This window comes from Falco cherrug, chromosome 4 (assembly GCF_023634085.1).
Source record: "Falco cherrug isolate bFalChe1 chromosome 4, bFalChe1.pri, whole genome shotgun sequence".
Taxonomy (NCBI): domain Eukaryota; kingdom Metazoa; phylum Chordata; class Aves; order Falconiformes; family Falconidae; genus Falco; species Falco cherrug.
This window is the reverse complement of record NC_073700.1, coordinates 34,456,582-34,600,760: the sequence shown is the minus strand read 5'-3', so window position 1 is coordinate 34,600,760 and position 144,179 is coordinate 34,456,582. Positions and strand designations below refer to the sequence as shown.

General features: G+C 41.2%; 3 protein-coding genes across 4 annotated transcripts; all 3 read right to left on the bottom strand.

Moving 5' to 3' along the window:
• Positions 1-53,135: 53,135 nt before the first annotated feature.
• Positions 53,136-57,579, bottom strand: RPS15A (ribosomal protein S15a). Its single transcript, XM_055709270.1, has 5 exons — positions 57,466-57,579; positions 56,405-56,542; positions 56,132-56,211; positions 54,523-54,608; positions 53,136-53,271 (listed from the first exon to the last, which is right to left on the bottom strand). The coding sequence occupies exons 2-5, from the start codon at positions 56,535-56,537 to the stop codon at positions 53,178-53,180; spliced, it is 393 nt and encodes a 130-aa protein (XP_055565245.1). The 5' UTR covers positions 56,538-56,542; positions 57,466-57,579; the 3' UTR covers positions 53,136-53,177.
• A 1,074-nt stretch (positions 57,580-58,653) lies between these two features.
• ARL6IP1 (ADP ribosylation factor like GTPase 6 interacting protein 1) lies at positions 58,654-65,839 on the bottom strand. Its single transcript, XM_055709378.1, has 6 exons — positions 65,720-65,839; positions 63,624-63,757; positions 61,741-61,860; positions 60,741-60,858; positions 59,990-60,074; positions 58,654-59,740 (listed from the first exon to the last, which is right to left on the bottom strand). Exons 1-6 carry the CDS (start codon positions 65,753-65,755, stop codon positions 59,622-59,624), a joined length of 612 nt encoding a protein of 203 aa, XP_055565353.1. The 5' UTR covers positions 65,756-65,839; the 3' UTR covers positions 58,654-59,621.
• Positions 65,840-70,767: 4,928 nt separating this feature from the next.
• On the bottom strand, positions 70,768-138,182 carry SMG1 (SMG1 nonsense mediated mRNA decay associated PI3K related kinase). Of its 2 annotated transcripts, XM_055707474.1 has the most exons (63): positions 137,905-138,182; positions 128,361-128,524; positions 124,276-124,431; positions 118,985-119,121; positions 116,629-116,687; positions 115,669-115,882; positions 114,740-114,865; positions 114,576-114,648; positions 113,799-113,896; positions 112,061-112,234; positions 110,802-111,026; positions 109,963-110,064; positions 109,246-109,515; positions 108,551-108,681; positions 107,658-107,819; positions 107,040-107,158; positions 106,207-106,294; positions 106,019-106,120; positions 105,476-105,616; positions 104,971-105,170; positions 104,488-104,684; positions 103,639-103,806; positions 102,678-102,832; positions 101,454-101,599; positions 100,574-100,775; positions 98,645-98,754; positions 98,117-98,264; positions 97,571-97,730; positions 96,764-96,884; positions 95,854-96,102; positions 95,273-95,557; positions 94,127-94,271; positions 93,710-93,848; positions 93,190-93,420; positions 92,917-93,094; positions 91,955-92,116; positions 91,447-91,664; positions 91,094-91,248; positions 89,935-90,157; positions 88,727-88,973; positions 87,907-88,136; positions 87,083-87,331; positions 86,554-86,692; positions 86,362-86,471; positions 85,530-85,748; positions 84,902-85,092; positions 84,115-84,287; positions 83,454-83,733; positions 82,446-82,718; positions 82,081-82,315; positions 80,370-80,596; positions 79,011-79,161; positions 78,734-78,923; positions 78,030-78,499; positions 76,881-77,018; positions 75,864-76,016; positions 75,349-75,528; positions 74,904-75,131; positions 74,234-74,445; positions 73,928-74,034; positions 73,021-73,200; positions 72,710-72,816; positions 70,768-72,017 (listed from the first exon to the last, which is right to left on the bottom strand). In XM_055707474.1, the coding sequence occupies exons 1-63, from the start codon at positions 137,991-137,993 to the stop codon at positions 71,940-71,942; spliced, it is 10,989 nt and encodes a 3,662-aa protein (XP_055563449.1). In that variant the 5' UTR covers positions 137,994-138,182; the 3' UTR covers positions 70,768-71,939. The 2 variants fall into 2 exon arrangements, with proteins under 2 accessions (XP_055563449.1, XP_055563450.1); XM_055707475.1 differs by lacking the exon at positions 128,361-128,524.
• Between the last annotated feature and the right edge of the window lie 5,997 nt (positions 138,183-144,179).

Sequence of the window (144,179 nt, the reverse complement as noted above, 5' to 3'; positions counted from 1 at the left end):
GTTCACTTTGGATTCATTCAGTCAGATACTCATTTGGTTTGCAGCAGAATGAGAAGAATGATTTCTTCATCCTAATGGCAAGAACAAAGCCAGCTCTCATATCTCAGTGCTGCTCTGGAGACTAAGTCTCTTCTCCCTGGAGTATTATTCCTCTCACACAGGGAGGTAAATTAAACTCCTACCTTTCCCTAATTTTCTTAAAGTAGTGGAAAGGTACTATATAAATAACTGGTATCTTTTGCTTGTGGGCTCCCCCCCCCACCCAGGGGCCTTACTGCTCCCTTCCCTCATCGCTGCACCTACTGCTGTAACACAGCTGACAATACCCGTCTTCTCCACTGGGCATCTCCCCCACTTCTAATGATGTCCCCTTCTTTCCTCCCATACTACAATTCAGATTAGAAGAAGGGGGACTGATGCAGGTGTCTGCTGCTGAGAGTACTGAGAACTACCAAAAAAGCACATAACTAACTGCTTTGACTGTTTATACTATTGTTGTTCATTGCAGGGTGAAAAAGGAGGATACCTCAAAGTTAGAGATTTGTTCAGCCCAAGCCTTTGAGGATTTTTGATTAACTCCACAAAAGTTATATACCCTTTCCTCCCCATCCTACCCCAACACACAGGGATTAACCAATTTAGCTTATTATTTTAGGTTAAGAGAACAAGTGAACAAAAAAGACCAAAGCAAAAGCCCCTGTGAGAAGACCTCCACAAACACAAACACCATTCCTGCTCCCCAGTAGTACCTGACCTAGGAAGTTGGTTTAGCAATCAATTATGGGTTAAATATACAATATTGAAGTGTGTCTGCAAAGGCAACAGTTCAATTCCCTTGCCCACTGCCAAGGCATCTCCAATTTAGAGATGACTTGAGCATCTGGAGCCAAAGATCACTATGTATAACCTTCTATGGTCTTAACTGAATCTGTAAACAGATAAGGCAATGCCTGAAGAAATGATGTCTCAAGCAGGTCAGCCTATGCAGACACGCACACACACAAGCATACACACACACACATTCTCTACTCCAAAGGTTCAGAGTATTTTTTTAGCTGGAGGTAGGATTAAATAATTTAAGTCACCCAAAGCCTTTCCCTGAAAGTGAACATGCGATAACAGTTTGAGTTGAATCATCAAAAGCATTGAAAGTTGAGACTGATAACAATAACAAAATGAGTACTGCAGATTCACATGAGCAATGATTCACATGATTAATTCTTTTTAGGGGTTAAAAGAAAAGGATAAAGCAGGATTACTGCAGCCAGCCTTAGGCTTTGAAGGACTTTGAAGACCCCCAGAGAAAGAGACACATTTCCAAGGTAGAGAGCTTCCTTCCAACTTAAAAAGCATAGGGAGGAAAATAAGAAATAATAACAGGTGTGATGTTCTAGTGCATTGAAAACTGAAAATCTTGTTTCCATATTCATTACTGAAGAATAAAGCTAGAGGTACAGTATGATATAACTATATAAAATTAATAAGATCTGCAATCCAGTACTTCAGGATTGTATAAAAATAAATAAAACAGCTCTCCCAATGTCAAGTTGGCAAAAAGAGGGTCAGGCATATAAAAACTGAGAAATACCAAGTATCTGTTTATTAAACAAATCCCTGCTATTTCTAAAATAAGGATGCCATTTAAAAAATAGCTTATATACTTTAAAAATAACAATAAAAACCTTGTTCAACCACTCACAAAGACAGGTTCTCAGAACAAGCATTTCCACTTGCTGCTAAGTCTAAAAAAATTGAAGATTTAAAAGCCTATGTTTATATCTAATCTACCAAAGGGTGTCCAGAAAGAGTAATGTAAACTAAAGGTATTAATTTATACCAGATTAGTTAAAACCACATTACACCATTGAGAAGTTTGTCTAAATAAAAATGGTCTTTAATTAATTTTCTTAACTCCCTTTGGAAATAGATTGAGAAACTGAAATCAGAGTACTTTTCAACAGAGTTTGTATAGTTTAATCCAAACTTTTAAGTCCCTATAGGTCTTTCTAACTTGTGATAATGATGTATTTCCCTAAAACAGTTAGGATATATACCTTATCTCAGCCTCATACACACACATATAGATAGCATGGGTTTTACACTCGAGTGTAAAACACCTTGCCACCAACAGCTCCATCCTGTGTAATGGAGACAGTACAGAGCGAGGGCTGACCCTGCTCTAAATGCTGCCGGCACCAGCCACCCCGCTGTGCAAACCTGCTAGCCACCTGCAGCGTTTGCTATCAGCTCAGCTTTCTGGTCTGCTGGAACTACCAGGGTCACCTACCCACTGCAAACCAATTTCAAGAAGCTGCCAAGTAACAGGTCATCCAAACTGAGTTTTCTAGGCCAGCTGCAACAGCAGCTTTGCAGCTCACCTCCATCAGCTTGTCCCATTACAGAAATAGCATCTTTCAGAAAAACTACAGACAATGGACTAAACTTAATCCATTTCCTAAGGGAAATTGAAGTCTCAGGAAAAGTTTGGAAAGACAGCAGTGCCTGTCATCGATATCGCAATTGTTATTAATGGAAGGCTATAACACTGTGGAAGTTTTCTTCTCCCTTTCACACTGTTAAGGTGGTATTCAAACCTGCTCCCAGCACAGACTTGTGGTGCTACAAAGATGTAGCTGAGAGAGTAGCAAAGGGTTCAACAATTTCCTCACCACTAAGGTATTTTAAGCTGCCTTTGGAGGCAGTTTTGGCTACCCCAGGAAGGCGGCTTACTTGACCAGCTTAGCAGCCCAGAACAGCCCCTCTTAGCTCACAGTAAGGCACTAACAGGAAGAAAAAAAATCCTAAAAATTCCAGGTTCTCTCTGCTGCTGCCAATCTTTTCTGATGGCCTCCAAACTGAGCCCAGCACAGCCAGGATGCTGGACACCTCTGTTATTAAAAATCCCCACTTACCTTGTAGGGAGGTTCACTTCTCTCTGGCACTCTGAACTGTAGGACAGATGAAGTGTGCTGCTGCAAGTGTCACCCTGTGATCAAGTCCCTTCCCTTTGAATGAAGACAATTTATAAATATGTAAGTGTACAACACTGATCTGAAACATGGACAAACACAATTACTACAAGGTCATTTGAACAAGAATTAGTGATATTTTGCATCACCTCTTCTCACTAAGTCATTAAAGAATGGTTGTTACTACCTTTGTGCCTTACAGTTCCAAATAGTTCAATTCTATTAGTTTTGCACATATAAAATTGTATTGCAAATTATAAATTACACCAAGATCAGTAAAGATCTATTGTGGCATATGAAGGTACAGACCCCAGCTGAAATCCTTTATTGCATACATAAGTGCTGGCTATATACAATCACCTATCCACCCAAGTTCTGACCTGGAATATGCCTGCGTGCAGCAAAACACCTTTGCAGCTACTCCACTAAGCTGTTTACTCCCTCCATATTCATCTGAGGAGATCTCTTCTTCCCCGATACTGGGACGCTTTGGGCACACCCCTCATTGCAAACAGGTGTGCACAGAACAACGGGCACATCCCTCATTGAAGACAGGTGTGCACAGAATAACGGGCACATTCCTCATTGCAGACAGGTGTGCACAGAATTATGGACACGTTCCTCATTGGGAGGCTTTGAGCACAGCCCTCATTGCAGACAGGTGTGCACAGAACTATGGTCATGTCCCTCACTGCAGACAGGTGTGCACAGAACTGATTTGCAGGTGAGTTCAGAGAGCCAGATCTAGTGTTAGTTGTTTCCTCACTACATTTTAAGGCATAATCACTCTGCAACCTGGTACCCAGACAATGAACAAAGCCTTTTCTCAGAAAGGGCCCTTCCAATCTATTTCTTGAAAGTTCAAGTTACTTGCAGACCTAAAGTCACTTTAAGGCAGGCAATATGGGGACCTCAGTCACCGCTTCAAGGAGCGAAAAAGACCACAGTACACGTATGGCTTGATGGCAGCATCTCTGCCAGTGATACACTGCCTTAAGATGGGGGGGTTATACACAAGAAGCAGTGGCCATGGCTGAATGAGAATCAGGGTTATTAATTTTGTCACTGAAACAAAGCCACAAAGTTGGTGATGTATTTAAGCCTGCAAATTTTGTATCGCCTTCCCAGTATACATCTACAGAGTATTTCCTCTGTCAAAGCCCTTTTCCTGGTCCAGTTGTCATAGTACTCGAGCACCTCCAAAAGCAGTTATCCTCCCAGCCCTATGTGAGCGAGAAGTGCTACTACCTGCACTTTATACCTGGGAAACAGGGTGCAGGGAGGCTAAATGACTTGTTCAAAGTCATGCAAACATTTAACTTGAAGGACTGTGTTGTATTCTGATCAGCTTGTACAGTGTGCCAGTCTTAATGGTTGTTTAACAGTGTTTCTAACAGTTGGACTCGATCATCTTAAGAGTCTTTTCCAACCTAAATGATTCTGTGATTCTATGCAGGGCATGTTTGAGTTCCAGATTGCTAACATCAGCCTGGACAATCCCTCCTTCACATTAGCTGCTCTTTATATAGTATCGTCCAGCCATTCTCAGCTAAGTGAGTCTCAATAAAAACAGAACAAGACATGCATGAAAAGAAAAAGTCTGTGCAATACAGGTAGGGGGTTGACACTAACAGATATTTAAACTACAAAACAAAAACTAAATTAAAATTAAAGCTTCCGTATTAAATTTCTAATTGTTGTGTGACACTGTGCAATCATTTTTAAACCACCTGCACCTTCCTTTCATGTGAGACAAGTGGAGGAAAAAATGGGCTGAATCCAAGTCTTTGTTTGGCTTTATTATGTGCAATTCCTCTTTAGTATTCTGAGCATTTAACCTTGAAAAATAGTGTTGTTTTGCTGCTCTGTTTTCTGATTGTTAGTCTCAAGGCATCTCTGTGGCATCTTTATAAATCTGCTGTAGCTAGTAAATATTTCTTGCGGTCCAGTGCTGAAGACTGAAAAACCCAGATCACTTTTAGCTGTCAGGCAATTAATGTAATCCAAAGGAAATGAAAAGTATGTGCAACTGGGACTGCTTTTAATAACAGAGGGCTCCTGACTCATGCTTCTGAGGGGAAAAAGGAAAAAAATTGATAAAATAAAACATAGAGAGGGTGCTGGAAAGGATCTTGAGACTCTGAATGTTGCTTCATTGCAGATTATGTGACAACTAACATTTGGAGGGAAAACATGATAAATGTATTTATTGATCACCTGTTTCAAATGACAGCCATAGTATAGTTACACAGGGCTGCATCATCTCACATAATCAGTTTCTAACTCTTCCTCTTCCAGGTCACTCCTCTGTTTTAAGTAAAGTCAAATACAGGAAAGAGGTATTTGTGTTTAGAGATGCAATTACAGTATTGATGGCCATGTTCTTAGCCAAAATACAAGGGGACAGAGGGAGCTAAGCCAGTGAGATACAAAGGTTAATAAGGTACAGGATCAATAAACTGTATATATGAGCCATGATCTGACAGAAGTTGCAGGCTTTTCGCAGGCATGGGGATGCTACTGTAAAAAGAGCATGGAAGCAGGGATTTTAGCACTCACCTAAGTGACGTTGCTATCAGTGGCAGCAATCACCCAGCAGGTACCACTGAAGGTGATGGGAGAAGCCAAGTGTTCAGCACTTCAAAAGTCAGACTGAAGTGCGTAGCAGGGATTTGGGAACCTAACTGCAGGTCCCATCTACTTAGTAGCTTTTTTATTCGGTCAATAACCATTCCCGGTGCCACAAAAGACAAGTAAAAGGAGTGAGCTCAAAAGCCTGTTTGGCAAGGGGCAGTCCAACACGGCAGTAGTTTGGAGGTGAGGAAAGTCAGGGGACTGGCTTTGTCCATTTCACCAAGGTCTTCTAGCTCAGCTGGGGATACTACTGCTCTGGTTAAAGAAGAGAAAAACCTGGAGGACACAAGAGTGAATCTTTCAACCTCAACAGTCCCTCCAAACAGACCTGGGAGAGTGTCAGTGCCTGTGTTAACAGGACACACTAACTCCTTTGTGGATTTTCAATGCACCTTCGCATGCCAGAGCCTAGTAAACATATCCCTGCCCAGTTCTGCCCTGACCCCTATTTAAATGGACCTCTGTGCTATCAGCAGAGTTTCTATGTGTATCTCTGCAAGTCCAGAGCCACAGCATTCCCATTTGCGTCTCCTGACTAGTTCAGCTTGCACCTAATCTTTCTTCCTCTGGAGTCAAAAAGAGCTTTGTCTGTATTAAGATGGCAGGATCGGGCCCTTTCATGATACTGCCAATATAGAATAATTAAAGCAAACTAAATTAATACTTCGAGCAGATGAAAATTAACCCAGCCACACAGGCAGATAAAAGCATCTCCTGTTATTTGAAGTGTCTGTGGAGCTGCACCTTTAAACACCATGGCAACCCATGCCATTACCGAGTTCTTTTTTAGATCTCATTTAAAATGTAGGAAAATTGATGCTTTATTCACTCAGGGTTAGATTTTCTTCTTTTTTTGTCTTTTTTTAATATGAAAAAAATTTGATTTGGGTACAGCCCTGCTTTGAACAAGTAAATCCCTTTTTCTGTAACAGCTTTTCTCATCCTTCCTCATACAGCTTTTCCTTCTCTAGCTCCCTGCAGGTTGACCATTTAACCAGCACCAAACATTGCTCTCCGAGAACCACGTATCGATCTGTTTAGTACCCTTTAACATACCCTTTCCCAGTTCCAAGGGCTGCATCTCCACTCAGGGCTAAAAGCAGCGGCTTAGTATGTTTTCTTCTTGGCACCCGATTCCTTCAACAGTCCACAAATGCTACGTGTTTTTCATCAACAAAACAATCTTTTGTTAATCCTGTTTACTAACTTGGAGCCAGGTATTCCCATGGCTATAAAATAGCCATGCTATATCCCCTTTCATGTACTGCAGGTGTGGGGAAGTGCCTTCCTTGCCATGGTATCACACAGCTTATTTGTTGATTTGCTCTGCCTGCTTTTTATGTGCAAGTTACAGTCAGCCATTTCCTTTCAAACACCAGTGTAGGCATCAACCAATATACAGAAAACAATTCTAAATTAAATTCTTCTCCTAGACTGATCTAGCTTTAAGCACAGTAAGGCTGAAAACTGTATAGGAATTATTGTATGGGATCAGCCAGCCAAGTCACGCATCTAGTGACCAGTCCCAGACACCCCGGGAAAAACTAATTATTAACAACCTGCCATGGGAATAGCCAAATAGCCTTTCCATCATACTATGTTATACATGTCTACACTATGGCTGGAAGTGTCTACAAGACTTAAAAGATGCATGAGAACTGCCAAAATGCATCAAGCCTCTGGCTTGCACAGGTCCTGCCGCAGGACACCAGACAACTTCAGATCCATCAGAGAGAAGCTGCAGCAGGGACACAGGAGATAATTTTCTCATGCCAAAAAAGTTTCATCCAAGCCACTAACAAAGTTTACTTTACAACCTGAAGGATGTACTAGTCCCTTTCCAAAATTTGCAAACATCAGCCTTCAGGATGCCTTTGCTAGTTCAATTACAAGTCCTTTTTAATCTTGCTGCATCTTGGCTGCAGTGACGTACCTCCAGGACTTTAACTCTACTGTTTCCATTCTGCTTGCTGTCATTATCTAACAGTTCACATCCTATTGGAAAGGCCAGAAATCTGACATAGCACTAAAATATACACAGTAAAACATACGGGCCTCTTAGGTCCAGCTATGAGCTTCAACAGAGGTGCCATACTTTTGAGTCAGACTGTTCATTAAATAAATTACTTGTTCAATAAATTTAGCCCTTCTTCAGCTCATTAACTGCTCCTCAAAAAAAATATTAATTTTTACAAGTTTGTTCATTACTCACAGCTGCTTAATATATTCAAGAGTGCAGACTGCTCACAAGGTAGCCATAAAGAGAACTGAAACTGTTGGTGGCAGTTTGGTACTCTGTGTTTAGCTCTGTGTGTCAGTGGCTCTTGGGTATTGATTCTCCCAGCTGAATTAAACATTCTTGATTATTCCCAAAATAATTTTAGTTGTTTCTTATACATATTCTGTTTCCTTAGACCACAGAAAATATTTGCCTTTTCTTGAAAAATTACTTAAATTAAACTTCAGCCATATGGGTGTCCATGAACAGTAAAATGGGGGAGGAACAAGCCCCTAGGTGCCTTCGGTGACTATAAGACCAACCTTAATACTGCCACTGACTTTCTGGGTGACATGAGGCATAACATTTTACCATCCTGCTTCAAGGTTAAAATGTACAAAACATCTTGACTGTTGCATAAATCAGTTAGGATGACAATTTGACCCTGTAAAACACTAAGTAACTAACAGGTAATATTAATGGTGTTAAATATATTAAATCCATAATTCTACCCACCAACAAGTTTTACTCTTGATCCACCCTTCCACTGATCTGCTTATTGCAAATGTGCCAGCACCAGAACCTCAGACAGATACTTGAGGAGTTTAAATAAACAAATAATTTCTGTGAGCTATTTCTTTCATGAAATGTGGCCTCACCAGCAAATAACTTAAAGCAAAGCTGTATACAGATCTATTTTGTCCTCAAGAGAGTTAAAAAACTGCTGCATATTCCGTGATTTGCATGTTTTTACTCACTTAACATAAAAGTAATGACATTTTCTACTCCATTCTGCCCACTTTGAGTTAAAGCAGCAATGGCCAGCTCTGAGCTTTCAGCAAAAAAGACTGATGTCACACTGCCACCCCAGATACAGCAACAGGAATTTTCAGGGATGCAGTGCATACTTGCTGGGTTGCCTATACTGCCTGCCGCCTACTAGCAGAGACTATACTGTTCTTCTAGAAGTGGGAATGTTGACACAGGTGTCAAATCTAAGATGAGGTACAGACAGACAATTTTCCCACCACTGCAAAAGTTATTTGTTTTTCAGTAAACACCACACTGTTGTCATGCATACTTGATCAGCCAAAGACCTAAATATTGGGAAGAATATTAAAATCAACATTTAAGAATTTCTTTTGTCTACAGCTTCCAGGAAATGTGGTTATAAGGTGTGGCTGGAATAAGAGCCCAGTACATAATGCAGCCCCATGAATGGTACAGCAAATTATAAGACCAAGGATGAGTGCTGGGTGAGAACTAGGGATTTCCTTTGAATGGTGATTTCTGAAGATTTATTACGTTATCCAGCAGGATATTGGATTGGTATGGGCTATGTTAAATATAGGAACAGGAAAAACAACTTTATATTTTCTGTTGGAACAGACATGGCCAGTCTGACTGGGGTTATCTCAAAGCCATATGCCTGCTGATGGCATTGGTGACACAGAGCTAACTAACATTTTCAGTTGCCATACAGTACCAGTAACATTTTTTTTCAATAACAGCTTGTTTACCAGACGAGCTACTGCACCCAACTACCAGCAGCATTTTAAATTTGTTGTTAGCACTTTTTTTTTAATGTCACTTGACTGAGTGACCTAAAATATGTTTGCAACCACAAAATGTACACACAGATGTATTATTATAAAAGATTCTAATGAACTGAGGAAAATGAAATATTGTACTATAAGCCAAAATGTAATCTTTACAGACACCATCTTATTAAAATATGAGAAGCAGCCTTTTTAGTACTATTCCTTCTATTGATATATGGAAGAGTGCCTAGGATATCATATTAGCTCTCAGACTCATCCACTTCATTGTTTTTATGCCAGGAACAGCACTCCTTCTCCCACAGCCAAACAATATATACTCTATTTACATCTGTTATATTGTGTGCACTTACGAACAGTTGGCCAAGTTTAGCCCTGGAATAAATATATCATTACAATTGTGAATCATCAAACTTGCCTCCTCCAGAAAAGAATTTGTCTTTTTGTCCTTAAAACTGGGTATCTTGTGCTAGAAAATAACATACTTTCGTGGAGCTGGCTTTGACTTCTTGACAGAGGAAACAGAGGAAAAAACCAAAACTCTTGCCGACCTCTGTTTACAGCTGGTCAAAAATTAAGATGCCTGGTAAATTGATATCTGTTGTCATTCCAAAGTGAATTAAAGAAAGAGATATGCCTTAAGAGAAAAATTCAGAAGACTTCACTTGTAAAAAAAGCCTGACATAATCTGATTATAAACCACCCATGCGTGTGCCCATACAGCTACATACCTCCTGCTCTCAGTCTCCTCCAGTCTGGCTTCTGCCACTGGGCTGCATCTCCCAGATGCATCACTGACACAGAAATCCTCCAGCTCCATGCAAAGAGAAATGCCCCAGTACCAGGGAAGGTGCACACAAGCTGGAAATCTGGTCAATGAAAGAGAAGAGACGCACCCATCACTAAAAATATACCACCTCTGGAAGCTCGTGTTAATATTGAAATGGACCATGATACTGCCTGGGTTTTTGCCTTAAGAGAAAATAATTTTGACAAAAATCAGAATTTTCTTCTGAAAATATTCTGATTATGTGGAAACAGGAGCAAGGAGTTGTTTGGAGATCTTAGTTTGGGGATTTTGCATTTGAAATTTACAGGCAACTTGAACCAAATGAATTCCCATTACAAAGGCAGCACAAGTGGATAAACAAAAGGCACAAAATACAGTAAGATATCCTTCAGTAAGCTGGTTCAATGTAACTTACTATAAAACCCACACACTATCTTACATGGGTGAAAAAAATTTTAGTTTAAGTGGTAAGTCAGCTTCATTACAACTTGCTGACAGCTCTGTTATGATGTACATGTGTTTCTGCAGCACAGAAACTCAAAGACATTACAGATGCGTCCACCCTTTTTCCACGTACTACATTAACATGCAAGACAATCACTCAATTATTTTGCCATCATGAACACAAATCAGATGAAGTTTCATTACAAAGAGATTTCTATAATAAATAATTGACACCCACAGAACAGAAAATATTTCATCCTTTGTACATAGACCTAAGCTATGTAGCTGCCCTTAATGAACCTCAAAACTGCACTTAAACTAAGCAGAAAAGTTCCCATAACCAATTAAGACTCGTATGTCCATAGTAACAAAACATACATCAAGTGAGGTAAGACAGTGCCAAGATTTTGCAGGGAAACTGTGGGATACATAAAAGGTTCTCCACTCTTCTGCAGTTTATGATAATATCTGCCTCCACTGTAACTCCTTACTCTTTGAACACTTTGCAAAATAAATGTGTTTTATGGAATTTCCAACACATAAATTGCAAGAGGAAGTCTTGGACACATATTAAAGCAGTATTTGGCCCTGCTGCTTCCATTATTTCTCCAGAAGGCAGCACATCTATCAGTAAAACACCTTGTTATTGCCAAGATGCCTTACCCAGGATGTTCTTTCTAGGATGCTGGTGATACAATGACACGGGAATGTGACCTGATGACATCAGCAATGACAGATAAAAGTTATTTACTAACCACCTTTTGGGCTCCAAAACAAACAGGTTTGACTGTCAGAAATAGCATTAGGCAGCTACCAGCCTTTGCATTCACACCCTCAAAGCATGTAAGAAGGCAGAGGGAGGCTTACAGCTGTAATCAGGATACAAGCTACCAGCATCTCCCAGGCTAGCTGGAGAAGGAAAGGACCAGCTCATTTGGGAAGGGGAAGCCTCTGGAGATAAATCAGCTACTGTGCAGAGCACGATGAGGGGCTGAGACATCCTCCTCACCTCCAGAAAGGGATCACCACCTCAATTCCAGAAAGAGGTCTGATCCTGCCCAGTTCTGCAGCCGTTTGTACCAGGTGGTCTAGTGCCCTGGTGCCTAACAGCACCTTGGACAATTTACCTGCTTATTTTCCTATGCATCTTTTTTCTTTCTTATTTTCTTTTCTTTTAAATTGTTCACTTAGCTTTCTGCTGCACAGTCCTCACCAACAGCCCTGAGGAAAGGGTCCTTTCACAATGGGATTTTCTGCCCTGACAGCTCACTATAAAGTTCCTCATCAGCCTGGCTCCATCGCGTCTGTGCCATTTCACATCACAGCTTAAACAACAGGAATAAATCAAGTAAATGAAAATATGCATCCTGAAGGCCTAATGCAAGCGATTTCATCCATTTTAAGAGCCACCAGCTCTGATTTACCTTAGAACCTTGCTTCTGCCTTGAGGGTGCCTCTGAAGTACCCTGTGACTAATGCCCCTATTTTTAGTTTTGTAGCAGAAGCCAAGGAGAAATTAAAGAAATAAAATGGAAAAAATAATGAGAGTTCATTTCAGCTTATAATGGTATTTTCTCAGGTGACTAAACATTCATTTGACTTTTGGTAGTGTTGAATTTGTTCTCCATTAGGGCAATTACGATTTGGAGGCTAGCTTGACCTCTGAAGTGTAGAACTTTCCTATCTTTATTGCCAGCCTCAGTTATTTATCAGGTCAGTCTGCGTGCTCAGATTCCAGGAAAACTGAGTAAAGAAATGAAATCAGCACTGAAGACAAACACAATTGGAGAAGCTGGCTGTTGACTCAGATGAGCAATTTCTTTCAGACTGTCACTAGCCTCAATACAAGATGAGATGCCTGTCAGAGTTCAGTATCTGTCATCTAAAGATTCATTTCACTGTATGAATGGAATAAGAAAAAGCATTAAAAAAGAAAAAAAAAAAAAGAAAGAAAAGAAAGTCTAGTCTGGAAGAATTTGCAATAACTTTTTACATGTACCTGCTCCGTTTTGTATGATGCTAGAGCATACACCTTCCACAGAACTCTTAAAAAAAAAAATCTAACAAACCCTAGGACACATATTTTTAGGAACAAAGATTGCTGTGGAAAACAAACTTATTAATAAATTTAATGTAGAAGAAACAAAAGTTCTTCCTGAAAGGCAAAGCCAACTCATTCTCTGAAGGTGAACAGCTTATTCTGTCTGTTCGTCTGTGAGAGAAAGAAGGACCAGTTTCAGATTCTCTGTGAGAAAACAACAATTTTTTCTGATTCAGGCCAAAATAGTTCTTTATCTCCCTGGCACATCTGAGTACACATGTTGGGTATTGGCTGCATTAAGGTTTAAACATGACACAACTCCTCTCTTAGCATTTCTCCTCTTTGTCACAGCCCCAACTGCAGTGTACCAGTAGGTCTGAATGCATCCACAGGGGATAAGAGATTTTGCTAACTAGAGCATTGCTAACTTATTTAGCAAAAAGTCATCCAGGACAAAGACCTTGCTTGAGTCTGTTTTGCTGAGAGTTTGCGTTATGAAGAGAGAGATTGAAGTGGGTTGGAAAGCTATTAGCAGTCCTTCCCGCGTCCCTTGAGAAACACTAAGCCAGATTCAACAGGGCTAAGAAGCTCTATGACACAAATAAAAACGGCTTCCAGCTAAAAAAAAAAAAAAAAAAAAAAAAAGGTGTAGCACAACTCTGGCTCTGTCAGTGGGAAGTGCTCCATTTAGCAAATTCAATTCTTAGAAATGCAAAGTGCAAACTAGAATGCTCCCTGTTGAATAAACGGTAGAATTGGCTAAGTTCAGCTGGCCTATATGAAAGGTGACATTTTGCTGAGGAATATTTCTTCAAAAATGAAGGATTTTTGGTGGCTATTTTTTCACAGATCACAATGGGAATTTCTGCACTAGTGAAAGGTGCCAAAAGCAGCTGCAGATAGTCAAATCCAATTTATTCCTCAGCATGAACAGCAAGCAGTAATGCACGCCTCTGCAAACATGCCTTGAAAACGTCCTTGAAAGGGCTGTTTCCAGAGGTAGGCAGGGAGCTGCAAGTCCCAGCTCCATGAACGTCTGTCTCTCAGAGGGGTGTGCCAACAAGGGTGCCAAACACAGCCTCTGCAAGGCATGGCTGTACTCACACGGGATCGGGGGGACATTTACAGTAGATTTCACCTAAACAGGAACAAAGAAAAAGGTTTTTCATGTGCCATCCAAATCTGCATGAGAAGGTCCCATGCAAGCTAGGTGCTGCAGGTGGACCAAGGTCCTGCGCTGCCACATGCACAGCAGGTTGCCGTGTTGCTCCTTGCTCCCTGCCACTCTTACTCACTGCAAGGTGGGGGAAGGGAGCTTTGAGTGTGAAAGGAAGAAAAACAGTCATCTTCATTAACTGAAAATGAACTGAGTAAGGAATGACTTCTGGATAGCTGTACTTGTCTCAGTGCACATTACTCACCTGCTGGCCCTGCTGTTAGAGCTCAGTGGCTCATTTAGATGTGGTATTTTCCTCATGTTTTTGAGGAGATACTTTCCTATCAAACTAACTCCATCCTACCAAGAAATTTCTGAATCCCAGATGCTTCTTTTGTTCTAGTACCACTAGTAGCAAAGGAATTATGACAACTTTTACACCATGGTGTGTCCCTAAGCATCAAACATACCCAACTGTGTTGCTGATTAATAGATAACATACAACCTTCTTTGGCAAAGCGCTGCTCATAGGAGCAGAGGTGTTTTGTAATTAATGCTGAAAGGATAAAGAGGGATCATCTTGACTGCTGCACCAAGGGCCAATACATGACAGAGCTTTGTTTGAGTTTCCCAAATAGACAGAAGAGAAATTAATTTGCCTGAAAACATCCTTTTTGTGATGACAGGAGTGACCATAATGGCTATTCCAGCATTTTGTCCCCACAAAGCACAGCAGCTCACAGAGCAGTAAGTGAGAGTTAGAGATCCCCTGCTCCAAGGGTAGACTCGGAAAGATCAGAAGGGGAACAGAACCACAGCAAATCCTGCAACTGGGACGTTTACTTTTTTAATCCCTTTCACTGAACTGAGGATCCCTCGCATCAGGAATTCCTTTCTATGAAAACACTAATTTCTCATCTTTTTTTTTTTTTTTTTCTAAATTAATCTGTGAAGACAGCTATTCTGCTTTGGGTAGGATTTCCAGCTTTTGATAGCTGCTCCTTCCAGTTGTTTAACAATGCAAATTATAGTCACAGTGCCATGTCTTCATTCCACCAGTCAAAGGATTTTGCCTCCCACAATGAATTAGAAAATGCACATTAGGAAAAAGCTGGCAGACAGATTATTGTGATTATCTTAGCAGCAGGTATTTAAAGCTCATTGTCACTAAAGCTTCTTGCCAATGCCCAAATTTTTTGTCAGTCGTAAGGTCTGTGCTGCTGGGATGTTGTCTTGACAGACATCTTCTCTACTGGTGATGCTTCTTGTTTGGACTTTGTGAGTGTGGCTCAGCATGTGCTGAAGCAGTGCCATGGTGACATAGGCTCTTCATGGGAAGGAGACGTGACCTGCCATCTGCTCATCCTGTATTTTATGGTCTTTAAGTTGCACTGTAATAATTTCCTGGCTGTCATCCTGGAAGGAGACGCAGGCAGCATGAGTTCAGTCAGCCAGCAAGGCAGAGGTGAGCAGAGCTTTCAGGCATTAAAGAGGAGAATTACTCAAGCAGTAGGTGCTGGAAAGACGCTTTCATGGTATCCATGGCTAAGACAAGAGGAAAGGAATTTTCTTCTGGCCTCCAGCTTTCTCTTCAACAATTTTTCCACTCTGCACCATATTACAATATGAGGTGTTTCTGAAGGGGGATGCTCAGTGGACAGAGACTCACCTTCTGGATCCCACTTGGGAGAAATAAAGTGACTTGAAAAGGGTTGAAAAACCAGCTTCCCATCACTCAAATACCTGGAGTTTAAAAGTATGTTTGGTCTGAAATTGCAAGGCATGTAAGAAAGTACAAGAGTTTAGGGCCAGCTTTGATCACAGGACTATCATCTTGCATTGACTGAGACTGAAGTTTTGAATAATAAAGCTACATCCCAGGCACAGCTCCAAGGAATTTGTGACACCAAGAGAGGCCTCCTGGACATGGGAGGTTGAGCTGGAGGATGACTGTGGCTGCTGAATACAAATAGCAGGTCAAAAAGGCAGTGGGAAGGGCAGAACATGAAGGCCTAATTAGAAACAAGAGGCAGCCTGTTTGCCTCTACGCTAGACTGCAGTGGATGCACACAGGAGGAGCTGTGTGCTCCCAGTGGCCATGCTCCAGGCAGGGATTAGCATTCCCAAGGGTGGGTGGGAAACAGTTCTAAAAGAGAAAATGCTGGGGTCAAAGACTGAAGTCAGACAGGCCAGATAATAATTTTTGCCCTTTCTATTACTTTTCCTTATTGAACATATTAATAGCAATTATAAAAGCTCGAAAGCTCATTTTTAAAAAGAGACAAGAATATAGAAGTAGCTAACTTCCAGGGGAAAACACAGTGTTATTAACAGTACAGACAATGCAAGCACTGGAGCAAAGCCTAAAGAAATGTAGGATGCCTGGCAGAAGAGTCAAATCATTTGGGTTTCCTTTAATTTTTTTAATTTCCTCTCTTCTCTGTGAACTCTTAAGGATGAGAAAGTATTTTTGTTTGGTTATTGAGTCAGAGAGAAAGGCTTCACAAGGCATTTGTCCAGGAGCAGTTAAGGTCAATTCTCTGCATGGTCCATCAGTGACTTGCTTACACGTGGATCTGTCCCTCACTACCTCTTGCACTGGTATAGTCCAGCACAGGAGTGTGTGTACACAGATTTAGTCAGTACCTGCCCACCAGTAGCTTTCAAGTGCTGACAAGACCGTAGGGCCTGCAGAATTGGTGGCCCTTTTCTTCTGGCCTTTCAGTTATTCAAGGTTGCTGCCTCACTAAGGATTTTGAGCCAAATTATCTACCAGTGTTGATAACACTTTCCATGGCCTTTGGTTTTACACAAGGCAGAAATCAGTTATTCAGAGTGCCTTCACGAGTGGAGTTGACAGCACAGCTGGGGTGATGACAGAAGAAAAGCTCTGCCCTTTTTTAAAGTAAGATTTTGGGATTGAAGCAGCAGAAGCAGCAAACGTCCTGCACTCAGCAGAAACCTTGACATGATGGTCATTCCCCTGGAGAGCAATCAGTGTGGTAACAGCAAGTAAATAACACCAACTCATCTGCAGACAGGGTAGAGCCAGCAGGCACCGACAGAAGTTAGCTTTTTAAGAGACCATGTGGGGACAGGGAACATTTAAGCCAATGTACAACCCAAAGCACCGGTCACACACAGGGTATCACTACTGATCCACTCCAAGGAAAATCAGCTACAATATGACTTACACAGACCCTTGCTCAAGGACATAGGACCACACAGGTCCACCCACAGAGAACAAAAGTCTCACTGGTGTCTCCCACTTTTACTATTTGAAGGAAAGGATTGCTTCATTAATCATTGTGGTGTCCCCTGTGGACTTTCTCACTAGAGCTGGTTAGCCACTGGCTGGTTGGGTCAGGAGTCAAGAGCCAAGAATGGAAAAAAGTGCTCCCACATGAAGTCTTCAGACCACACTCCCCACCAGCCCAGCTCCAACACCTCAGAGAGCATCAGGCAAACACAGCATCTGCCTCCTCCTCAGTTACTCATCACAGTCCCAGGCCACAGCCAACTGGCATCATCAAAAGTACTCCCCCGTTTCAGCAGGCTTTGGATCATAACCAGTCAGTGTCCTAAACATCAGCTGACACCTGAAAAGAGCTGGATATGCATAATCTCATTATTTGCCCTCATCTCTGTGTTCTGGCATGTCCCAAACCTCCTTACAACTGCAATGGTAACAGCATTTGTTTTTTCTCAATGTAGACTTTTTCTGCCTCCCAGAAATATGGGTTGCAAGTCCATCTCTTCAACATCACAGCTTCCCATGCAGTCAGCATTAAGAGATGTTTCTTCTCTTTTACAACTACAGTACCAATGCCAAATCAGAAAATGGTGGTTTTGACAAAGGCTCTAAGCAACACCACATGAAGGTGTGAAGGCTTTCAAATACGTTTTAGGAGCCATACAACCTGATTCACTAGATTTGACAGCAGAACCACTAACACTTAAACCAAGTCTGACAATTAACTGCTTTGGGGGGACTCAGAGATACAAATAACAAAATACTTTAACCAAAGACATCTAAACCCACTTATCAATAACTCATATACCTCCTGAGACCCTGCCACTGAATACTAAATATTGATTCAAATTGAAGTTTAGCTCCTATGCAATGAGAAAATACCCTCTGCAGACCTTAATAGTTGTCTGGAGAGATTTTTTTGCAGATAACTAGTGCCTTTATACTTGACAAATTTGGCAATTAACTACTGTGTTGAATCTAATCTCCTGAAAAACTTGGTTAATAGGAGGAAAATCAACAAGAACTATTTCGGTAGGGGAGATGGAGAAAGGCACAGAGAGAGTGACTTCTAAACTATATGCATTTATTTACCTGGTCCTATCAATAAGTTTTCAGGAAGACTTGCCATCCCCAAGCATCTGCTCATACAAAAGGCTAAAAAAGCTGAGGAGTTAAGAAGGAACCTTCCTCCCCAGAGCCTTGGTACTTTTGCTGCAGTGGTTCAAAAATCAGCTCTGGTTCAGTCATAGTTTTATCAACACTTTTTAAGCATTTTCTTCTTGTTGACTTTTAATTGTGGACTTTTTAACTAGTGGTGTTATGGCCTTACTAGAGCACGTGTGTGAGAGTAAATTTACTGTCCAACAACCTCCCCAACATGTTCACCACTGTAGGAAGAACAAGTACCCTTTCCTTTCTGGGGGTGGGGGAAGAGGAGAATTAAAAGTCAAATATGCTGCTGCCATCTCTCAGTAAGAGATGCTAAGTTTTTCTGGAACCTGGGCAGAGACTAAGAAGTGTTTTAAAAAGGAAGTTGAAGACATCAGACATCCCTGCTAGGGCTCTTAGTATCCTCTTTGGAGTAACAAGGAGGATAATGATTAGGACATGAAAGTTTATGAGAAAAGCTTACTGGGAGACAGAATCTGGTTCACCTAATGACCGATGAACACAACCAAGCAGCAGTATGACAGCAAGAGACAAGCTGGAGCCTGCCAGTGATTGCCAATGCTCAGTCATGCCCTTGCTCTCTCTGGCTTCCCTGGCTGGCCTGCTTTTTTTGGTTGACATGAGTCTTATATGCAAATATACTTTCTCAACTGAGAAAGTCTGGGCTTGGGAGGAGAGAAAAGATTCTTCTGAACACACAATATATCATGTCCTCTTAGCAGCACTGTATTTGTCTCCCTTCCAAAGGTGTAACCTCTGTAAACTGCATTAGGACTAAAAAAGAGGAAAATACCATAAGAAAACCCTCCCTTGTATTTATTTTTCTGTTTATATACATCACAGAGATCCTAGCAAGAGGAGAATACAAGCTGACAAAGCATTCCACGACTGCTTTTCTCAGGGTACATACATCATCTTATCAGAAAGGAAAAGGATTTCCTACTCCTATTTGGGCCATAGATTTGATCCTCAAATAAGATTACAGTTAAGTCTATTAAAGAACATCAGATAATGACAGAACTACCTGGCATATTCCACCTGAACTACAGCAGCAATTCAAAAGACAAAGTATTTAATAAGAAATATGTTCAGCAAAATTTCAATTACTAAAATAGCAGAGATTTTTTTCTGGCATCTTTTTCAAATGCAATGAAATTTCTTCACACCTCAGCACTGGTTCTTTTATCATTGTTTAAAACACCAGTTCAATACTCCACATCCACTCTATATTTTTAATAAGGCTTCATGTGCTAAGACAAAATGCCACACCATTATATCCTATGACCAAAGACCATTGCAATGAAAACAAAGTTTCCCAACAACTCTGACCAATTTTGTACCAAGTATCCCTTTTATTTCCACTATGCTGCAAAAGGCCTGTCAGTTTTGGCTCATTTCTTTGTTTGTTTGTTTGTTTGTTTTCTTTTGATATATATTCTAGGTTCATGTTAGAAATCAGAATTTTTTCTCACTCTGCTATATAAGAATCAAAAGGAAAATAATTCCAGTGTCACCTCAGGGTACATCTAGCAGGAAAAGAGAATCAGGCCCAAAGACTTCAATATTAATGATAAAGTCAAGGGCTCTGTGTGAAGGCATCTGAAGCTGAAATGGACTCTCATAGTTCAAAGGAAACCCACTGTCAGCATGACCTTCTTTAGAGTTAAGGGTGGTTTTATACAGCCTTTGCCTATCAGTAACATCTGACATGGCTTGGGAAGGAATTCAGGTAGAGCTTCTCTATCTTATCTAGCAGCTAATATCAAACAAGTGAAAAACAATCCCAACTGACTCTAAATTGCCAACAGCATAAACACAGCATGCTCTGAACAGTATGAGAAGGGTGACTTGGCCACAGGAGCCCAGAACCCTCCCCACTGAACTAGTAAGTCCCCATACAAGAACACATGGTCAAGATACTCATTTGAAGGCTTTTCCTCAATAGCTCCTTGAGCATCCCCACACCTGCTTCTCCAGCAGCACAGCAGGACTCAGGCTGCTGCTCATTTGGGGGCTGCAGCACCTCACACCAGGTCTGTACTGTGCTTGGAGGGAGCCAGGTTAAAACAAAGTCAAGTGTTAAGAGGGAAGAAAGGAAGGTGTAAGCTGTGAGACTACTAATGTGCAGTTACAGAGTTACTGGATCACTACAGGTGCCATCTCCCACAGAATCCTCCTATTGCAGATCCCCCAGCCAGTAGTAACAATGGCAAATGCTGGTATGTGAATTGCTCCTGCTGAGTGAGACTTTAATTTGGGTTAAATTAAGAGAAATGGAGAGCAAGACCTCACAAGTTATTGCAGCTGGGATAACTCTTTCCTTGCCTTGCCAGAAATGTCAACACAAACAGGGTGAGCTATGAACTCAGGAGAGTTGCTGATATTTGCCAGCTGGCTACGTCAAACTTTGTATGAGATGTGATAACAGACATGCCACACTGCCTCTCGTCAGCCAGCTTCTCTCTTCTGTTAGCCTCATTACAAGTAAAAATTAATATTGTTTTTAAAAATGTATTTACTTATTTGTTTCTTCCTTTTTGGGAATCCATCCAAAGAAACTGATAACAATCCTCTCTGTTCCCACCCTCCAGATATAAAGGGAGCAAAAGTCAGTAAGAATCCAATATGAGAGGGATTCAGCCACTACAGCACAGGAATCACATCTCTTGTGCCTGATACACATTAAAAAAAGTGAGGTCAAGGGGTGGTAGCCAGTGATAGATGCAAGTTGGTCTTTCCTGTAAGATGCAGAAATAGTTCAGAGAAGGTGGACTACAGCACAGAAATTGAGGCAACCCCTTTCTTCAGTCTCCCCAGAACCAACAAGCTTCTGCAGACTCAAGGGCATCAGGCCATACTCTAAGTGACATGTTGTTTTGTCCCACGTCACCATCATCTGAAGTCCTATATCCTTGTCAGGGCAGCCAAGTGTGCCCCCATCTTAATGACCAAGTAGCTTGTGATAGAACCTTTTGTTTGAATTAATCCATTACTGCTGCATTTATTTATTTGGATGCTTTAGCAGTAAAGGAAATTTACAGCGGGATGTAGCATGATTTGTTTATGCTTATATTTACAGAACTTGCTATGGTGCATTGTTGTCTTCACAATAAATCGCGCAAACTGCTGCTGTGTCTCGTGTACTCCAATATATTAAATGCAACAGTCTCTTTTATATTCTTCAGCACAGAGGAGTATCTCACATAGGCCATGGAGATTGCTCCAAATGTCATTGAAAGTCAGCAGTCAAAAAATCCCCAAAGTACTGAATGTCGCTGACAATATTACAGTGCACAGACAGATGAACATGATGTCAAGCTCTGTGTCTGCTCCAGAAGCTGCAAGAACGGCATTGCTCGGAGAACAGAAGCCTGTGCAGGACGGTGACTGTGCAGCAGAGGGATTCCTGGAGCTGTTCCCATGATAACTATTAAACCACAAATCCTCATTTTACAGCAATGCTAGTTAGTTTTCTAGGAATCATCCCTTAGGAGATGAGGCGCTCTCATCAACAGTGTGGCACAGGCTATTCTTTGTAAGGCCATATTGCAATTTTGAAGCATTAGAGAGCTCCTGCCACACAGAATGAGCCAGGCTTGCACAGAAAAGCACGGTGCTGATCTCCACAGCACACTGCCTCTGTGCCAGTTCCCCCAGCAGCCACGGCTCTCCCTGTCCCCCAGTGACCTTCACAGAAATCAAAACTGAAATGTCACCCCTTATCCTCACGAAGCCCAGCTGGGCACTTTCATCAGCTATCTTGCATGGAGGAAGATGTCTGTGGAGCTAACACCAATTTGGTGCCTGAGCAGAGGTGGTAAAACACCGCCAGAGGGTGGATCCTTCCAGCAGGAACACGTGTCAAAACACCAGTGACTCATTCCCCCAACCTGCCCACTGGCCCCTGACAGAAGAGATCAAGGGGACAAAAAGTTCACCTGCCACTTACAACAAATTTGCCCAGGACAGAAACTAAGTCCAAACATCAAAACACCCTTCAGAGCCGTACCTGCACTGTTCACCTGCCCCGTAACCTCCCCAGCAGGGTCTAACAGTGCCATCTACTGACTCCTGCTTCAACAGTTTTCACTCCACCACCCAAGCAGCAAGGGACAATTCTTTAATTTTAATGCTTCACAAGAGAGATGGTACAGATATAAAGTTGCCACTGAGCCAAAGACAGCTGACAAGCAAGAAATCTCTTGGGTTTCACTAACTGTTGCTCCCGTTTCACTCCAGATTTAGCAACCATCACACAGACACAACACGAGTCAGTCAACAAAGATCAGCCATGGGAACAGGCTGATAGACACAAGTGTATTATTATGCTTTTAAAAGCCACGGTAACACGGAATACTCTTAGCTTATTTTAATTAACAAAGGCAGAATGAACTAACTGTTGATGCCAGTGCAGTTGGTCTGGAAACTGCACTAATCTAGAAGGACAGCCAACTTTTTGACAAAGTGAACACTGTGGCATATGCTACCTAGTTGGTTTTAATGGGGGGCAAAGATACTGAGATCAGAGACTAGCAAATCCGCAATGGTCTGAATGCCAGCACTTCCATCTTCATTAGCAGGTGCTCACTTTTATGTTAATGGCTGATCGTGAGTCAGAGCAGGCAGACTTTAGCAGGGCCACATGTAACTCTTTGTAAGGAGAGGAAGAATGGTGTAAAAAAAAGATTTTGAGTACAGCAGAGAAAATGCACCAGCCAGCTTTTATACCAAGTCAGGCAACAAAACCACCATAGGCAGAAAGCAACAGAATGCAATAAAGCAAAAACTGGCTTGGTTTTTTTGGTTTTGGGGGGGGGGGTGGGGTTGGGGGGGTTTTTTGCATGCTGTGCTGCTTCCAAATATCAAGAGCAGAGGAATGCAGATCGAGATATCTGACAGCTGCCTGCGAGGAGTATGGACGAGCTGTGGCTGCAGCAGTGACGGAAAGGGCTGCCAGTGCCACACCGCTGAGTCTAGCCCTTTTCAGTTGCTGGCACTCAGTCATGTTTTCTGTTATGCACTCATTCATTTTTTCAGCTGCTGTAACATTTACTAGCTGGACAGGCTGGGTGATGATCTGGCACACAAACTCTACCAGCACCACCAGACACCAGCTACGTGGCCAGTCTGTCCTGGCTTCCCGTCCTTGTGTCCAGCTTCTCGACTTTGGGCTGCCTCATACCTCAGATCCCAGCCACACAGCACTTTTCATTAGCTCTTCTCTCCCTCCCCCCTTATAATATTTGGGAGTTTTAAAACTATCTATTTACCAGGGCTAATCTCACCCTCCTAAAATCCCAGTACATAGCCCTCCTTGCAGCGAGCCACCTCCCCTTTGCAAATATCCACCTGAAAGCAAGGTTTAGCCCACCCACTGCTATTCTCTGGGCTCAGTCCCTCAAGATAATGAAAACTCAGGTTACAACCCAACATCTCAGTATTAAAGCATGGATCAAAAGCAAGTTTTGAGTCATGTCTTGTGCTACCTGCAGTTCACATTGAATAGGGAACCTCTATGCAAATATTAGTCAAAAAACTAAGAAATTAATTCCAGTCATGCATTATGAACTATTTGTTCTGGTCAGACCAGGAATTATTTAGGGAAGAAGCTCACAAACAACTTGTTGTTATAAATTGTTTCAGAATTCAGTAATCTGCTCGCAGGCCATTTTCAGATGGAACAAAGGAGAAATTCATCCAATAACCAAATTAATTGCAAATTATTTTTTCATGTGTAACAGACTTTCCTGCTGAACTGTACCTTCTATTCAAAGATTTCAGAACACTTCACACACAGTAACGCAGCAACACAACTACGCTGTTAGAAAGGAGAAATTTGCTTTGTTAAAGAAACTGAAAACAATGAATTGAAGCTAGGCACTAAAAAAGTTACTAAAATAGCCAAAGTGATGAGTGACTGGGAATTGTGACTTTCAGATAACGAGGGCTCAGAATATTTGTGTGGAAAACTTTTTTTGCCCTGTGGTGGAAAAAAAAAAAAAAAAGAAAACAAGAAAAGAGAAATTTGCCCTTCCTCAATTAATCCCGAGAAATCAGGTCAAAATTTCAATTTTCACAAACAAACAGCAACAACAAGCTTTGAGGAGTTTCATCTGTTATCCTGAAAGTTTTATTGCAGAATCAAGCAGATTTGCCAAGCACATTTGAAAACAGAAAATTAGAATCCTGTTTCTGCAGTTTCAGATGGTCCCCAACCAAATCCAGTTTGGGAAACTTGCAGAAACGAGCACTTCCCTGTGACCTTCCTTTCTGAAAAATATGGAGCTCTTAATCTCTGATCACAGAGGAACTGTAAAGCAGTTTGAGACCATCCAGCTAGTAAAACTAACACAGAGATCTGGAAGCCTGAGCACAGCCACAGCTATCTGCCCTCCTCAGGGCAGCAGTGGGGAGCAGCACAGATGGTGGAGGCAGCACAGGTGGGCCCTGCGGAGCAGGAGGATGCCCAACTGTGTTCAGCACACAGCTTGCCAAGCTTTCTGCTCCCACCACCCTGCAGAAGGCACAGAAACTGCGGTTAGATGTGCAGGCCACCTACAGCCCCCAGCTGTGCTCAGCAAGTGCTTGCCATGGTTAGGAGAGTCCTACATATCCAGCATCCAGCCCAAGACATTTCGCTGAACAAGTAACCCTGGGAAGGGCTTTGCTCTTTTCAGTAGAGTTGAGGTTAAACATCAGCAGATGTGCACCTTGTTTTCTGGGCTAGCCAAGGCTGACGGTTGCACTTTTACTGCGATCCATGCAGCACTGTGCAAAAGAGCAGGTTATGACAGCTGTCAGTTATAAAAACCAAAAATAGCTATGTACAACTTCAGCAAAGTCTCAGACAAAGCGAGACCTTAAAAATAGTTACAGCTGAATCTGCTTTCCAAGACAGGCCTGTACGAGACAAGTACGTAACAGTTGTGCTCACTGCTTCGTAAAAGGGATGTCTCAGGTCTCTGCTACATGCTAAACACTTCACAGGCTGAGTTGTCAGTCACTGATAGTGATGCAAACCTGACTCAGTGAAGTTTGGTTTCTAGTTTTGAGTGTGGATGTGCTTCTTTTGCTTCCTTGGGGAAAGAGGCTTGTTTTTTCTCAGTGGCATTGAGGACTACTCACTTTCTAATGTGAGAATGCCCGTTTGGAGCTGGAGAGGTGACAATGTAACACACAAGGAACACAGCCAGAAGGGTTTTTTCACCCCTTTGAAGTAACACTACTAGGCAGTTCAACTTCTTTCAGGCAGCTTTAAGCAAACGATACATCAGTATCCCCTGCCTAGTCCAATCAAAGCTCTTTCAAAACCTTGTGTCAGGTGTAAAATAGAGCTTGCATAGTGAAGTATTTATCTAAAATCATTCTTATATTTAACTTACTTTCAAAAACACTCAACTAGACTATCATGTCAAAGGAACTATGCTTTTAGCAAAGTTAAAATTTCAGAAGAGACTGTTCATTTTTTTAATCACCTACTCCAGTTCTAAGTTCCTACTGTATAAATAAAATGTATTTTAACTGTGTCACATAAATTCACTGCACATACAGAAATGAAATCAAATACTTCAATTAAGGTTTGTGTGGTAGAAATACCCTCATCTAGATGAACTCAAAGGAAAGCACTCTTAAGACTTGAAAAAACATTTTCATTCGCTAGCTCAGCTTAGAAAGAACAGCCTTGAGATGAGGTGGAAATGTGCTGCTCTAGCAGTTCAGGATGTCCCCTGCACTTTATAGAAGCTATGAGCCTTCTGGTCTCCCTTGCCCTTGGCTCCTCTGCACCTGGACACCTGCTCTGCTCTGCCTCCAGCCCTCCTCTTGTCTATGGCCACTCTGGTGCTGAGGCCAGCCCTCTGCTCTTATCCCCACACCCCGCTGCACTGAAACACTGTTTATCAGGCTCTTCCTCCCACCACCACTTCATGCCCGAAGCACTGCCGAAGACCACTAAGAAAGACCAATTCCTTTCAACCTCCTCACTGGGGCAAGGCATGACTCGCCAAGGTTTGGACTGTCTCCCATGCGACATGCTGCACATTTTCCTACAGATGCTGCAGCTGCCTTCATTCGTAGCCAGCTCCTCTCTCCGCCCTGCACACGTGTCAGAATATATTGTCTGTAGAGACCATAAAGGAGCTCACTTATCACTTTGTGATTAATCCTACAGAATTTAGTCCTTGTCCCAGCAAAACTCCCACACCATCCTAAAACTTCGCCTAAAGATGTATTGCAGATGCTATATCATCACCTCAATATTCCCAGCTCAGAGAGAAACCCAGCAATTTTCCAAAGAGCTACCACAGGATTTTCTTGGAAACAAAGCATAGGTGACATCAGTAGCCCAAGAAATTCCACAGACTGAAAAAAAAAAGAAGAAAAAAACATAAAAATCAGAATTCAGTCCAGTTCTAGCTCTCAGAACATTGGCTTTAGAAAGGTGATTTTAGTGGCTACTTGAAAGCAGAGCAAAATTCCATTGTCACACAATCAGCACAGCTGATTGAATTAGAGAAGCATATTTACGTGCCTAACAAGTTTGAATCTGCAGAAAAACCTGCTGGGAGTGATTTGAAAAGACTAATGAGACTTTTCCCATCACCAGCCGGGTATATTCTCCTTTAAAGGTTTATGAGCATGTCATTTAGTTTCACTACAGCTTTTGCAAAATCATTAATGAACTTGTGAAAACAATTAGAGAGATAAAAGGGCAAGAAATGTATGTGTTAGCCTGAAACCTGTGATAATACAGAGTAGGCGAAGCAGAGGAGAATGCACTGCTTTGAAGGCATCAGACGCAAGATCCTGATGTTTTACGCTTGTTAAAATTATCATTCCTAGTTTTGCTCCTGATAATCCTAAGGTGGAAAAATATCTTTGTAGAACATGATCTTGGAGAACTCTGTTGCTTATTAAAACAACAGGGACAGCAGAAAAATCTCGTTAGGGTAAACCGAAGATAGGAATGTCAGGCCATATAAAATGCACCTCATTAACATCTGCATAAACTGAATGGTAGAGGCATGAATGCTGTAAAGACTGGATCTGACTTTGATCTTTTGAAGCTACCTTTGAATAACTCCCAGCCAACTACATATTGCAGAAGAAAAGCAAATGTTCAAAGGGAGAAAGGATCCACAATCACAGACTCGGTGCTGCAGAGGCCTTTCTTACTTTGGGTGTACAAAGGATATTTTGGCAAATAAACCCACCAAACACCACGACCAGTGAATACACTGACTTACTTCCCTTGAAAAGGCATTTTCTCCTACTGTGCAAAGCTTGCAGGAACAGGAATAGACATGGAGAAATCCCTGTTTTGCTTTAGAATGGCACATTCCCACTCCAAGAGTCACACAAAAAACCTTTGGCTTCATGGACCACGGTCTGTGTGCATCTCAGCTCTGAGCACCAGCTCATCAAAGGCTTCCTGATGTGGCCCAAGGCTTGGGATGGAACAGCATACGATCCTGTCACTAGCACAGCATGGAACCGAGCTGCATATGGGCAGCCAACCTCCCTCCAGCTGTCAAACTGCCTTCCTCCTTCCCCAGCGACTTCCAGCTGCTTGGCAGACCTCTCAGCCTGACTCCTGCAGCAGAAACAGTACCTGCTGTCCAGTGCTGTGCTCCATCCAAAAGCAGAAACCTCTTTATTGATATCCATCTCCTTTACAAAGGAATAAGCAATTAATTTTGGAGAGACTGCTCTAAGAGCAAAAGAGAAAGTAGTGACCAGCTTTCTAAAATGAGTAGCTTGCTCATCTCATACCGTTTTTCTCCTCTGTATATGAACACTACTGCATTCTCAGCCCTGTGCAACTGAGCCTCTGCCTCGGCATTCACCATGCATTTATGCAAGTGAATCGCTAGTGAATTCACTAGCTTCGCGGATCAGTATTCTGAAGCTCTCCGACACACAGTTGCTAATTCAGAAAATGGAGACTGCAAGCTTCACTTCTTCCCTTTTCCCTTGGAAACACTGCAAGTATGGCCAGCTATGTGGCAAAAATACAGCTAAATATAGGTCAAAAAACAATGTCAATTCTGGATGATTTGCAGGCTAAGTTTGAACATAAACTGCAATAGAAATTAGCTGTCTGGGAAAGTCTGAAAATCAAGTCACTTCTCCACACATTAATGACTTGAAACTGGCAAATGGTATCACAGTAGTGTCCCATCACAGCCTGATGGTTTAGGTAATGTCTGAAAAGCATTTGGACCTCAGGAAGGGGAACATTTTCAGTGCAGCTTTATTTCTTAGGTGACTAAATCACTTTCAGAAATAGAGCTTGGCTGCCTCAGCCATGCCATCATTTATAAGCAGTTTAACCTACGTGCTGGGCTCTCTTTTCCAGTAGCTATGGATAGTTCCAGTTTGGGCCCAGAGTCCCAAAGCCTGAGACAAGTACAGTGAACTCCTGGCTGTGAGTCAAGTCAACCTGGAGAAAAAGAAATGAGTACAAATGGCTCAGAGTCAATATACACTGATAGAAAAAAAGTATGACATTTCACCATCAGCTACACCCACATTAACTGGACTGGACAAAGCAGGATTGGTCCACATCCCAGAAAAAGTACTGGAAATCTTGGCAATGACTTCTGTGAATTTGAATTAGACTCACAGGTTTTGGTGGTGAGTGAGAAACCCTAGCTAGAGTCTTCTGCCTCTAGGATACACTTCTAGGAAGAGCTGCATTAAGTCTTTTGCTGCAGCTATCAGCATCTTGCACAGACCACCCTTGTGCGCACCAGCTGACACTGCAATCACTGGTATGACTCCATAAATCTGCTCTCTCCGATGTTTGCTCCACTATATCAGAATTTGGCCCAGCCACTGTGTCTCGCAGGGAAAACTGCATTGAAAAGTTCTACACACCAGTCGTTTCTCCTTTCCCCAACATGCTCCAGTCTTCTAATTGCCTTGTTTGGATTCTCCTCTTATCCCTCAAATTTTCCTGATGGGAATAAAATACGCAGTAGATGACAATTTTCAAGTCATTGTCACGTCACGCGTGATAGCTGCTGTAGGAAAGTTACTGATATTGTCATTAATTCTTTCATTTTGATTTTTCCTATGCATTTCTGCCCCAAGCAGACTCTCAATATGAAATTATTTTCTGAACTGTTTCTAGCCTGCTCCTGATGTTGCTCTCAGAATGATCTGAAGACAGATAATACAGCTGTCATTTCTCAAGGCTCCACTGCCATGCTGTGATAAAACCCAAATCGTGGTTTTGATGGTGCCAGATTTTACAAGCCTATTAAGCTGTCTCTGCCAAGTGATGGTTTTCCCTTTACAAGCTCTGGGCTGACACAGGGTTTCCATGCTTTCTGCAACGTTTAACATCCCATCTCCGCCCAACAGTCTGCCATTTTTTTAAATTATTTTTTTTTTAATCTGACTGGCATTATAGGAGCAGACTCAAATAGGGAAAACAGCATAGCCATGAGAAGCAATCACCTTATTCGTCCTCAAGCAGGGTGTCAAGAAGAAATATTTGTGTTTAAACAGAAAACCAGAAAGTCTGTAAAAAAAAATAAAATACACATACCCTGCCTTCTGGTTCAGATTTCTGTACTGTTTTTTTTCTGGCAAAAGATCTCTATTCACCAAAGCATTTAACACACATTTTAGTCCCTCCTAAATCTGAGAAATTAGAAACTAGGCACATGCCCAAGCACTGCACTGAAATCCCAGCCGCTTTGGTGAGACTCAGACACTACAGTCAGCAGGGACACAGAACAGGTGGGAAGAACAAGACCTGTTATTCATTCCAGCATTGTTTCATTAATGTCAGGCAATTGCTATTCTGATGTGTAAACTGGGTCTTGCAGGAGATATCTGCCCTTCTCCAGTCCTCCTAGATTTTGCTTGTGTGGGTTACACTGTACAGGGGGGCAGACACATTAATTTAACCTTTAATCAAACATCAACTCCCAGCAATGTTACCCACTTTCTGAGAGTTTTCAAGGGGTTAACCAATTCTTGTGGTAAGCAGCCAAATAAAAGAGAGTTCACAGTAAGGGAAAATATTCATCATTAACAGAGATGGCTCTTCTGGACAGCAGCACAGCCTGCCCACAGCAGATGGTTGCTTTGAACCACATTCAGTAGCTCCTCTCTGCAACTGCCTATAAAAGCTCATACACCTAAGATAAGTGGTACCCTAATACCTTCATGGTCTATTATTCATCAGACCCAGCCTCCCCTCCACGTTCCCATCCTCACTCTTCCCTTGATAGACGGCAAAACCTCAACAGAGGGAGTGAGAGCAGTTCCTGTTTCCCCACTTCGCTGAAACTTAGCCAAGCCTAGAGAAAATTTCTAGCTGAAAATTTTGTAATGTTGACAAACACCAATTAAGTTGCAAAGCAAACTGTTGTGAAATGGGAGGTCACAGGGAGAACTTTCCCATTCCTATGAGTGCTAGTAACATGCAGATAAAGGACCTGTAGAAAACAGCAACCTGGCAGGCTGTGCCAATGCCCACAAGTCTCACGTAGCTCCAGCTCTCAGCCAGACCCGCTGCGCTGTCTGCAGAGGTGAGCACGGGTGGTGTATTACCACTGCAGAATATAATGTAAGGCTGTAGATTTGGGAACCAAAAAGGCAATGTTGTGTTTACAAGACAGAAGACAAGGATTCAGAGAAGAAAGTAATGATCTCTGCAGTGCTGATGCTACTGTCACATGACTGAAAAGCCAGGCAGCATGAGAGGTGACCTTAACTTTGTACATAGACCTAAGTCCCTAGAACTGCATCCAGACCAAAGAGTCAGTTTTCAGAGAATAGGAAGACGTGGAAATGAGTTTAAATGAGAGCTGAAAGGAAACCAGGGTCTGGAGAGCAATTCCGGCAGAGACAGACATAAAGAATTTAATATGTCTGAATAAAATAAAGGGACAACTCAATTGATACTCACAGGTACTTGCACATGGAAGAGCTAGCCAAGAGGAAGCCTCATTGAAATATGACCCAACGGGCAGAAACAAGTCAAATAAATTCAGCTTTGAAATAAAAGCTTGTTTCCCAGCATTGAGAGTAATTAAACCATTGGAATAGCTTCCCTGGGGAAGTGGCAGACTTCCCCACTGGGTAGTATATCACTGCTGGGTGATATACTTTCATCTGCTTTGTCTATCCCTACACATCCAAGCATGCCAAATAGACATATTGCAGTGGTCCCATCCCACATGGCCTGCCTTAAGGCTAAGGGCCTTTGGCTTACACGTGTCCTGCTGTGAAACAAGAGCCTGGAGCCAAGGAGCTCCTTCCCTAGCCAGGACTTGGCTCTTGTTCCCCTGGCAGGGCCTACGGGAACCTGAGGACCTCCAGGCCACGCCAGGCTCAGAACTCATGAGCTCTTATATTCAGAAACAGACTGTTTATTTTTTTAGAATTATGGAATTTGGTGAAGAGAAAGGCATACTCAACCACTCACGTAGCACACAACAATTAGTCATGCAAACTGCAGGTCCCTCCAGCCACTGCCACCACTCTTTCCTTTTCTTGGAAACTTCTCTCATTAAGTGCACTCTGGAAATGAATGCAGTACCAGAGATGCTGGGTCTAACTCTCTTTTGCTCATAAAAAGTCATCTCCCAAAGGCCATATTCTAGTCAAAAGGCCTCTAACATGGCAACCCACCACAGAGAGGTGATCTCCCCTCCCTGCAGCATGCAGCCTGTGAGCAGACCTCACCTGCAAGTCTGCCTGACAAGGTCCCCCAGCTCTGAAATCACAGCAAAAGCCCAGTACGCTGAACTGGCATAAGGAGAGCGCAGGCTGATGCAACCATCTGTGCTATCTATTGCTAGCCTGCTGAGCTCATCCCCTGACAGTACACTGTGCCTGCACAGTGGAACCAGCTCATTTTCCCCAAACACTGTGGCAGTGCCTATCACTGGGACCACACTTCCCAAATGAAGTGGTGGGGCACCAGACCAGAAGTCTGTACTGTGAACAGCAAGACCATAGCTGGCTTCACTGCAAGGGACAGACAACACAGTTCACTTCAAATTCTTCCCTCTCAAGCCTTCCAGATATCTGGAAAAGGCCAGTTAAAAAGCCAGACAATATTGCTTGTTCATTTGCTTTTCCATCCATTATACTTATTTCCAACCAAGAGACTTTGCTCCAACTTGATAACCAACTGAGCCACATTTACACTTGCTCCCAAACCACTGACTCCTCAGTAACCACTTTAAGATGGCAAGAACACCAAGTTAAGTGGCAGTAATTTTCCAGCATGAAGAGATGAAGTCATATCTGCCTATTCTACTTTAGATTTTCAGTGCAAGAGTGGGCCATTTCTCTTTATGCATTGCAGGCGCCTTTCAAGCATACAGTAAGTTGTTTTCTAACGAGCTGGAACATCTTGCTTGATGAGATCTCTGTTCAAATTGTTATTTTCTTTCAGCTGGGTCAGGACTTTCTGGCTTTGACACAATGAGAAAAGCACACACATTTTCTGTGATTTATGTACTGCAAAGACTCAAGTGTCCATGCTGGCAGATGCAGTGCTTAGGCATCCACCCCTTTCCAGCAGGTTGCTTCGCCTTCTTACCAAACTCTGTCCACAACGGGACATTCCCCCCTTTCTCCCCCCAACTTCAGCAGAACCAGTCGTGGTCCTTGCACATGATTCCATATGTAATTTTCCTATCTAACCCACAAGACAATGTGATGGCAACAGCCTGCATCTCACACTGAGTAGGAGCAACATGTGCACCAGGTACACTTTACAAATGTCTCCCAAGAGCAACCACCAGCATGTGACACAGCGATGCAGCCAGTGTTGCTGCCAGATGAGTTCACCTGTCACAACTCACAGATCCTCATTAAGCACTTGGCCAACTTGCAGTTATTTACTTTTGTAATGTCTCCTGCTTGACAACAAACCTACCATGCTGCTGCTTCAAAAGAAAAGTTTCACAAATAGCTATGCAGGGGTTTTATCTTCAAAGTAAAATCCCAGTGAGGCCACTGTTTCCACTCCACTACTCTCCCTCCACTGATAGCAGGTGTCCACCCTCCCCAGCATGCATGAAGCAGCAGATGTGTGGCAGACCACACTGCACAATTTGTTAGATAAAGGTTAGAAAAAACAATAATAAGCCTGCATGAATTCATGAATAAACAGACCAGTTTAATTATAGGTATGCTGTGACAGAAAGAACTTCCCATTCAAGCTTTTCACAGCACTCTCCCAAAAACAGATGAGAACCCCAAGAATATCAACAAACATATCCTCACATCATCCCTGCTGGGTGAAGCAAAATCCATTTCACAGAGAAGAACCTGAAACGGGAGGTTTGACTACAGAAACCTGTGGCACATGGTATCTAGCAGCCCCAGTGACATGACAGCAGTAGAGTCCCTTTTTGGAAAGTGAGGCTTTCCATCACAGGTAGGCAGCACATTTCACCCATGTGCAATGTTCTACCTAAAACGTCACAGTCTTAATAATATATATTAATAATATATATAATAATAATAATTTTTAAAAAAAGTTTTGTGCTGTCATGCTTCATTTATCAGCAGAAAAACAGAATAGAGGCAATTCCTGCCTTCTTTCCATCCTCCTGGCCTGCCCTCAGATTACTCAGTAACTTGACTGCAGAATGTGAAAGCCATCCTACCTTTCCGAGCCATTCTCCTTAGAGCCACCCATGAACATTTGTTCCCAGTTACCAGACATTTCATATCTACCATGCATTCACAGTTCTTGATTTATACCGTTAACACCAAAGACAGCAAAAAGCCATCAGCTCCATGATAAAGACATTTCTATCGAGCTCTGGCTTGGTTCTTCAACTGGCCAAGCCTACCTGGAGCCCACCAGGGTGTAAGCGGCCTTTCCTTTACAGCAGGTAGGTTTGGGCATGGGCCAGCTCCTCCAGGCCAGGAAGGCAGATTTCCCAGGATGAGCTAGGCAATTCAGGCTCAGCACAAAGGCCTACCAGGACTTCTGGACTTTTTGTGGTGCTGCAAATTCCTGTTGACATGCAGCACCCAGATTACCAGATATATATCCCTTGATTTACTACAAAGCCTCAAGGTCGGCTGTTCTAGAAGTCTGTTCCACCAAAGTTCAGAAAAACCTCTCTGCCCCTTCAGACCCAAAAACCTGAGAAGGCAGTGGAGCCAGCATCACTCCAGTGATTTAGCTTTTATTCACGCTGCAGCTCCCACTGTCCGTTCCAGGTAACCCAGGCACAGAAGAGCAAAACGTCAGCCAAAAATTGAATATTGAGGAAAAGAGACAGAACCACCATTACACAAAATGCCCGAGGTAATCCTGCAGGGAAGGTGCAGCCTGAATAGAAGCGAGCCCTCCAGAGGCAGCAAGTCTCTGGAAGTGTGCACATGGTAGAGCAATGCACTATTCGTTCATCAAGAATTCGGGCATCTCTCACCCTGACTTTACTGAGGTGCTCAAACAACATGGGAATGGAGAAATGGGAATTTGGGTCTACTTGAAAGTCAAAGGACAAGTATGAGCTAAAACAGTGCTTTGGTTGTCAGTTAGGAGCTGGATTGTGCTCGCACTCTTACATCAGAGATCAAGGAGATGGATAAATACACTGTCTGGACTTTGTGCTTCTGGCCAGACATTACTTGGTGGCCACTGCCACCTCGTGGTACTGCCACCCATGGAGAGGCCCAGAGACAAAGTAAGGACCCTTTCACCACTGTTACTCAGCCATGAAGACCACAACTTAAAACAAAGGAGCTCTCTGGATTGCACAGCAGCATAGAAGCAAGAAGAGACCACACCATGCGGTTTTCCCTGGCTGGAAAATCCTTGCAAAACATTCTCTGCCTAATTCTAGCCCAGTTATTCAGCCCAGGGCTTCGACACCCATCCCTGTCAAGACATTTTTGCTAGCACAACAGAATAAAGCAGGTTCTGCTGCATTCAGAGCACACTTGGAACTAAAATCTTTCATATATGGTACAGTTGCCCTTTAAAAAAAGGGAAATCTAACATTTAAGAGAAAAATAAGGCCTGGAGAGACTTGGAAGTTTTCTGTTCTGATGGGGGAGTTGAGAAAAAGCAACACTCCTACTAACAGAGAAGTTGCTCAGGGTTTACTGGATAGTATCTCCCTGCAGGTAAGGTGTGGTCTGTGTTACCCCAGCCACGCCTTCCTGTCTCAGCTGGTCCACATCCATTACTACCACTCATTAACAGATCAAACAGTAACAGCGCAAGCTTAATAGTTCAGATGCTCCATGTTCAATCTGCATCCAGTGCCCCAGCTGAACACTAATGTTTGAGATCTCCAAACTGTTGTTACACCCTGTTTTCACATAAAGTCAATGACAGGGTTTGCCCGTGCCACCATACAAAGACACTACTGTTACATTACATTACTTTCACTGAGGCAAGCCCTGGTTCTCCCTGCAGATTGACACCACTCGTGTATCCTCAAGGCAGTACAACCTCTTGTCTGTTGAGAATGACGTACCACCACTGCTGAATCTTCCAGGGCAACTTGATCACCAACCACCATTACAATACAAACCTCTCCTGAGGACTGCCTTTAATGGCAGATCTTAAATCTCAAGGCTTAGCAGCATTTGTGCTTGCCCTTTATTTTATTTTTCTTTCTTTAAGATCTCTGTGTACATAAGCAGTGTAAAGCCTAAATCAATGCACACAATCAAACTACAGATGAAATTGTAACGAAAAGTCTCCTTGAAAGACAGGTTCCTCCTTCTATGGGAGAGAGGACAGCTGGGGTTACATTCTCAGCAATCATGAGCTTCCCTTTGCCATTGCTGGAAGAGAACTTGACATGTATTTGGTAGGAGCTGATGAAGAACCACTGTTTTCATTGTCTGCACACAGTCCTTTGGGCAAGGGTCACTGCAGGTTAATGCAGGCAGCACAACAGTGGAAACCATTTCCCCTTGGAGTGCATAAAGCCTTCCCCAAACTTCCCCTCCACAACTCCAAAACACAGCAAAGCTGTTGTAAAAATGTGGGTGAAACACGCAAGTTATACTCCTGAAGACGTAAGACCCACTTTCAGATGCCTGGCAGAAGACAGTCAGACCATTTCCCCACCACCACCAGCTTATGTTACAAGCAGGTCTGGGAGCACACACAGGAAAACAGGCACCCCTGCGTGAGTACACCTGTAATTGTAACTACAAACCACCTTACCTTGATTCTCCTGTGGAAATGTCAGCAGGAACCCTCCCTGTCGCTGCTGTGTGACCTCTGACTACTGTCTGTAGCAATACTGACTGTTGTAGTGGTCCCCCTTGCTCTGTAGCCTGGCTCCCAAAGTCTTCATATTTGGAATGTGTCAAATAAATGGAAACACTGACAGGGAAAGGAATTTAAGCCTCCAAGAACCAAACTACCATTAAACCACTAGCACACACAGAAACACATACCAATATCCTAAGGAACAACAGCCAATCTGAAAAACAATAGGTTATTTTCTTTTGTCTCCTGCTCTTTTTTATGGCTCATACTACCTGTCATAAATAGCTACTAAAGAGCCCATACCACAGCACTGAAGAGAGGAGGGGAAAACCCAAAATACACTACAAAACATTCTCCCTCAAATTCTGCCCATCAAAGGAAATTTAATCTCCAGCTGTCTACCATTTAAGAAATATCAAGTAAAATGGTGAGAACAGACTGCAAAAAGCCTTTTTTTGTCATTATACTCACTACTGAGGGAAAACATTTTTGATGGTGTGACCTTTGCATTGAGCTGTGTTCATACTGAAACGCATTTTGCACACCATGAAAAAAGCAGCTCCTTTTGACAGCTGAATTCAATACATAAGAACCATTTAAGAGAAGCTGCTTTACAAACAGTGGGTGGCAGATGACAATTAGTTTTATTCTTCTATTATGGCAGTGATGGGGAGAAAAAAAATTATCACCATTAGTCACAGTGTGCTTGATATGACAACAAAGAGGGACCGCACTCTGTCTGTCTTCATTCCCATGTTTTATTTTCCCTGTGTATCTGCAGGCATCGCCTCTTCCTTCACACACGCACAGACACACTTACTCTTCGATCTGTTCTGTTTTGTCTCCCTTTGCTTTAATTCAGCCCTAAATATGTTAAATATGTTGAATACAAATCTCAGCAGCTTCCTAAGCTGTGGAAGCATTTTGCATTGGTCCTTGAAGATCAGGATAAAAAGTTGAATCCAACAAAGTTGGGGATTAAAGAGGAGGAGGAGGAGGAGGGGAGGAACAGCAGCACAGGGAAGCATGAGGGCACAGAACAAATCCTCCACCAGTGCATGTCTCTCCCTCTGGGACCTGAATTACACAAGATTACTTTCTAAGTATCACCTCACCTCGACGGAGGGCCTTGTAGAAGGCCAGCCTAGAGCCATTTGCGGCCCTCCGGGGACGCCTGCCTTGCTGCTTCCCTCAGGCCGCGGCTCCGGGCCGCAGCGGCCCGCACGGCTGAGCAGAAGGCACACGGGGGCCAGGGGCAGCTGGGCTGAGGGGGCAGCTAGAGACCCAGGGGCCTGGGGCAGCTGCCAGCCCCTCAGGCCGCGCTCCCTGCCCGCCTCCCCTCAGGAGGGGGCCGCGGGGTGACCGCGCTCCCTGCCCGCCTCCCCTCAGGAGGGGGCCGCGGGGTGACCGCGCTCCCTGCCCGCCTCCCCTCAGGAGGGGCCCGCGGGGTGACCGCGCTCCCTGCCCGCCTCCCCTCAGGAGGGGCCCGCGGGGCGGGTCCGGCGAGAGCCGCGGGGCGGGGGCAGGGCGGCAGCAGCGCCGGGCCAGGCCCGGGCCAAGGGGCTGTCGCTGCAGTGACCTGAACCGACACAGAAGAGTGAGTCACAAGGAACCAGATGAGTGCAGGGATGACCCCAACCAAGCCAGTGCTGGTGCCCAGCAATCAAACGTGACATGTTTCCTGCACTGAGCACCCATCTTCACGGTGGGGACCCAGTCACAGCCCCTTCTGAACACTGGGAGGACTACAGGAGCTCATGGAACAAGATAGTAATACCGATCTGTTAAAGGACAAGGGATAGTAATTAATGAGACTGTATAAACCCGTACGTTGGCTATAAAGATGGTTTAAGTATGTAGTTGTAAATGTTGGTGAGAAGGAATTTCAATAATGAGAATTAAATACAACGGAATGGTTAGAAGACACATGTATGTATAAAGTTACATGGGACCCAAGCATGACACAAAGGGTGTGGAACAGGAGTGGAGATTGTACTGGGCCTGGCTGAGCCCCCTGGCAGCCCTCATGGTGCTGCGCTCACCCCATGGCAGCCCTCACGGTGCTGTGCTCCATACCCGCAGCCAGAGAGGTGCTGATAACACACCGGTGCTCCGGCTCCTGCTGAGCAGGGCTGGCACAGCACCAGGGCTGGCTCTGCCACATTCCCCCTCGCCAGCAGGCTGGGAGTGGGCAGGATCTTGGGAGGGGGCACAGCCAGGACAGCTGACCCACACTGACTGAAGAGATATTCCATGGCATATAATGGCCGCTCAGATATAAGAGAAATTGGGGTCGGGAGGCATTCATTACTTACAGCATTTGTCTTCCAGAACAACCGGTAAGTGTACTGAAGCCCTGCTTCCCAGGAAGTGGCCAAACATAGCTTGCTGATGGGAAGTAGAAGAATAACATCTTTTGTTTTCCTTTGCTTCTGTGCATGGCCTTTGCTATTGCTTCATTAAACTGCCTTTATCTCGACCCACAGGGTGGGGGTTTTTATCTTATCCTCCCCACCACCGTGCCCCTGCCACTGTTCTGCTGAGGAGGGGAGTGATAGAGCAGCTTGGTGGGCACCTGGTGTCCAGCCAAGGTCAGCCCACCACAGCCCTGACCCCCACAGCCCTGCCCTCCCCAGAGCCGCCCCATCCCTGGCATACTGGTAGCCGTGTGGCTTTTAAAGGGCTCAGTGGGCCAGGAGCTGAGCTGTGCCAGTAGCCCAGCCTCTTTCAGGAGACATGAGATTCTGAAACTCCAAGTCTGACAGTCATTGCTGGGCTGAATGAGGGAGAAATGAGTCAGTGGGGTGCACTCGGAAATGGGGCAACAAGAACGTAGAGCATCGACATGACACTTGCTGGTGCTTGTGCTGCATGTACCTCAGGTGGCCGCTCCCTTCTCACACGCGTAACGTCGCAAAATCCCACAGCCAACTGCTTTTGGAGGGGGACCGAGGGATGAGCAGAGCCCCTAGTCCAGGTGCCACGTGCGGAAGCACACATGTGCCTGGGCCCTCTCTGAGGCCACAGGCTAGGACAGGGCACCGGGAGAGCAGCTTGGCAAGGGGAGGGATCCCCAAATGCCCAGGAGCGAGGCCCAGCGCCCACAGCCTGGAATGGCGCAGGAGGGCAGCAGCCTTGCCTTTGGGCACCGCAAATGCAGATGCCGCTTTGCCACCAAAAGGCCTGGCTTTGGAAGCACCAGTTCCTATGCAGGGATCCTCACAATGCTGCCTGCCTCTGCAGGGAGAGAAGCCCAGCCCGCCGCAGCCGCCAGCCCTCACCAGCGGCACCCTGGCTCCAGAAACACCAGTGAAACCCAGCCGGGTCTGCCCCGGGCCCCTCAGCACCAGCGAGCCCCGCCAGCAGGGCCCTGCCCCGCTCCCCTCAGCGAAGGCCCTGGCATGCCCTTGCTGCAACCCTCACTCACCTAAGTACGCGGTGAGCTTTTTCTGCAAGGGTCTGAGCATGGGAGCACTTCCTCAACATCAGACGGCAGGCTGGGCTAAGTATGCAGCATCTTTTTCCTAAGAAAAAAATTCCACCACAGCACCTGCAGAAGGGCAGAGGCCAGGCAGGCTGCAGGCCCGTGGCCAGTGAAGGCCCGAGGGTGCCATGTGAGGCACCAGACAGCAACACATGAGGAGAGACAAAGACATTTACTGAGCACAATCCCATCCAGGCAAGCAAGTAAACAAAAAGTGGAAGCAAAGCTAATAAAAAATATCCTATAAAGAAGTTATTTGGCCATAAATGAACACCAAGGTGGCAGCATCAGATATGATGGCTCCCAGATATATATATTTTTTTTTTCCCCCTGAAGGTCAGGCAGCCCTTTGACTAATAAAATTTGAGAACCACAGCTGTAAAGTCTGTTCCTGCCTCCGTTCTTTGCCTGCAGAGAGAATATATGTGCATGAGTCTGTATTTCAGATAGCTGGGGCCAAGGATAACTCAAAAGATCTTCAAAAAGGATAAAAACATCCTTTGTTGTATGGCAACTCCCAAACTGTGGTTTTGGTAGAAAATAGGCAGAGTCTAATTTTAGGTAGAAAATAGAGCTCTACCTATTTTTGGTAGAAAATAGGCAGACCATACAAAAGGCAACAAACAAAAGCACGTGAATTCAGGCAAAGGTTGAAATCATTTTAATATCAGCTGAAGCTTTGTAAATGTGATTAGCATATAGTTAGGAGACACTTCTCCTTTGCATCTAAAAATACCATGCCAGCTCTGGAAGGGAGCAGCCACCAGCAGAGCAGGAGAGTTGCATAAGCCTCTGTGCACCATTGTCTACGGGGAGCAAAAGGGTCCCAGGTGCTTTCTTGGTGTTGTGCAAAACAGCAGATAATTCATCAAGCATTTTGATTTTCAGGACACTCAGCGTAACAAGTCCATCAAGGTCAGCCTGAAATATTCACAAGACATAGGTATTCGCACGATACATTGGCATCCTTTCGATATGAGGCTGTGCATCTCTTGTAACACTTAAAAAGTGACAGCAATTTTTAAGTGAAGGCCTCCAAATGACAGTTTAAAACCTGAAGTGGGAAACAACATTTAGAGCCTGGTTTTGTGGCTCTGATTTGCATGAGACTGTGCTCCCACATAGCAGGGACAATACCAAACTCCACGGGCTGCTCCCAAGTCGGTTCAGCTGGCAGCACTGCCTCTCAGAGCGTTCACAGCCTGGTGGGGTTTGGATCTGTGCCAGTGGAAATCTTCCCTTCAATTGTTTGAGCTTTGGATGAAGACTGACTTGCACAGACCTTTAAACATGAACTTCAGTGAGGTTCGCTGAGGAAAGCCAGTTCAGCACACACTGCCCATCCCCGAGTTGCTGACCTTTGATGAGCTTCACCAGGCAGGAGCAGGCACTGGCCAGGATCAGCCATTATCCTTCAGACAGACCATAAACTACTTTATCCTTCAGACTGGGTGCTAAAAGCAAGGACCTGAATGTCTCCCAGGCTGCCTGAAATCTGGATCTTTCTCAAGTCTAGGCAGGGGCTCTTTCCCCCCCTTCCTTCCCAGCTCAGCACTGGCATAGCACGAGCCTCACTGCAGCCCCACGCTCAGCCCAGCTCCCCATACCCCTGTGTGCTTCCCATATAATCTCAGTTGTTGTTCTAGGCAGACAGCTCTGTTTTTACTTAAGGCAATTCTATGCCTTTCATTGTGTTTTTAATTTTCATTTCACCAAGATTCACTCCCACGACTGTGCTTTCTGGCTTCTTCCAGCTTTTGTCCTTTATTTTTACTGCTGGAGTCAGAGATGATTATCTCCAAGAAAGAAATTTCAGCTGCATTATGTTGATGGTAAGTGCTTGTTTTCCTGCCCTGTCTGATTTTCCATGCAAGATGCTTTTCGTATAGCTTTAAGTGTTTTATTATTTGCAAATTAGTTGCCACGTCTCCAAGTTTCCCTTTCCCTGCTGCGGAGAGTGCCAGCATCACTGTAAGGAGGGGACTGCAGCCTCTGGCAGGCTCAAAGAAGCAATCAGTTGAACCTTGAAGAGGGCCATAGAAGCCTCCCACAAATGCAGGCTGCTCTGGGGCACCGTGACCTCCCATGGTGGTACCGCAGTGTCTTCAAGCACCTCTGCATACCACAGCCTGTGCCAGGGCATGGCTGAGACAGCAACAGGATCAGAGGCTTCCCAGCAGCCAACGCATTCAGTTGCTGGTACATAAGCTGTGACACCTCCACCCTCAACAGCACGTTCTCCAGCGTGCCATGGAGATCCTCAAACTACCACTTCTGCGGCCGGCACTGGGAGATGCCCAGGCACAAGGGAAGAAGTGCTGAAGTCTGAGACTAAAGACAGACCCTGATGCCACCTAAAGTCAGTACGAGCTGGACCTGGCCAAGACTGTCCTTCTACAGCATCATCTTCTCCATGACAGGAGGCTTCTGAAGATGCCACATGAACCTCCAACCACGACCAAGGTCTTCAGAGAAGCACCTTCCTCCTCCTGTCAGGCAGAGGAGATATGCCCTCCCCAGCCTCTCCAGCAGTACTCTGCGATAGCTTTCCTCACATTTCCGTCCCAGCACTGTTGCTGCCTGCTCATGCTTTGGACCACCAGTTCTCAGCTGCTTCAGCCACCTTTCACAGGTCCGCAGCAGCCTTGTTGGTCCTACACACGTATTACATAGGACCTGGCGATGCCATGAGCTCTCTCATATCACTTACTGCACTAGCACCCAAAGCTAGAGGGGCAGACAACCCTGTAAGAGAAGGCAAGAGCAGCAAAAGTGTCCCCACACTGTCACAGGTCACCAGCAGCCACAAAAGGTCCAACAAGGTCCTTGGCCCCTCAGCTAGCCATGCTGGCCATACCCTACAGGGGACACTTGTCTGACTTCAGCTAAGTAGTGCTGTAACAGCAGCATGAGTTTTTTCCTCCCTGCAGACTTGTCAGGTCCCTCTATTGACATATGCTACCTGCTCAGCTCTCAGCTCTGCAATACCTCCCACATGCCCAAAACCAGCAGGCAGGAGACCCTCACACCATACAACATCCCATAGGCTTGTGAAATAATATACAGTCAGGGCAATACAACAGAGCAAATGCTACTGAAAGCCACTGCTGGTTCAGCATTTTTATTTTCAATCAAAGCAGCATTTTCTATTTTTTGTAATAGTTTTTTTCCCCCTTTGGCATTTTCATTAGATGACCAATAGGAAAAAAAACACAAAACCCTCAGCAACCTCTGAGTGAAAGTTATAAGCAGCCTTACACCTGGTAACGAGACATTTCAAGCTATGTCCTGGCACTTTTATGGTATTTCTGAATCAACCACTCAATCAAATGAACTTAGGAAGAACAGAAAGTTTGTTACTCCTAGGCATACATCTTAAGGTTTTTCATCTTACATTTCAGCAATGGAAGACTACAGTACCAATAAGGCAGGCAAATACCTCGCAAGTCAATACTTTTGCCACAGTATAATTATTCCCCTCAGAAAAAAGGCTTCCAAGACAGCTCCTGAGACAGTACTTGGCATTCACAGCTGACCTGAGAACCTCTTGGCTCCTCACTCGAAATGCCTCACAATTTTTCTTAAGGAATCAGAGCTCAGACATTCACTTCATTTGTCCCCCTCATTGTCATCCCGTCCCCACACAGCTCTGCAATCCACCAGCCAGTTTCACTCAAAGTTTGAACAGTATGATAAAGGTCCAAGGTTGTCCATTTCCACACATACTTACATTAAAATGTGCGCAGAGGAGCTGGGAAATCTTACTTGCTGATGCAAAGCAACAATTCAAAGATGATGCCTGCTGAACCACTCGAGTGCTAAGACATTCGTCCTGAAGCTGCTGTGAGGGGGTCCTTCGCCCATGCCAGTGGGCAGCCAGTGTCTGCCCAACACCCAGACCCTTGGCAAAGCTTTTCCTCGCTCCAGAAAACTGGGGATGAAATATCAATCATATAGTGGGAAGCCCTCACTGAGCTGCTCAGTGATTTTAAAATTACTGCAGGTTCTAAGGGCAAGAAACTCCAAACCCACAAAACCAGAAGGAGCAGGGCAGCAGTGGGACTGCCAGACCCTGACAGCCAGCGTGACGGAGCAGGCTCTGGGCAAGCAAGCAACAAACACCTCCCTGCAGAGCCTCCAACCCTGCTCCCAGCTAAGAGCGCCAGGTACAAGGGCACCTGAAAGGACATGAGCACAGAAAAGCAAGACAAGAATAAGACAAGCGGGTTCCCATAAGCAGAAAGGTGGGTAACCTGCACAATTCAAGCAAGCGACCTTATCTCCATCGCCAATCTTCACTTGGAGCACCCAGCTCCTCAGAAGACAATCAAGCTTTCACCCAGCCACCCACAGGTCTGTAATTAAATTCCTGTGAGATAAGCGGGATGTTTCCACTCCCCTCCCACTCCAGCCACAGCTCAAATTAAGGCTGTTGGCTGTGACCAGGAGCCCCAGGGGCTGGTGAGGGGTGACTTGCCCTTGCAGGAGCTCCGCAGCACCCAAAAGCAGAGCAGAGCCACCATGGACAGGCAACTGTCAGGAGACGGGGGAGAGGAGCTGGCCTCTTGTGCTGCTGTTTCAGTCGTCTCCTGTTTGACACAAGGCACAGAATGTTTTCGCAAAGCACAGCAGTGCTTCGGCCACTCACTCATCTCCCACCACAAATGATGCCATCCAAACATCAGTGCTAATTGCAGAGACAGGAAAATCATCTGCATTCTGCCCATAACAACGTCGTTATTTTTACGTGCACACACACACACAGGCATGAGTAAAGAACCCTTCTCGTTTCAAGCTGTGCTATTATGCTAACTACAGGGAAATAAATATGCCACACTGTAGCTAATAAGTGTCATTCACATCAGTATTTATTCCAAACATGTTTCCCCATCACGTCTGTTCTGCCTGGAACTGCTCATCACTAAAGAGGAGACCTTTATTTCTAGTGATTTTAGCAGACAGGAGAGAGTTTGCAATTAAAGTACACTTTTGTACAGTTTAATTATTTTTATTTCAGCTATCAGGGAGTGTTATCTGCTATTACTGCACCTTTCTATTTCTGGAGCCGTCACCTACCACAACTGGGTTCATATTTTGCCAATTTGCAAGATGGATTCTTGTACCTGGGCACGGTAACAGGGCTGACTCCTGATGTGCAATGGGTCTGCTGTTCTCAGCCCCGTGCCATACACTGTACAACTGGGTCTCCATGGGGAAAATGGGCTTGGAGTCACTCAAGCTCAGACACATTCCTGTACTGCAGCTCCTGCCACCCCGCGTGTGTCTCACCCTCATCTGGTGCCTGCCATTCGGTGATGTCTGGGGGCGGCTGCCGTGCCAGGTGCTGCCCAGCACTTCCACAACCACACTGGGAGCTGCCAGCAGCTGAGCATGGATCCAGGCACCTTCAGTTGTTGCTTTCAGGGATTACATCTCTGCTCATCAAAGGCTGGTGAGGACTGAACATCATTCCAGAAAAGTATTTCAGAGCTAAAAATAGTCTCCTGATTTTTGCTTCCCTCCCAAAGCAAATGCCTGCCTGGCAGGCAGCAGATGAATTTAGTGGTCCTACGATGCACATCTCATCTTTCGCCTGAAGATGCTTCACAAACACAGTAAGCAAGGCATCACACCAAATCCCAAAACTCCCACTACCTGGGCTGAAATTTATATAGCATTTTTCACATTGAACTGAAAATAGAACTGATTCCAAAATCCTCCACTGATCATGGAAAACAAGCAAAGCTTTGACTTCTGCCCAGGAGGGACAGATCTACCCACCCATCCACACCACAGCAAACACAGGTCTCTGCACAAACACACGCACCGTGGGCCTCTGCAACACACAGCCTGCTGGAGTGAGGGAAAAATGGTTTCAAATCTGAGGAGCACAGATGCCCAACTGAGGGGCTAATATTGCTGCCCTAAGGAATAAATCCCAAGGACTGAACGAGGGTCAGCACTAACTACCAGCCCACACAAACTCGTGGAATATATGTTGAGGATCCTGTTATGCAAGAATACAGCTGGGCATGTTACTGCAAGTGAGGAGACAAGCATCCATGTGAATTGCAGAAGTACAGGGAGAAAAGGAAAAAAAAAAATTCTTTATTTTCCCCGATTTTTTTTTTATTCTTAAGGCCTGATTTGTAAAGATACTAAAACCCTAAAGTTCTCATTGAAGTTCCTGAATTTTCCTTTTTAAAACTGCACAAAACAGTGGACCAAACACCAATTAGGCTCCATCCATTTGGCTAACGAGACTGGGAAAGTACCCCAGAGGTGGGCTTCAGCAGCAGCTTTTCTTTTAATCTCACTCATCACCTGCTTTTCTCCTCCTGCTCCCAGATATAATCCTTGCTCCTTCCTGCTTACAGCTTGGTCCAGCTGAAAGCACAATTTACTTGCATCAGCAGAAGACAACAAGAATGGTTACGCCACGTTTCTTCCCCACAACAGAAGGTGCAAATCCCACTCAAATCTAGCTGGGGAGGTGAAGACGGAGGGGTCTTGCACATAGATGCTTCTGTCCAAGATCACAAGTGTTTTGCTACTCCTGCCTTTTTCTTATTTTCTTATATTAGGGCAAGAGAGACATCTAGAGATCACAGGCAGGGGATTGCAAGTTCTGGAAAAACAGTTTTCTGTAGAATGGGCAGCATGGTGTGTTTCCAGAATGGGAACAATAAATGAACTTAATGAAATATGAAACAAATCAAGTCCCAGTTATAAATGATGAAGACTCAAGAGGGAATAGCAATGGATTAAGAGTAGCAGGGACACAGTCCATTTCCATGGCTTGCCCTCAAGGCAACACTACCCCCAAACTGTGACAAAAAGCACCTCCTTGGCAGACAGAAAGTTTGGGGTGGGTCACATACCCTGCTCGGGAACCTAGTCCAAAAGCAGACAATGCTACAGGAATGCATATGCAATGATTAAGTGCAGCACTAGCAGAAAAAACCCTCAATAAAATATAAGTAAACTAGACTTAGAGCTTGAATCCTGCCCTTTTAATCCCAAAGCAAAAGCTCACATCCATCCCACCAGCCCAATTGCACCAACAGCATCACTATGCTCAACTCAGTCACAATACCGATGAGATGGGGTGTCCTGAGGATCAGGAAAATTACAGCCCAGGACAGGCAGAACAAGCTACCCATTTCATTAAAATATGTACCTGACCCATTTGCTTTTACAGGCCATTTGACATCCACTTTAACAATGTTTTATGTCACTATAAAAAATGTAAGTGGTGGTTGCTGGGTGTTTTCAGCTGGCTGATCTCAAGCATCCTGCTGCATTATGCTGTTGCACGACACTAAAATTTGATCAACTACAAGTGCACAATGATTATTGCCCTGATGCCAACCCAAGAACACAATACATGTCCCCAGAGGTTTTCCTTCAACAGCTGTGTCACAACCAGCGCATGAAGGAGGGGGAACAGGGCTGTAGGACACATAAAGCAGTTGTAGCAGTCAGCTACATTTAGTCTGTTGAAGCAAGCAGACATCAATTTGATAACCTTGTTAGACTGAGGCTTGCCACTGGCACAGCAGGGTGTGCAAAAGGGGGTTTACCTTGCTTGCTGCTTGCTGGGAGTAATCGTTGCAGCTTTGTGGCACTTGCAAAGGCAGCTTCTACCAGCAGCTTACCCTCCTCTTCTTGTTTGCTCCCTCTCACCCAGAAGGAGTCGAATGGGATCAAACTCAACAGGAATGAGGTATGGGGCCTTTGTTATACCAAGGCCAGGGAATGTAACAGAGTATCTCTCCCGGACTTAGTTCCCAACTCCCATTTTAGAAGGTGGAACAATTGTGTTAATGACACAAGTATTTTCCCCACTTTTACTTTACATATATTTTTTGACTTGCAGTTTTCCTTTCCCCTTCTTCAGTCAGTGAAATTCCAGCAGGAGCACACACTGGGTGATTAAGGACATCCATTTCTCTGCTTAAGGAAAACTAGCACACCAAGGTGAGTCAGCACACAGCCAAGACCTGCATTACACAGGCCGAGCATGACTAAAATACTGTTGTATCACAAGTATCCCATTTTACCAGGTTGTAATTTAGTCATTAATCAAGTATCTGCCCATCCTTTCATTCTGGGTACTGCACGAGAAAAGATCACCAGTCAGTACAGCCTGTCCTGGTGGAGCTGTAACCCTTTTGGGATGGTGAAATTCCCAGCGGCTGCCACCTCCGCTTGGCTGTGCCCAGGCTCCCCTCGCAGTGTGATGTGCTCGCCCTGTGCATCAGTGCCCAGGTAATACAGGTCCTAATTTGTACTCCCTATATAAATACATACATGTCAATTTAGCAGCCACACACTGAGCAGGAATCACTTGGTGGCTGCCAAACCCAGCACAGCCAGACCAAGAATGCCAGGACAGCTTTCAAAACTGGGGGTAACCACTAGGTAACTGTGGACACCAGGACCACCCGATTGCACTGAGTTGTCCTAGCAAAGGTCGAAACTCTCCTTACCTTCACCAGAACCACAATACTTCTTTGTACATGTTCTCTGTTTCCAGTGCTTTTATGGTTATTTTTACATATCTCATATAATAACCCAGACTGAATCCAAAACTAAGGGGAAGGTTTTATGCCTCCATACATCCTCATTCACTTCATCTGAGAAGCGCAGAAGGTCAATGGAATTTATTTTTTTTCCCAGCAGAAGATGCACCTTTGCATACCAAGCAATAAAGTTTACCCAGTGATTCTTGTCACTTGCTATGTCAGCACTTTTCTCATTGTAAAAATATCTGTCAACAAAACCAAGTTAATCCAGGTCATGAGCTGGTAGACAAGACACAATGTACCAGAGCAAGGAGACAGTGAATAGCAGAAATAAAGAGAAAAATATGTATTTCTCTTTTAAAATAGAACTGCACAGGTAAAATAGCAGCACTTGAGCAGAGAAAGCATCAGAAGCTTGGGCAATAACAGAGGCCACCAGCTTCTGAAACTCTTTGGCTCTACCAGAATAGTCCTGTGGAATAAACTGAGGTTAAATCCATCCAGATATTTACTGAGAGCCTGATATTTGCATTAATTGGCAGTAAGACTGAACAATAGTCTTAAGTCTAAATTAGCTAAATAGCATTAGACAAAACACAAAAACTATCCTGTCATTTGAGAGCATGTCATTTGAATTAAAAACCCTACAACAGCAGCTTTGGCAGTCCCAGATCCTTTAAAAAAAAAGGATGTCTCCCATCCCCTACCATCAGCCTCATCTGCACATCTTGACATGCCCACCACCGTGCTCCCCGTCCCCGCATCCTGCAGTCAGGACCCCATACCAGTCACGCACAAATTCCCATTCTTTCACTGCTGTGAAATGACTGCTTGGTGCCAAATCTGCTGGGGCAAACTCTAAAGCCTCACTCACCACTTCCAGCCATTCTCTTTCCTTGCTTTCTGCTGCATCGCCACACACGTCCTTGTCTGTTGTGGTTGGTTTTCATCTAGACTCCAGTAGGTGTGAAAGAGCCACTCAGGGAACTGTTCAGACACTGGAGACCAAGGTTTAATTACTGCCTTCGTTTCTGGTGCAAGTAATCAGCACACAAGTTTGAGCAACACCACACAGGCTCCATTCTGGGGAACGGAGCTGGCTGACTTACCTGTGGCAGAAATCAAATGGAAGGACGAGGAGGGGAAAGCACGTTTCCAGTGAAGCTACTGTCACGCACCAGCCTTTTTACCCTGTTGTATTTTGAAGATCCGTACTTATTCTCACCTCCCATACCAACTTACATCAGGCCTTACTGCATCAAAGACAGAAAAAAATTATCTTTGCGGATGGGAGTGCAGGAGAAGCCAGGACATTTAGCTCTGCAGGAGGAGCAGGGAGACCAGCAGCAACAGGAAGCCTCCTCATACAGAGCCCCTCAGCCTCCAGCCATTCGAAGTCGGATGCTGCCATCTGTTGACAACTTCCCACTGCAACAGTAAATAGGTATTTCTCTTAACAGACGGCAGGCGGTTTGAACATGTTTTATCCTGTTTATAAAGAAGCAATGGCAATCGGCATCCGGAAATGCCAATCACGTATTGTGACAGCAGTGAGACCAGGCTGCACCCCGCACACGGGCACCAACCCGCTCCCAGCTACTTCCGACTTCATAAGTAATTTTCACAACTCAAATTAAGTTCTGACCCCATTTTACCACCTGTGACTGGGACTACTGATGCTTACCTTCTTGTGATCAGCTGAGCAGGGCCCTACAGGCAATACATCACCATATGCTATCCATATCATAACATGACCAGCCTCTCCACGGCACAACAGCCGGGCCAGCAGCTGCATTCACAGGGAGCGAGGCATTGGGGTTTGGCTCAGCAAGGAGAAGCAGACCTCCAGCCAAAAGGCCAAGACTTCTCTCTACATCTAGAAGGGTGTGGAGGTGACACAATCACTTCCAGACTCATTCAGCATCAGACTGCAGGGTGCCCAGGGCAGCACCAGGGGTAAACCTTGGCAATTCAGGGGTTTGCAGCACAGGCGCTTTCTGTGCACGTCGCCCACCCTGTTTTCTACACGTGAAGGTCAACTGGCTCTGTCCCACAGGGGATGACTCCATCACAAATGTCACCCTCTGCTCCACAGGTACCAAACACCTTCTCTAAACTAACACTTCACCTTGATTGCCAGTTGCAACCCATACTGCACTTTCAGCTTTGTGCTTCCTTCCCTCTCACCTCCCCCTACTAATCTTTGCATTACCCAAAATGATCGTTAACTTTTACCTACAAACTGCTTTCCCCAGGCGTACATCCTCAGCTCACAAAGCATCACTGAGGCTTAAAAAAGCAAAACCACTTTCTGATTTTAAACACGCCTAAGAATTTCTACAAACCCATTTAAAGCAGATGTGTTGCAGGGTGTGTCATAGTCCTGCCTGTCAGCTCTCAAGTCCCACTACAGAAGTTCCTTGGGTTTCAGCCAGCAGTGACTGCCCAGGAGTAAAGCTCTCATCAGTGAGACGCAAGCTTAGAGATAATCTCAAGAACTCGGATCAGCCACATCAGCCTCCACAAGCGGTAAGCCTTGTGTGTAGCTACATTCGTTAAGACACACCACGGAGAAGGTACATCTGCTGCTGCATGCGTCTCTCGAAGTCATTCTTTTTACACTGGAGACCTAGTTTCCATTTAGTAGTTCTACAAAGTCACTGGGCTGGCTTGTGAAATAAACTAATGGCTTACTCCCCACTGGTCCATCAACATAGAATATCATTAATTCTGCTACTTCAGACGTCTCTGTGGTAGTAAAGGACATACACAGGTAAACTGGTTCAGGAAAACTGGTGCGTGCACTGTACAAAACTGGTTTAAAACAGTAATGTCAAACTAGCAGGGAACTCAAAGCCATAGCACATTCATCTGAAGAAAGCCTTAGTGTCACTGACCTTCTTCCACCAGGTATCAGAAACATGTTTTCTATTCTGGACTGATCCCAGCTTTTATAAAAAGGATCAGTGGAATCTTGACATGATCCTCACGGTTACTCTGAGCAAGAAATACAAAAGCTTGTGTGTGTATCAATACTTAGTACTGCAAAATTATCTCCATTAAGCATAGAAAAAAAGACCTGAATAGCTTGACTTGACAATAAAAAGGGGTCAAGGCAGACTTATTTTGACTTTGTAACTGCTCTTTGTAATTCAAGGTACAGATCTTTATCTTCAGCTGAACAAATTTGTTTCAAATCAGAGAACACGCTGAGCTGATCACATTTGAATGTTTTGATGCCATCTGCAATCCACACTTTGTGACCTTAACCAGCATAGACTGAGACAAAACAGGTAAACTAGCCTGTTTTTTTATTATTCCTGTTCTTCTCAGTCAAGCTGCAAGTCTGTTACAGGACGCTAATGGTCCACCATCAGAACACTTGCTGTAAGCAGTCTTTCACAGCTCTGTTGCTTCTTGTTCCTCACAGGGGAGCCACCACCTCAGGGGAGATTGTGCTGCCTGTCTACACAGTTAAAACCTCTTTGCTTTGAAGGATCACCTTCTTTTCTCCATAAACAGTGACAGATTGAACCAAAACAGGTTAGAGTTTGAGGACTCCGTGCCCAATGATGGTCACTCCCATCCCAAGGCTCTTTGAAAAGCTTTGCGAAGTACCACCTACAAGGCACAATACTTGATCTCAAGCAACTGTAGATATCAAGTATCAGGACATATCGCCAAGAAGGGACATTGTTTCCATCTGTATCGGGAGAACCACAAACTCAACAGCTGTTTTGCAGCATGTTGAAACAGGCTTGCTACCCTTCAATAGGCTCCTTCCTAATAAAGACTCCCAACAAAGTGAAATAAGGCAAAGGATTTCCAACAGCTGGCAAAAGGACAATGCCATCAGCCCAGAAGCTTACCTCCTCAGCTGTAGTTACCTGCTCTGTGTACTGCTTTGAAAGAATTGTCTTGGTTTTTCTTTATCACGTACATTATGCTGTTATGCATCAGACACCTGAAACAAAGACCAACAACTCCTTCAACACTGAACAGTCCATCGCCTGCAAGTTCAGATATCCTTACCTCCTAGCGCCAAAAACTTCAAAGGAAATCCCAGTTGTACCTTCACGGCAACATGCAAAGCAGCTGCACAGCAACTACCCTACCCAAAATGTTTCAAATGAATGCCAAAGTAGAAATCTGAAGAAAAAGCAAGAGAAAACATTCACACCTCTACCTCAGTTACTCCTTACACTACAAGATGCGGAACCAGTTTGTGATCCGAAATCAAACTTCAACCATCTTAATTATTCCACAATCCCACATCTCATCACTTTTTAAACCATGAACAGGAAACAAATTTCTGGCAAGGCATCTCCTATTATTTAGCCAAAAGGTGAAACTATATCATATATATGTAACTATGGAGACACACTCATCCAACACCTATGAGACAATCTCACTGTTTAACATGTAGTTTAACGTGACAGTTCCCCTGCTGAAGTTGTTCTGTATAGCAACCGGTAACTGTCACTCAAGTGGCAGCTATCAAAAGTATGTAATATCATTAACAGAAATAAAAGCTGTGACCAGGGATGATGGGGAACCAGAACGTCACTTGAATTTGGAACTTGCACGCTATTGAAGAGTTGTTACAAGCACTACCAGCAGGTAGTGTTTGAAGTCATTAAAATACCGACTGGAAACACCAGAGTCCATTTGAACAATTTATTAGTATCCTCTTTTTTTACAAGTTTTAGAAAAAGAATCCCAGGATTTTGCCTCCTGTGTGTTTTCGCCTAGCCTCTTCATGGTCCATGATGCCAGCTGAGGTTGTCAGTACAATGTACCTGTTAAGAAACAACAAACGTTCAGTTTCTTGTTTCATTCCGTGCTCGTGCAGAGTTGACAGCGCAAACTTCATTTCTGTGTTACAACAGTAAGATTAGTTTCTGGAAGAACCCAATCTTACTTCCGTTAGGCCCACCACCAGACAACAAAAAAGAAACTCCTCTGAAGTACAACTCTGCAGCACTCAAAGGACATTTACAGGCTTCTGTTCTCCAAGTATCTGCTTAAGTCTCAACAAGAAGTTTTCTTGTGCATTCGCCCTGTAAAGTCAGTTCTGCTGTTGCACAGTAGCAACTCTATCGTTTCTAGACAAAGCCTGCTTCTATTTTAAGCAGACATTTTTCTTTAGAGCAGGCAGAGTTGCCATGGTGCCAGACAGCTCCTCAGCTCCCCACACGTTGTCTCTGTTTTGAGCACTGTGCACTGATGCAGATGAGTATCTGGATCTGGACTGACAACTGAATCAGCCTTCGTCATTGCTAATGCCAGCACCAGGATTATCAGCATACTTCATCCGCACAGCTTCAGGTCTGAGAACCTCTTCTCCCACCACTCTATAAATACTCTCAAAAATCTCAGTGTGACAACACACGCTAGTAAGCCATACAGGTACAGCTACAGCAAGAGGCTTATCTCTGGAGCTTTAAGAACAGAAGTGACAACCAACTGTTAATCCTGCCTTTGACAGGACAGACCGGCTGAGCCCCTGAAGGCTCTTCCAGTCCTGTCATCCTGGTGCACTGAGATTTATTACTCTTGACTCAGTGAATTTTGTGAAGGAAAAAAATACCACAAAATAGTAAGATTTTCTGTGTTACGGAGGTTTGTTTAACAGGGGCTCTGAGTCTCTCACCACTTATTATCTAATCAATTTATACACTATCAAGAAGTTTAATTTGAAGTAGTACAACCTAGTTCCATCAACCTTGTAACTTTCATGATTCCTTCCCCTAAAAACGGCCACTAATAAAATTAAAACCATTAAGAGAAAAGTACTGTTTTCCCAGTAAACTGTAGAAAAGGTGAAATGAGGATTTACCAAAGCCAAGCAAAACCAGGTGCTTGCTTAGCAGTGCCCCTTTAAAACTGGTTAAAAAGAGCATTTATATAGAAGATGGATTTTTAGACCGGTATCTACCTCCAGACTGATGAGAGAAAAGGTGTCAGGCAACTTGTAACTCAAGCAATATGAAAGCATAATAAAAAATCCCACGTTTTTACATACAACACAGATGTGTTTCCATACTTACCCAAACTGACGTGAAGGCAGCAGGTTGTTCTGCCACTTTTCCAAATCCTTCAGCTGAACGTCAAATCTGGGACTGATTACACCACACTATAAAACAAAATTCCATTACAAACTGAAGAACTTTATAAACTGGATTTGCACATTTGTCATTCCAGTTCACTGGATGAAGGAATTTAACAACTGCAATTAAAAATATTTTTGGCAGCAAAAGATTAGAGTACGAAGAAGCATGCTCCATTACCCGTAACATGAAACAGTGCTTCCTCTCATGTACGTTGAGCCTCTCACACAGCTATTCAGCTATTATTTTCTTAGCCTTGCCTCCTCCTCCTCCTCCTCGCTTAAATAGCGACTTACACTGCTGCTGAAGCTTAACTAACAAATTAATGGCTAGACCTGGGAGAGCACAAAAGCACACTATGAACCACTAAAGATTATTAAGCATCCTATATCATCAAAAATCCTTCAATTACTCAGGGATATTCTACTTCTAATCATCATACATAGATGGCAAAAAATACCTGCAGATTTTAAAAAGGGGGAAATTAACATTCCTAAAAGTTAGCAAAGTTTTCAAGTTAATCATATTACTTACTATGACCACCGCTATCACCTCAAGTTACCTCACTAGCTCAAAATATTTTAATTAATACCCAAGAGCAAAACAGAAACACAAATTCCTGCACTGATGGGCATTTTTCTGAATCAAACAACTCTTAGCTTGTTGCAACTATTGAGAGAAACGTTCGATCCAGCTACACCCTGGAAGATCTTTTACAAAAGCATGCTGGAAGAGTTCAAGGAACACTGTACTCAAACCTGACGTATATTATTTTTATTACAGACACATTGACACTAGTAATTTGGATGGTGTTGGAATTCTCCGCCTACTACACTCCAGTAATTTTCAGCTGCAGTACTTGTTCATTGCAGACATAGCCCCCAATGTATTTTGACCAAGTAATTCTTTTATTTCTTTAGTAAAGAGCCACCTCTGATTTGAATAGCTTAATTGGAAAGAATAATGCACAGCAAGTCATCACAGAACCAGATGGCTCAAGATTTTGCGACAAAAGCATTTTTAAAAAATCCAACATACATGAATACTTCATATGCCCCAGGAACTTAAAAAGCACTAATTAACATTCAACTTTCCCTCACCTGCAAGCAAAGCCCATCTAGCAGCAGGAGAAACGCTTGTCTTCTCAACATTTACAGGTATTAACCATCAAGTGGAAAGCAACTCAGTGCCTATCTCTTAAGACAAGTCTTCTAGATAGCTTAAACATCAAAGAAACTGAGAAATCGCTAGGTAACCAGAAAGCCTTTAAAGAGAGAGAAACACACAGCACTTGCAAGCAGACTTCCCTGAAAATGTGTCTTACATATTCAGAGTTTAAAAGAAATTTACCCAGTCAACCATCATGGATCTAGAAAAATTAACAAGCATTTGATAACCACTGATAATACCCATGAGTGAGAGTTGTACAATAAATACCACCTTCCTTACAAGTAATTCTTTCCAAACTGGAACAAACAAGGGGGGGCGGGGGGGAAGGTCTAATTTAAACACCATCCTAGAGAACTGAGTTCAGGAAAACAAATCCTACCTTGTTGAGTCTGCCTGTGAGATTGACAACAATCTTCCCAGCTCTGTGATCATCAATTATCTCAAATTCACCAATGTAACCTATAAAAGATGAGCAAACAGACACATCAAATATGTATGCTTAGCTACCGTAATACAACTCAATTAACCACGATGTACAAGACTAACTCGAGCACCTCAATTTACTTTTAGCCAAAAAGCACCTAAACATAACAGCATCCACAGAAACCACGAACTGAGAAAAACAAGTCAGTGCTGTGCACTCAAGACTTACCGTGCTTCATCATCACAGTTAAAAACCGGACAATTACTTTGGAGCACGGCCTAATGAGAACTTGGCGTTTCCCACGTTTCTCTGCATTGTTGATGCTTTTGAGCGCATCGGCTAGAACATTCATGCGCACCATGGTGCCTGCAGGGAAGACAGGAGGCAGTTACGAACACCAGCTTTTCGGCACAGAAATCCCAAGCACTCCACTTTTTTTAAGACTAGTTTTAGTCTTAAAAGATCCAAGATTGACAGAAAGTTATGTTAAGCCTCAAAAAACAATTTTAGGCTAACAAGGAGAGCAGCCCTGTTCAAAAACCGAGTCGTACGTGGTGTTAAATGTCATAGATGCATTTACATAAGAGATACGAGCTCGGCTTGCCTAGCTGCAAGAGAAGTGCCGAATACACGCACGACACAGCACTCTGAAAAGGGAACAGGGCACCAGCTCCTGCGTTCTCATGGTACTGACATGGGCACCCGGCCTAGGGCACGGTGTGACCCGGCTGGCACTGTCACCCCGCTCACTAGCGGGGCCAGCGCACCGCCACCGCCGCCCACGGAGGGCTCCCGGGCCGGGCCAGCGCCGCTGCGAGCCGCCCCGGTCCCGCGGCACATGAGGCCTTTCCCGACGGAGCCCGAGGCCGCCGGGCAAGCGCGGCCAGGCCCCGTCCCCTCCCCCGGGGCCCAGCCCCCCGCCCGCCGCTACCTCCTGGCAGGCAGCGCCGCACGACCCTCGCTCCCCGCAGTCCGCCGCCTCCGTGCCCTGCCCGACCCAGCCCCCCCAGGGCAGCGGCCCGGGCCCGGCTGCTGCGCCAGCCCCCGCCCTCGGCCCCCGCCCCGCATCTCCGCGGGGAGCGGCGCCATCGGCAGGAGGGCGCTGCCCCCCACCCGCCACTCTGGAGGCTCCAGAGAGCGCTCGGGCAGACACCGGCGGCTCAAAACGGGCCGGGCCGGGCGGGCGCACCCCCGCGGCCCCGGCGAGGCGGGCAGCGGCGGCCGCGGGGCTCAGATGGGGCCAGGAGGCGGCGGATGCCCGCCGGCACCCAGCGGCAGCCTGCACTCACCGGTGCAGCAAGATGGCGGAAAAGGAAGGGACCCGGCGCCCGCGCGGGATTATGGGAGGGCCACGGGCGCGTGGTGGCGCGCGGCGCCCCGCCAGATCTCGCGAGACTTGGAGTCCCAGTCGGCTGGCGCCGCGCGCCACAGCTGGTCATCCCCATTGGCCGGGAGCCGCGTGGCGCACTTCCGGGGCGACGCGGCTGCCCGTTCCTATAGCAACCGGAACGCTTCGGCCGCGCCGGCGGGGCCACTGCCGGACACCGGGCTGCCCCGGAGGGCAGCAAGCCCCCAGCCAGCCACCCACCGGCCCCGAGGCGGCAGGCAGGGCTGGTACCGCCGCGGCCGTCCCGCAGTGCGCTGGGCTTCCCTTTCCCCCCTCCCATTTCTAATTTTTTAAATCTTTTTTTGCAAGACAGAGCACCACTGCAGGGATTCCCAACGCATCCGCTGACACGTTACGGGCAGCGAGCAGCGTAGCTACTCAGTACCGTGAAGGGAAGGCGATGGTCCCAGCTCACCGAGCGGAGGGGTTGTGCTGCTATGGAATTTTCCAGTTAGAAGGGACACAGGGCACTCAGAGCTGGCACAGCAGCCATACAGCACCCAACAGCCATGCCGGCGTGGGGCACAGGCTCCCACCAGTCTCCCACAGACAGCTCCGTGACACTGTGCAGTGTCACCATGGGTCTTCTTCTATCCAGGATTTCTTCCAGCGACAGCCTGTGCCAGTTAAGTGCACAGCTCTCCCGCCAATGCTGACTCCTCCAAGTGGGTCCTCAGGGACATGCGGTGAGGCCTGACTCCCTCCTGGTTCAAAAAGGACGACCCCTCCAAAATGCAGTTAACTCTACAGTCAAGTAGAGCACTTTCTAAATGATGGCACGGCAGCATCTCCCCACGGTTCAGATCTCTCAAGTTTTACTGATTGGATCCAATTTGTCCACAACCTATCCCTTTTATCAGTGTCCATCAACTCCAGGTGACATTACAGCCCTTCCTCCCTGCAGCAGGAGCTGTCACTGTACTGTCAGGGCTGATACAAGTTTTACTATTTACAGGGAGCCACTCCAAAGGGAGGGTGTTTTTCCATTAGGACACTGCACACCACATGCCACCAAAACACCACTCCCAGCCCCAGCTCTCAACTGGAAGATGTACTTATGCGATATTCTGTACATTCACAAAAAAGTCTTAAGTTTTTTCTCTTTAGTCTGTATTTACCTATTCAACAGTTACAATAGACACTGAAGAAAGTTCATTTTAAAACAGTAAACTTTTAAAACAGTAACACAGGTTTTAGCTTTTTAAAGATAAAGTTCAGTTTAAAAAAAAAAAAAAGAGAAGTCATAGAAAAGAACAAACAATTCAGAAAGGCTTATTTACAGAGACAAACCTAGCATATCCAAGGTGATTTTGTATACAGACAACAACATTCAGAAAACCAAACGTGCTACATGGCTCCACAACAGCAGTTTTTAGAACAATCGGCCATCAAGGCAACATGCACCTTAACTCACTTTCTACAGTCTCAGTGCAACGAGTTAAAATTTTACACTACAGCTAAATAAATGAACTACAAATTTATATGTTCCAGAGCCCTATTCAACAGATAATCTGGTATATGCAGTCAAAAAAAAAAAATCAAACAGGTTCAGCGAGATGATCACCTTCTGCCCCAATTTTGAGTATGCACCCTCAGCTATGACCATTCGTAGTCAGCTAATTGTCCTCCTTCCACAAGGATCAGTAGTAATAAGCCTCCAAGAAGCAGAAGCTTTCAGCACTGCCTTTCATACTTGCTGTAGGCACACATTAATGATCAGTGAAACTAACACAGTTACAGAAATGCTATCACACATTATGATTCTGCTGTTTCTTGAGACTGGGTATTTTATCACAGGGCCTCTTAGTTTGGTGAAGACACTTAATAAGCTCTGTACATCAAAGGTCAGGATCTTTCGTATAAGATCAGCTGCAGAACTCAAGTCAGCACAGCAAGAGACACACAAACCCACAGCAGTTGCTAAATTGACATTTTCACTTCATCAGGGAGCCAATAAAAAAAGCCAATGAGCGATAAAATTTCTATTGTCTTAATTATACATTAATTCTCAAAACTGTTCAAGTAAACCTTTTACAAGAGTGAACAGCAGTTAAGTCTTCATTCATTTTTCTTCTCCTTGTGCTTGAGAAGTTTGTTTACCTCCCTTTTCGCCATTCCAACATACTTTGTAATGATCCCATGCTGGTTTAGTCCAGGAAACAGCAACAAGAAACTTACTAGAGGGGGGAAGAAAAAAAAAAAAAGAAAAAAAAAGAATTACTTAATACTCCTTTAACATGCTTCTGTCACCCTGCAATTTCTTGCTTTTCTTAAGAACCATTAACTGCTTGAAAACAGAAAAATATGACCCTGCAACACTAACAAATCACCACACTCTCATAACCAAAAATTACTTCTACCAGTCTTGTACCATTTCAGGCAGCTAACAAAAAAAGTTACTTCTGTTTTGCATGCTGCATACTTACCAATAAGATAAGTCAGAAAGAGATTGTGAACTTGTTGTCCAATCCAGGCAACCACAGCAAGAGAAAACAGCATGGTCATGAAGTACTAAAAAATGGAAAGGGAACAGTTATCACAGATCTGCTGGGAATTCTCCCTCCTCCCCTTCAGTATTCGGCAACACTTCAACATTTAAAACTAACTTAAAATTTGCTGGCTCTTCCACATGCAACACCTATGCATAGGCTTGTTAAAACTGAGATTACAGAATTGTAAGTTCTCATTTATTTTCCGACCATCAGTTTTACAGGATGCCAGCTCTTTTCTGTCCTGATATCCCTTAGTCAGCCTACATCAACCCCACTGACACAACTTCAGCCTCACGCAGTACCTGAAGCCGATTTCAGGGCAGAAAACTCAGCAGTTCACGTACCTCAGCTGGCATGTTACTAAGGGTTTTTTGGGTTTTTTTTTTTTTTGATAGTTCAAGTACACCAGAAACAAGTTGTGTTTCCAAAAACTGAACTATCCAAAGAAACCCAATGTAGCTTTACCATAGTATCAAGGGTACACTCCTAACCACATAACACCACAAGTTTAAAGTCATGTATCTTGCCACTTTAAGATGTTGACTGGATTAAGTCACAGCCAGAACTGCTGGTTCTTGGTTTGAAATACCAGTTCAATCAGACATGTACCTCATGAAAATAGTTAAGATAAAACAAACCAAATAAAATCTTAATACAATAGAGATGAACTCCTAGAACTCAATACCATTTTAGGCTTCTCTTCCTTCAATGTGAAGAGGCGTTTCCACCAGCCAACAATTCGGCGACGAGATTTTACCAAATTGCTACAAATCTCATGAAATCTTTGCTGCTGTTCCGTAGTCCTTTTATTAAAGAAAAAAAGCCAGAAATAAGAATTCAGGATTTCCTCTGAAATTTTAAAAATCTCCCATGGTATTTTTCTGGCAGTGAAAATTTATCCAGTACTTATCCTGGCATTTGTTTCACTTGGTTCCAGACCTTATTTTTATTTAGCATCATAATGCAATTCCCCATATAATTTTTCTGTACACTGACTCTGAAAGAGCAACACATTCAAACCAGAAGACTATTGATTTTAGTCTGATACCAGTGTGATACACACAAGCAATACACACCTGATACCAGCGTGTATTACTTTGGGTTCTGTCAATTCATTATTAGACAAGAACATTTATCCACTAGTCACCTTAAAGCAGATACACTAAAATTTACTTCTAACTCAATATTTAGTTCAAATAACATTCTTCTACAGCTTACTAATTTTATATAACCCTTGTCCTTCTTCAAATCTGTTTCAATCACAATCACATTCACACTCTCTGCACTGCTCTTTTCTTCACTGTATTTACCACTGCCACTCTTTCAAACATATAATCCAATACCCTTCTTTATGATTTTAATTCTCAGTGTCTTATTATCCATTAATTACTAAAAACCGGTTTAGCAGAACTAACTAGCATCCTTAATGGAAAGCAAAGAACGCACCTGCTCCTTCAAAAAAATCTTATTTTTCGAGAAGAAAAGAAACAATAAAGATACATTGTTGTAGTTCTCTTTCTCTTTTTCTGAATGAAGGACATCTTACTAGTGTCCTCACTTCATTTATTACAGAGACTGCCGATTTTTTACTACGACTATCATCTGGTATTTGCAAGCCACATACCATTTTGATAAAGTTTGTTATTTATTTACACTCAAACTATTTTAATTCAAGCTTTCCTCACCATTTATTAGAGCCAAAGATTCTAGGTGCAAGAGCAGGAACAAGATAATCAGCCAAACAGAGGAACATAACAAAACAGGAGACACCTGAAAGAACTGATGGGTCCAAGTAGTAGATCATCCTGCAGAAAGAAGATAACAGAAATGACTTCTGGATGCTCAGCCTACTAAATACTAGACAGTATTTAGTCCTGACTCAGGACTTTAAACAGTAGACCTACCCCCTTGCACAACCTTGAAAAAATTTTCAAATTTGCTCTTATTACTAGTAAAAAGTTTCAAGTACTTCAGCACTATCACAAAGATGTACAGATTTCAAAACACATTTTTCTTAATGTACTAGATAAGAAAATGCTACAATACAGCAAACGTAGTATGAAATATAGTAGAAATAAAAACTAATCAATTCTTGCCCTCTCAGAAGTTGACATCTAGTGAACTTTAGGCTGACCAGGGGATGAGGGTGAATGAGTAACACAGGAAATAACCAGATAAGAGTGAAACCTCTACATTTGTTGGTTCTTAAGTCAGTCACAGAACTCACATCCACTATGGGCTGTCAGTCACTCTGTCTCACCTGTGAGAGCCAACCAAACCTGTTCTGGACAAGGAGCCATAAATCTCCAATTAGGACAGCGTGGTGCTTTTACACATTGTGTGCCAACACTCAGATACTGGAAGAGAACTAGCTCATCTCTTAAGCATCTGTTAAGACTCAGCTGTGCCCTGTGCTACTTATCTGCACTTAACACAACTTCCTGAACACTGAAGCAATAAAAGTAAAGAAATTACAGTCCATTGGAGGGGCAGTCTTTCTATACATCTGGCACAGTGCTACTGTGCTGAGTGTTGAAGTTCATTTTTCATGAAGTACCAATTTAGAATCTGAAGTAGTTCTGTTTCCTCAGAGTATTACTCAACACAAGATCTTTCCTTCTATAATGACAGAATTTATACCAGAATACCCTGAAGTTCATGTAATTACTTCTGTTAAAAGTTATTTTTCTTTTGTTTCCTTTTTGTTTCTTTTGTTTCCTTTTTGTTTCTTTTCATTTCCGTCCTCCTCGCCTCCCTTGAAGGCCGTAAAATTTATATAAACCAGGAAACCAATTATCCTTGCCTCACCTGCTTCAACATTTGTTTTTGTAACTCCCATCTTCTCCTTACACCAAAACCACATGCAACTGGCAAACTCCACAGCTGGCACGGACACTAGTCTGTACAAGGCAGGTTGATGTCACCTACTACCCCATTACATAAAAGCATGTACAAGTGCCTCCAGCAAGCCCGTTCTGCATCTCCAATGCAAAGACAGGCACATCCTCCCATCCTGTTGACTGAAAGTTACCTGCAGTCTCTCCTTTTCCTCCTTTCTCAAAGGACAGGGCAGAGACTGTAAAAGAACAAGTTCTGCAAATCTGATTGCTCAGGATGAGTTCAACACACCAAAGGTGCTGAATAGAAAAGTCTGCCCTATGGAAACAAGTCTTCCATAACAATACTGCTGTTGGTTTGGGGAAAAAAGCCAAAGGAGATAACCAGATTTGACTAAGAAGTAGGTTACAAAGGATGAGGGCAGAATAGGAACATACCAATGAAGAACATACAGCTGAGCATGGTAAAAAACAATGGCAACCACTGCTGGCAAACAGCCTTTGCAGAAAGCACTGCCCCCACCTCTGGGCAGGACGTGACTCACAGTACTTCCTGTTCTCAATACTTAAGGTTTTTCTTTTCAAGAAAGTTCACATGCATTCAGACACAGAACCTGGAGAGAGAGCCTTCCTACTAGATTTTTAAAGACGCCTTACTAATTTACTTAATAGGCTTTCCACCAGCCATGAAAGTACAATGGTGTTCTAGGCTCCGTCTACAAACTACTTACAGAAACGAAAAGGAAACAACACTCATCAGTGCCAGAGGAAACCAAGCTCTCTCCCAGCGAAGAACTTTATCGGTCATCAGAATCACTTCTCCCCATCCTTGCAACTGCTCTTCCAAGCTAGCAGTTTCTGCAGCCTACACAAAAAGAGAAGAAAAGTCTTTTGTTACTAACTAGAGTATCAAATTAATTCCCACACTCAAGTACCTAAAAAAAGTGTTGTAATTAAAAGTCCAGTCACAAACCTTTCTGAGTAATTAAATTACTAATAGTGCTGTAAGTTTTGTACTGAGTTACATTGTAGCACCGACACTTTAAAACAGTCAAGATCCTAACAATGCAGCAGCATATGTTACTAGACCAAATGATACCTCCTCCCACACTCAGCCAAGGTGTTTTCCCCCAATCTCCCATTTATGGTACTTCCTTCCCCAGGTTAGTAAAAAGTCAAGTTTTAAAGTCTAGCTAAAGCCTCTCAAGTCTTCACTGGAAAACTGCAACATGAGAACTGTTTAAAACACATGTATTTTCCAAGACAACTCTACCACATTAAGCTGAGGCTTACTAGTTGCTGTCCAACACCATCCCAACACATGGAAGATGGATAAAAACTCAGAATCCACAGTTAAGGAAAATTACCCAATGGATCACATCTGGACTGCAAAGGTAGTTTTTCCACAGGTTGCCCAAGACAGTGATCAGGCAGCCTTTAAACTCCCCTTCCTGTATTATTCCTATCTTCACTGCTACACATCATCTGCAAGGAGGCCTTTTCTGTTCTGGCATCAGCTTGCTAAGCAGTTCACCTGAGATGTTCTGCATTTAACATAGCTTAACAGTTTCCCCTCATTGGGACAAAGAATCTCAGAGATCACAACATTCATTCAACCGCGAACAGAAGCGATCGCTGCCCAAGCTGTGAGAGGTGAACAGTCGCCAAGACCTGCACATAGGCTTGTGCAGAGACAGCAGAGCAGGTTTCATTCTCAGCTGTGTGCTATGCTTAACTCAAACGAGAAGCCTGATACCACTGGAGTAACAAGGACAGCTGAGTGCAGCTATCATGGTAAAGTATGTCTTTCCTGTGTGATTCCATTGGAAACTATTTGAAAACAATAGTTCAGGACAGAAATGTAGAAAACCATCTGGCATGCTGCCGACCACCTGCCCGTTACCACATCCATTTGAAGTTATAAACCCAAACTGTCAGATGGAAGAAAAAAAAGAACAAAAGCTGCATTTTTCCAAAAGTTTTATGACAGACTATTTTGCTTTATTACCTCTGACCGTCTGCATTTATTATCACAACCAAGAGAAAATTTGATGGGAAACAGACTGGAAAACCACAGCGTTACTCATAGCAGCCTGCCCCTGCCAGCCCAGCAGACACGACTGTAAGGTGTTTTCCCACCGGGCCCGGTAGAGACAACTTAAGTCAGCGCCTGTCAACACCATTCGCATTCCAGAGCCCATCCGTCAAAAGTGGTTTTTCGTCAATCGAACATTATGGAAGTCTCCACAAATACGAAGTTCTGCTCGAGGCAGGCAGCCCTGCCGAAGGCTGCAGGCGCTTGCACACACAGCTCCTTCCCCGCGGGGGCGGCGCGTTTGCCATTAGAGATAAAAAAGTAATTAACCGAAGGATCTTGCTTAAGTATTCAAACCCACCCTTGATATATTTAAGCCCATCACCCAGCTCCTGACACTCTCCCGCAAAGCTGCAGCATTCCGCAACGCAGCCGAAGAATGTTGAAACACAAAGACATGAATATTTAATATTTCATAACAAGTCATTAAAAATGAGTATCGATACGAGCCCGGCGCGGCAGGTACCGCCAGAGGCTGTTAGAGCTCCGGCCTGCGAGCAGCAGCCCCGCCGGAGCTCAGCCACAAGCCGATGCCCACCCCGGGGACCCTCGGCGGCAGCAGCGGACGCAGGGAGGCCGCTCCCCGCCCTCCACGGGCCCGGCGGCCCTCGCCAGCCGCCGCAGCCAGGCCCGGCTCTCCCCGCCCTGCCCGGGCCCCAGCTCCCCGGGCAGCCCCGTCGCAGCCACCGGGCGGCCCCGCCGCCAGCTTCAGCGGGGGCCGCCCGCCCTCACCAGCTGGTAGACGCTGTTGTTGTCGCCCTCCGCCATCTTGCGCGGCCCCCTCACGGCCAGCCCCACCCTCCCGCGCCGCCGGCGGCTTTTGTAGCCTCCCCGGGCCTGATTGGCCTTCTCCTCACTCAGCGCGGGCCAATCCTAGCGCTTCTGCCGCGCCTCATCGACATCTGGTTGGCTGGTGGGATTTGAACACCGAGAGCCGCCCAATCAGCGTGGGGCCTCCGCCCCATTCCACCCCCCTCCGTCGCAATGCGACTGCGACAGGAGCGGGGCGGGGCAGCGCAGCGCAGCGCAGCAGGGCCGGCCCAGCCGCGGGACCCGCGGGCAGTGCGGCGGAGCAGGCCCGAGGCGAGCCGTGGCGGCCGCCTGCCTGGCGCTGAAGCCCGCCTGGGCAGGGGGAGGCGGGCCCGCAGCCCGCCGTGGGCACGGGGGCGGTGGCGGTGCCACCTCCCGGCAGGCCCTGAGGGACGGTGCGTTCACTCTAAAACGCCCGACCCGTGTGCCCCGGGCGCGCCTGGGGAGGCAGGGCGGTGCGGGTGGTGTGCCGTGGGGAACGGTTCCTTCCCTTGGCAGACACCCGTGCCCGGCGAGCGGGGCGCATTCCCGCCGGGAACAGCTCGGTGCGGGTAAAGCGCCCGTTGCTGCCGAAGTAACGCGGGGCGGGGGGCCCGGCCCCGAACCGGCCGTGGCTGCACATCCCTGCCGTGTGCCCAGCGCGGCTGCGTGGCTGCTGCACGGGGCCCGGGAGCAGCGCCCGCCGTGCCCGCTGTGGGCAGCCGAATTCCCGGGTGGGATTCCCAGGCGCCAGGATTACCGCATGGGAGACCGATGCAGCACCTGGACTCCACCGGCAGGCTCTCCCAGCTGGCCCGCAGCTTGCTTCCCCGTCTTTGGTCACATAGCATTTCTTCCCATTTATTTCATGGGAATAGACACAGGAGAAAAAGCACTAGGATATAAATATTTTTTCTGGCTCAGCTGTCTAAATGTTTCAGGCACGTGTTACAGAGCTTAATCACCATCGCTAGGATGTAATGCAATTCCAAAACGAGGGCAAAGAAAACCTCTTAGGGTTTCTGGCACCAAAACTGTGATGCTTTTCCAAAGCAGCTCACCAGCTTGGTGGAAAGGAAAAAAAGGATTAAGTACGATACTATAAAAGCAAGAATATGGCTGTACTGGATTGTTGGGTCTTTTACAGAGTGCTTTCCACACTCAAGATTGTATGTAAAAAATAGATACTTTACTGAACCACCTTTGAATTCATTTGCATGTTGCTAAAAGCTAAGAGTAAAGAGTATTTTTGTGTCCTATTTTGCCCCTAAAAATAACGGAGTCCACCCTCAAAATCTGTAATTTTACCACAAAGCTCAAGCAAAAGCTAATTTCATTAGGAAGTGATGCCAGTAATAATTCTGATCAGTCTTTTGAGGAAGTACAGACACACATAGACGCATGACGCATCACTGTCCCTAGGAGTACGGGCAGTGTCCTGCAGAAGCCACCTCTCTGGCTACTCGATCAGCCAGCTCCCGGTTTCATCCATGGGTATGATTCTCACCCCAAAACCACAAGCACTCACCAGTGAAAACTCAGAGGGTATTTCCATCATCTTCGTCTCCTACCGGATTCACTACCTTCAAGCTGGTCTTGCAAATGCCAGCTCCCAGGTGAGTCCGCTGTTAGTATTTCTCCCATCCTAGAGGGGCCACCGAGGTGCAGTTCCCTCACGTTACGCCTTGCCCCGTAGCGGAGGGGCAGAAGGAACAGCAAGTGCTGCGGGATGCCCTCGCACTCAGAAATACCAGGGCTGGGCCATCGCACTCTGAGACCAGGACAGCACGGGGTCCTGCCACACTGCTCAGGACCTTCCTCGCTGAGCAGCCAGGCCTTCCGAAGCACCGCGTCAAATGAAAAAAAGATGTGTGTGTATACATATACATGTATATGTTTATAAATGCAGTTGTTAAAATCAGAGTCCTACTGTAGAAGGCAGAGAAAGGTAATAGCTCAGAGCATGGAAAACCCTATTCATCACCTCCTGTACACTACCTGAACTATAGACAGGCAACTGTTTTCTGTGTGCTTCAGTGCGTGACACAGGTCGTGCTGCAATGCGATGCATTCTTCCTACGCTGAGCTTCCCTTAGCAGATGCACAGAAAATTAAATTCCCGAGCCAGCTTCAAAGCATCTTTAAAAGGAGCAGTTTATTGCTCTGTGCACTTAGACATCGAGACACAAGTTTTACATGTTAAGCCTCCACCCATTCATACCTCATATAATAAAGGCATCTCAAACTTTTTTCTTGTGCTATTAATAAATCTGATGCATAACAGAATTGCTCTAATCAGCTATGCACTCAAGTATATACAACAGTTTTATGTAGTATCTGTATTTTCAATTAAATTCTTTAACTAAAACATTTAAAGAATACCCATGGGTAACTGTTTTCCACTACTGAAAAAGAAATAATATATGCATGTGATAATTGGGTACTTTGTTAAGAAAGCAAAAGATGGCAGGTGTCATCTTTAACTTTCTTCCTAGACCAATTTTTCAATGTGTAATGATTTTAGGAAAAGCTTGCAAAAAAAAGTAAGGGAAGAAAACCAAAGAAATCTTTGAAATACTTTGAGTGAGCTAGAACAGGACTGCCAAATGTACTAGGCACAGAACACATCAATGAATAATTGAAGCAAATTAACCTTAAGGACTACAGCATTTCGAAAAATGGAGCTTTAACCTCTCCAATCCCACCCAGTATTTCTGAAGGAATATTTTTATATGGTGCTTTTAATTCAGGTGAATTCCCACGGCAGAGCTTGTGCAGGGACACACACCCTCCTCACCCTGCAACACAACCTCGCACCGGCACTATCAGCAATGCTTTTATGGACATCTCATTCATTTTTCCTTGGAAAACTAGCTCCCTCCCTCTGATTTACATCTTAGACACTTGAGTTTTGCAGAGAGGTGAAAAATTAGGCAAACCATTACTATTTAAATAGTTTTGCCCTCAGTGATTAGTCTAATTGTTGCAAAGTAAAACCAATTTATTAACTGTACACGTTACCATTTCAATTTCAGTTATATTAACGTGACACTGCTGTTATCCCAATCCCACCAAAATAATCTAAGACACCACTAACGAATCCTGATTGTTTAACACATCCCAGTAACCCGTTTGGTAGATCCACACTCACATCCTGGCTTTGCAGAAGGGGAGCGGGAAGAGCAAACTAGTAACTGGATTTTCAAAGGGTTAACAGCACGTCACCCACTAGCCTATAATGGGGAGGGGGTAACAACTTAAACACCGATGAGCACACTTTGAGTTTGACTTCAAGAAATCTTATTTAATTAAAGAAATCAAGAAGTCTCATTTAATATGCAAGATGCACACACAGAGCCTACATTTTAGCTTTAACCAAGACTGTACCGATTTGCCATATTGTCAATATTTACCAAGAAAAACATGCCAGCAAAAGCTGAAATTCCCACTAACTCCTAAGTGTGTAAACTGACTCCTCAACATTAGTAACCCAAATTTAAGTCTCTGGAGAATCCTGCTCTAATTTGGGATTTGGTTTGTTATTTGTATTTAGGCACTTCATTCTCCCCCCTGATTTTCACAATCACAAGTAGTTTTGCATACAAGGAAATTATGAATACAATTTTTTTTTTTAAAACTTTATTAAATTATGCAGTAAGAACCCATCTCCACACAAGTGTTTCATTTCTGGATAGCAGAGGTATAATACATGAGCCACAGGTGAGTGCATTACCCCTCCCTTCCCCCCAGCTTCCAAGAAATAAAACAGCATGTATAATACACTCTTGTTACCATGGTACTCCAAACAGATTGTTCATAAGGTTATTTTTAACTGGAAAAAAATAAAAAGGACCAACAGTGCCAAGTGTCTCGTTCTGCATATGAATGTTCTTCACTGCAACGTTCAGAGCCTTCCTTCTTTCAACGCGTGGCGTGGCAGAGGGTTCAGGAAGCAATGGCAGTGGAATGCATCTGCATGGGTATCGTCAGAGACAAAGCCTGCGACTTCCCTAGAGTTAATCAGGCAATCAGAATGCAAAAAAGGCCGTGTGGCTGTTGAAAACTCTCACACTTCCAAGTGCATGTCCACGAAAAATTGGCAACAGAGGAGAAAGTGAATTCTAAGACCTACCGAGGAGGCAGAGCAGTTAGCATAGTGCAAATACTGAAAATAACACAAGTTTGTCTGTTACTTACGCCTGGTGTTAAATTTATGTTACCTGAAAATTACTAGCCAAGCTTTCTAGTCAGATGAACCGCTGCAAATTCATTCAATTAAATTAATTTTATGCCAGGAATGGGCTTGGCTCAAATCCTTTAATACTTAAGATTTTGATTGACAAAATGCTATATTTAAAGTTTTTCCTTTGAAAAGTAACTAAAATGGCAAAAAGGATTTTCCCATGTCTATTGTTTTTCAACAACTGTGCGTAAAGAATTCACCAAGTTTACAAAAGAGCAACTTTTAATACATAACTGCGCACATTTATCTGGGTTGAGAACACCAGTGTGCGCTTCTGCTTTAGCTATCAGCACCTGTAAGATTGTGTAGTTGTAACTGAATTGCACAAGGTTTATTTGCTCTAAGAAAAGGAAGTTGCTTTTTCTTAAGGGTGTCCGACTTCAAAAAGGAAGCAAGAAGTCTTTTAGACAACTGGCAGACAAGCAGGACATTGATCTCAGTAAGAAGATGCCATTTTTAGAGAGACTTTTCTGAACATAATCACACTTTGAGTACAGAATTGATTAAAAAAAAGCAAGAAACCTTGGTGGAAGTTTCACTGTGGATGCATCATTGAACAACCATTTATAGAAGTAATATGGCAAAGGAAAATTACTTTGCAGAAATCTTTACAGATCTAATTGAACAAAAATTGGAGAGTCCTTCATTTCTTGGATTATACATATACCCCTGTGAACTGAAGCACTATAATTTACAAGTGTAAACTAAAAATATTAGGAAAGTGAAGCAAAAAGCATATCACTCTACCTCCACCAGAACATCACTTTATTGTTTTATCTGTCATCAACAATGTAAAACTCTACTAGATACTCTATCCTGGTTTTTAAAAAGGTAAAGATTACATTGGATTAGCTACGTTGTACAAAAGAAACTACAGCAATCACAGTAGAATGAGATTGGAGGGACAATTTGAATTACAAAAAAGTGTACACTGCAAGCAGAGGGAAGTGCACATTAAATCAAATGCCTGTAAGATTCATTACTTTTAAATGCACAGTGACAATTTTGAGAAACTGTACATAATAGAATCACAGAAATGACTTTAAAATAACCAAAACTACATTTTGCATTTGACCAACTCATAAGTAACCGTTGATGTTCTCTATCTTCAGTGCTTTTGGAAAATTTGTTTACCAAACAAAATTTAAGTTGTTAATTTGACTAAACTGTGAAGTAGAAGCATTGAAATAAAAAGTATATTGGAAGTACGCCTAACCTACAAGAATAAGCCGAGAGGGGTGTATGCAAGGAGAGGCTGGGAGGGAGGAGAGAAAGGAAAGAGGAAAGGGAGAAGAGAACAAAGGCTTTTTCTTCTATCTCAGAAGTTCTTCCAATGCAGCGTGTATCTGATGTACAGCTCTTGGCTTTCAGTCCATTTCTGAAGTTTACATTTTGTAGCCTTTTTCCATACTAACTGGTTGACTCAACCAGCACTGTTGCCACGCAACAAGAGTAACAAGAATCTGAATGCATCAAATCTTCCCTTGCTGTGATTTCTTCATGGCCCCATTTTTTCTGTTTTTCTTTGAACAGGGTTCGGTGTTTCCTGAATTGTTCACAGGGTCGGGTGGAATTGAGTTCCAAATCACTCTGCGGTTTGTAGCATCCCGATTTCTTTCTGCAGCTAACCCCCAGACACGTTTGCAGTTCTTCCGTAGCAGAAAGACAAACCGTGTTGTTCAAGCAGTGAGCTTTCACCCTTGACCGTGGGGGTTGCAGACCATTGTGTTTAGCGTATCCCTGAGTGCAGCTATCCTGCAGGATTTCACTTCCCAGTGCACCGAGATTTCCTAGGTTTCCTCAGATTAAGCCCCAGTATGCATCACCACCGACTGTGGTGCGGCTATGGATGCCTGAGGCCGAGTTGATTCTGGTGGATGTCTGACCTCGCTGAACCAGACTGATCTGCTTTCTCCCTACTCATACCCAGGCAGTCCAACCTTCATACAGCTGAGCCAAGTTATCTAGATTAGTTGCTTCCTTAATCACAAAGTCAACCTATTAAAAAGGTCAAACAAGCAATTAAAAATAAGCTAGATTTTTAAAAGCATTTAAGTGATCTTAAAATTTACTGTTGAATGTCGCCTGCAAATACAAAGCTTGAGTGAAAAAAAAATCTATAGTAACTGTAAACTTAATCTTGCAAAACTTTATGTAGTCCACCTAAGAAATAGGAATTGGTACTGCAGGGGCAAAAAAAGATCGCACCATCTCATTCATCGCCCTCATCTCGAAAAGAGTCACAATGTTCTCAGATTTATGTGGACATCTGGGTCCCCTGATGCAGTTTCCCAGAGACAGGAGCATGGCTGTGTTATGCTACTAAACACAGACAAGTTCTGTCCTTTAGACAGCTGTACAGATCTCATGTTCTCCCTGGGTATCAACAGCTGTGTAACAAATGTTAGCTTACTGACATACAAAAATCAATTTTATCCAATTCGTGAATTTAGATAGATCTATGATATGGAAAACAAAAGCAATTGATTAAAAAAAAAAATCAATGCAGCAATATAAGGCAGCAGCGTACCTTGATTTGCATTGGAATAAGTCACACATCTCAAAAGGGACCCCTCATTCACAACAGGATTTCAGCCTTTTAAGGCATACTCCAGCAGACATACACATGTGCTTGCCACCGAATATTTAAAGCGAGGACCAGTACTGGAACTTCATTATTTTCAACTCACCTGTTCAGCAACAGACATTCTCCTGTTGGGATCCACATCTCGGCCCTCTAACTTGGCTTTGACCCGCTTCCACACGCTAACTGCATACGAGTTCCTTTCCTGCACCGCTAAAGGTACAAAATAAAGTTAATTCAATTTTACATTCCCACACAGAAGGCCACTGATATGTTTCAGGGTTTTTTGTTGTTGTCAGTGGTCATTCTTTATTGGGTTTTTTGGGTGGTTTTCTTCTTGCAGTTTGTTTTGGGTTTTTTTTTTTTTTGTGTTTTTTTTTTTTTTTTTTGTTTTTGTTTTTAAAGCCCTGTATTTACCTTTTCCTGTTTTAGGGTCCCTGGCTGTCTTTTTGGGACTACAGGCAACACTTTTGCCAGCTCCTGGGACTGTGCTTGGAGGAGTATCTGCTGACGTGGCAAGATTTTTCTGGATTAGCTTTCTTGCATTCTGTGACATCACCTCTGGCTGAGTTTTCTGCCCGGTATTGCTACGTACAGCTGTAAAGGAAGTTTAAAAGCACTTAAAAGTACTCCAAAGAATGTATCATAGATATAAGAAAAAACACCATTAAACATATATCAAATGCAGTTATCAGTACAAATGCATTTTAAACTTCTATTTTAAAGTCTGCAGCAGTTGTTCCCTCCTCAATCTTTCAGTTTTCTAAAGTTCTTTCACTTTGTAAACAGGTTTTGTTCCACTGCAAAACATTTATTTTTATGGGCAAATTTTTATGGGCTCTCTTAAGCTCTAATTCTATCATTTTGTATGGTAGTTATAAAATGCAATCAGGAGCCTGTACTTAGTCCAAACATTAACAATAGAATAATCCTTGAAATAGAAATCCATGCTCATAAGAAACCTTGAGGTTTTAACTGTAATGTAATGAAAGTTTTACAAATGTGAATGCCCTTGTAGGGTTTCAGGATTAATTTCAAGGTCACTATAAATTTTAGTAGTAATTTCAACAGAAATTACAGTTCAGTTGATATATGTGACAATGCATTCCATGTATTCTGGGCTTCCTGGAGTGAATCCAGATCTTTAAGTCTGTTCAAAGGCTACGACCAAGCAGCCATTCAGCACTGTATGCTGAATGACTTGAATTTTATGGGCTTTTATGATCTTGCAGAGATTGTCTGTATATCAAAGTTTAATAAAAGTGATGATCCCCACTCTAACATCAATTCCTGATGTTTTGGTTTGTACTTTTTCAAGCATTACCTGCAGCAAAGGTTGGCTGATACATAGCAGCTGACGTTGGGCTTGAGCATTCATTTGATGTATCCGTGACTAAGGGTGATGCAAAACCCACCAGATTATTGTAGACACTAGGAAACATAATAGACTTGATAAATATTCATGCAACTACTCTACGTATTAAAAACTAAAACAGAAAGTCAAGTGAAATTTTGCAGAAGAATTTCTGCATTCTATGACTATCACCAAGCAGGTGCCCTGTACTGTGTCACTGCTCCATACAAGCAGATAAGCAAAGTGCCTTCACCTGAAGGCAAGTGACTTTCTTACCTTTGGCTCTGTGTTTTTAGTTCTTTCAAGGTGGGAGTTATTTCCTGCAGCATTTCAACATGTTCCTGACTGCGGGCTTGACCCATAACCTGAACTAATGTAAACAAAACTGTCTGAATATTATCTTGCCACGATTTATATTCGCCCAAGAACTGCCTAACACTATTCTCATAGGGAACATCTTCACCATCTGCCAAAGCCGCTTCTTCATCCTGTAACAAAGATGTGCAAAAAGGTTAACTACTTGCTGTATTTTGCCTAAGAGAATGAAGTTGAGCATTTCTTAGCCTTTTCAGCCCCTCTGTTTGTTATTTGACTACAAATAACCATTAATTTTCAGGAGTTACATTTCAAGAAAATCAATTTGAGAAAGACCAAATGTTTTAAAACATTTTTTAATTAAAACCCAAGAGAATTTGTAAACACAATGTTTCAACTGCCAATTGAGAGCAAAGGTTTAATAAAACCAAAGCCTGATGAGCCTAACTTTAGAAATAAAGCTTTATGAACTGTTAGAGATGAAATTAATTTTGTATCTCAAACTCCATATGCACAAACACATTTCACTGTTCATAGGTACTTTACTAAGCACATATTTACAGGTGTTAATTTTCTTAAAACCATACTGACATGGGTTAGAATAATAAGTTTAATGAAGTTTTAGGCATACCTTCGCCATAGCTTTCAGTAGATGTTTGACATCTCCAAGTTGTCTGTTATGACCCGTGAGCACAGTTTTAATACTATCCACCAGATTCTGAATTGTTTCACAAACTGTTTCTATTTGCTGTTCTCTTTCTGTTTGTACAGTTCTCTGTGTAGATATTTCCTGGGTCAACTGCTTGTGAGCTGAGTGAAGCCATTCAGAGCTGCCAATAGGATGTTCAAGACCAGTGCCCTAAAAATAACAGAAACATTTTTGTATCTGTATCCAAACATAAAACTCAGTTACTGTGTAGGTGCTACTGCCAATTGTTTAGCAGCTGATGGAATACACCGTAATCCACAACCCATCCAAAGGTATACATAACATTAATTCAGAATGAAAGACAAAATTCAGAGCTCGCGATTACAGTGATTCTAACATTACATACTTTGCTTTGACCTTTACTTACCACTCTCTGAAGCAGGCGAAGCTCCAGTTCAGAGACCGAACTGTTGAACTGTGACGCAAATGAGCACATTTGTTGACAGCGTTTGAGAAGTTCAAATAATGCAGCATCAAGATTTAAGGCTTCTGCTGTTCTAGTGCGTAAACTTTCAAAATGAATGATATTACTGCAGAGGAAAGTGACCTGAAAAATCGAAGCAAAGTGAGAAAAATTATTCCAATTAAACTGCCTATTATACAAATTGCATTTCTTCCATGTCCTTGGAAGACAGAGTTTTAAATATAGCAGTAAAGCCGCTCTGTTAAGTAGCGGTATCATTTCAGGGCCATCCATCCCTGCAGCAATTCTCCCAGAGATTATTCATATGGCTTTTGAAGTGAAATTCCCAGAAGTATTTGGTTATTTCTGTTTGCTCTTTAGATGCTGAAGAGGAAAAAAGTTTTCTACATAAATCTCAAGCAGGAAATAAAAAGTGAACACACTTATCAAGTCAGTAATACTGCACTTATGTAGAGTACCTGACTCGCTCTCTGACTTTCTTTCAGTACAAGGTTTCTCCTTTCAGCAATAGTGGCATCAAAATCTTGCAAGACGGGTGCCAGTGCAGGATTAGCGCCTCCTGCCCATTTTAAACGCTGCTCAATACTTGCTTCAAGTGCTGCTAGTTTTTCCTGTATTGGGGAAGAAAAAAACCCAAACAGATATAAATAACCTATTGATATACATAATCTCAAGCCCAACTGCCTAACATAAAAAAAGTGCACATATATAACACAGGCAGACATTCTTATACCCATATATGTAAAAGAATGTGGTATTCATGACTGACAAATGTTAGCTTATGCTGGTTTTAAAGGTTTATTTTCAGCACACATCACAACTGGATTTGATTGTTATGGAAATAAAGCCATCTGTCTAGATTTTAACCTACCAGAAAAAGAAACACAAAAATAATCACATTTCTAGGCTAAAAATTATGTAAAATCATAGGAATATCAAATTATTTTACAAATAATCTTCAAAAAATTACAAACAGTACCTTCACAACTAAAAGGAAATTAAAACTCAGGAAGCTAAGCAGTATTTGTTTTAAACAATTAAACATTCTATATTACAGACACCCAAAAGCCTAAAAAGCCAAGCCACAGCACACAGAATAGCTGATTTGCTCAGCTCTACAACGGAAGCTTCTGACACTTAGCTGGTGAAATGACAGTAAGGATGACCTAAGTCAGACAAGCTTAAAGAACAGGAGCTTGACCAGCCTTCAGAAGGAAAGGTACTTTCACATATTCAAACTTTCACTCATGAAACAGATTTACTGATATTCCTGAGAGAATATTTTGTATGAGGTAGCAAATTAAAAAAGTGTAACAGTACACATCAGACAGACTGAAAGAGATTAATGAAAATACCACTAAGTTTGTACTTCAGTAGCAGGAGAGAGAACAATCTGGGGGTGGCAGACAATTTTGCAGTTTGTGCTAATCACATTCCGATACGCTGCTGAACAAACCTCCCGAAACCAGCAGTACCTGGACTGTTGCAATTGAAGCTTCAATCTGACTGAGCGTGTGAAGTTTCTTTTTCATGCTGGCTAAAATTGCAGAACGAGGCGGAGGAGTAACAGAAATAGCTTGTGGGCGACTGATAAGGAGATCTTCGTGCTGCCACTTTAAGAAAATAAGGGGAACAATTTTCAGCATTGCTCAGCACGAAGCACTTTGGCCCACAAACAGCAATTCCAGTGGTCCGTAACAGTTTACAAGAAAGGGTGTTTTAAAAGGGCTAGGTGCCAGATGATACTGGCACACTTGAAAGTTCTAAATCATTAGAGAGTGTTAAATTATGTAAGTAGTTGTAAACTATGTTTTGCTGGCTTGGATATTTATACCATTAATCAGTCACTAACTTACTATAAGTGATTTATACACATTTCTTTGATCTAAAGGAAAACCCATCAATATTCAGAAACAATTCACTTGTGACGCATTAAAACCAAGACTGTTTTGCTTACCAGTCTATGAAATAGTTTATTACCTGGCATGGAGAAAGCTTTTACCCTTCACCTACAAATCGCTACACAATGAACATCAATGATACTACAACACACCTGGATACCAGCACACACTTCAAGGGACACAATGTCATTTATCTAAAGCCTCAGAAGGACATTTTCAGGATTGATACTGCCGCAATTTCTATTTTTTCCGTAAGGCAAACAGTGGAGCAAGGATACAGTTAATGGCTTAAAACTCTGAAGGAAGGTACAAGACGACACTCAGCAATGCGTACCCTCTCTTTTAAGCAATCTCCTCCCTTAAAGTCATAGTCTGTTTGAAAAAAGGGGGAGAATAGGACAACATTGCCAGTAAGAGAGCCAGTGAACGATTTATTTTTCTAATAAATGACTATGTGGAGATTGAAAAAAAATACATGTACTGACTTGAAAAATAATTTACACATTGCCACACTGGCATCTCATAAAGCAGCTAGTCTTCAAAAGAAGCTAGCTGTAACATTTTTTTCCTTATACGTTTACAGGATAATTTAAAAGCAACACACTTTATCAAGTCTGTTACAATACTCTAGAGCTCATTCAACAGCATGTTGCTCAGACACAGTAACTAAAGTTCACTTCCAACAGACAACGCAGGCAGAAATAACGCACGTTGTGGTCTCACCTGGAACATGGCAATATGCAGCTGCACTCTCTGAAGGCTGGTCTTGCAAGACGAAATACTGGTTTCAAGCCTGCGCACTAGATCATGCTTCTTCCACGCTGTATCATACGAACTAGCTAATACTGTTGCCCTGTTCATGACCAACTGTGAGAACTTGCCAATTTGGATGTTGTGCTCCACAGCCTTCTTGCACAGGTCATCCACAGAAACCTTGCTTTCTGCCCCAAAGTCTTTAGCCTCTACCTGAGCAATTATATCAACACCCAAAGCACTGATGAAACTGCATAAAGTTAGTCCCAAAGCTTGATTTGGAAGGCCAATTAAGAGCTGCCTCACAAAGTCAGCTGTAAAAGCCTTGATTGGTTTGGCCATTTGGTCTTCACTAAAACAAGAGTTTCTGTAAAGAGCTTTCACGTTGACAATTTGAACAGGTCCATTTACTGCGTTCTGGTCTTCAAGGGAACTGATTCCTTTTAAAGGAAAGAAATAGTTTTCTGTTATAAACAAAATATTTGATGCATCTAGAAAAATATTATCTGACTTATAAATGCAACAAGATTACAGGAAGTAATTTTTAGTTTCTGCACACTTGCCACATATGAAAGGTAAGTTACAGTAGAAGTGACCATTTTATATCCTTCTAAAAAGGACACGGGATGAGAAGTGGACAAAGCAATACTGAATATTCAGTAACATTTATTTACCTGACAATGTTTTAGAAAAGGTACCACAGAGCCTGAAGAATTCTTTAATTGTTTGCAGTCTCTTCAGAAAGAAGATTTCCTCTAGAACTTGCCGATTATTGTCATCATCAAAGAAGTTAACTTGGGTGCTGCGGGCTTCCCTAATTATGTCAATCTTACGCCAAGCAACAGGTATTTCCATCTTGTTTAGCTGAGCAACGTAAAGGAAACAGATCAGTTTTTATAAAACTTTCGTATTTCTGACTCAAGAAGTCCTCTGAAAAGAACAGATCCATACCTTTTCAATCAACAAACCAAATGCAGTTTCCACTTGAGCAAACATTCCATCAAAGGCTACCAAAAGCATCTGACCAGCTGACATTTTGGGAGTTTCATCAACTGAACCATTTCTCGGCTGAATCAGTTCACCATACTGAGCATGAAGTACTCTTTAAAAAAAAAAAAAAAAAAGTGTTACATGTTTTTGCTTAGTCTACAAGAAATAAATAGGATTTTCTTAAACCGATTGATCCCCCAGCTAGAGCAGATTGGAATTAAGTTGTAGCCAAACAAGACAAAATTTTTGCAGGCTTTTCCTAACCCCCTGCTCACCACAATAATCCTAAGGCTGGTGTCGTAGGAACGGCTAAGGATACCATAAAAGACAGGATTGTATTCAAGGACCAACTACAAGGCTAACTTATAATACAGGTAGAGGATACAAATCGTACTTCCTATGAGCATGGTAAGAAAGTTACAAAAAGTGATGTCAGTATCACCTTTCCTTCCTTGAAAGCCAAGTACTAGTTTTATAACATACACGTATGTAACTGACTGACTGGAGTATGGGGTAAAACAAAGGATGAGGTCTCAGGCTGAGATGGTTTAACAGCTTGCTGCTCCTGAAAGGGTGGTCTTATCCTCGCCCTCCCTTATATCACTATTGATGCCCAACTAACAGGCTGAGCAGGCTTGCCAAGGGGTAAACTAGGAAGAAAATTAACCTAAAGGGGAAAAAAAGGTAAATTAACTGGTATAGCAGCCTTCCTTGTACCACTGATGAAGCCACCACAAGTGGCTCAAGGGAAGCAGCGAGATCACTTCTAGTCAGCAGGAAGCTTTTGAATTGGCTCAGCTGTCTACCAAGCACTTCCCCAGAAAGGTAGTTTCCCACATTCCAAGACGCACAGGTCTGTCCTTGGTTTGGGTTTTGTTTGTTTGTGTGTTGTTTTTTCAATCAAGTCACCGATTCATCACGCAAAAGCTGCTCATCAAACCTCCTGACGAGAGGAATGCCATGGTTACAAGCTCTCCCTTTCACAGGTTCCTCCCACACTCAATGGACCAGTTCCTATTTTTAGCATCCCTGAACTTCAAACATAAAATCATATCTACACGTTTTGGAAAAAGTTGACTACCAAAAGTCAGCTTTAAGCAGATATAAGTGTAAATTGCTGTAGCTCTGTATTTCTGTGTACGCATGCGGATAAACGCACAGAGAGGAAACACGTGCAGTTTAGACACTGCACTCTGCTTCAGGGTATTCTCAGGAGGAAAAGCCTGGGTGTCAAACAAGTAATAAAATTCAGACAAACTAGTGCTCTTCAGTCTTCATTTTCTCATACCTGATTTTTTTTTTTTAAAAAAAGTGATTTACCTTGCAACATCGATGTAATGAGTATGCATTTCTTCCTCTAGTCCCATAGCAGCGTTTCGTAAGTAGGCTTGAAGAGATTCCACCAGTGTTTGCAAGGGGACTCCATCAGTTGTTTGTTCAATAAGATTATCTAATTCATGGAGCATACTTTCTAAAGTATACTCTCCTTTCATCAAGCACCTGAGCGCTTCAGGAAAAATGATCTGTCGGAAATTTGAGTTCAATTCCTGTTGGGAATCATGAAAACGTAAGAAATTTTCCCCTCTGAAAAAATATCATGTGCAACTTTTCTCATTTTAGTATTAGTCTGCCCTGCAGTAGACATCAGTTAAAAGATAACGGTGGTCAGTCAAGGGTCCAAATCTTACTTTTTTAAAATTAAAGAAATCAGGAATACATTAAATCCTGGACAAACCCAAAGGTTTGACATCTGCACAATGTAGCAACAACTACCTCAACAGCATCAGCAGCAACACCTTACAGCAATCCTCAGCAGAGGATTGGTGGTACAGAGATCACACTTCACAAGCCAATTTCATCAAAATTGGTAGCTTTTCTTTTCCATTATGTAACTATCAATGAGTTAAATTATATACTGAATTTATGATTTCCTAGACTGATTAGACTAGGTAAGGGAAACTAATCTAAAACTTGCCAGGTAATGATTATTTTGCTACAGTCCTACTCACGACACAGAAATCAATACAGGTAAGAAACACAATACCTTAAGTGGCACAAAGCAATTTTCTCCAAGCAGAATACAACAGAGGGCTAAAGGCAGCTACAGAAAGAACCAACCAACATGCTCTGTCTCCAAAATGAGACAAGACACGCCAAAAAGATTCGTAACCTTAACTGCCCAGTGAGTTACACATCTTACTTAAGAGCTCACACAGCGAGGACTACAATGTGTAGGTGAAAGATGTCAGCTGCAATGCAATGAAATTGCACGTACGTTTCTGCAAAATTTCTGAAGCACCAATATTTTGAAGAGCGACAAAACTAAGTGATTAAAATCTCCATGCACTTACACAGGTTGGTAGGAAAATATTTTTCAAATACAATACTGAAGAACCAAAAGCCTCAAAAAGCTATTTACACCAGCCACAGTTTATAAACCCCCCAAACCTTCGGCACATATTTCACTCAAGCTTCCGCTAATGTTTTGTGGTTTGAAGTAGAAACATTTCTAAACCACAAAATTATAAATGCATTTTTCTCCTTTTGCAATCTTGGAGATAGGGGCCTGTAAAACATGTTTTCAGAATTTGTCTCAAACTACTTGTTTTCAGGTGAAAATAACTAAGGCTTAGCAGGAGCAGACAACAGAAAAGAACACAGATTAAACAGTTAGGAAGTTGTTCTGGACTGCCAGCAACAGAAGAATGAAAGCAACACATGATGCTGGTGTGTCTATAAATCTCATGCTAACTTTCTCACAGTTACTTACTTGACAGCAGTTTTTACAATTTGTCATGTACAGATCAAAATGTTTTCTTTCAACCAGTGAAATGTAAACGGTAGTAGTGAATGCCTGTTCAGCTCAGCCAAATACAGCGATCAAAACTAAGGTCCAAACCCAACAACAAAACTCAGCAGCACCATAAAGAACCATTTAGCTGTTTGAGGAAGAAGCTTTTAAGAATGGCTTAGCTAAAACCTTAGAAAGTTGGGGTTGAGGAAAGTATAGTAACATAAAAGTAAGTATCACCTGAAGCGAGATATATACTCCATTCGCTAAGTGAACAGCTTCTGATGCTTCAATTGGGTTAGGAATATCTAAGTCCTGGGGTACAAGATGACACTGCTTCAGCAACTGTACAAGGCACGTAACGTTCCCACTCATGCTGCAAAGCTCCTCCAAGAACCAGGCTCCATCTCTTGAAGTCAAATCAACCAGCTGCTCTCCAGCACTAGATGCTGCACCTTCCATCATCAGATTTCGCCTAGATGAATTATGACACTTACTTAAGACAACCTGCTTGCCATTGCATTCTCCACATGTTACTTGAATATTCCTTTTAGGTGGTCTCAAACATGAATGCGTACAAAAAAATTTCACAAGAGGCATCTCACCTCGTCAGCGTGCAAAGAGCAGAGATGATAACACTTGCTAAGCTCAGTGAGCCCTCCTCTCCATTCTCATGAAGGAACACTTTTATGCAACGTTCGATTTCTTTCAGCTGCTCTTCACAAACAGGTACAGTAACTGCCTCCTGTTTCAAACGCTCCACCTGCCTGATAAGTTTGTTATTTATATCTGCTGCATAGCGCTGTAGAGTCATTTCTGTAGCAGTTATGAACTGACACATACTTGGAGGTGGCTGAGGAGCATACTGCATTTCATACCTGTAAAGTAGAAGTACAATGACAAAATTCTCCCTTCTCAAGCACCAGCAAATTGCATTTTGCTCTGTGGGAGGAAAAACACACTGCATTTGAACAGTTCCCACACCACCTACACCATATCAGCTCTAAATACCACAGCAGTCGATGGCTACCCTAATGACACTTTTGTAAAATCCTAGAATGCACCATATTTCATACCTATTTGCAAGGACAGAAAACAATTAGTAGCCCTTGAGGCAAAGAACGATTAGAAAATAAGAAACAGGAAGAAAATAGGTTTCACTGTAAATGCTTGATATAATCTAGATCTTGTAAACCAAGCGGTAATAATGCTGAAATGGCCTGACTTCAGAACAACAACAACAAAAAAACCTGCCTGAAAAATCTTGCTTTAATAAAGAGAATCTTTAGCTGACCTAAGTGATTTTTAAATACTAGAAGTTTCTGAACCCACTAAATATCACTACCCTAAGGCCACAAACATGGTTCTTCATTTATTCATTGCATGGCAACATTACTTGGTTTTCTTTTTGCAGTACCCAGATTAAACTTGAACTGTATTTTTAAAGCAGTTTTTCATCTTTTTCTACAGATTTCTAGAATTACAACTTAATCTTGTCTTGCTTTATAATTAAATCGGTCCTTGCAAAAGTATTAATCTTAATTAGAAAACTAAACCCCTAAGGTAGCTTGAAAATTAAGTTCTTCAAACAATCCATTATTCTGTCAACTTACTTCCTAAAGATATCCTGACAACGCTCTATTGTCATGTTACAGATGAGTTCTTCCATCCAGGTTTTCCACTGCTCTATTCGGTGCTTCTGGAACACAGCTTTTGGATACTGAAGAGCTACTGTTGCATAGTTGTGCAATTGTTCAAGACAACCACGTAAGACTGATCTTCTCTGCTGGAGAAAAGCCCCAACTTCCCCTTCCAGTTGTTCACACTGACTGATTAGATGTGCCTGGCCTGCATTTTGCAGAAACGCTGTTGCTGGTACATAACTTGGAGGACCTTATAAGAAAGATGGTTAAAAGTTATGATGCATCTCTGAAGCGCATATATTTTACAGCATACAAATACTGAGCATTAACATCTTTTCAAAAATATTTTTTTTCTATGATAAAGGAGGCATGGAGAAGTCATACTGAGAATTTTGAGCACAAAGAAAGAGAATAATCTTGTGCCCAGCTGGGGTAAAACAGACAAGTTCCTTCATACAGCTTGGCACAGAAACCTTGAGTGCTCTAAATCACCCTTTGAAGAGCCCCCTTTCTTTCCATTTATTATACACAGGTCCTTGCCTTTAAGTCAGAGGATACTCATAATACCTCCTCATATTAAAGTCTAGTTATTTGCAAACCATTAAAAATCCACACAAATACTATTTTATACCTAGGTCCATTTGTGTGCTAATTTCTTGAAGAAGACTTGCAAGTTGTGTTGCCTCCAAATTAGTGAATGCAGTTTGGTAATGTGTTATCCACTGCTCAAATTCATTCAGCTTCACCTGGATTGCTTCCTGGACAGCTCTTTGTTGAGACTGCAACTGTGTGTGCTCAGAATACCTGAATTATTGAAGCCACAGAATCAAGTTAAGTATTACAAGAAAAAGAATACTTAACTATATCGAATACAAAACCCTACAGAAAAATACAACTACCTTGTCGACCAGAAAATGAACACATTCTCACCAATTATGTAAAACTTTAACAGTATTAATAATTCTGTTTACCTACAAAATAATGAATGCATATGCATATTCATGCAATTCTGAAATCCTTGATCAATTTCAAATAAACTTGAAAGCTAAAGAATTAGAAACTTGTATGAAAAGATTTTTCTGCTATTTATCAATAGCTGTATTATGTGGATTAATGTGATGGGACACCACATTCAGCACATTGTCTCTTGCCTTGACAGTCAGGTGTGGAACACTGACTAGCACAGGTTATATCGATAGAGTACGAGGCGTAGGACATAGATAAGATTATTCAGTAGGAAAACAGTTTCAGTAGTTCTTCTGTACAAGCAGCGACGTGCTGACTTTAAGAAGAGCTTTCACCCAGCTATTTATCTCTCTCATATATACATTTCTAACATTTAACTTGTAAGTGCATTACCAAATCGCAAATGGTATTGAACTGTGAGATTCCTGACAGGATTTCTGGCTCCTCTGTACCTGTGCTGAAGTGTGTGGGAGGGATGATCCACTCCTTCCGCGCCTTCCAGAAATTCTATCTCCTCCAGTAGTTTTCCTTGCAACTTTTCTACATCTGTCAACTGCTCTTGCAGGTTCAGATACTCTTCTAAACTACTGTCCAATTTTGGCAGCACAGCAAGCATTTCATCTCTGTTCTTAAACCAGTTAACCTATAACCAAGACACAGATGTTATAGAACTGGACTTAGTTCAAACAGATAAGAGAAAGTAATATACAGCAGCATTTAACCCTTCAGCGATGTTGTTCATCTAGGACTACATCCAGTGCTACAAGTACTAAAACTTAACAGACATTCTTCATTTAGATTGCTCACTAAACCTCTATTTTTATTCCTCTAGCCCAGATTTAGGCAAAACACTAAAACATGTTTTAGAATTACACACACAGAAAATGAAAACCAAATACTTGCAAGTTCCATACAAGCATATTGTATTTCCTCAATACAAACTCATTTTAGCTCAATAGAATTTGTGAACTACTTCTAATAAATGACCACCTCTTCCACCACTGCCAAAACACACATGTATTAAGTGAAAGCATAGGGCCTCATTTGGTTATAAAATAGAAATTTTTGTAGAAAACTAACCTTTATCTCGGCCACTCTTGAAGAAAACAGACTACGTGTAATATCTCTTTCCATTTCTCTTTTGCTTTGTTTGTTTTCAGCCTGCTGGCCACCACCACCATAGACAGCTCCAGCAAATCCTGCTTCACCTCCTGCTGTCCAGTCCACCAGAGGATCATAAACAAAAGCTTCAAGCAATGTAAGCAAAGTCTCTCTCCCACGCCGCATAATATGAAGGACCTGCATCACATTTTAAACATTCTGATCTTGCATTATCCTTCTATAGCAGTGGAATTTTAAGTGCAAAATGTTGTACTTGAGTAGGTACAGAAGTCCACAACCTATCCCAAGCCACTACAACTACAGAACACCACCACAATGTATACAAATGCGACAAAACTGTAGTAACATCACTAAAACTAAAGAATGCATTCTAGCCTTCCACAAAACCTCCATACTCTAGCAACAGACACTTGGAGAAGAAAACTCCCTTTTGTTCAAAGCATTTTTCTTTTTAAAACTTATCTGTCATGTTTATAAAGGACAAGTCCTGAAGAAAGAGGGCAAGTAAAACTTTACAAAGAAAGCTGCAGGAAAAACTTAACATTTTACATCTAGCACGACAAGTCCCCCTTCCCCCCCCCGAACTGTAATTGTACCATTACTTGCATATGTATTTATTTGACATTCTCTGATTTCTTAAATACCACTACAGGAAGTATCTAAAGTAAGTCCAATTAAAACCACAGCAGAAAAGACTTTATAAATCAACAGCAGAAGTTTAATAAAAAAAGTTCTAAGACAGCATTTGGCAAGTGATAGCCCTCAGTTTTCTGCAAGTTTCCCAACTTACCTGTTCACAAGAAAGCCTGAAAACCCCTTCCACTCCTGTCACTCCAAGTGCTGTCTCAATATTGTGCGTCATCCGGAACGGAACCTTCTCTGGTACCCTAAGGCTTTTTCCTTCAAGATAAAAATTTGTTTCTTTTAATCACCAAGAAGGGAAACCTTTCATTTGAATAACATATAGCATTTTTTAAATTACCTTTTTCAAAGCAAACATTATAATCTATGTGGACAACTTCTCCTGTAGTCATATCTATAAGAACATTATCCAGATGTCTGTCTCCAAGACCAATGATGTAGCCAACCATGGACATAACTGCAGTGGATCTTGCATACGACTTTAAAGAGAGTTTCAGGAAAAAATTATTTGTGGGAATCCTCTGCCAACACATTGGACTGACTACCATCTTAAAACATTTTAAGTGTAAGACAAATCAAAACCAACTTATTCCAAGCTGTCTTCTATTTGTTGTCTGATTATATTTTACAAGAGTTTTCATGTCTTAGGCTGATAATTCTAGTATAATAATGTAGAACTATCAGGTGTACACCCATTTTTCATTCCAGATGGTACAATTGCCAACCTTTCCCATTATATGAAACTTCAGCAGTGCTACCTCACCTAACTCACGAGTATCATTGCTTGAACACATCCCAGGCATTTGTTGCCCCTCATCCCATTAAAAACACAAGAGTTTCAAAGGGAAAATATATTTGTTGTAACTCACCTGCGTAACTCTCCACCATTCATCCGGTGTAGTACATGATGACCAGAGCTCCTTAGCTAGGAGATTTGGGGGAGTTGCTTCCATCAGTTCTTCTAGAACAGCCCTCATGACATTCAAGGGCCAGTCACGACGTGACACATCAAGACTAAGCCCAACTGCCTTTAAAGCAGGTCCAATTTTACTGTAGTAAAGTTCACTGGGTCTAGGCACTATTCCAGGATTCTGAGGAGTCTGGTACGAGTCCTGAGCCTAGGAAAGGTAAAAATGGCAGTTTACATATCGCAACTCATTACCACAGAAAAGTGTCCCAAATTCAGTTTTGGTGAGAATGAAATACAAAATCAACTCTTCTGAGCTGTGAAAGTCATCCTCAGTAGAGAAGTCTTTCAAAATTTGGTAGTTAAAAAAAGTCTGAATAAACTGAAAACACATTGTTTTGGCCTAACTCTACTCTTATCAAGGTAATTTCAAAAATATAAGTGAAAACTATATTTAAATGAGAATGAGAGAATGAGATTTAGAACTAAAATAATTTTAATTGAGGTTAACTGTTTGTTCAAAAGCAGTTCTCCTTGAATTCTTGTGCCAGAACAGTATATTTATGTTACATACTGATATATATATATATACACACACACACACACAAATACTTACATGGTTTCATCACCATCTGGTAAAATCCCAAGAGATATGAAACAGAACCATTTTGCATTATTACAAACAAAACACAATCCTTTTAAGACTACATTATTTAGAATTGCAAAGCAAATCTGAATAAGTGTTTCCCTTCTGATTTGTTCTAGCTGGCATCAAACATATGTTACCTTTTGTGCTTGTAAAGCAGCTTCTCGTTGTTGCCACCGCTTGTAGAGACCAAACAAAGGTGTAGCTCCATCCACCCACTGGATCAAGCCTGATCTTGTTCCTAGAGGTGTCACAGAGTAGTGCCTCGCGTGGAACCTTGGTGTCTCTTGACGGTTAATAGTAGCAAACATTGTGTTCACAATTGATAAGAATTGCATGATTCTTTCATCAAGATGCAAGTCTTCCAAACCTGGAATCAATTTATTTTGTTTAAAATTCAGTTTCTAGATAAAAAAAATTCTTCTCTTGCAGCACAAAACATGTAATTTTTTGAAATCCTACTTAATTTCAGACCATTAATAGTTTAATAAATTATGCAGATTAGGATGAGTTGTTCAGCCTAAACCTAAATGTTTACATAGCACTTACCTACTAGAATCACCAGTTTATGACAGCTCTTGGTGTAAGCAGTACACACAGCATAACGAATAGGCCTTGCCAGGAAGGCATGAAGTCTAAAGTTTGCTTCTAGGTGCTACCTTAACCTTCTGGAAAAAATGCATCCAGCTAATCCTAACAGTATGCAAGCAGAAAACTGTTCCTAAAGCAATTCTTATAAAGAAGGGGTCCGAAACACCCCGACTTAGCTTCACAAGGCCAAATTCCTTGAAAATGTATGGTGAAGTGGGAGGTGGGGATGAAAGGGAGCAGATGCTCTAAGCAACTCTTTCTCCATGTCATGCAGGCAGATAAAAATCACAACCATGCATCTTTCCAACTTCAATATAGTCTAATTTATAAAGAGACATTAACTTGTATGAGAAAATGTCAATTTCTTACCTTTGAACAGGTAGGGATAGTTCTTTCCATCTGAACCCAGGAAAAGCAGCTTTTTAGGTTTGGTTTTCGTAGGCAGGATTGTGATGGTGCTGCCCACGCTGTGAATTGTGACTGTGTCTCTGGTAGATACTTCTCCAGGAAGTGCTATTTCAGTGTTCATCATGGCAGCCAACCAAGGACTGATTTCTTCAAGTCGTAAAAGGTAACTAGCCCGCTTCTGTGCTCTTTGCTGCAAACTAAGCATAACCTATTCCACAAAAACATAGTTGTGTTTTAGGTTGAAGTTCATCTTAACAGCTAGCATTAAAAAAAACAAATAAAAACTACCACCAAAACAGACTTAATGACGGTCATTTTCCAGAAAGCATGGAGATTTTTCTTAAAATGCTTTTCACCCTTGCCACCCTACTAATCCATTTACAGCCTAGGATGAAGACGATCAAAACCTGAAAAACACCCTTTATGCAGCAAATATACCCTGCCTGGCAATAACTGCCAAAGTCATAAACAAATCAAACTCATCAAGAAGTTTGCTCCTGCATTTACAAATATTGGAGCTGTGGTCAAAGGCAGCAGCATTCAGCCACCTCCTCTTTATGTATCTGCATGCTTGCTTGTTCTGCAAAGCAGTAGGGGAACTAAAAACAAAAAGTATTTATATGAAAAACCTCGGTTCTGTCTAGCAAGACTTTTAAAAATCACCAGGTTGGTTCTAGATATTGTTTCTCCTCAGACCCATTAAAAACTAAGACAAGACCACATAACTGAAAATAAAATATCTTTGGGAAAGGTTGATCATTTGACTGTTGCTGCACAGCCCAAGGACTATGCTTAGATAACCAGAGTACCAACTTGTTAAATTTTAAATTCACTAAATTCAAAGAGCATGGAGTTTCAGAAAGACAGTATTTAAAAAAATAAAGCCCTCTGCCCCTAAAAAACTGACAGCATCCCAGACAGCAGAAGATGCAAGATTTGGAAAAATTCAAATAAATTCATTGGGTAGAAATGCAGTAATGCACAAAGGAAGACTTGTTACAGAGGCAAAAATTACTGTGCTTTAGTGTCTAGCATGCCTGTGATTGCAGAGAAGACTAACTTTCAGGCTGCAATTTTGATATGGCAAGAAACCACTGAGGGTCAAGCACATGGTGTAGCAAGGGTACCAAGAATCTCCACACTGTACTCTTAGTCTGTGAATATAATACCTCTTTAAATGGCAGCCAGCTGCTTCCAGGTTTAGCAGGGTTCAAAGGATTCTTAAGTTTCTCTAGCGCGTTTTCAATTGCATCTCCATAGTTATCCTGAAACCATTTCTCATGAGGAGTTTCTGCAGGAGCTGCAGTGATGCTCCGTACGTGTTCCAAAGCAAATACAATGGGCTTCATTAGAGCTGTATGCTTTTCACGCATGATTGCTATTTTCTCCTCTCTATTAAACAAAAAAAAGACACCAAAATTTTCTCTTAACTCCATAAAACCAAGTTATTTCATAGGCAAAGCATTAAAATAAGACTGCAAATGAGACATCTAAGAATGCATAAAAATTATTACATCTCTAAAATGAGGTCTTCAAGAATTACAGTATTAAAAGGAAGTGTATTTCATTCCACATTGAATGCATGTTCCTATGAATGACACTTTTCCCCACCCCATTTTTTAAAACTGAAACATCTGAACCGGATTCTTCACCACTGGAAACCCTGAGGAGAAGCTCAGAGCTCAAACCACTCCAAGCAACTGATTTCCTTTAATAAAAAGTTCTTCACTACTACTTCCTGAGGATGTACAGGATGTACACACTATAATGAAGGGAAAGAGAAATATTCACATCAAGCTGTTCTCCCATCCCATGTCAGCACCAACTATAGAGTTCAAGAGGCATTCCTAAGCTTAGCCAAGTGCCCAGTGAATGGCCTTCCTCTTCCACAAACTCATTCAAAGGAAGACAAAGACAGACTTACTGAACACTGAAAACCAAAAGCAGTTTAAGAAGATCTGTTTACTCCCAATACCTGTATTTACAGTAAACTCCAAAAAGATTACACGTTTCAACATCCTTGTCCTCGTTTTAGATGACTTGTAAGACAGAACTTGGAAAACTATAAGATCTCATAATCCACAACTTCACATGCACTGGGTTCTAACACATTATTGGTACAGAACATGGATTCACAAGCAGACTTGTTCTTTCTCATTCAATTAGCATACTAGCTGTAGCATCAAAATATTCTTGAAATAAGGTCACTGCCTTACAAAGCAGCAGCTAGAATAATATGAATTCAGGAGCAACACCACTGCTTGACTATATGCTTCCCCAAGAACAAACATTTGTTAGGATTATCACTTGAATTATTCAGAGACATACTTTCGTAAAGTGTTGTTGTTTTGGACCCTCTTGACTTCATCTTCCAGTTGCTGAATCCTTCTGAGGACATACATGTGCTGCTGCAGTAAAACTCCCAACCAAAGTTCATCCCAAAGAACTGTAACTCTGCGCAGCTCAGCCACTAACATCTGAACCTGTGTAAAATAAATTAGGATTCACTTATTTTTAAGAGTACTAGTATTAAGACATTGTTGTAGATGAACTTGAAAAAAGATGACAGCCTAACAGCAAAGATGCACCAAACTTTCAGTAGGTCTACCCACAAGATACATGAATTATATTTTTTTGTGGTTCAAATAAAAGCACAAGTCGTATATATTTGCATTATTTACCTGCAATACCATTGTTGGATTTGCAGCAGAGAGTTTCTCCACAATTTTGCTGTAACAATCTTGCATCATTGCTTGATCTTCATTTAATCCAACTTTTGTGTCATCCTTACTACTTTCTTGAGAAGCTGGGGGGCTCCCTCCATCACACTCACCACCCAACAGCTCTTCTCCTTGAATATTACCTAGCAAAGTAGGGATGGCAGAAGGCAGCTTGTTTCCTAAAATAAAAGCAGATTTTAAAATATTATCTACACTGTTCTGGCCTTAAAAGATACATCATTCAATACTTCATTTAGCATCAGGTCCCCATATTACATTAAGCACTAGCAAAATATACAATGATAAAATTGAAAAAACTAAATCAAATTAAAGGTATCAGTGAGGTCCCATAAAAAAGTAGTCAAGAAAAACTATCAGTTACTGAAAAAAAAACACCCCTATCATCTTACGGAGTATATAAAGATATATTAGCTTTAGTGTATTTGAACATTTATTTTTCCCTCCATACCTGAAGTCTGGGATTCACTGCTAAGTGAAATGGTACCCACTATTGCAGGATATAGTATGAGATGAGGAGAATCTTGAGCCACTCGACACAGTAAGTTGCAAATACTCTGACGAACATACACTTCTGGGTGATTCAGGCGGGAGAAAAGCTGAGGTATAATACCTTTATAAACAGGAAAAGAAGATGTGCTGACTCAATTTCAAGTGATGCATATTTTTATTTTCTTTTTAAAAGCAGGCTGGTTTTTCATTGAGGGAACATAAACGTCTAGTTTCCCAATAAAAACTTCTTTTAAATAACTGCTTTGCACAGTCCACACAGTAGCTTATTTTCTTCTACTATTCAAATACAGAATCCTTTAGTCAAGCACTAGGAATTGAGTTTTGCACACTTATCTGTCACATAATTTTTCAAAAATAAGGGGACTCACATTAGTAGCTCTTGAAGTTAGCATAACTGGATGTTTCAAGAGAAAGTAGAGTTTTACAATAGCTGGCCTCCTTTCCTGCTGCCTTCCACGCTTTAACTCAATAACCTTTTATGGGGAAGTCCCTGAGCAACCTGGACCAGTAGTGTAGTGACAAACAACTATTTGAGATACCTGGCTATACCCACACATCCTTCTCTGAACTGCATTTCAAACCATAGCTAAGAAAATACTAGTTGCTTGTGGTTTTTTTTAAGGTGGTAATATAATGTAATATTTGACAAACTACATCTCCTTTCCCCTTTCAATGCCTTAAGGCACAGGAGGGAGGGAAACAGAATCTATGCCACCTATCTATTTTAAGATCAGAATACATGGTAGACAAATGCCTTCAATGAAATTATTTAGTAAAAGCCAGGCCCTCTTTCCATCATGCTTAAATAAAAATGCTATGAAAGGACAATGATACCTTTCTGCCTGTGTTTAGAGAAAATGCATCAAAATTCATTTTAATAACTAGATAACATATATTTACCTCTCCAAGGAGCAGTAGGTGTAGTTTCTAGCCCATGCTCCAGATACTGTCTAAGCTCTCCAGCATGTTTCACAAGCAATCGTAACAGTCTTAGAGTTGCCATCACAATAACATCATCAGTGCTTTGCTCAGAAGTATTTCTTAAGTGCAGCCTGGGATCATCTTCATCAAGTGGAACCTTGAAAGAAAGAAATACTCCTCTAAGCTAAGTATACAGTTCATATCATATAGAAAAGTCTCTGACTGAATTTCCTCATCAGCACAAACACTAACCTGACCAGCATTGAGTTTGAGGAAAGTAAAGTATGCACTGCAGGAGAGTTTATAGAGACTGAAGATTCTGTCTACAACTTTCCTCCAAACTTTAATTAACCCTTCTGTTGCGTTTTCATCAAGATCTGAAAGCCAGGGACAACTTGTTAATAACTGACGCCATATAACATCCACCATATCATCTTCTTCATTGTCTTCATTTTCAGTGATTTGTAGAGTCATATCTTCATCCTAAATGCAAATAAAGAGAAAACAGATTTAAGTCCTCCAACCATTTCTACAAGCAATATTAGTTCCTAATCCAGTTTTTGTCTAGGCAACTGATGCAACTGCACATACTTGATCATATTACCGTAGTCCACAGACGTGTTACCACTTAGCTAGGAGATTGTTTCTTAAGAGGACTCTTGTCTGAATTTTAAACTTGAAAACATTTACAAGAGTCAAGAATCACAAGTAGAGGAAAAATAACATTCACACTGAAGTTAAACATTTTTTAAACAAGCAAATTTACACTTACTTGAATCCCAGCTGGACGACACACTGCTTGCCCAAGAATCCCATAGATTTTCTCTTTATCTTCTTCTGCAACGTTGTCTGGAAGCAAGTTCTGAACCTCAGATTTTTCCCGGGGCAGAAGACGAACACCTTCTCCCTGACTGTAACAATTAATGAATTACTGATCCCCAATATATTAGTACTCACAGAGCTACTGAACCCATTAAGACTGTGCATATAAAATTTATTGAAGGAAGAAATCTTCATCCTTATCTCAGAATTAAACTTCTTTTTAAAGAGGGCAATAATCAAGAGAACATTCAGTTCTCTGATCACATGCAACTTCAGACCCCAAAGAACAGTAACCAAACACAAAGCTAGGGTTTATCTTAAGAAAACTAACTGTGCCATTTAAGTTTAAACATTAGGATGAATTTACCTAGCATTATCGACTACTTTCCGTCCCCATCTATAAGCCCAGCTAGCCAGGGCTGCCCAAGACTTGGCTACTTCAGGTGCCTGTACCGAAGACAAGTGATACAGCTGTCCCAAGATGAAGTCAGGTTCTCCAACTCCAATATTTACTGTGATGGGAGAAAAGAGCAATACATGTTATGATGCAAAGTCTACGTCTAATTTCTTTAGCATAGAGAATAACACTGTAAAGTATGTAGTATTTTTTTCAGTCAAGTTAGTACCCAAGAGGAAAATTTTCAAAAAGGAAATTACTTTTCAGTTCTGACACAGACTGCAAAACAAAGACCAGTTTTTCATTTGCTAACGACCACTGCCTATACCCTACAATTGCTTTCTCCTTCACAGAAAGAATGGAACTGAGGCAAGAAACTCATGGTCTCCAAAACAGCAAGATAATGCAGGAACAGACTTTTATGAAGTACCTAGGGCAGTGTGTTTATTTGTGTATATATATATATATTTTCTTCACTGTCAAGTCAAAGCACCTACCACTCAACATCCATTAACAGATGTTAAAATAATTCTGACCCTGCAAGACAGGAATTAAGTTATTTATGAAATCCATGTCTAAGCAAAGAAATAACTTTATCTTGACATTTGAAGAAAAGTCTGCTGAAAACTAGGAATTTAGGGTACATTTTGGGGCAACAGAAGTGTTCAAATTAAGTATAGGTTTTCTTGTTATCTTTAATCTAAAGGTAACAGCTTTTCACAATTATCAAGGCCTTAAAAAAATAAATCCTGATGACACTTAATCTGAAAGATTTCATTCAAACTTTAGCAAACACAGGAGCCGAAAGCAGACAACAACATAACAAAAATTAATAGCCTCCTCAACATAAGATAAATGCATTCCAGTTTCTTCTCCAGCCACCATCACTTGAATCAGAAAAATGTGAAAGAAATATGAGACAACAACCTTAAGGTGTTTGGGGTTTTTAACTGTGTATAGCTACCTATTGCACAAAGCACACAGTGTTTATACATGTATTAGGAAAACAAATACATGAGTGATGGAGCACTTAGTGTTTATCAGTGTAAATGATGCTATCCCTCAGTGGAATCATTAGTAAATAATTTAACAAAGCATGAGTGAGAACAAATCTACCTGTAGATTCACTTTCAATCCTAGGATATTCCTCTTCTAGCGTATTAACAGCTGGGAGATCAATCAAATTACATATGTTTTTAGACAGGGTAGACAGACCAGTGTGATTCTGCTGCTGTCGAGCTCTATATACTTGTTTCAACTGTCCTGAAATTTCTTTCCATTCTGCTTGAATCCATTTAGCCAGCGTGAGAATAGATTTAGCAACTGCATATTCAGCTTTGGCAGATTTGCAAAAGGATATGGCACAAGAACTCAGCATTTCCATGGCATGTGTTGACTGACCTGCATATCATGAAAAGCGTATTTTCAGTTAAGTGTTTAGTCAAAACACTTCTGAAATTCAGCATATTCAGATACGGCTGGTAACAATGTATTTTTACAGAGAAAATTCTCTTTTGACGTTAAAAATTACAAGTAACAAAAGACTTGTGAGAACACTTTCAGACTGAGACAACAGTTAATAGGATGAAATTAGTTCCTAATGATACTGTTCTACAATTTCTTCAAGGTCAGGGGAATTAGCATGGTTATAAGGACAAGAAGCTCAAATATCTACAGTGTCATTAGCAAATACTCACCTGCTGTGTATAACAATTTTGTTTTCTCAATATCAAGTTCAGGACCCCATTTTTCATCTATCTGACCTGGTGCAGACAATTTTTTGAAGTGCTGGACTAAGTCTTGTGCAGTGGTGGTTTTTCCTAGCTGAACTTCACTGCACTGGGCAAGCAGTCGTGTAGCTAGAGCAATATTTCCTCTCTTCCGTGCAAATTTTGCTGCTGTTAAGCCCAGCTCCATTAGATGGCTTTTAATTGGGACTGTTGGTTCTGCAGAAGAAACCAAGACATTGTAAACAAAAATATTAAACAAACAATAATTGCACCTACATTATATACATAGTTTCTGTCCAATCTATTCCATATATAGCCATCAGTAAAAAATTGCTCAGGCCTTTTATACTTCCTAACACCTTCACGAATTTGGATGACTTCTGCCTAGAACGTTAATATACCTCATCCAAAACAAAAAAAGTATTTCCACAGATTATCTGTTGGGCAAAAATGTATTTTTTTAACAATAAGCAGTCTTCTTAACTAAGAAATCTACTTGTCCCCGATACAATTTTTCTCCCATTGCCTTTTATCATACTGTATATTTAAATGCCTTCTGACTGGTTTTAAAGACCCATTATTGATAGTGCTGAAGTGTTCGGAAGTGAAAGTATTTAAAGTATGAAGAGATGAGCAAGTAAAAGTGTAACCAGAGGAGTAAGTGTAGAATTGCTAAGCATTTCGGAATAATTTTTGTTCTTTTTAACAGTCTACATTACAGTAGTAATTGAGACTCCCAGTTATAAACAAGTCATGCAAATAACCAGAACTTGGCTTTTTAAAAGTAATCCACCTAAAATAATAGAAAAAGACACAACTGCTGCTTTCAGCAGATTTAAGTTTACTTTTCATAACACTAAAGTAAGAGCTTTTATACCTTTAAGTTTTTCCATCAGTTGATTCTGGTACACTGTGTACCTCAGTGCATGCATCCATGGCCTTACATCATGTTGTTTGCATGACCTCAAAGCATCATTGAAGAGAGGTATAAGACAGTCCTGAAAGAGGCATAGAAATTGCACAGTTGTCATGACACATCTTTACCAAAATGTATTTTTATTTATTAAAACCAATGAGCATTTTTGTGCAGAGCTTTCTTATTTGTATTAGTAGCCGCTCTATCGTTAACTAATAAAGTGCAACTATTTTATTCAACTCTAGAAAGACATGCTTGATTTTGAGAGGACAACTCTAAGAATAGCTTAAAATCAAGTAGATCTGTTTTCTGGACAACATGATTAGAAATTAGAACTAGATCATTCATACTGTTTGAAGTTTGACATGGAGTTTTTAATTGCTGAAGTGATTGTTTTTTGATAAATATTTTAAAGTTACTTTTAAAGTAAATTACACGTGTTGTAGGAATAAGTGCTACAAAGTATTTAGAGATGAAACAGCAACACTTCTCTAAAAAGCAACAACCAACAAAACTTTAAAAATACTACAAGTGTAACTGAAGGAGATAGTATAACTATAAAAAGAAGTCAAATTGAAGTATATTTAAAAAAAAACCTGCGTCAAGGCACATTAGAAAACTATGTGTCTTTAGCTAGAAAACTAACAGGTCTTTTTATAGTATGATTAAGAACGCTTAAAAAGATTAATATAAGTTCTATATGCAAAACTTCATGACCTGACATGGAAAAAGACATTACTCCTATTTAGGTTTTAAACACAGACCTACCTCTGATGTCAGCCTGTTGGATACAGTATTTTCCAAAGCAGAAGAACAATACAACTGAAGAGTGCTCAATACTGGTAAAGACTGAGACACGGTGAGTGTGGAAAGTCTTAAAGGGCCAATAGCGATTCGTGATGTTTGCTTTAAGTACTTAATAACATTTCTGAAATGAAGAATCAGAACAGCCATTTTTTTCAGCTAGACTTTAAGAATAAACAGTGGTCTCAAAATTACTGAAGAAAAAGCAAATTCAACATCTTCAAAGAGATGAGAAGATCTTGCAATATCACACACAAGTGCCACTATGATACTTTAATTAAATCAACAAGCAGCAGTACTTATCAACTTAAAGAACTACATAATCTCCAAGTTAAACAGTCTTGTTTTTCTTCAGTAAGCTTATAACTCACAACACCTAAAACTGGTAGCAAACTACCACAGATGCTGAAGTACAAAGCAGAGTAGGCTTTTCACAAACTTACGTTTAACAAATAGAACAGCTTTTCACAGTATATTACATTCTTTCATTCAAAGCACATTTCAACTTACTCTGATATTGACTGCCACTTTTGCTCCTGTTCTATGTGGTTTACAGCTGTTGCCAGACATACTGAACTTCTCAAAAGCTGTACTTCAACGGCTTTTTGAAGTTCTCTTGGATCAGGACTTAGCATATTAGGGAGGAGCTTCTTCATGTCTACATGGAGATTAAACAATTGAAACCAACTAGAATTGCCAAATTTTTATCAAGCGTCACTGAGAATGCATTTTTGAAAGCAAGGAAGTTTGGAAAAAAAAAACTTCTTTAATATATATATTTAATATATATATGCATTCATATTAGAAATTGATGATAAATTACTTATAAACAAACACATTAACTCCAGAAAATACACCTGTATCAACAGTTACAATGACCACTGTCAATCATTTTGAAGCTCGATTCATAAACATCACGGTCAGTCCACTGAACACAGCAAACTGCATTCAGAAGGTCAGTCTCTCATTTATAGAGACAGACACATGAAGAAATATTTACTTTTGTATTTGAAGTAATGTTAATTTAGGTGTGTATACCTATTTTTTCTTTGGATCCCCCTGCAAGTAGGTTGATATTTTCTCCTGGTAATAATTCTAGTTGTTCAGTGCATTCAGTAAGTTGTCCAGACTCAAAGCTGCTCAGAGATCTGCAATTCAATGTTTATAGTTTTATTTTCACATTTCTTACTTCATTGCAGTTGATAAGTGTCTTATATAGCTAAAAAGAAAGACTCAAGCCTAACTCAAAATCCTACAGAGCACTAATGATTAATCCTAAGCAAAAATACCAACTTTCACATAGATCAGTAAGAGACAATAGTACTGCACCAACTGGGCAAATTCAGTATCAAAGTGAAAGGAAAAAAACCCACACCTCCCCGGCTGTGAAGCTTTTATCATCACACTATATATAATACTCTACCACCACAGCCAGGAAGAAAAAATTTGGTTTTAAACTCTTTCCAAAGTCAAATCAAGAAAACCCCAAAACTCTTTCCCCTGCACAGAAAAATAAGTTTGGGGGCAGAATTTCATGAGGTGATGGTTTCATCACTTCAGTTTACACAAAACCAAACTACCAGAAATACTGGAATATCGTGCAGGTCGTGGATCATCCAAATTTATATTGTTTAATGGCCTGAAGCAGCAAATTTAATTTTTCCCTCATTATTCCACATTAGGAAATAATGGAAATAATTTGGGCATTATAGATTTTTACGGAACTACACAAAAAAAGGGAATAAAAGGTTAACAGGCTTGACGACTCTGAAATACAGAAGATTCAAAGGTTCAATATTCTTGTTACTATCCACTGAAGGAGAATTATCTAAGTATCTGCATCAGAAAAGAACAGAAGTATTCAGCATGTGAAAACTCCCCCTTCTGCTGAATAATTTTGATTGTCATTACTACACAGGGTCGCTTATCTGCCTGCTCAGGAGTGGAGGAGTCAACGTGCTCCGCATCCTCAGGAGCTCTTTACAGGATTTTTCTGATGATTTAGTATCTTTACTTCCAGTAATTACCTGGATGAAAATTAACTCAAGCCCGTCAAAACAACCAGACCTCTGCATCATTACAGCAAGTACTTGCGATGTTTATCATTACAGTGGGTTTAGTTTACAAAACCACAAAACATTCAGAAAATGACACATTCTCACATCTGTGACAAGCACTCCCTTTCCTAATGGATTAAATGCACAACACTGAGTTACTGCAGTAAGGAAAAGGATCAGCCCTTTCTCTGACAAAAGTAGTCATCTTTTCAGACCTGCAAGATTTTATTTTGAAGCTTCCTTCTATGCTTTTATTTTCAAGTCAACAAGTTTCAGCCAAGAGGATTTTACAATCTTCACCACAATAGTACAGGGATAGAAAGTAATGAAGTTGTCAAATGAAACAGAAAGGACCCTTAAACATTGAGGGAGTATTTCAACATCACGAAGAATTTTCAAGAACCAGACAAATATCAAGGGTTAGGAAATAAATGCACAAACAACAATTCTATGTTCCATTAAAAAAAATGGAACCAAAAAAATGTAAGCAGCCAAGACCACCTCTTTAATATACTTTTTACATTCAACTACTGAATTAAAATATTTTTGAAGAACTGTACCACTGAGATAATTTTTTTTTACTATTAAGTTGTACAAAAGGATGCATCTTCTACCAATAGAAGTAGAATAAATTTTCTTTTACTTTCAATGAAAAGATGGTTTTCTTGAACACTAAGAAACCTTAGCAGTCAGAAAGTCATAGTAACTATTTAGAATTATGTTACCTCTTTATTTATCTGCATGGCTAGTAAATATCATGGCCAAGTTTTCCCTCTCTGAACACAACTTTCTTCTTATCATGCCTCTATTTCAATAACATCTGGTTTCTAAAATCCATAAAAACTTTAGTATTTCAGTTCTAAGATACGGAACTGTAAGACGCTGCTGAATAAATTCATTATATGCTTACTTTATGTAGTTAAAATCTGCTTTCAGATTGATTGAGGTATTACTATTGCTTTTCTTCAATTCATGGACCATATTCTGCCACTCCTGAACAGCAGACCAGTCAGCAATGGAAATGTAACATTCACATGCTTTGTTACCCAAGTAGTTTATAACTTCAGGTGAAGAGTCACTTGGCTTAGTCAGAACAGTTTTTCTAGTTTCTCCTGTGAAACAGCAAAAAAAAAAAGTACATATACTTTAATATATATTTATGCTTATATATTTTTAAATAGCAATTCTATTACTCAAATGTAATTTCTGTGTCTTTTGTCAAGAAAACCACTTAATTTTAAAAAAAAAAATAAAATCAAGTAGTTATATAACATTTACAGTATTCTTCTTTCACTTAAAAAAAACCAGAACCTTTTCAAAGGAGATTTTGGAAGAATTTAGTCCATTTCTGTAAAGAAGCATCAAAACAGATAAACAGAGTAACTAGAATTAAGAACAAAGAAGGCCCCTTTTCAAAGACAAAACTGAATACTGAAACCAAGTCTCAGTAATTAAAACACTTTAACTAGTGCATTTACGATATAATTGTATCACAAATAATAAGCCTTAAGTCATGATCTAAAATAATTTAGCATTCAATTTGTAAGTTACAAAGTATTTTACTATTATTTTTAATTTCATTCATCCAGACCTCAATACTGCAAACCTTCTATGCATACTACTGGTTTCAACGGCATTACCAGTTCAGTTTAACTGCAAACAGAAATAGATGTTCAGATTTAAGAATTAGACACCATCACTACCACGGCTATATCAACAAACATTCCAATTTTATGTACATACAGTAACAATATTGTATTTCTTCTAAAAAGAAAACAATAAATACCGACCATTCAAGGAATGCTTTGGGCTGGCATTATTCACACTGTTTGAATTGGCCAACTTCAGAACAGTTTTGTCAAAGCCTGTTATGCAGCAATCCACTCCTGTCATGGAGCACAGGTGCTCCTGATACTCCGCAGTTGCTTTTTCAAACCTTAAATGGTTGAATATTTTAGTCAGCATTTTACAGAACCAGTTTTCTTTTTTGGTAAATAGAATATATTTTAAACATTTCTTTAGCACAATACTCAAAAAGTTCATGTCACCTTCAGCAAAAGGAAAGGATAACGTAGAATACATGTTTGCCATCTGAATTTCCAGGTTATAGCACAGTATAAAAACTTTTCCATTCAGGTTTTAATGCCAACTTCAAACCAAGTACAGATTAAAGGAGACAATTAAGTTTTTTATTTGCCTGCCACACTTTTTATGTGAATGAGTAAACCTGAATACTGATTAACTATGTATCATTTAAGAGAGGATTGTAAAACTGGGTCTAGGGCAACAATTCACACCTTAAACTTGACATTTCTGAGAAACTTCTCACATGTTACAAAGCTGCACGTTATTTTAAGTAATCTAACAAAAATGGTAGAGTTGTAAATGCAAAACCTTATTTTTTTGTTTTGTTGTGGTAATCTTACATTGCAGGTAAATAATGACAGGTGTCCCTTTTTTGTTTCATACAGAACAAAGGATGCATTCCTTTAAGGAGCTGAAAACACCAAAAGGCAGGCATATCCCACCTGGAACACTGATCCACTTATTTGTACCTGCAGCCAAAGATTCTACTTCAATAGACGTAGAAGCTACATTTTCAAAACTGAACTAAAACTGCAAAACATCTCCCTTGGAGTCCCTCTCTTTGCAAACTATAGCAGGTAACCAGATCACACCATTGGTCAGAAACTTCATTAGAAAATATTTAAGTTAATAATATTTTGCAATGGAAAATTAAACACAATATGAAAATAGTATTGCTGGGTATGAAAAACCAAGAAAAAACAGCTTAGAAACACCATTTATATTAAATTCCTGGTAATTTAGTTAAAAGTTAAAGTACCTAAAAACACTGAATGCATTGGGTATCTCTGAAAGACACAATGACTTGGACATGGAAATTACATCAACAGCCTTGATTCACACCACAATTTAAAAGATTCAGAAGCAGAACTATGCATAAGAAGGAAAAAGTGTCCAAGTTTGTAACATTGTTATCTGAGAAAACTTACCGCCCTTCTGCTTGGAGAGCTACAGAATTGATCCAGGCAAGACTCTTCCCAAGTACAGCAGAAGACCAGACAGCGATACCCTGAATAGCTTCAGGACAGTGAAGCTCACATAATGCTTCTACTAGCATCGTAATTGTCACCTCCAATTCATTTCCCTAAAACCAAACCGAAAGCTTTATTAGAGAAGTCTCACATAAAATAAAAGCTATATACACGCTTAAATACTTGGAAATAGTAAAATAGTATTTCATTATATGCATCTACAAGTGAAGTGCTTTGCATATTCATCCATTACACTGCTTTTGGAAAAGCAGGGGAGCTAAGGGAAGAGGATATGCTGTGAATCCATAGCCTAAATGTCAGCAGTTAGCAATCACTATGTGATGGCCTATATCTATGTAAGTATGAGAATTCTTAAAGAGGCAGGAAGCAAATCTATCAAACCTCCTTTGTTAAAATATTTAAGCAAATCAAGTCATGTACTGAAGAAACTATTCAGCCTTTTTAAGAAGGCTTAACCATTTTATCTACTGATCTCACCCAGCACTTACCTGCTAGCTGCTTACAGAGGAAGGATACCCTCACGATACATCCTCCCTGCCCATACCCACAGGTAAGCAGAGACATTACACTGCCACAAGCTCAGGAAGGCCACACTAATATAACAGCAGTTTCATAAGGTTTAAGCAGAATCTTCCACTTAAAAAGAATTGCTCAATTCCAACTGTGAACAACCTACAGCACTCATTTACTTATAGTATTTGACCACATATATACAGTACATCCTAACCTCCAACATACAGTATCGCTTAACCACAAAAGTCTGTCAATACAGAAGCATGTCTGTACAACACAGTCTTTTACCACTTGGTTTAATAACTACTGATTGCCTTAGCTTAGTTCTTTTAGAATGACGTGGAAATATTTTTGCAATAGCCTACAGAGCTTGAGAAGAGATTACCTGAGAAATACTATTGTTAGTTTTCATTTCTGTGAGTAAATCAAAGCCATGCCTGACTGTCACAGCAGGCTGGCCGGCCAGCAACCCAACTCTCATGATGGAAAGTCTAATCCGCGTGAGCCAGTCTTGGCATGTCTGACGATTAGTATAAAAGAATGTCCTGATAACCTTTAAAGACAGAAAAGGTAAGTTTTACAACACCATTCTGCATGAATCAAAACAGTTACATTAAGTACTTAAATACTTACAACAATCAGTCAGGACAGGTAGTTGAGTTTTCAATTGAGAGATGATGAAAGAGGTAAAATTCTGCATCTTCCGTTTTATTAATGAAGATGGTTTGAAATCATGCATAGCCCACAACTGGCCAGGCATACTTGCAAGCTAAAAATCTTGAAGTAAACCGACTATTAACTGTACATTACTACCAAAGTCTGCTAATTAAATAGCTTATTTCAACAGTGAAGAGCACTTTGCAGTTAGAACTACACAAAAGGGTATGTTGTTTATAAATAATTACTGTACTCCTCAAAAAGCAATTTAAAGCCTCAAATAATTGTATTACTTTATAACAGGACTGCTGGCAATCTACAAATAAGTGACTACTACAAATCAGACTTACTACACACTTGATTGATTTTGTACCACTATACAAGCTGGTACTCCAGAAATAAGTCCTGTTTTCACGTTTCTCTAGGAATAAGCCAAAGTCAAAGTCAGACAAATTACAGTCTCCAACTTTGTTTAAGAAGTTTTTCTCAATTTCCACAGTCAAGACCTGAACAACCTTGAAAACACTGTTCATTCAATAGACTTTCAAGTAACATCAGCACCATAAGACAGACAAACCTTGGGTGGAGAGGTAAGGGCATTGGCACATCCTTCATAAGCATTGTACATCAATTTTTCCAAGTTCTCCAGATACTGTAGAAGGAGAACAAGCCTAAGCTGGTTGCTACTGTGTCCTTCATCGTTGTCTGCAGTAGTCCACTGGCTAACATCTTGGTCAGGGTTTAACGTATGGGCTGCAAGACTCCTAATAATACCTAAGCATTTTACCAAAACATGGGAAAAAAAAAAGTTACCAGAAGTACTTTATTTAAGTGTGTCAAGGCATAGCAATGATCTCTCAAAATCTCTCAAAAGTTAACAATAATTATGCAACTGCTCTTTTGCAATTACATTTCTTGATGTGTCAGTCAAAAACATGCTAAAAATCTATAATCACTGAAAAACAAAGCCACTGCACTTCTTGCCTTGGACACAAAGTTCTTAGCTGCTCAACCTTACAAAAAAAAATCCCATGAAAATAACCTATATTTTTTACATTACCTTCAATTGTTTGAAATGTATCTTGGGCTCTACCCAGAGGAGTTCGTAACTTCGAAAGAACAGTAAACTGAGCTGCTTCCCAAACAGCCCATTGCCAAAGAACAGCATCAGTCTTCAACAGATTACGAGGGATGGTTGGCTGATCTCTCTTATCTAGTCTTTGACAGCTATAGAATAACCTTTCTAACCAATTATCCTTCCTGAAAGAAAACATCAGCACATTAACACAAATTCACGTGGCAACAAGTTTATATTGCACACACTTCAGCCCCCTGTTGCCCTCAAGTCTTTCATATGATTATTTCCAAGCAGCAATGTACATAGGCAATTATGCAAAAAAGGTGTGCATTTGAAGATACTTATAAATACTTCAAATATAAAAGTAAATGACTGAAGGTAAATCAATGTAATTTGTAAACATAATTACAAATTTAAAACTAAATACGGTTTTGAATTGTTTGCTATAAATTCAACATCCATGGATTTCAGTTTTAAAAGCTCTTACCCAGTTCGGTGAGAGTTTCCATACAAAATAAAACTAATGACATCAGAGAAATCCTGTGGGTGGAATGTATTACTTGGAGCTTTGCTCATATGACTTCTTATAGCCAAAGAAATTTCTTGTATTTCTGTGTGGGTACGGTTACTACAGGAAGAGAGAGAGAAAACAACCCATGTTACAATGCACTTGAATACATCAAAAGAAGTTGTGCAAAAAAGTTACACACACACACACACACGCAATGACTGGAAATAAGTATATTCTCTGGTGCTTTCAAAAGTTCAGGCCTGAGACAATTTGCAGGAGGTAATATTGCTGAAGCTCTGGATAACATGTACCTTACAAGTATTCATATTTGCTACAGGAAGTGTTGCATAGTTTATCAGATTTGTTAATTACTTTGTGTACTACCTACTGTTCTCAGACCTGCAAAGTAAGAGATAGAAGACACTCCATGCAGCCATACTTTAAAAATCTAAAAGCATGACAACATTCAACTGGCTTTATTTTTCAAATATGTCATTGAAGTTAATTTCAACAACTTACCTCAACACAACATCTAAAGGAATCGACTTCAGAAGTTTTCCAAAAGTTTGTCTTACACGAGCACCACTATGTACTAGTTGAACACGACACACATCAACACATCTGCATCACCAAAAAGGAAAAAGAAAGGTGGTAACATTTCCATTAACAGCATAATTCAAATATTATACAGAATTCTGTGCAAGTACCTTTGTAAAAGGTCATCTGGGAGGGAGGAAGACAGGGCATGGAGACTACTACATGCTTGAAGACAAATGTTCATATCATCCAGAAGGGCTGAATTAAGGAATTGAAAGAAAAAAAAAAGTTATTCTTCCTAGAATTAGGTAATTTATGCATTACTCTGTTTGCGGTAGAACATCTGCATACATTACAGCATAGCTGGCAGGAGACAGAGGCTTCAAGCAAAACTTTTTCATTGACTAGTTTTACTGTAAGCAAGTATATGACTAGTAACAAAGTCACTTGTGATAAATGTTCTCATGGGTCTTTTCCGACAGCTGACAGATTAGTCCTTCCTATGGTCCCCATACACTGGCGTTGTACACAATACATTTCAATAGAAAAAAAGGAAGGTGAAGTTGTAACTCCTGGCCTTGGGAAGTTACTGCTCTTGCTAGTATTATGGTGCTAAAAGCATTTGTTCCCATATTTCTGTTTCCAGGTTTTGAAATCCAAAACAAACAATACATCACATTATGGAACGGTTCCATTGCTTTTGATAAAATATAATGCAATCTTACAAGTAAGATTTGGCACATCACTGACATTTTTGGTAGATGCTTTTCACAATTTCACAATCACAAATTGTTACTCAAGGACAATAAATTGTTTGCATAAGTAATAGGTAGGGATGCACTTGAGGAAAAATACAGGAGTGTAAGTTTTTGTGCAATACAAACTGGAAGCCTACCCAAAAGTAAATTAAACAACAAGTAGTTACAGCTATCGGTGGTATATGACATGGTCACTTAATTATGCCAAGTAAAAGACAGTTAAGTAAAAATATGTGATATCTTACTGTTTGCCAAAAGTCCTTTACAAAATTTATGAAAAGATGGGAGAGAAAATAACGGTGCATATGTTTCTGATTTTTTCATCAGAACAGCCACTTCCAAAGCCCATGTCATAAGTAGTTTCCTTCAAAAAACAAAAGTGTTAGTCACTCTTTACTGTTACAGAAAGATATCTTTCAATATAACTTAAACTACTTTACATTACAGATGAGTATTATACCAGAACTCTTTTTTTTTTTTTTTTTTTTTTTTAACAGCAGCTTTTGGAACATTAAAACGCTCCCTAGCTTTCACAACATTTTGGTAATACAGGGTTGTAACTATGGTAAAAGGGTACTACTACTGAACAAAAACCTTTTTTCAGTAAGCTTGGATAGCTCTGCTTTTACTGTATAGATCTTACGATGGCTTCAATTTTTATAATTTTCATGCCTAAAAATCAGCAGCTACTTTTTCCACAGGTATGTCATTATCAATGTTTCAAATAATAAAAAAACCCCAAATATCTGATTGGTTAAATTTATCCCAAATTTTACAACTAAAATTATCCTGGTTTCTGAATCAAGGCATTCTACTGGTGGGGAAAAAAAAAGCCTCCTGATTAGTAAGAAAACGTTAGTTACCTGGTATCTTGAGTAAGGTTATCCTTCTTAAGCAGTAGCCCCAAAAGGTTTAGTATGATTGAAAAATGTTTTTTTGTTGCTGTGGTTACAGTACTTATAACTGCTCCATCAAACAGAGAGGGAGAGGAAGAGCTGAGGCTACTGGATATGAAATGGTCGTGCCTGAAAAGGCAAGGAAAAACATAAAATATAAACCCACCCCAAGAATAGGGGTACTTCCTTAAAGTATACAGGAGAGGGGAAAAACAACAACAACAAAAAAAACAAACAAATGAAAACAACCAAAAAACCCAGCAGCAAAAGTTAACATGGTTACTGTGTGGGTGTACATTCTGTCAAAACCCAGGTGTTCTGATCCCTAGCCGAAAACAACAAAGCGACAATTTGACATCAGTCCATGCAGCCCCATAACCTGGTTTCAACTGTGGCTGGTATCAAATGCATAGTGAAAAATCACCAGAACCAAGAAATGGGTAGAGTAACAGTTAAACTAGTATATTCCCCTACTTCAGCAACATTTTGTAGTAATAAGTTCCAAAGTGTGTTTAAATCTGTTGTTTACATTTCATTACCTCTCCTAGATCTCACAGTAAGCAAAACAGTAAATAATCTTTCCTTATTTACTTCAGTAGAGTTCTCCCTCAGTTATCTCTATTCAAACACAAGACTTCTAATCTGCCTTTGAATAAAATGCCAAATTTTAAGCCAGGATATGCTTTCTTGGCTGAGATACAGACTCCCTTCAATTAATGAAAGTAAAAACTGATTAGGGAAGATGGAACAAAAGCTTAATTGTAATAGCTTATTTATATTCATCCCTTCAACAACATAATCTATTCAGATCAGTCCATCCTAGTGCTCTTAAAATACTGATGAATTATTAATCTTCATACCTGGAACAGTGTGAATATAACGTATAGAGTACTGCATACTGGACAGCAGGAAAATGAACTGCTATGTCACCATGAACAATCATCAGATTTTTACTCAGTAGTGCAAATACAGTCGGTGAAAGGGCCCACATCTAAAAAACAACAGCAACAAACAAACAAACATAATAAACAGGACCTATTTTTAAGTGTAATTTCCACACCATTAATTATTGTGTTTTGCTTCTTCCCATGGGAAATAATTTAACTCACTTTTCTGACCATAATTGCAACTATTTTCTTTCCTCTTTTTAAGCAACCTGTTCAAAGCAGTTTACGTCTTTATTTGGAAAGGTCTGAAACCAAGGTTTTCATATGGCTGATATACCACCAGAGGACAACCTAAAGCTGCTTTTATTTGTCTTGATTTTCAAAAAGAATTACTATGACTATCTTAGAATCAATCCATTAATAACCCTGATAAGATGCTCCTCCCTAGAAACTGTTTTTCCTTATGCACCAACTAGAGACACAATCCACCTGTTCAGTTTCCCCAAAGTTTCAATACTAAAGTTTTTCTACTAACATCTTAGGAAACAAATATGATCATTTTAATCATACATGTGCGCACTAATAGTGAAAGACATTACAGTATACTTTAAGTAAAAAATTGTTTTTAAACTTGTTGTACAAACTGTATCTGTAGAGTTTTTACTCACCCCAATTAATGAGTTTTTAGCATTTCCAATAGTACTTAGAGCACTGAGGTCAAATATAACAATAAACTTTGCATTATCCACATTGAGGATACGCTTCTTGAAAGAGTCATGCTGGATTTCAGAACAGGCATCAGGAAGATGTAAACTATAGAGAAGACTATTCAGAGCACAGGTCATTTCTCCTAGAATCAACCTATAAGCAGTCTCCAAAACAGGAATGTTCTTCAGGCTCAGTACGGCTTGGTATACAGCAAGGGCTGCTGCAACAACCTTGAGATTATAAAATAATTACAGTAATCATTGATTAGCATGAAATCATAACATATATTCATCACCAAAACTGAATTTAAAATTATGCTTCATTATCTATGAATAGCCTAGTCTGATACACATACCTATCTCCAGTTTTCTATAATTAAGTACTACTTACTTGCAGAATCTGTTAATTGCTTTCCAGATCATCCACACAACACACCCGACTATGAAAGTCACATCAGCTAAGGACTTCCCTATCTGGTACAATGTCCAGCCAACCAATTCCTTATCTAAATGCCAAAACCAAGGACTAGCTGCATCTGCCTTTTCAGAAGTTTTATAGATATGCAGTTAGATTAAAAAAAATATATTTAAGATGAACAAAGTTTTACAGCTTAATAAATATATTCTAGGCAATACATGAAGGCTGTTGTAACACCTGCAGAAGTCACTTACTCTTACCTCTTTCTCCTTATGATAACGAAGAACAAGTAGTTTAGACTCTGGTATAAATAATTTCTCTACAAACGACGATGGTAGTTTTGTATTTATTTGTTCAACAATCTGGGGATAAAAGCCAAGATGGTAAGCATCCTCACCTGAATTAATTTTTATTAGAATAGATTATTTAAGATTAATTTAAACACTGTTTTTCTAGCTTATACACACTGTATCTAGAAAAAACAGCTTCCCAGCAATGCAAGTACGTTGTATTTGCTTTCCCAAATTCACATTCAGAGAATTAGTTATTTTCAGGCTTTAACAGCACAGCTGAGAGCTAAAAGTTGCACAATTCATTTAGATCAATGCAGGTTTAAGAGTCTGTGGCCTACACATGGAGCTATATATATTGATGAAGTCTGATTTCCCACATCATGGCATCAGTAGATAAATAGAACATATTATGCACTAAGATTCTGAAATTCACCAGGTGGTGTGGTGTTATCAACTGCAGAGGCCAGAGAATGGCACTGTCCAACAGTCAAGCCAGACAGGGTGGAAAAAACAACCAACCACCCCTCACCAAAAAAACCCAAAACAAAACAAAACACCACCCCACAAACCACAAAACATGAATGCTCAGGCTAAAACTAAACGCCATGATCTACAAGCCAAATGCATAAAAAAAGCTAGCAGCAGATGCTTTACAGAAAACACAAGCATTTAGAAGAGGAATTTCTTGCTTCTGATCAGGAAGGGAAGAGTTTTGAATATTTAGTACACACAGAAAAACACCCAAGCTTGCTCAGAAAATAGTATTTTCCAATGTGAAAACCACAGTAATAAAAATATGTACAAACCAGTGTCAACAGATTCAGAACTGAAATGATATAATCCGTGCCACAAGTCCGACAGTTTTCCATTTGATCTAATCCATACGTGATGACCATGTCACAGTGTATGGTCATGCTTGGATCTAGGCTGCCAAGTAAAACACCAACACACTCATTGGCAGCTGTAAGTACAGCTTCAGAAAAGAATACTTGGTTCGCTGTAGTCACACATCTCATTACTCTGTACAGCACCTGGAAAATTAAAAACACACCTAAATTAAACTCCATTAAAAAAAGAGTCAAGGACCGCATGGTATTTAATAATATTCACATCCATTTGATATCCCATCCATTACCTACTCTGCAGCTTGGTAAATTCTGTCAAAAGAATATTCTGAATAATGCACATCATGGCACTACAGAAGAAAAAACAAACCTTCAATTGCCTGGTTTCCTACTCAGTTAAAAGCCTAGAAAACCGAAATTCATTATTCAGAATTCTGTTCAGTTCCAACTGATGTCAACAGAACTCCTCTTGTAAAAGACAGATTAGTGCTCTTTCTGAGCTTTTGTCACAAGAAGCCTCTGCAGATTAAGACACAAGTTACATCACTGTCCTGGCTTTCATTGGAAAACCCATACACTTATTTACCCAAGAAGTTTTGTCCCTCACAGAATGTCGCAAGGGCATAAATTCCAGTTGTGCAGCTCACGCAGCAACAAGATTCTGACTGCTAGCATTTTTTTTTTTGATCATCCACATCCTCTAGAGTTCCTGTTACAGAAGTGTAACAGCTATTAGCATATTATATAATATTTATTATAAGTTTACACTATCCCATCCTATACTTTAGAACAAGTGGACTTTGCTATCAGATTTGCTAGATACAATTTCAGCATAGACTAGAAACCCCTACGTTTTATAAATACAAACTTGTAATTTGAGTTCAGTTTTTATACTGTCATAACAATCTGAATAAATGGTAACATTATGGTTACAGACAGGTAACACATGCATAATCCTAGCTACATGAAATTAAAACACCTAAAAAAAGCTAGTTTATGCTGTATGACTCCCATGTGCTGCTATCACAATCTATACCCTAATATTTAATAAAATTCTTCCAGTATGTTTCTTTAAGAAAATACATTTCCTCAAAGCTGAGCATATATATACATATTCATGTAAAATTCACAAAACCTAAACAAACTCAGCAGTGAATAGCATCATTATTTGGTGATAAATTACGTCAGCAGGAAACGAGAAGAAAAACTTGAATTCTTACATCAGTTACATATGCTTCTGTAATTGGTGGCCCTCTAATTGGGCTGAAGCGTTCCCCAATACTCCTCACCACAGTACTGAAAACCCGAAGCAGCGCAGCCAGTTTAGGTAGTGATACCGAAGGAGGAGGAATATCTTCATCTACTGATTCCCCTGAAGCCACATGGCTGAGGTCCTACAGTACAAAAAACGTATATATCAGTACATAGCATTAACAGTTATAATACATGCATAAAAGATCAAAATATGAGATGGAAAATACTTCATCTATTTTCCAGACATATTATAGGTACTATCCTCTGTCTCTAACTTCACATACATAAGATGGGAGATAGACACAGAATGGCAACGAGCATGTCACAGACCAGTAAGGAGATACTGTTTGTTAGTTTAGCGACTGAAACAGTGTATGCAGACTGTATCTTGTAAATTAAAACAGAAGTTTATAATGTTCCCGGCCCCTGGAACAGGATCATCCATATTGCTGCTGTCACAACAGCTGTCTGCAAACTTTTACCACTCTCCCAAACAATTCCCATCCACAAATTGAGTCAGGATGTTCGAGTGGCTATTCCCATCACACTGTTTACATGCAGCTACCTTGATCTGGAGATCCTGAGTTTACTAGCAGGGTACTTCATGCCAGCTGGCATCAGTGCCTGGGAACATTCCCATAAGTGTTGATCTCATTACTATAGATATAGCCTTGGTCTACCCCACTGCGAGATAAACACACACTAGCTGGAATCACCTCCTCCATGGTTTAAGTTAACACACGTTGTCTTAAAACTCTTCCGTGACTAAGAATACACATGTTGTCCAGTTCAGCAGACAAGCTGATAAGCAGCAATTTACTGCACTGACTAATCACTTTCAGCCGTGCGCCTACAGTCGCAGTAGTGCAGGTTTCTGTGGGTTTGACGCTGCCAAAGAGGTCTATGAATCCTAACTCTTAAAGCTGTACCTTTGTGTATATATAGGTACACTAATAAAATCAATTTCTTTCTTCTGCTTTGAGGGAAACAGACTATGCTGGAAATACGATTTCATCTATAGGATCTGCATGTTAACATACATAATATAGCATAATCTACTTATAAGCATATATACATATGAGCACATATACCTTAAGACAACACTCCCCCCACCAAAAACCCCAAAACTTCCTTTATTGACACCGCCAGATAAACTCTATGCTCTGTTAACTAAGCAAAGGTTACAAAGTCAAAATCAAATATGTTAAATTAACATACTTTAGTTTTCTATCAGCTCCTGGTACATGATTTTGTGCACAACATAATCTCATAAAAAAAAAAGAAAAAAGACATTTACCATTAATCTAAGAATCCCTCTCCCTGCAGTAGTCACTACTTCTAAAAAATTTCTGAAGCTGGGCAATTAAGAGAAAATACCAAAGAAAGACTGCAAAATGTCTTCATTGCAGTTTTTTTTAAAATTAAGGCATTCCTGCTTGGTTAATTGTTTTCATAACATTATATTGTCAATCAACAACGGCTGAAAGCCTGGTTATGATACTGTTTAAGTAGTTCATGAGGATTCGTGTGGAATTGTCATTGTACATGCCATAACTGTACTCTGTAATTTGATCCCATTTTCCCCAGGAAAACCATATAAAGTTATTTTCTACAAGTGTAATGCCATCCATAAGAACCACAGCTGTGGATTTTTTAAGAAATCTGTAACAGTTAACATGGTATATACCATAAAGTCTCATTTACCTCAGCGTAAGCTTCCATATCTTCTAAAAACTGACCCAACAGCGTGGTAGAAAAAGTAAGATCAGCCACCCAAAAGGGCTCCAAACTCTGCAGCCATCCTGTATAAAAATACCAGGGCAATTAAAACAGGGAAACAGGGTAACACATGAAAATTAAATTTTAGTTGCATATTGCTGAGCTAAAAGTTGCTAAGGTAGAGAAAGTCACCTGCATGAAAGCTTTTACATAAGTTGTTTTTAAAATAAATATAAACTTCATTTTCCTCTTTTGTCCCTTTGACAAATCCATTTTAAGGTTCAGTCCTGTCCCATGGCAGTTAAACATTAAGGACAGAACCTAGGACTGACACAGGAAACATAACAGACTTGCTGTGAATAACTCCAAGACAACTGCTATAGCTATACGAAAAAGTTTCCAGTTTCTTAAATGCCAGTACAGTATCTTTACCACAAGGATTCTTTGTAAGCACACAGGAGAAAGCATTCTTTCACAGAGAACATATTAAGATGTATAAAATTATTAAAAATTGTTTAAAACTTACACGAAACAATTTAGGTTCAAATGTAGCCTGAATAAAGCATCCCATTTCTCCAGATATAGCATAATATGGCAAATGCAAGTTTACTAAAAATTTGGAACAAGGTCTCTTGTTACATAGCCAGAAACTCATTTTGGTTTTATGTCAATCTCCATGTCAGTAGGACCAGACTAGTGTAAGTAAACCCACATCATCTGCAACCCAGTGGACTATATTAGTGACTCTTTAGCCAAACTTACCAGACACCTGCTGCGTCAATGAAGGTTTCTGAGTGTGATCTATATGCCACCCAACCAATATGTCCACTGTGTCCTGGAAAGCGATTTTGAAAAAAGTTATTTACCCATTTTGCTGCACCAGCATTTATGTGAGTAAGGAAACACAGAGGATAACGTAAGCTTACCCTAAAATTGGTGCTGAAAATGTGTGGGTAGCATCGGGACACCAAAAGGATGCACTTGACACATTTGCACAGTAACTCTGGTGTATCCACATTTTCTAGAATGGACTGCAAGCTGGTCATCACAAGCTAAAAAGTAAAGCAAAGCCACTAGACATAACACTTCATTAAAACGACATACAAAAAAGTTATGATATTAGACACAGATTTATTCAGTGTTGAACACTTTTCAAACTACTCTGACTCAAACAACAGAAGCATCTTAATACTCTTTCTGCAGGAAGAAAAAAAATGTAAAAAGCATCACATACTGCATGAAAATAATAATTTCAAGTGGGCATTTGTTTGAAATATGACAGTCAGGTTCAAGGCTTGGGGACACCACATTCTTTAATTCTTCAGCCACAGAACAACTAGTTGTTTTAAATTCCCGTTTCTCCTGCTGAAGTTTTTTGGCTCTGTAAAGTAAATATTACATTGGAGCACAGACCTGGATGTAGTTGTTCTACACCCAAAATACAGACCCTAAAACTTGAACCAGAGGGCCAGATTTGTCTGCATACATCCTACATCTAATTACAATTCAGGTTAGAAATTGTAAATAGGAGGGGTAGCATAAAGTAATCAACAGGTTGGATTTTGTGTACCACTCCACTTGAGTTCTCTTTTTGGTCACAACAAGGTTCTTCCTCTTGGATCTGCAATATATACTAAAAAGTCACTTCAAAATACGTATCATCCTACAAAGGCTTGACATTCCTTTCCAATGTAATCAGAAACAAATAATTCCTTTGGTCAGAAAGTTCCCTCCCAGTTATTATATTTACTATGTTAACATATCATTACTTATTGTTCATTCCAGTTTAAAAAGTTGATTCAAGCATTGCACTGGAAAAAATCATTAATAATCCTGTTTTAACTTGTAGTCTTACCGGCATCAAAGATGAAAAGGCTTTCTTTTCTCCTACAGTCTCTAATGCTTTGTAGGTTGCACACAAATAAAGAAGTTTAACTTCATCTTTTGTGGATGAGCTGAATTTGCTAAAAATCCATTTAAAGATCTTCTCAGCCTCGTAGCTCAGAGAAGCACAAAGAAGGCCAAGACAGCATGCTCCTTCCTGTCTCAGTTCTTGAAGCAGTTTGCTACTGTATTTTTGGGGAGGAAAAAAAACAGTAGGATCTCCAGACATGACAGCAGAACACAAGAAACCACGAACAAATTAAAATATTTCCTAAAGCAGAAAAATATATGCATGAATGAAGCTTCTTCTCTCCTACTTAATGGCAGCAGTGATGAAACTAAAATAAAAATAACCTGAAAAACTCTGTGAAATATTTTTTCTATGGAATACATCAACTTGAATAAAAGCATGCAACAGATAAGCCATTCTACTCGCGACACTACCCAAGGAAAAAAATTCTTAACATACAACTGACTTTGGATAATAACACTGAACACCAAAAATCCCATCGACATCTAAGCTCCCTCTACATATGCTCTTAGTAGGATGTAAATTAATTAAATCAGGTTGTAGAAAACAATCCAATTTGCAAGCTAGACAACCACAGCAGCGTACTACTACACCCAGGTGATTAAACATAGCTGAGAGACTTCATATTACCTACAACACAGAAGCCACGCTTGTGCATTCAAATTGTCTCCATGTGAAGTGTACTTTAGACAGTCTAACAGTCCTGTTGATGTGCCTAAGAGTCTTAATTCTCCCCCAGTTCAGTCTTGTTACTGCAATGTCACACCCATGCAAAATTAGTGAATTAATTTCTTTCAGTCTTTCCCCCCTCCGTTACATTTCTACACTGAAATCCAAACTTAAAACTGAAGTTATTTTTCCTCTTTAAAACCTTCAAACCGTTTAGCTTTTCCAGCTTACCTTTCATTGAGTACATCATGAATGGCAGTCAGGATATTATCCAGTTGTTTAATTAGTACCTATAATACAGGATATATAAAAGCATAAGCACAATAACGGCACGATAACTTCTGCAAACTACGTCCTGTTTACACCCACATTAAAAACACCACTGCCAATTCTGTTTGCCAATAGACTACTATTATGCTTCCCACAGCCACTGCAGACAGCATGAACTATATTAAGCAATACTGCAATATTATCCTACATGTTATATTTCATATTTATTTACACTACCCACAAAAATACACTGGCAGCCTGCTATCACTGTTTGTTCTAAGTTTAGTTCTTGCTGATAAGATTACATCACAAACATAAGATTCACCATCCAGCTCACCAGTAGCATCTACTGAAGACCTAGTCTCCTATACTTATAAACAATCGTATCAGCAGAATATTTAATTGATCAGATAGCAGAATCTGAAGTATTTTCTCCTTAGGCAATCCAGACTCTCAGAGAAACAGAGTATTATTCTGGGGAATGAAAATTATCGATGAACTGGTGCTTCTCAGTAAACATAACCAGAAATACTTGTTTTGCTAATATGCACTAAAGAAACCCAACACATCAGTTAATCGAGTTGTAAAATACTACATTAGCTGCAACTGTGTATAAGATGAAGTAGTCTTCTTGACAAGTTAATAAAAGCTTTGTTCTCTTTTCTTCAGAAAGATATTAATCTTCAGCACCATGGACATTATATAGTTTTTGTTGTTGAGTTTTGAGTAACATCACTCTTTTGGGGGTAGAAGTGGGGAGAAAAAGAGGTTCACATGCTTGATTCCTCAAGAAGTCACAAGGACATTTTAAAAATGTGGCTGGTGTTTGCAAGACGTTACAAAAGAGACAGGAGAAGGCATCTATACAACTTAGGAGCTGGAATATTATGTCATTACATGACAATGCCACTGCCTAGTGACTTTTATTACTTTGTTGAACACACATTTCAACCCTGAGAATGAAGAGAACTCTGCTAAACTGCACTTAATACTGTCAAGATCTGCAGGAGCTACTGCTAGGTTAAATACTGTCCATTAAAAAGTTTTAGGCTTGACATCGTGGATATCACTTGACATACGGTCTTGTTCTCATTGGCAAGCTGGGAGAAGTTTAAAGAAAAGTTTCTCAGTGAAAAACTTTTAACATTCTGATCACTAACAAAGTTTGTCACCACCGAGTTAGATATTTGACTGGCAGTTCCAACAGGGTCTGATATGCCAATGAACTTAAATAAAATGCAGTTACAAAAAAAAAAACCTAGGGAAAAAATGCATTGAGAATAATGGAAGTAAATAAAAAAACCAGCCATGGAATAATTGTGGAAAGCATTTACTCCCCAAACCCTTGTACAAACAAGGATTTAGTTTCAGAGGAAAGCTGAAGTATTAGCTAGGCTTGCACATGGTCTGCTTATACCTAGGTCCACAGAATAGGTAAGCCTCAATATTTAAGTGTCATGACTTTTGGAAAAAGAGCACAATTACCATTGAAAAATTAATACATAACGAGAGAATGAACCAACTTCTTATAAATATGGATAAATGTATAATTCACAACCGAAAGGTTGCAGCACTGCGTGTAAATGAGCAGCACAGTATTAAACCATCACTTCCTGCTTTTTTAATACTTGGAGAACTCCTAAGCTCTCCAAAACAGTGAAGGAGATGTGTCAGATTAAATATTCTTAATACTGCACTTCAAAATAAGTAATATTAAAAACGCATACCCACAGTGGGATACTTCCCCCCCCAACCCCAAATCCTTAAGAATCACCTGAGGACACTAAAGAGTTCAACAACCCATTAAAAAACCCAAAGATCTAATGAAAACAAAGATCCTTTTGTTCTATTCCCCTAAAAGGGAATACACATACAAAGGTGTTTAGCTGGAAAGCTGAGTTAACTCTAAGATGAGCTATTCACAAGACTGTAGAAACATCTGTGTATTTTGTTTAAAATACAGAAACAGTTCTTGAACAAGACAACAATACATTTTACTTTTCTCTACTTCCTTGTTGAAGAATCCAGAGAATATTGCTAAGATGAGGCAAAAAGCCCCATACACATACCTTATTTATTGCTACAGTGCATGACTTCAATAGTTTGCTTTAAGGCAATATGTCCCAAGGAATCAAGCAATAACAAGTTTCCTGAATGCTGGAAAAAGGGCAGGCAATCCAGAAATACACTTTCCTTTGTTGTGGAAGGAAATTCCCTGTATATAAGATATTCCTTGCAGATATCTCTCAATACTCAGATTTTTAGACAGTTTTATAAAACAAGAAATACTCCAGTGCTACAAAAAAGAATTACTAACCAGTTTATTATCTGGTTGCTGGATGAATTCTTTCAATTGCTTTACAGTAGCCAGTCTTCGGTCTCTGTCGTCTTCCCGAGTAATCCTCCGAAGAAGATTTGACAGTCGAGACTCGTCAGAATAAGACAACGATCGCTCTGAAGAAGAAAAGGCAATTATTTCTTTCCTCTACAGCATTTGATCAATAGTATCTGTATAGTCTGAAATGTGTATTTGTGGACTCAATAAGTCATAACAGTAATTTGAGAAAAAAGTAAAAAAAAAATCCTGATTTGTTTTAAAGCTACTATAAGAAAAATTAAACGTAAAATCTAAGTTAGCTACTAAAATATTTCATTTCTTCCACTGGACAGCCCAGCACCTGGGTAAAATTCATTCAGAACTAAGCAGAACTGTTTTACTTCTACACAAAAACCTGGATTTGGTTCCCTTCTACATAAATGGACCTATAAAAAGGTGGGGGTGTGGTAAGGTTAAATCAGATTTCTGACTGAATATATAAACAAAAATAATTCAACAAATAATATTTAAAGAAAACCTTGTGGAATAAACAAGCTGCTTCTTGAAGCAAAGAACCAAATTTAAGCTCAAGCATCTACCAAGAAACAGGATTTTCTCCACCATTTTGCCAGAAGAACTAAGATTATGAGCAGTTCTCTGATAGCTAGCAGGGTTCTGCTTTGAAATGGAGAACAGAATGACTCTTCCTTTATTGATGAACAAAAGTATACAGGCGTGTAGGGGTGCAGCGGCTACCGAATTAAGTGGATAATACAAGAGAATTAGCATCTTCCAAAGAAAACATTTCATTAAAGTTGACCAATAGCACTATTGATACCAGTGAAGGTCACAACTCTACCTGATTTAGGTACCAATTACAATGAATTTGCATGAATAATTCAATTCCCTTATTTGCAAAAAAGAAACAAAGTTTCTTTTGAGAAGTTTAACATTAGATGTTTCACAGTGATTAAAATTAGAGGTTTCATGGAACATGATGGGTTTTTTTTAGTCACCAAGCCTCTTATAAGAACACCCAAGACAACTAAAGGCAGCTTTTTTCTCCAGTATGTTACACATCAGTCATCTGATGGGAGCAGCCATAAAGGCAGCCTGGTTATAATGGAAAAATACTGACAAATGATGGGAACTGCAGCCTTGGAACCTGGAGCATCCTTGAAGGGCAGCTGGGCACCTAAGAACCTGAGACATCCCGAGATACCCTTGATAAGCACAAACCCAAGAAAATGCAGCAACAACCTTATTGTCTAGAAAGGAGAGAAATAGACTGTAATGGTGGAAAACATCCTCGGAAGGCAGGATTCTGCAACAGCTACTGGCTGCTCCAGCTGGAAAGAGAGACTGGGAAAACAAACATTGGTCTGAGAAAATAGAAAACAGCACCATCTATTGCCTGTTCCAGGTGAAAAACAGTAGTTAGTAAGAGCTGCTGGTGGCTCCAAGGGGTTGCATCCTAAGAGCCCTTACGTCTTAACAATAACTCGCTTTCCACCCAAAATGAAGCTTCTCCCCAAGAGCTCCCCCTGCAAAGACTTCACTATGCAAGATCTCCTGGACAGACTGGACCCGTGCTGGGAACACCCGACTGACTCCAGGTTCCGTGATGCAGATCATCGTTGAAGTTTTTCTGTCACCAACTGGCACCACTCCTAGGAGGTCTGGTGAGTGCTGTACCAGTAACACTTTGAACAGTGTATATATATATAGGTGTGCATGTAAGTAAAAAATCCTAAGTATATACTTGCTTTACTAGTGGTAATTTGTAGTAACTTGTAATGAAGAAATTTAAGAAATAGAGAAACCTTTGTGTACTTGTATATTACAAAATCCTATGAACCAACCCACAGGCCAGTAAGTCTTATAGATCATCATCTACAGGACAGCATGTCTTCTGTATTAAAATCATGAAGAATGTTCTCAACCTCATGTCTTTATTTTTTACATTTTAAAAGAGTATGAATAAAATAGGCTTTGATGATCTGTTTCTTGCCAGGCACCAGTTTAAGCAACTCATTTTGAAGACACCTGACATTCTGAAGGATTAGGCAGGCTTAGCAAACATTAAAATAGCAGTAAGAGTCTGAAGGATTGAATCTACATTTTGTTCCTAGCTAGCACAACTACACAAGACATGTCGAGATGTTACCTGACAGGCATGAAAAGCACCTGTTTTAAGATGTCACTGATTTTACAGAAGACTAAGGCATACGTATCCATTTAGGAAGAACTAAGATTCTTGCCCCTTGCTTTATCTAGAAACCAGAGTCTTCAGTAGTGGACAAAAAGCCAGATGTCTGGTGGGAAACATACAAGAAATCATGAATAGCAAAGACACCTTTTGAAGAAGTATCTGAAGTCTTCCTGAGTGATGGTACCAGACTAATAGTGACAATCCCTGCTAGATGATTGCTTGCATCTGAAGATCTCCTTGTATTTCTGCCCACAGCTGAGCTAGCAACTGTAGTCCAAGGCTTACCTGCCAACAGTTAATACACTGCCAAACTTCAGAAAGATGGACCTAGTGCAGTTACTGACCCCAAAAATATATCAACCCTGGAGAAAAAAAGAAAAGGACTACCAGGAAGAATGCAGCCTGCCCATGGGTGTGCCATGCCTACTACCATTTTTTTTAAAACCTGGACAGTAGTAGGTCACCAGACCAGGGAAAAAAGGAAATTTTTTTGAGAGTTCAGATACAAAACATATGCAAACAAGAATGAAAGTTCTTTTAAAGCTGGGTTACAATGGAAACTAACACAGACCACAGTACACAAAATAAAAAGCACAACTGCGATCCATCAATGATTCCATGTAAAAACTCTTCTGCTAGGGAAGTAGTTTTCTACATTACTGAATGTATCTTGAAAACTTAAGCTGAACCAAATCTACACATGCTTATTTCACTATTAGACCATCTACATATGAAGCCTCTCAAAATAGCAATTTGAATAGGTTGTTGAATAATTAAATGCATTGGCCACCCCATACCACAGTCCTTTCCAAGACAACAGATGTGCCTCATGAGAAAGAAAACTGTTGTACAATATTCCTAGGGTTGTACTCTACCAGCACTAACCTGGACCAGAAACACACAGCACACATTTCTGTCACTCCCACTTCGCACTGACCTCTGCCACTCAGCGAGCGAATGGGAGGCTACACCAGCACAGCTGAGTAAGGTCACTAGAAACTGCTCTTGAAGGGCAAACCAGGATGCAGTGGTTTGGAAATACTGAAAAATATTTTTTGTAAATAACTTTTTATAAAGATATTCTAGGTCTTTGTAAGGTCCCTAAAAAAGTTCCCCCTCCTGTCCCTAAAAATGCTGGTTGACTCTTCAGTGTTAGATGAAAAGTCAGCAGTAACTATAAGCCTTGAATTACTTAAATCCACAACTTGCAACTTATTAGTGTTATCTTCTCTGCATTTATCTTTTTCTTTGTAATCTCTTCATGGAAAACTGTAATTTGTTTTGAAATACAGTTGCACTGTGCTACATACAAAAACATCTTAAAACCAGAACTGTATAATTAAAACTAACACCATCAAGGTTACTGCTACGAGACACACATTTAACTGCTGCCAGAACAAGACATACTGTTCAAAACTCTACTAAGAGCAACTTTTGTTTTTATTAATATCTGATGAACGTTGGCATTAGTCCCTAAGAGTGTGAGCTGTCTGTTGAGCCATAATCATAACTTAAAGATAAATAAAAGAAGGATAAACTAATCAAGAGCATGACTGAAGCTATACTAATCAAATCACTAGTTAATGAACACCAGTATGACTTCCACTTCGTGAAAAATCCATGAGGTCTCAGCCACATGCTAACTCACAGAAGACAACTACTGTAAAAATTGCTTCATGTACACATAAACAAACAAGAAAATATAAAAAAAGAAAATAAGATCCTGTTGCAACATAATCTCACTGTATTTTGAACAAGACATGAAAAATCAAAATGACTTGCTGAAACCTACAAACAATTACAAAGACAACCTAATTAAAAAGGAGAAACTCTTGAAATCTGACATCTAGAGGACAGAATACAAGTCACAGGCAGGGTCTTCAGTCATCCAAAATTATAGTTCTTAACATTTTAAGGATTAAAGAGGTACTCACATACGTAGGAGGCCAGTTTTAATTTTCTGCCAGTACTAACAGTAAATTCACGCACTAGCCCACTACCGAAAGTATCATTTACACAGAGCTCTCAATTAGACAATTCTCTGTTTCCTCCACAGACATAATTTAAGACACTAAAAGGACTGAATAATTTTTAGATCAAGACACCAGAATGGTATTATAAATCTTGAAATTAACCCATTCCAAAGATCAGGCTTCCGCAACACTCATGTCATCACTTGCACCTCAGTCCTTCCACCCAGAAAGCACACAACATTCTTTTTTCACCTTTTGTCACCTCTGAAATAGAAATTCCTGAGGAGAAACACCGTGTCCTCATATGTTTATGATGTGGCTGGTATAAAGCAGTAACAGTTTTTGTTAGTGGCTCCACTACCACTTACACTAAGTGATGCAATAAACAACAGTGCTCGGTCCTAACAAAGTTTCTATTTTCATTCAAAAGTCCCTGGAATTTTTTTTTTTTTAACTATGATTTAAACCCAAATAGCAAAAGCACAAGTCCAGCATTCTTGCACCCTCCTGCAACTCCAGATTCCCTCTCCTTGCATCTCCCAAGACCCTGCCCACATTCTTATGATGCCTCTGGTTCCCCCCTGGCTTCTAATCCTCAGCTGAGCAAGAGGGAGCATGAATTGTTGCTGGTTCAGGAGTATGCATCTACTAGTGACTAACCAGCTGGTTTGATGTGATGACTGGTTGACCTGCAGGCCAGTGAGAACAGGTAACGGCTGAGCTCATTGTCACGGGTTTTCTCACACTAGGACTCATTAATAAACAACTTTTCAACAAACCAAAGAGCAAATTCTCCTCCTTGGAGCCCTCGAACTCTTAGCCAAATCTGGTTACCCTGAATAAGGGTTTAAAACTTATTTAAGGGAAACGGAAAGATTGACAGCATAAGCCATAAAGTCAAGAGATGTGCCTAACCTATGGAGGAATGCTCAACACAGGGAACAGTAAATACAAGATGAGTGTTTCCATCAGCATCATCTAATCATATATCACAAAAAAATATCTGTATAGATTGCCTAATCATAGTGAACTTCTTTTCATATTCTGAACACAAGAGAGATTGCTAGAAGACATCCTCTTTTCCTATAAGTCTGTGGTATCCTTACCCTGTGATTTCCTCATGTCTTTTGTGGCTAAAGCACGATTCCCATGCGGAACACTTGTAAAATCAGGATTGGTCACATTGTTAACTCTCAGCTCTTGCCCCAACGACTTCCGACCATAAGTATTTTCCCCAGATCCTCCATTGACACTGTATCCACCTGTGGAAAAACCAACATGAGATTAAAATGGGCTATCAGACCATATATTTAGTAGGGTAGTATGTTACGAGTTATTCTATTCATATGCAAATTAGCAGCCCTATGCTCTACCACCTTCTTTAGCTTCCTTTCTTCACATGAAAAAATGTTTTGTTATGCCCTGCAAGTTTCCAGGTCACATATTCAGAACCTAATCAGTCTTTTTTTGAAGCATATGAAAATCCCTCTATTTGGGGCAAAAACATCGATTTTGTAGCATTTGGGGGTTTCTTATTATTACTTTTGACCCTGTATTTTACAAGGCCCTTCATGTCAAACTGCTAGTACACATGATTAGATACATTCACTTCCTTGATTCTTGATTACGCACATCAAATTTCCACACTGTTTTTGTTACAAAGGCCACCACATAGGCTCAGTAAAACGGGAAAAAAAAAAAAAACCCCGAAGAAAACTTCTCAAAAGCCACAGGTTATTTATATGTACAGATTGAACACCTCTCCCTAAACACACAACAGTCAATATTTTCATACACTAATACTAACGTTATCTTAAATTAAACTCAATCCTACATACTCCCACTCAAGATACACATGGCACATCTCTGGTAACAATAGAAAATCGAGGTAAAACTGTCATTGTGTAATGCAATTACTTTTACTCCTAGACTCACAAGAATTTACATACACAAATGTTAAAACCAAAGATCTCTCTAGTCTGCCACACCACTTTGAGGGGCAAGTTCTTGAGCCTGCCCAATATTTCATTCAATGTATCACAGCTCACTTTTGAGGCAGTTGTGCACACAGCTTTCCAAAGTACCTTCCCTGTCTAAGACAAGGAACAATCAACTAATAAAATTAAATCCAGAACAACATGAGATATGCAAGACTTCTTTCAGAAAAGTTATTTCCACAATTCCACCTGCATCAGTGAAAGGCTGGGGAAAAGGAAAGGTGGCTTTCTGTAAAAAAGACGCAGCCTCCTGAGGCGACAGGATGGATTAAAACAAAAAAAAAAAAAAAGTTGAAACATCGAGGTGAAACCAGACTTCAGCAGATGTAAAGACGTCATCTTGAAGTCAAAGCTTTTAACATAAAGAAGCTGTGAACTACCAGCAGAATTTTGTGCATTTCTATACACATGGGACTATCCTACCATTACAGAAAATCCTGTGCAAAGTCTCAGTTGTAATTAGATAATTATAATTAAAGTAAAAAAATAATTTTTTATTTGTGTATATTTGGATTTGCAACATTAAACTCAATTTTTAAACATAAACTAGCATGTGTGCCACCTTAATGTTATTTTGTCATAACAAACCAACACTGTCCTATGAAGGAAATTACTTCTAACAGCAATAATCACGAATTCAAAGCAACAAAGATTAGTTTAACTGAATATGTCAGATAATCATGTTTTCAGACCACAAATATTAACTAGCAAAAACAGACATACTACCATATACTACCGGAGCTCTTAAGGTTATTCCATACTTCCCCTCTAGCACATAAAATATCCCAGGGGTTCTGGTTGTCTGCAAAGGCATGTAGTATTCACTATAGCATATTTGACATTATTTTAAATTAAACAAACACAAACCTATATTCTCCCACTGGACATATAGTTGGTACATCTTTGGTAATAATATGAAACACTGTCATTTAATTAAAAAACAGCAGGGCAATCAGGTTTTTCAGCAATAAGGTTGCAAATATTAAATTATAACTCTCCCCAGTTACCTCCTGGTCTGAAAAGTTTTTGAAAATCCTAATATATACAAATGCTATTAATTTCCCTTCAAATGCTAAATCTGACATCAAATAAGAATATGATCAGCTATGTCATCGTTATTAATTTTAGCATAAATATACAGGTACCATGACATACAAATAATAATGCAGTATCTTTTTAGCAGTAAGGACTCCGAGTACATCATAATTACAAATCAAAAGGGAGGTAAGTGTCACAGGGAGAACACCTCATCTATAAGTAAAAAGCCAAGAGCCTTCTTTAAAAACTTCTATCTTCCAACTTCCTTGTCTTGTTCCGAAAATAAAGGGGAGAGATCTAATTGCAGTCTTCCACTAGTTAATGTGATGAGTTTTATAAAAATAAAGAAGAGCCAGGCTAATCTTACAGATACAGAGCAGAAGTACAGGAATCAAGAGTCAACAGTCATAAGCTGCAGCAAGGGAAATTTGAACTGGATATGAGAAAACAATTATTTATCAGGAGAGTGGCAAAGCACTAAACAGGCTGCTTAAGGGACACTGCAGAAACTCCCATCATTGGAGGTTTTCAAACCTGAACAACTCCTAGAAATCATCAAGTTGGAAGTAATTTTTATTATGAGTACCAGAAACTAGGGGAAGGGGGCTGTAGAATCTCTTCTCAAGGATTCTAGGAATTTATGACATGGTTATCCAGGACAGAAAAGCTAGATGTTTTTAAAACGAAAATTTCACGCTGGCAGACTCCAACAGTTTAAGTGAAAAATTTTAGGAAACAAGGAAACTATTCTGTAAGTTTACAAGTTTCTCCAAAAATAAAAATGAACTAGAGAGACCTGGAATTTGATTTTATGGTACAGAATATCCTAATCATCTCTTTTCAAGTCATACCTGAACAAAACAGCATAGTTAAAGTGCTGAGCTAGCAGAGACATGCCCTGTAAGATAGAGTACTTGAGGGAGAGATAAGTGCATTTTTCTTTTCAAATGGCACTTTCCCAACAACCTCAGGAACTACCTTACTGAATTTGTCCAGAACTTACTATTTCAGTATCCTGCCAGTATGTTCTTTAAATTCTAGCACACTTCAAAGTATAAGAATAACCTACTATGGCAATCTGTGTAAAACACAGTAAAGCTCCCCACGTTAGCAGACACTCTGACAAATATACTCACTTTCTAAGCAATTCCTCTGTTAAGGTTAACCAAATCTCAAGGTTCTCAAGGTATACAGATAAACAAATACCCGTTTAATGCTCCTGCCTCCTACTAACAGTACCTAAAAAAACCAACTTTGCAGCAGCACACCCAGCTGTAACTTCCCCTAAGATGTAGCAATTCTTTGCAGAGAGTTAGAGGGCAGAGAAGTAGGGTGAGTGCAAATGCTTTTCAGGTTCCTGAAAAAAACCTCCCACACTAATCTCCCTGTGAGATTTTTGGGGGTTTTCAATCTGGCCTGCCTGAAGATTTATGTAGTCTAAAAAGTGACTCTGCAGGTAAAAAAATCTTCCTATTTGATACCTTGATCTGGCAATTAAAAATATAAAATCAGAATACAGATTTTTCATAAAGATGAAAAAACGTGACTAAATTTTCAGCTGTTTTCTACAGAAAGTATTTCTATTCTAAAAAAAAAAAAAACAAACCAAAAACCACACACCAGAAAAAATTGTATGAAGCATACATCATGCAATTTATATGAAATCAGATTGAGGCACACAGAGGTAGGAATTCCCATTAATGACAAAACATAGATATGATTCCCAAAGATTCCAGCTCACTGCAGTAAAGCTGCAATAGGTAATATATCAGATTAGCAGCCTGCTTAATCAGGCAGTCCATTTTCAATACCATCAGGACTAGACAGTATTCAGGAAGAAATTACAACTTGTAAACCAGACAACTATTCTTTAGGAAAAAGTGCCTATTCTGTTAATGCATTAAGTCTTCTCTCACATTCTTCAGCTAATGCAACTGCATATTTTTCTCACTATTCATATCAACCACACATTTATTTGATCCCTGATAAATTTCTCAACACAGAGATACTGTGGCAATAACTTGAATCAGTTCACAGTCTTTTTTTGGGGGGGAAAAAAAAAAACCAAACCAAAAAAATAGTTCTCCACCATTTCCAACTTCCTGCCTTCCTCTGAATGTCCCCTCAATTTACACATGAAACAGCAATCTGTATACCTTTTTCTTCATTCTGTATGTCAGTGTGGACTCTGATATCATCGTGTCTTTGTCGAGACACCACAGCTGAATTTGAGGGTTGTAATCCATAGGAGGCAGAACTGCCCCGATCTCTGGATGAAGAGTATTTTAAATTGTCCTGGTCAGCTGATGCACTGTCAGTTCTATAAAGAGAAAAATATTTTTTTTTTATGTAGGGATATAACAGGAGTGGGATTCACATTCACTTATAAATGCAACATATTTAAATGACAATCCCAAATGTATTTTTCTGTGTCAAAAAAAAGTTGTAAATCTAACCTGCTTCTTAAAAAGAAACCTTAAATTCACGTTGGCATTAGAATTGACTTAATTATTATCGCAACATGCAAAGGAAATGCATTCTAGTGTGCCAGTGCCTTTTCTCAGGATGTTCTCAAGTCTCTTTTCAGGTAGATGCCTACATAAGGAAAAATGACTTCCCAGAAGTGAAAAGTAAAATACAACTAGGTATAGGTATATGCCACAGCTAGGCAATACAGCACCTGCCATTTATGAAAGTCATTACTAATGCACACAAGTATTTACACAATACACTATGGGCTTTATTGAGCAATGTAAAACCACTTATTAGATGGAGGTGTTACTAGTATGTAACTGATAACGAACATAGGAATCACATATTAAGTTTCTGCAAAACAAAAATTGCAAAACAAGAAAACAGGCTTTACCATGGAAAAACCTGGAAATGTAAATTAAGAGCTGTTATCCTTTAGAGTAACTGTTTGCTGATAAGAAGTGAGTTTAAAAAATCTGCGTTAAGCTTAAACCACTCTCATATTAGAAAACTGATTTACAGCCCAGCATAAACTTTTGCAGAAAAAGTTGAAAATTATAAAGCCAATTTCTCACTGGACATACTACGTGATTTCATTTTTTAAAAATACAATAACTTTAATTTACGAAACTTGTGGACATGAGACTTCAGAACTTAAATTCAACCAATGATTTTAAATGCATCCTTACGAGCAATACTGGAGGTTTTACATTAAAACTGGTAAAACAACACCCATCCAAAACACCATAGAATTTTGTTCAGTTCAATTATATCTGGAATCATACTATTCAAATTATTTACAGAGGGCTTTCCCCAAGCAAACTCTAGAAGACCTACTATTTTTATTTTAAGCTTTGGATAGTTCACTTGATTATTTAACAAAAAGCAGGACAGGTTGTTGCTTTTCATTCCTGTAAATTAACTATAATTTGTGTAATGAGAAACATCACATGTTCTTGGAAAAGTCTTTAATTTTTACTTTCCAAGAGAACACTATGATTAAAACTGGTAGACACATTCATAGAAAAGGAGTTGAATACATCTTAAGGCCAAAAGGGAAAAACACAGCTACAATTTTTGAAAAGCAGTTGTTAACTTGAGCTGTCCTGAAGGCTTGCTATTTTCAAACACAGCCCGTCCTCCATACAATTGGAGGAGTAATACCATGAGGGCTGATATTTGCAAAAACCACTGGAATTAAAGACACACACACACACACAGACTTTATTCACTTGAGACAGTTAAAAGACAATATACCACCAATTTGGAACAGGGTTCAAATGAAGAAAATTGTGCGTTTGCCCTGTTCTCACAGTACAAAGTTGACAGTACGTTTGTTTGGCAAATATTATTCCCTTTCGCTCTACTACAAGCAAATTCATCTTCAGATATACAGGAAGACTTTTCCTCATTCAGTGTTCACTGTGGCATCACATCTACTTTTTTGCCGAGCACTTGCTTGGACTATTTCATAAAACAGGCTGTGGTACTCAAGAGGCAAAGCCTTAGTAAGTCTTTCCTCATGACAGTCAACTAAGACTGCAAAAATACAGTTGGACCTTCATCATTCACCTAAATTATGCTGAACAACAACAAAGTTCTGCACTGCACCTCCAAATGGTATGAACTGTAAATGTGCATACACCATGTGCAAATTTTCCAGTCTGCCACAGAGCCCCCAGATTTTCTCCCTGTCCTAAAACCTCAGGAAACTTCCAGCTCACTTTGAGGAACAGCAGAGTTTATTACGGAGGATTCAAATTATTTTAGCCTTCCAATGAAACAGACAAATTTTCAATTGGTAACTGTAAGTACTGGTAGGTTCTCAGTAGTGTACCTCCCCAAAGAGCATTGCTTTTTTTAAGACGATGTGCTGCAGCCTGTATCATCTCCAATTGTCAAGCGTTAAGTCTGAAATTCTTAAGTCTGAAGGCAAGCTGATTAAATGGAACAGTCTAAAAAATTGTATGTGTATCCCAATCAACTGAAGAACTACACGTGTTCTCAGCTAACCTCACTTCCCACAGCACAGCCTTTGAACAATCTGTAAAATTTTCCATTGTGGTAAAATACGTAAGCCTATTGTCTCCCTGGGAAAAACCACAGACTCACTTCATTTTCATTTTGTCTTTGGGAACGGCTTTCTGCAAGCTGATCTGTTCACACTTTATCACCCAAGTAGAAGGTGAGCACAATTTTGTTAAAATATATAACTGTTCTCCAATGTATCAATTTAAGAGACAATAGATCCCACTGAAAACATTGTTCCCACTACAGTAAGTGTGTAGCTTGGATATCTAGCGGTTTCTAAGCTTTCTTTAGGAAGCAGAGAAAACAATGCTTCATAGAAAAGATACTGTTTCCAGAGAACTGGGTTCTGTGGCCCAATGGGCTGCTACAGCCCGCATTGCTTTGAAGGATTTTGAACTGAAATAAGCTTAGAGTAAGACTTACACCAAAAGCAGAGCCCGTCATCTCATGGGCCTGTACATTTCTAGCTGTTCAACACGCACTGTTTCTCAGGCGGGAAGGGAATTTAAGACTTGTACTGTTGCTCCTGCACAGGCACTCTGGGAGTTTGTGGTGTAGGCTCGTCAGGACCCCAGGGATAGGACCCCAGCACCCGTCACCTGTGCTCCCTTACCCAGAACCCAGACGCCTGGGTGACACAGGATGCCGCGGTGCAAACTCACAGTGAAGCACAGCCTGTGTGCACAGGAAGAGACATACAATTTTCAAATCTGTTTCTGAAAAATACCGTTTTTCATGCCAGTAACACGTTTGTGATTTTGAAAGACAACCACTTAGAACTCAAAATGCAGCCACTCTATGAGCAGGTACTTGCCAAAGTCTTACAAATAATTACTTTCTCTACCTGCCTTCAGCCCTTGGAGGTACACTGCAGCCGTTCCACCAGGTGACGGTAAGAACTACTCCCAGCTACCTCAACTCACACCTGCATTTCGGGAGCGCACTTTTCCTGTTCACACAGCAGTATTTCCACTTTACTTACATTGTGCCAAGCAGACAGTAGGTTACGTGACAGACATAATGCTTAACATCATCTTTCAAAAAAAGCCTATGTCACAACAAATTTATCAGTTATACACACTGACATTGCCACAGACCTGAACAAACATTGTATGCTAATAAAATCAGTGTACAACGTTAGCAACATATAAGCAGAAGTACAAAAGCAAATGCAGTGTTAGACAAAGTTGGAATGGGAAACTGCAAGGATGAACTTGATGATGATCACATTATACTGTAGCTTTAAAAGCTTATTTCTCATTTTGAGACACTACTCTTATTTTCACCCAAAAAACTCACTGATGGAAACTAAGCACAGCACTTCAAGAGCTCACATGACAATTTTCACCTGTGCCTGGTTCTGGGTGGAAGACTACCTGATTACCACCAACACCAATTTCCTGCATACACTGTTTTAGCAACATCATTTACACAGAAAAGATTACATTCAGGTTTCTGCAGGGTGATGTTTAACCTGCCTTTACCCATCAGAAAAAGAAAATAGTTTACCCACCTAAATAAGCAGAAATGGCCACTAGTTCTTTCTAAACAAAAAGCGCTACTGATCTCCCTCCCCCCCCCCCCCCCCCCCCCCCCCCCCCCCCCCCGGACGTACAGAAGGAAATAATTCCCAAAAATAAATGTGTATCTCATTCCATCAAAAGTATCAGCATGATTTGACTAGCCAATTTGTATGGCTGAAGAAAGCATGGCTGAGAACAACTGGCTTTTAAAAAAAAAATATCTAGAAAAAGAAAAATAGGTCAATCAAAAATACATCACACTTCTTTAGTTATATGGAAGCCTTAAGAATTTTTGTCCAAAAAACTTGTTACAAACAAGCTGGTGTGTTCTATTCATTATCTGTAGCACACATATCTGCCATATGGATATTATTTTGAGACAAAAAAATAATCATTTAATTATTCCATTTATTTCCAAGTACAGGTTCTACATTTATCCCAAGACAGCTCTACTGTATGAGTTGTATTATCATGCAAGTCAGTCAATTTTACTTGCTTATTTGTTCCATTTGTCAAGTTTATTTGCTATAATGCAGATAAATTCTTCATTACTTAAAATCTTTATCAATAAAATATTTAAAACTTAGAGCCACTGTATCCACTCAAATCAACACCTTCCTGTCAAGTTTCCAACCTTCCTTCCACTGGCATGCAGAGTGATGACAGCCACCTTTGCCATGCTCTTTTATCATCACTTAGTCCATCTTGCCAAGCCCACCCCAAAGCCACCTTCTGTTTCTACTTCTGCGCTGAGAGCGCGTAACAAGGGTGTAAGTTGCCATGTTTTCTACTAGTGAAATAACAGCTGTCTATTTTCCTACTGCAATTCTGTCATATCCACTGCTTGACAACTACCTGCAGTCACAGTACCTTTTCAGATCACCGCTCGATTCTGCATCACTCCCTTCTTAACACGGCAGCTCACCAATTTCCTTCTGTCCTGTGACGGACATTAGGAGGGAACATCAGGGTAACGTATCACACACACACATCCTGTTCTTATTTTTCCATAGGCATCTTCTGATAGCCATTTTTGGATACAGGATATTATGCTAGCTAATTATTGGTCTGATCTAGCATGGCTATACTTGTATGGAAGACTATCTGCTCTCCAAGTTCCTTTTGCTTCCCACTGACACACTTTCACCTTCTTTCATCTCTCCCACACCTCATTCTCCTCTGTCTTCACATTAAAAACAAAGGCTTTCACATTACAAACTTGGGCTCCCCCATTTTACCAAAAAAAACAAAAATCACCACCAAAAAAGCTCTTTGATCTCATACCTTCCCAACCTTATCAGCATATTCAACACACTCAGATGTGAAAGGAGATTGAGAATTACTTGTTGTCAGTTCAGAACTGAACACATTCCTGTTCATCTCCCTCAGCCCACTGAATCTCTTCCCAAGGTTTCCACTGATCTCTTCACAATGGCACCTCACAACTGATACTACATCTAGATCTCTAAGCAGCCATCAATATCACTGACTATTTCTTTCTCTCTCCCTATGCACACTTTATCTCACCTTTTGCCCTCTACTCTCTCGCAACCATCCCTGAAGGGATGGAAATGCCTTACCAACTTCCATCATACACAACTCTACACCCATTCTCTGGTAATTTCAGCAACATCCTCAAACATCTCTATGTTGTCAACTTTCAGGTCTCTCAGTTACAGACCTGTCCAAACCAAGATTTCAGCCTATTTCTAAGAAACACGTTCTGTTTAACTTGTACATGCAAACACAGAAGAAACAGTCTCTGTTTCAGCTTCCTTCTATAGAGCATCCCCTATTATCACCCTGCTTGTCATTCAATGTGTTAATTGAGCATTACGAACAGACAACATCCACAATAACTAGTTCTTGCCTTTTGTAGAAGGCATGTCTCTGCTCTTTACAGCCACATAAAAAGCACTACTCTCATCACTTTCTTAGCCTATTTGCTCTGATGAGCTTCTTTGCTCCCTGCCAATACCTCCCATTCAATCTTTAATCAAATACAGGGCACTTGTCCTCAGTTATAAAGTGCTAGCCAGTACTGTTCTCCTGCTTAAGTTATAGGCTACCTGGAAGGAAAGCCATATTCTATTGTCTTGTCTTATCCTGTCTAGACACACAGAGACCTAGGCAGCGACTTGGTTTGGCAGCACCACGCTAAAAGAAATTAATAATTTGTAACACTGACTTACATTGCATGATGAGAAGGATACACTTCATTTTCAAGAACGAATTTCAGTACTAAACCTAGTAAGACTTCTGGAACTTCTCTCAGATGCAAAAGACTTTCTTTTTCACTCTTCCCTGTACTCCCCTGCTAACCTATATTTATGACAGGAGAGACAGAGAGGTCCTGTTAATTAAAATCTTATCTTCCTTTCCTCCCTTCCACCTAAGAATAAGCAAGCCATGGTGCACCCTGTACTTGCTAGCCTGCTACCCTGCACTCACGCTCCTGCTTCATACCATCATAAGGACATGAAACTTGCTTTGCCACTCAGACCATTTTGTATCAAAGGAAGGTATTGCTTGTTTCAGTATATAATTAACCTTTGGTACTCTACCAAATTAATTCTGCTCATAAACAAGACCTGCACACTGACATGATTTTATTTTTTTTCCCCAGAAGTCATATAAGGGTATATGCAGTGAGATCTGTCAAACAAAAAAGGAAAGAAAAAAAGAAGTAAAGGTCTAGAAAACTGGGAAGATTAGACGGGGGAACAAGATCTTACATAGCCTTTTCAAAAAACCCCTGTTTTCTGTCACAGATATACAACATTTATCTAAAAAGTTTTTGTGTTACTATTCATTTAAGTCTGGTGCACAACCTAATATGCCCATATATATCAGGACAACTCCCTCTGCAATACACAGCTCTATCAATGCTCACACACTGCAGGAAAACCAGTTCATGTGCATCTGACAGATATGACTGTATTCATGCAGGTACAGAAAAAAAAAATTAAAACTACTCTCCCTTAAAGAAGGATGTGGACTCCAACTTTCAGTTTCACAAAGTTTTCATCCCAGATCCCAATGCTGATTAGCATTACTAGAACTTCAGAGGAATTTGGACCTAGTAGTAAGAACCAATCTAGTCATTTTTACACACACAAAAATGGGCATTTGAAAACACTATCCATCTGATAATACACCCATGCATTAGCAGTTCCTTCCCCCCCCTTAGGAACTTGAAACAACTACAATGACTACAGCTTTCATTACTTTGGTGAGTGCACTCCCTCTTCCACGCCCTGCAAGAAAGCATTTACCAGCAACATCACCTAAGCTAAACGAAACTAACAGTCAACAGAAAAGAAAGGGGAAGGAAAGAATACACGGGTATATTTTGTGTTGGGGGCTTTTTCGAAGAGCATAAACGAAACAATCTATGAAAAAGAAACACTCGTTGCAAGTTTTATATAACAGATCTCCTTTCAACCATGCATGTGAATCACTTCTAAAAATTAGTTAACGCCAATACAACAAAGACTGATAGACTCACAGGTTCCATATCACCAAAGCTATCTTTCTCAGATTTTAAAAAACATGAGCATAACATATAGAGAAATACAGGCTCTCCTGTTTGGGACTGTGTGAACATTTTTGATTGCTGGGCTCTCTCACCAGATTAAACACAATAATATTTAAAGGAAAGAATAATTAAAGGAAAGAATAAAGTTAGATTCTTGCAAGTGACAGGATCAGCGAGGAGATGTTACCCATTTCTTAGCAGGGGCTCTAATCACCTGGTGTGATGGAAACAGAACGAGGCCCTATCTGCACTATGAAGCTCCCCTGGTCTGCCACACTTTCTCTAGTGCTTTCAGATTTTTGTTTCTGCTGTGGCTTTTGGGATAATGATTTGAGCAGCCCAGTTTACAGCAGCTGTGCTTGAGAGCTAAGGAAGCAAACTGCAGCACAGGGAACTGACCAGAGTCAGGCACTGAGGTGACAGTCCAACTTCTTAAACCAGCCTTAACAGGAGGCAAAGCATTTCTAGCAGCTACACTCTTACTTTCATGCCTAACACAACTGAACCTATTGCAGGCAATGCTATAGTGGAAGAAGTCAGCTTCCTAGCCCCTGTACGATGTACTTTTTAGGCTAAAAAATAGAACTTGTAACAAAATATATCCAACCACAAAGCATTTATAGAAGCCATCCACTGCAAAGACACATCCAATTCGTTCCAGGTGGGAAGGTCAAAAGTTAGGGTCCAGAATTCCAGACTGCAGTCCAGAAATCTGAAGCAAGGTAGTAGCTAAGGAGCAAGAGAGAAACCAGACTTCTTAATTCACCCAAAACCCCCAGGTGCTATAAGACAATGTCACCAGTAAGGTTTGCAAGTTTTTAAGTAAGGAAAAAATAGCAAGTTATTTGACCATGCAGTTCAATAACAGAAGAAATTAGAACTTAAATAACCATGTCCCACAGACCACTAAGAATTGAATAGCCTCTAGCATTAGGCCTAGAGGCTGTGCTGCTAGCTGTTCAAGCAAAAGGAAAGCTTCCTTCACAATAAATACTGAAGTTACACCTGTGTTTGCCAAGATAGATCTTCAGATCCACCCAATTTTCCTAGTCCAAATTGTATGTGACCTGGACCATTGTCCGTAAGTATGTTCCCAAGCACGTGTGTCACTGTTCTTTGCTGCTAAAAAGTTTAAAAGCAGGATCCCATGTTGTGTTAAACTTTCAAAAACACTAAAAAAGCCCCAAATCTTCCACATTAAAAAAGATATTAAGAAACACCAAATTTATTTACAATTTCTACATGACAATTTTGACTCTTGAAGTAGCACAGCTGTGCATTAGAGCTAACACATTGGCATCAGATACATCAGAAGCAATCAAGACCTGAAATACACTCCCTATACTTGATTAAAGAAATCAACAGACTTTAAATGTCACTTATGATGAAGTACCGGGTGTAAACACACCTTAAAACCCACCACGTTGTATAAGCCCTCACCCCAGCCTACTCAGAGCTCAAGTACTTCCCCCAGATAAACAAAAATAATAAATAATCCTTTACTGTTTCACTAACCCTCAGAGGACTACAAGTGCTCCTGCAGCCTCTGTGCTTCGATCACCTGCCAGCTGACAACCAGGCTGGAAAAATACAGGTTCCGAGTCCGTGTCGCTCCCCCCCCCCCCCGGTCCCCTCCGCCCGCTGCAGGCCCCCAGCGCTTCAGCTCTCCGGTGAAGCGTCCCCCGCCCGCTGACACGCACCGGGCACCGGCAGGTACGTTACAGGCCGCCGGGGGGGCCGCCGAGGGGTGCGGGGGCAGGCCGCCGCGCTCCCGCCCGCCCGCTCGGAGCTCGCAGCGGCGTCCCACCGAGCCCCGGGCGCTGACAGACCCGTCCCCATCCCGCCTCCGGCGGACGCGGATCCGGAAACGCCCTGCGCGCCCCGGCCCGGCTCCCGCCGGAGCACGGCCGCGGCCGGCCCCCTCCCCGCCGCCTAGGCCCGGCGGCCGGCCCGCCGCCACCCGCCCCGCACTAGGCCCGGCGGCCAGGAAGTGGCTCCGCCGCCGCTCCGAGCCGCCGCGGCCCGCGCCGCCCCGCTCCCCCAGGCCCGGCGGCGGGGCCGGGCCGAGCCGCCCGCCGCCGTGCCCCGCTGCCCCGGCACCCGCGCGGCCGCGCCCCCCGCCCCAGCCCTGCCCACCTGGGTTGCCAGTCATTCCAGCCCCGCGGGTGGTAGTGCTGCCTGCTGCCGGTGCCGCTCAGCCGAGACCCCGGGGCTCTGCGGCTCATTACCTTGCCCGAGACGGCATGGCCGGCCGGGCAGCGGCGCGGGGCAGGGGCGGAGGAAGAGAAGGAAGCGGGGCGGAGAGGCGCGGGCGGCGGCTCCTCACTTGCGCTCCGCGGGCGGCTGCTGTCTCACACCGGAGGGAGGGGACGCGGCCGCCGCGGCTGCTCCGGCTGCTGCCCGGCCGCGCGGCATGCCGGGATCGCGGACATGGGCCGCCCGCCCCCTCCGCGGGGCACGCCGGGAGGGCGGGGGCGGGGCGCTCCGCCTGCGGCAGCCCCGGGCCGGGCTTCCCCGCCTGCGGGAGGGGGGTCCCCGGCCGCCAGACCCGCGGGGCCGCGGGCTGCTCTCGTGGCGGCCGTGGGAGAGCGGCCCGGCCCGGGGCGTGAGGGGCGCGGGGGCTGCCGCCTGAGCCCCCGCGCTGTCAGGATCGGTGACAGCCGACAGGCTCCCGACCCTTCCGCCTTGAGGGGGACCCGGGGCCCCTGCGCCTGAGGGCAGCCAGGGGATCCCAGCCTGACCAGCAAGAGGGTCCGGGGTGCCCCGCGCCCTGCGGGGATCCTGGCACCGCTGCGCCCTGAGGGGACCGAGGTCCCCGGGACGTGAGGGCAGCGGGGGCTCCCAGTCCCGCAGCTATGAGGGCAGCCAGGGCACCCCAGCCCCCGGGTGCAGAGGGGACCGAGGTCCCCAGGGCACAAGGGGAGCCTGAGGGGAGCCGTGGCTCCCAGGCCCTGAGCCGCGCTGGGGGACCCCGCGCTGCTCCCATCTCCCCTCTTTAGGAGGATGCGGACATCGTCCCCCCTTCCCTCTGCCCGGGTCTGTGCTGGCACTCCTTGCTGGAGTGTCCGCGGCGAGCTGTGTCCCTCTGGATAGATCGGATCCTCATCTCCACATTTTCTCCCTGTAGGATGCGTCGCCCATATATGACTGCCTGGGACAAGTCTGATGTTTGGCGCTGGTCAGCAAAGAGCTGAGTTATCCCATGCTAAACTAACTAAACCCCTGAGGTCTCTCCTTCTTCTGCACAGCTGCTAAAATGCATTTCAAAAGCAGACTAGCAAATAGTGTATTTCTAAGCCCAGATGACTTTCCTGTGTAAAGCAGTTGCAACATTTGCTAGAAGAGCATTTGGTGCTCATTGTGGGGAAAGCCCGTCTGTAAACAGGAAGGCAGGCAAATCTGGAGGAAGAGAAAAAGAGTCTCCTCAATTTGGTGGATACTCCGAGTACATTTCCCCAAAAAGATGTGAAGACTGTGTGACGCGTATTCTTATTTCTCCTGCAAGACCTGGAAACTGACATTAGCTGATCTGATAAACCAGATTCCTGACTGCGGAATATTTCCTTAGTTATGAAAAATTTTAATAGTGTAGTCAGCAAAGAGACCTGGGTAGACCAAACTTTTTTTAATTACAATATCCTAGATTTGAGACCACTGAAAGACCTGAGGAGACTTTTAAAACTCCCCTGTGCCTAATACGCCACAGTTCTGTTGGTGATTTAGCCAAGACAGATGGCATACTGCCGCCTCCCTTGGATTCTGCTGGGCAGCTATCATCCTGCTGATACAGTCTTGTTGGCTTACAGTCCATAAGCAGTGCATGCAAGACATGGACAGATTTCAAAGTGCGTTTCGGGATAAAAAAAAATAAAAATTGTATCATAAGTCTTTATTGCGACACAATGCCATTTTGATGCAATATGGCCCAGTGCCCATCAGACTGTGCTTCAACTGACATATGCTTGCGTATCTTAAGTGAATCAGTTTTGGAAAAACTATCAATTCTATAAGCCATGATAGATCTTTTTTCCCTTCTTTATAATTGAGATGGACATCCAGAATTACAGAACATGTGGCAAAATTAGATTTTTACAAGTATAGCAACAATACTTGCTACAAATTTGCTCAGCCTTTCCAACAAAGTCTAGCAGATCCTCTGCCCCAGTGATGCAGCAGGTGATGATTTTATTTCATAACTGAGTAGCAGCCCAATGGTAACAATATGAATCACTTGAGGGACAAGGTAACTTTAGGAATGTTTATAACCACCTTTGAAATTAATTTGGCAAGGGGAGGCAAGAAAGCAAACTGGCATACTATGACCAACAACTGCCAGCATATAACAAGAGTTTAAGAACCACTGATTTAGCTGATTGGTACAGTAAATTTTGTATCAGAAATTCTGCATTCTAGTGATGAATTTGCTGCAGTCTGTGTGGTCTAATGCAGATCCCTCTTCCGAGTGCAGTTGTTTCCATTTGTAAATGTGATGTTTAGCATTCTAAACTGTGCTGTTGTGCCTTAAAACTGTAAAATGTTATATAGTTGCCAAACAAAAAGGCATACTTGATCTGTTTTTACAAGGATGATTATATTGTGAAATTTGAATGATATTACAGAAAATGGTTTAAATGGTCATCAAGCTTTGTGAGATAGAGCAATAATTATTTGTATAGCACTTTCTCAGTTGCAGATTTCTATCAATCACTTTGCAAAGATGGATAAGGCCATTCCAGCACCACTCTAGGAATGAAGCAGCCCAGGGAAGCTGAGGCCAGCATTTTCCAAACTGCCTACTAATTTTCTGTCCTCAAGTTTGAGACTTCAGTTTTGGATACTTAGTGGCTGGCACTGACATTGGTTGAAGCTGTAGGTCATAAATTCTTGAGTCTTGTTAAAAAATAAATAAATAAGTTGTCTAAATCTGGACTTTCTTAAGATAGAAACATATAGACTTAAAAGACCTGCTTTAAATCTCAGGATGAGTTGATGACACTTGCAGAGATACGTCTCCTGTCTCACTCCTGGGCGTACACTCAATCCACTCCATCAAACTGTCCACATCCATCCTAATCAGAACTCTGGAGTGACAGACACAGTGAGCCACACTTTTCCTGCTTTATAATTCATGGTAATGATTTCTCTATTTAATATATAAAAGAAAACTGTATGAATCTGAGTGTTATTTTTAGTTGGAATAAAGTGCAGATTGTACATATTTAATGTGCTGAAATAGGGCGGTAAGCACCATATTGCATCTTTTACCCCTTACTAGTTTATTTTCTTACTAAGCAGTATGTCTAGAAAAACCAGCATGAGCTGAGGATTGCAAGTCACTTTTGGCCCCTGGCTCCCTCTGATCCATAACAAAGCTACAGATTGAGAGAAAAAAAATCACCAACCATGAGAGGGAAAGAGATGCTATTTCCTCTTCTGGAAATAGGATAGAAGCCAAGGAGCAAAACAGTATTTAACTAAAGCAGAGAAGTACCAGACTCCAGATCCTGTAGCCTGTATATTGCAGATGGATGCCTCTTAAAAATTATAAAGGATTCCTAGAATAGTTACTCCCTATATCTGCCAATTCTACTGCTTTGATGGCAGAATCCTGTTTTTATCAGTAACCTACCAGATTTTCAGTTGAATGGCCTCATACACTATTTTCTGGACATAGCAGACTTAAAGCACATGTGATGTATGGCCAATCTGTGCAGGCATAGACGGCCCAGGGTGTCCAGAACATATTGTACTTGTGGCGCAGACACAGCCCATCAGCACATGCACAGTAGGTCCCTCAGGTCTCCTACTGTTTTCTTCATTAAAAATGTCGGCAGGTATAATAATCCGTGGAGATTGCACTGCCAAGCAAACATACTGACTATCATGACCAAATGGTGCAGTCCGTATTGGGGCCTACCTGGTTTCATCCCAAACTGGAATTTTTCCTTATCCTATAGAGTGTATGAATACAGAAATCCAATGTACAAATAGTCCCAATAGCAAGGCATACTGAACCATTCTAAACGTTTGAGCTGAAAATATTTTTAATGCAAAAAAAGTCAATCTTTTATTTTAGAATTCCATAATAAATGCACCATGATTGTAATACTGACAAAACTAACCTTTTACCTTCTTTTCTTTACATAAAAGACTAAGGAAAATATTATTTTACTTTTTCTGAGTATTTATAAAAGCACTTTGAATTTAAGTGGGATAGCACATGGAACCATCTGCTCCATTTCCTCAAGGTCTTTTAGAGGATAACTTCTACTGAACAGTATTCCTCTACATCAGTGCAACAAATACAACACGTTAACTTTCTTAGAACTTGCATTTTTGCTCTACTGAATTTCTTTAAGGCTATTACATCTTTAAGGCATTTTACATCTCCTAGGTAAAGTAGCATTATGTACAGTATATGACTAAGTATCTGAGTTCCTGTCACAGATGTTTGTTACAGATTTATCACATCATGGATTACAGAAGTCCTTGGTTGTGTGTATAAGCTGTTCCTTCATTTTCTGTTTATTAACAGTATGCTTTTCTGTTTTTTAACTATATGCTTCCTTAAATGTCCTAGACATTATTTACATATTACCAGCAACGGGCATATATAATATATAAATTGAGCACTTCCATTTAAGTGACTGGTTCCTAAACAAGTAGGCATTGGAGTTACTTTGACCTGACAAATACATAGCCGAAAACAGTTGTAGGTCTTTAAGTATTTAGGTCTTGAAATGTCCAAGGAAAAATGGTAGAAAAGTAAATTTTTTTCTCAATCCTATCAGCCACATTACATCTATTAAAGTTCAGCCAGGGTAAAAATGGCAAGATAGCCCAGAGCAGTAGCTTCCATGCTGGTCTTCAGGACAGCAGAAACTGCAGCAATCCTTTTATGAGTTTTGGAAGCCACACAGAATGCCTTAGAGGAAAGTCATAGTCTGCATGCAGTGTGTTTTGTAGTTAAATTGGCAGCATCATAGCAACTCAGTTAAAAATATTTCTCAGCATCTCTGAAAAACAAACTCGTTGTGGAACAGGTACATGTCTGATTGGTAGACAGCGCCAGCCAAAAATCAAGTATGCTTTTACTCATTCTGAATAAAACGTGTGCCCACAAGCAGCAGTTCCCTCCCTTCTGTTCAGTGAGGCAGTGCCATACCCAAGGTCCTGCCTAAGATGTTCTGTTATCTGCAAGCCAGGCAGCCTGGCTGCAGATTAGTTCACATTGCTGCAAGAGTTGGCTGTTTTGACTGGCAGCTGTTGGGAGATTTGTGGTGCTTGCATTATTTCAGGAGAGCCTGGGCAGAAACTAAATGAGAAACACTGCATCCTGCAGGAGTGCAAAGCTGAATCAGGACTTACAAGCAATTGCATATTATGAAATGCTGCACAATGCTGGAACGGAGCTGGCGTTCACTGTACTGCACTGCAGAGAAAGACAAAGTTGGAGCAAGAAGCAGTTATCTTTCACCATGGATGCCAATACTACAATACTATTATCTGTGAAGTCCTTTTGAAAAATTAGTAGTGTGCTTGATACTTCAGCTTTCTGGTGAATCCGAGAATTTCCATCTATTAAAATAACTGCTCTCACATAAATTTTCATGCTCTACAGACCCAAGTTTATGTCATGTTTGTTGAAGGGGTAATTTGAAAGAGACTGTCACGAAAGTATTGAGCCCTTAAGGCATAATAAGCCCAGGGAAATCTGTTTGGATGGTGTAATGAATCCAGCTTGTTAATTTAGCTCAGTTTGGTGCTTATTGCTGATAGTGGAGTGCTATGAAAAGTAAAAGAAAAATTGGTCTAAGAGGTGCAGTACAATTAAAAGTAAAACATACAGTAGACTCCCCCCAAGGTACTTATCTTTTAATCTCTAATTTTAACTGCTTTTTCCAGGCTTATTTTCCTACCTGTTTTGTAATGTGTTTCAGGTCTCAGCATACCAAGTCCTTACCTGTCTTTCCTTGAAGCCTCTGGAAAAGACTTTGATGATACCACCAGAGATGTCACTTGGGTCGTACTGCGAGTGACAGCTTGATAACTAGCCTTTATGAGAAAAGACATAGTATCAGAGCACAAAAGGGAGGAGCCATGCACCAATTCTGCACACATTTCTCAAGTCCCACTTAATTTTCTCACAGTCCTTCTGAAGGGTGTTTTTGTGGAAACTCACAAGTTGAGGTGTTTGACCACAGAGCTGGCAACGGGACCAAAAGTTATTACTAGAGGACCCATGGCCCACAGTCTTCCACAACTCTGGATGTTTGCATGATAACATGCCACCAGGGTGGAAAAATACTCGACAGCAGAAAACAAATGGAGTTGGACTCCTTCAGTTGTGGCGTGTGGATAAAGCTGGGGTAAGCTCAGGGTCAGCAGCAGCAGCAGTTGCTCTGCCCCAG

Excerpts from the sequence above, each read along its gene's own strand:
- ARL6IP1 (XM_055709378.1), bottom strand. The coding sequence starts at position 65,755 with ATGGCGGAGGGCGACAACAACAGCGTCTACCAGCTG. Across the intron at positions 61,861-63,623 it reads GTTGTTTCCTTTTCGTTTCT|GATGATCTACTACTTGGACC; the intron begins GTAAGTAGTTTG and ends TTCTTTCTGCAG. Across the intron at positions 59,741-59,989 it reads CTTTCTGACTTATCTTATTG|TAAGTTTCTTGTTGCTGTTT; the intron begins GTAAGTATGCAG and ends TCCCCCCTCTAG.
- SMG1 (XM_055707474.1), bottom strand. The coding sequence starts at position 137,993 with ATGAGCCGCAGAGCCCCGGGGTCTCGGCTGAGCGGCACCGGCAGCAGG. Across the intron at positions 103,807-104,487 it reads CCCTTACCTCTCCACCCAAG|GTTATCAGGACATTCTTTTA; the intron begins GTTTGTCTGTCT and ends CTGTCTTTAAAG. Across the intron at positions 102,833-103,638 it reads CTAACAATAGTATTTCTCAG|GGAAATGAATTGGAGGTGAC; the intron begins GTAATCTCTTCT and ends GTTTGGTTTTAG.
- RPS15A (XM_055709270.1), bottom strand. The coding sequence starts at position 56,537 with ATGGTGCGCATGAATGTTCTAGCCGATGCGCTCAAAAGCATCAACAAT. Across the intron at positions 56,212-56,404 it reads AACTGTGATGATGAAGCACG|GTTACATTGGTGAATTTGAG; the intron begins GTAAGTCTTGAG and ends CATCTTTTATAG. Across the intron at positions 53,272-54,522 it reads CTGCCTTCACGTCAGTTTGG|GTACATTGTACTGACAACCT; the intron begins GTAAGTATGGAA and ends GTTTCTTAACAG.